This window comes from Agelaius phoeniceus, chromosome 2, assembly GCF_051311805.1.
Source record: "Agelaius phoeniceus isolate bAgePho1 chromosome 2, bAgePho1.hap1, whole genome shotgun sequence".
Taxonomy (NCBI): Eukaryota; Metazoa; Chordata; class Aves; order Passeriformes; family Icteridae; genus Agelaius; species Agelaius phoeniceus.
This window is the reverse complement of record NC_135266.1, coordinates 6957899-7091599: the sequence shown is the minus strand read 5'-3', so window position 1 is coordinate 7091599 and position 133701 is coordinate 6957899. Positions and strand designations below refer to the sequence as shown.

The 133701-nt window shown below is 42.2% G+C and overlaps 1 protein-coding gene across 2 annotated transcripts; it reads right to left on the bottom strand.

Annotated features, from left to right (window-relative positions):
- Positions 1-60034: 60034 nt before the first annotated feature.
- On the bottom strand, positions 60035-117087 carry EFHC2 (EF-hand domain containing 2). 2 transcript variants are annotated; one of them, XM_077171542.1, is made up of 15 exons: positions 117006-117087; positions 108131-108316; positions 103721-103871; positions 97072-97295; positions 93925-94179; positions 92302-92412; positions 91843-91981; positions 83200-83365; positions 82034-82176; positions 77742-77938; positions 73980-74113; positions 69615-69812; positions 68933-69025; positions 62009-62114; positions 60035-60349 (listed from the first exon to the last, which is right to left on the bottom strand). In XM_077171542.1, the coding sequence occupies exons 1-15, from the start codon at positions 117009-117011 to the stop codon at positions 60254-60256; spliced, it is 2205 nt and encodes a 734-aa protein (XP_077027657.1). In that variant the 5' UTR covers positions 117012-117087; the 3' UTR covers positions 60035-60253. The 2 variants fall into 2 exon arrangements, with proteins under 2 accessions (XP_077027657.1, XP_077027656.1); XM_077171541.1 differs by lacking the exon at positions 117006-117087 and adding an exon at positions 116193-116285.
- Positions 117088-133701: the final 16614 nt, after the last annotated feature.

Below are 133701 nucleotides of genomic sequence, written 5' to 3'. Positions count from 1 at the left end.
TTGTGTCATCTGCAGGTGAAAATATCTGTGTTGTATTTTTGCTGGGTGCTAAGCATACTAAACAATTATCAATAATTCCTCAAACAGTGGCATTTTTGAGATGTAGTGCTCAGCAGTTTGCTACCACAGCACAAATCCTTAGTACAGGAAAATCAGCAATTAATTGACTTGCAATTTTTTTATCTTCAGCTCCCAGACTCTGTTGGGCAGCCGGTGGAAGTTAATCAGCAATTAATTGACTGCACAGCTTGGTGACTTATAAACTGACACTCTCATTTGTGGCCTTCTGAATGAACTTGCACATGATCACAAGCTCAAAAGTAGAAACATTTAATGTAGCCTCCCCCCAACTCAAGAACACTGTGGTCCATAACTTTTTCATAGCTGCTCATAAATCTTTAGCCTCTCTCAAAAGCTGTGCCTTAATCCCACCCATAAAACCAGACATTTTGAAGAAACAAATAAAAGCAGAAAGAACAGGAGCTCAGAGCTCAGTTTTCAAAGACCACTAGACATCTGAGATGACCCCGGATATCAGATAATATTTCCAGAAGATTTAAGGTATTCTGCTCCCATCAGTTCTGATCTGAGTTCCCTTCAGAAGAGGCTTATCTCACTTAGAAGTATTGGCCTGAAAACTAAATTTAGGCTCTTCCAGAAGCAAATGAAGAGTTTCCATTCCAAATTACTTTCAGTACAGGCCCAATTTAGATTGACATCAATAGCAGTTTTTCTCTCTGTGAACATATTCTGCTGATTCAGTTGAACTAAATATATGTAATTTTTTTTAATAGACAATAAAGTGAGATAAATCCCTTCCTTGTAGTCTCAGGATGTAATTTAGAAGAGATGGAGATCCACTACTTCATAGAGTTCTACCAACCTCCCTAGTTCAATCCCCATAAAGTGCATTGGAGACCTGCAGCCCTATTCTTTATTCCACCACCACTATATGACCTACAAGACTCATGTTCATCCTCAGAAAGGCATTGGACTACCATTAGCTGCAGTTCAATGGGATACAAATATTTGCCCTGTTGGCATCATCAGCCCCATGTTCCTTCTTCAGAGGAGTAGGATTTCACCTCTCCATCATGCATGTGTTGTGAAATGCATTCAAACTTGTGCAGAAAACACAATATTTCATTTTCATCTTAAGGATTTCCCAGTGCTGCAACTTTGACATTCTGAGACAGCAGGTAACAGACCTCAAAATCATCAAACATCCTGTCAGAACAGGCATTGCATGGTATCTGTGCTGGTTGTGCCTGCAAAGACCAGAAAAGGAGCACAAACACAAGGACAACCTTTAAATGGAGATACACACTCACACACAGTGACATAAACATTGCACCCTTTGCTGGAAGCAGTTGGAGGGAGTGGGATGCTCAGGAATGCAGTTCAGGGAAAGGCCATGCTTTGTTCCATTATTGAATTGGTGAAGGAGGGTTTATATCTGGGGATTGGCCATCAGTATTCCTCTCATAGCTGTGAATGTAGGAGGAACTGAAAGCATTGTAATGGCAATCTGCAGCAACAAAAAATGTAATACTTACAATAGGAATTTATACTTTGTAAGAGGTACTCAGAATTCTTAGAGGAAGTTTTTTTTCTATCATTTTAATAATAAAAATAAATATTAGGCAAATAATATTCCCAATAAATAAAAATACATAACCACTTTCAACAATGAAGGAGCAGGTGGCACAGAAATCTGTTTAGACACTCAAAGCTTTTCATCTTTCTCCCCATGGTGCTTTATCTCAGATTTGTTATGCAAGTATATTTAAATACCTAAACACACATAATCTTCTGTAAACTAAATGGGTCTCTTCTTTCAGTGTTTGTATGAATTAATGAATATGTGCTGTTAAGAAACAGTAAATGGAAATGTTTATTCAGTAATTTACACAAATACTGTTATTACAGCAAGGCTCCTGTCATATGGGGATAAGGCTGCTATGAAGAAGTCTGTGAAAATTAGCCTAAATTACATGCTTATTAATTTTAAGACAGAAAGACAAGTATTTCCTGTGGCCAATACTTAGCCTTCGGGCTGACATGAAAATGCAGCTGCAGGAGGACCAGAAGTTGGTGTCCCCTGGCCCCTCCAGCAGGAAGAGGCATTGGCCAGGTAGGGTCACCTCCTCAGAAGTGTGCTGCCCTCAAGGCACAGGTTACTGGGTGTAGTAAACCCCATAGATTTAGGAAAAGCACCATGGAGGATATGAACAATAGGAATGCTGAAACAGCAAAAGAAAATTCCTGTTTTCCTGTCCTCCACCCCTTAACCTACCTCTGTAACCCTATAAGGCAATGTCATGTTAACCCTTTACCCATTGGTCAAGCTTGGATCTTTTCCAACCCTATAAAAGAAGCATACTGTACCCCATTAGTTGAGAAAGAAGAAGAGCAGAGACCCTTCACGGACCTCCCCAAACAAAGCCATCTCCGTGGAACAGCCTTCTCCTTCTCCTTCTCCTCTCTCTCCATCTGCTGCAGCCTCCAGCCCAGGGCACCACTACCTAGCAAGCAGAGCTGAAATCCTGAGAGCTTGCAATCACTATAGAGCTGATAATCACCATGCTTGCTAGATGGTAGCCCTGCGGCCTTGGCATGAGTGAGCCAGCTTCGGGCACCCGGTCCCTACCCAGGGACTGAGCTCCTGAGCCCCAGTGCTCTGCTTTATGATAAGGCCAAATAAGAGGCTTTATTAACTGGGGACGATCAGTGCTTAACAAAGACCAGCTGGGAGCCTGGCAATGCAAACAGGGTGCCAGGGGAGGTCCTGGTGAGCAATGTCAGGGCCATATCTGGGGAGGGGCAGGCAATGCTGAGGCCTGGGAAGGTTTTCATGAGTGGTTCAGGCACACAAAGTCAGCCAGGCTGCCCTGCACTCACCAGGAGCCCTGATGGACAATTTGTACAGGACAAATGAGGAAACCTGGGTTCTTACATATTTTTTCCCTATGTCCCTCATGGTTACCAACTCAGGTTTTCCCCTACGTTACCATCAGCTCCTTGATCCCCACATCTCTTGACAATGTGGATTTAAACTCTTTGACCTTTGCTCACTCCCACAATTTTTTCAACAGCTTTTAAAGCCCCTACAAGACTGGTGGCTGAGCAAGGGGCAGCACACCTCCACTGAATAGCAAACACATCCTGTGGCTTCTTGCCTCCTCAGAATGCAAATCGTGGTTTGGTTTCCCTCTGCAGGACAGCAACAGGATACAACATCCCTGCCCAAGCAGCACACATCCTCACATGTCCAAGAAATTGTCCAGAAACTTTGTTTTCTCTGTGAGATCTCAGCCTTGCTGTTAAATTGATTTAATTTGAGCAGCTGGATGAAAAGCTGAAAGAAGACACTAACATCAGGGCCAAGAGACAAAAAACAACTCAATTCTGTGAGAAACTTGTAAATAAGAGAGTAAAAACATCTGTTCTACCTTCAGGCTGCTGAAAGGTGAAGAGCCTTTTCCCTAGCAGAGGCTGTTGTCACCCTGATCCTTGTCCCCATCCCCTTTGGAGCGACTGGCTGCACCTCTCTGGTGTCCTTGGCCACTACTTTATGCCTAATGGAGAAGGAGGAAAGCTGCTGAATCTCAACAGCATGGATCAACAGTTCTGCAAACACTTGAGGGGTTTTTCCACCCTTCCTGAAGGCAGCTGCTCCTCCCTCTTCAGTGGAAACCACAAACAGGCAGTGCCTGAAGGGCTGCTCATTGTGCTCCTGATGGGAGCTGGAGCTCCCTTTTGGCAGTATCTGTTCATCTCTATTAATAACAAAAGGAGCCAAGATCAGCTTGATTCAGTCATCCAGCTGTTGAACACCTTGGTTAGGGCAGATGAATTCCACCTTCAAGGTTGTTTCAAATTATCTTATAAGCATGTGCAGTAGATGCTTCACCTACCAGCTAACAATCCACAGTTTCTCATAGGTCAGTGTTAAATATCACACTTTTTTCCAAGGCTGCAGGGGAAGTTTTGCATCAAACACTGTGGGATAATGACACCTGATGTGGAGTGAGCAATTTGCAGCATATGTCTTCCACCTGGCAGAGAGAGAAAGGAGCTCTCTGTGAAAACTTGTGATATGCCAGATGTTTGTCAGAGTACCAAAGAATTTGGAAGCTTGCACGTGGAAATTTCGCCAGTGTTTGAATCTCCACGTCCCCATGTGGGTGATGTGTGGTGCACCTTGAGCATCAACACTGATCTCTCTACCCAACTATCCCAAACCACAGACAAGAACATTTCTGCTGATTCCTGCCCTCAGTGTTTCTCAAGAGTTTTTCAGAAAGTCCTAAACAGCACGCAGTGGCACAGCTGGAAGTTTTGCATTCATACAAACTGAGGGTTAAGGATTCTAAAATGTGGTTTGAAGTAGCTTCCCTCAGCAAAGGGCTCCCTTGAGTCTTGCATGTCACTGAGCATCAAAATGCAGCTTCATTTCTAGGATGATTTGCACAAGATGGAGAAAACTCTGAGTTAGCAGGAATATCTCCACTCAATTGAGAAAAGCATCATTGCCTTCCTCAGGATAAAATTAAGTTATGATTGTGGTTTGAACAACATTTCCATAATGACAAAAAAACTACCCATAAATTTGCTTGGAGCTGTAAAACTGACCTGGCAAGACACAGCTAGCTACTAACAATAGCAACCTTATTTTATTGCAGCCTCCTGCCAATACCCACACAATAATCTTTTTTTTGCAGTAAAATGCAATAAGCAAAGTGGAGAAGATGTTTTTCTATGCTATGTACTATGAAAAATTAAAGTGAATTCATTTGCCTATGACTCAGGTTTGTGTGGCCACTCTCTGTGCAACACCTCGTGTTTTAAAAGGAAGCACTAAATGAAATTCAGACTCAGCTAGCCAGTTTGGGTTAAATCTGCAGGGCAACTCATCATATGGGAAGTTTCTGAGAAGAAATGCTATTTAGAGCAGGAAATTGGTGATTCATAATTGACATTAACTCCAGTTACCCTCCAATGTTCATGCTGTACTTCATGTGAAATTATTATAAGGAAAGAAAGGCCATTCCCTTGAGCAAGTTCAAGTTAATGTTTAGGAAACCATTCAAGTTATTATTAGGACAAAAGTCATTACAGTGGAATGGTCAGATGCTCAGACTGCTCCCCCAGCTGCAAACCTGCACATTTTAATACCTCTTTGCAGGTAGCTCTTCAGACATTTGGTCATTTTGGCCAATTCAGAGCCAGAAATGAGTCCCTTTTTGGCACAAATTGCACTGAAATCCGTGCTGGTGTCCAGCTTTGCACACACCAGTCCCTGTGATCCTGGAGGAACCCCTGGAGGAGGTGGCAGCAGAGCCACCAAGGCATGCCCACACATGGGCATGAGGAGCTGGCCTCAAGGCAACATTGGGCCCAGGCTGGCAGACACCAAAATTGCAGAATGATGCAATTCAGCCAATGGAATGAGACAGCCCAGGGGCTGGATCCTCACTAATGAGAGCCAGCAATGCTCTGTGGCTTTTGCTGAAAGCTGTGGCCTTGCACCAGGGGCAAATCTGGTGCAAGCCCTGCCTGGTCCTTGGCAGGTGGGAGCTTTGCCTCTTGGTGCCCACAGCAGAGGTGAAGCTCTCTGAAGTTCCTCAGAGTACTGCCCTTTATTCAGTCTAAAAGGACATATGAACTCAATTATTCCACCCTAACATTAGCCTACAATAAGGAATTAAATAGATCTTGTTATGGATTTTGGTGTGAGTAAAGCTTTGGCATATTATGCAATTTTTATTATTTTGTTTTTTGTTTTTTGTTTTTTATAGAAGCAGAAATATCTTTCTAATATAGAATACGCCTTAAACTGCAAGTGTAAATCAGAGGCAGACTTCAGGAAAAGAAAGAGATTAAAGACTCATACAGTTATAAATTTAAGTACCTTTGAGCTTGGGAAAAGCACTTTAAACCACTGCCTCATTATTACCTTTAGAAAAGAGGGATTTGGATTCCTCTCTACAAGGAGAGATGCTCTGCAGCCCCAGTGCTGTGTGTGACCAAGGACCCCAGAAGAAAAGCCAGTCACTCCCCACAGCTGGTCAAGCTCCTGGAGCACAGAGAGGTGACAGGTGCTGGAAAGCCAAAGCATCCACCATCCCCCTTGAGCTGCTCCTTGGGCTGTGATAAGTGAGACAACAGAAGGATTTTTTGGGGTGTGGCAAGAGCATCAGCACCCAGCCTCAGGAGCAAAACGAACTGAGAAAACATTCTTTGTGTGAGATCAGAGGTGCAAAAAGTCCTGGCAGGGCTGAAGCATGCTGGAGTTGAAAAGGATGCCAGAGAAGGGTATAAACTGTGGTGTATAAACTGTGGTGATCATGGGAAAGGCTGAGAGAGCTTGCAAGACAAAGGCAGAAGAGGCAGGAGAAACCTCCACCATTGGTGGTTCCAAATAACCTTCAGTTCTGCTGGGCAAAGGAATCACTGTAGGAATGTGAGTCCTGTCCTTCATCTGAAAGCTAAAAAGATAAATAAGAGGTTATCAAACAGAGGCCAGAAACAGGAAAGTTTGCCCTCACTTAGCAGAGCCAAAGCTACAGCACAGCTCCAGGAGCTTCAGGAACACACCCCTGGCAAGAGCCTCTCTTGGAATTGCTGCCTGGGTTAGGACTTGGAGGCTACTGCAAGAAGCAGAATTAACTCTGGAGCAAGGAACCAGGATTTCCCAAGCAAAGGAAGTCAACCAGAACAGGCTGAGGCTGATGCAAGGCTGCACAGAGACTGGAAAGAGCCCTGAAATTGGAGGCAAAGCCCAGTTTGCTGCAGTGGGAGACACTGAAAACCACATATTGTGTACATACCTTGGCAAGCCACAGCTGAGCCCAGCATTTGGGAAAAGACTAACAACAGATTACCTTTTCTGGGAAAGAATCCACATGAACCTGTGGTGCACAGCATGGGAGAGGAGGATGGTGACAGCACCGTTAGAGGCAAGGGGCTTATTTACAGGAGCCATGAAAAATGCTGTGGGGCCAGATAAAAGGACAAGCAGCCCATAGGCAAATGGCAATAATCAATTTTCAGCTGGACAGAGCTGCACAAGCTGATAAGGGCCTGACAGGGTTACGAGCACTGAGAGAAAAGCTGCAGGCAGCAGAAGGGAAGAGAAGAAAGGGCTCAGGACTGTTCCTCACTGAAGGAGATAAAGGCAAATGAAAGAGAGAGTTCATAATAATGTCAGAGTTTTTTAAAATATCACATCTTTGATCTCACCCCCAGGGTGAGCACACTGGATCAGAACAGCAGAAATGGCTGGGGGATTCTTTAAGCTGCAGGAGAGAGCACAAAAACACCTCAATTTCCCCATCTCCACAGGCCTGGCACCCCCAGCCCAGAGTCAGGTTTGAAGCACACTGCTGTGAGAATCAGTGATCCAGGGAGAAATTCAGCCCTGGAGACACTCCACATCCATCCACAGGAATAAATGTTGCTCTCTTGTCAATAAGGAAAATGAAGTCATTATGTGGAGTTATGAGGGCAAGTTTTCCTCTCTGTCCAGAGGGAATGGCTTCTGGGACACAGCACAGACAGCACAGACAGCACCTGACACACCCAGGAGGGCTCTGGTACTGAGTCCAGAGGAGGGACATGAAGGTGGTCACAGGGATGAAACACCTCTCACAGGAGAAAAGGCTGGGAGAATTGGGATTGCTCAGCCTGGAGAAGAGAAGGCTCCAAGGTAACCTTACTGCAGCCTTTCAGTGCCTGAAAAGAGATTTAAACTGGAAAGGAACTTTCAAAAGGGCATATAGGGATAGGACAAGGGGTGATGGCTTTAAACTAAAAGAGGGTAGGCTTAGATTACATATTAGGAGGAAATTCTTTGCTGTGAGGGTGGTAAGGCATTTGAATATATTGTCCAAAGAAGTTGTGGGTGCTTTATCCCCTCCTCAATTGTACCCTTGGCTACACTGAGGCTCTGGGTAGCTGCAGCTTCTGTAAGCCTTGGTTGAGGTCACAATCTTCCACCAGCCTGGAACATCTCTTTGGGATGACTGCAGTGATGCTTTGGAGCTGCATGGACTCCTCCAGTTAAGCTCACCCCTTCCATTTCAAAAGGCCACTCTGCAAGTTTAAGCAGCCAGGCTTAACTTGTTTGCAAAACTGGAGGCCTAACTTGAATTTCATCAGTGAGTCTCCTAAATTCACACCAACACTAAATTTCCCCTTCCAGCCATACAGTGATTGTACCTATTTTGGTATTTTCAATACTTATTAATCTAATAAATCCAATGAATGGGATGGTGCAATTGCTTTGTTTCAATGCTTAAAACACAGTACTGTAGGATGCTGATTTCTCATGGTAATTTTGGGAAGGAATCATGTCTGTGCTCTGAGCTTCTTAAAACCCTCTGGAGACTGGGAATTTGGTACCTGCATGTACTTCCAGTTTACTGCACTGTTGTTGAACACAGAAAAGTGATGATCAGTCTGTAGGAATTATTTTTGTTCTTTTATTTTTGATGTTCTCACCTAAAAAATGAGAGTTCTTCAAAACTAGTTGTTGAAAGAGAGATGCACTCCTAACCAACAGGACCAATGATTTTAATGCCACAGAGCAGACCATGGTACAATGAAGGCTCTGGGAGCTGTGCACACAGTCAGTGCACCTTGGTCCCTGCTAGCACAGCTGCAGCTCCTGTGTGCCTCAGCTGCCTGTCCTCAGATCTGCCACCTGTGAGCAGCCATGCAAACTCCCCCTTCTGCTGCTTCTCAGGTGGGAGTTGAGGCTGTAGGGCCACACTGGAAGTAGATCAAGCCCATTCAACTGTGTGGAGCACAAGGAACTGTGGTGTAGACAAGACACCAGCATCTCTGGAACTGTGTCTTCTAAAGCTGCTTACAGGCAGGAGAAATCCCTGTCCTCCTTTCCTCATCCAAATCTCTCTCCTTTTGTTACTGAGGGTGAGTTGCACCTTCCAGATCCAGACTGCAGCAGTGAAAAGTCATGGTGCCAAGCCCTGAGAAAGAGCTGAGGACAGGGGGACCTTGCCACCAGGGCAGGATGCAGCACAAACACCAACCCTGGTGCTGCATCCTGCAAAGGCTCCAAACCATGAGGCTGCTCCCCTCCAGGAACTGCCCTCCCTCCCCTGAGCTTGGCTGCTCCTCACCACCAGCATCCACTGCTGGCCAGTGTGGAGCAGGATTCACACTCAGGGCTCTGTGATTGATGCAGTAAGATGTGTTGTACCGTGGCACAATTGTTTACTGAATTAAGAGAATCAAATAGTGAAGTCCAAACAAAATGGTTTTGCTTCTTCAGGGCAGAAATTCTCAAAATAATTAAAATCGAGCCTTCTGATATAGAAATGCAATATCATGGTTTGATAACTTTGTTTTTCTAAGGATTTGAGTTGTGTTTTTTTCTGAGATTATTGCATTTTCACAGAACATTGCATTTGCATTTATGCTGTACTTTCCTGTAGAAAATGATGTCATTAGAAAACATAATTTATCTCTTCTGGAGTTTTGCAGTAGTAAAATTGCAATTCAGATTGTGTGCAGCTGTAAATCAAACACACTTATTTTAATGGCCTGGTCTGCAGAGCTGGAGGCCAGCTCTACCCATCCAGCCTGTAATGAATTGATGAACATCCCTGTTCCCCACAGCACTCTCAGGCTGCTCATAACACTCAAGCATTGATGTATCTATACGAGCAGTTTCTTTAATTACCATTGCCAATTCTGATTTTCCAGGTAAAGGCAGCCACCTTGCTCAAATGTTGGAATCATTTATCACCTGTCATGAAGGAGAGAGTCTCTTGGCATCCTCCTGTGCAGTAAGATATGCTTTGATCTCAAAGCATTCTATCTACGGTGTAGTAAGACAAAGCACCACCTGCTATGAAGCTTGACAGACTATATAAAATATAATTTATGTACATTACCATCTTGTCTGACATAAAAGAATCACATAAGAGAACAAGAAGCAAAACAAAAATGTTGTAACTGTAGTCGCAGGCACAAATATCTTTAATTTATGACAGACTTAATAAAATAGATTTTCTCCCAAATATATGACTCTTTCCAGGAGCTGTGCAGTGACTTCATTTATATGGTCTTAAATGAAAAGAATGCCTGTAGTCAATCCAGTGCTACCAAATGAAAAATAAAAAGATTCAGAAGATCTAGAAGAAACCTGTCTGGTCAGTCTCACATGTACAAAGGACCAGGAATCTAAAGATAAGAGCTAAACACACCTGTCAATATATAATTAATTTTCAGATCTTCAGGTGTTAGAACTCCACTAGGAGCAATACCCCAGCACCCTCCCAGATGCACAGGAATGAGCAGGAACATTGTCAGGAAAGATGAGCTCCAGTTCCACTAATGGACATCACCACATCCAGGTCCCTCAGATGATCCAGAGGTGCCATCCAATCCCAAAGGGAAACCAAAATCCTTCTGTTTGTTAGCAGATTCCAGCTGGGCAGGGGCCACTTTATGAAATGGGCGGTGGAGAAGGAAGCGTTTGCTGCCAGAGGAATCTGGTGGAATGGTTTTGGGGGCTGTGGTGTCAGGATGGGGCAGTCCCAGCAGCTTTGCAGTCCCTGCTCTGGGAGGGTCCAGGCACATCCCCTCAGGACATGCAAGGCACCAGGACCCTGCAGTTCCATTCCTTTATAGACATGGCATGTTTGTGAGGCACTGTCTTCCAGGCAGACCAAAGAGCTACTACTGCAATTAATGCAATGTTCACTCCTCATTTAGATTCAAGTACAGTGCCAGAAACGGGTAGCAAGGGTTACTCAACCCTGCAAAGTCGAGGTTTTTTCTTGTTTGTTTTACAAATGAAAAATATCTTTCAGTCGTGGTTTTGATGGGGAAAACCAACACATCTATCTCCCCTTCCACATTTTTTTATTCCCTCAGTAGTAAACATCTGTCTTAATGCAAGAACTTCAAAGAAAGCCAAAGTGATTTTTTCATGTTACAAATTTGTCCAGACACTAAACATGTTTAAATGTCATCTTCCGTTTTCTGTTATGTCCTTATAAATAAGATTATCCTGCTACTGTTCTGCAAATTTGTTTAGAGGAAAAAAATTCTAAGCCCCATTTCTTGCTTGGAAGCTAAAGTTTGAAGTTTGTTCTTAAAACTTCCTGGAACCAGAACAAAAATGGTTCAAATTGTCACTTGGTTGGAAAGAGAAGTGCTTGGAAAAAGAGCAGAGAGATACTAAGAGCAAACAAGGCTAAATAATAGTCTTGTAATTACTGAATCTCTAATTTTCGAGTGTCCAACCTACAACTGCTACTGCCAGCCAAGCCTGACATTTCTACATTTTCTTTTGACATTTGAAGATTAGGTAAATCCTGTTTATGTGTGATAGTACCAGCACACACTTGACTCCAGTCTCTCCCCACCTCTGCAGAACCTGTCACCAAAGGGATGCTATGGAAACAGCATCAGGTGGAGATGGCCAGGGGCACACACCCATGCAGGAGACCCCCACAGCCAAATAATCTCCTGATTAAAGGGAGCATTGAGAAAATCTCCAGCTCTTCCCTTCTGTGCTGAGCAGTTTCTATAGGTCTATGTTCATGTGCAAATCTACCTGATAGGCATGTGCTTGTTATCTCTAGATTTGTGTTTATTTACCTCTTCAGTTCTTAGTGAGGGTACAATTAAGGATACCAGTTCTTGGCTGCTGTTTGTTTTATAAAGTAAACATGAAGCAATTGACTGTAAGTATTGAGTCTGCAGTGCTTTACTGAGGTCTGATTAGAAAACCACTAAAATCTCCTTAAAGGCACTCCACTTTCTAAAGGTTTCTCAAAGGTATCTGAGACTGCCTTGCAGAAGCAGAGTATTGAGCTTGCCTTTATTGTCATTTACTGCTGATCCTGCCTCACGTGGCTACAAGTTCATTTCAGCAACTTTTGCTGATGGTGAGAACAGACTTGAGTTCTTTTCCCTGAGGATTCCCATTCTGTATGGAGAATGAAAACAGCTGAGTTAGACATGGATGAAGAGAGGAAGGAAGGAAGGAAGGAAGGAAGGAAGGAAGGAAGGAAGGAAGGAAGGAAGGAAGGAAGGAAGGAAGGAAGGAAGGAAGGAAGGAAGGAAGGAAGGAAGGAAGGAAGGAAGGAAGGAAGGAAGGAAGGAAGGAAGGAAGGAAGGAAGGAAGGAAGGAAGGAAGGAAGGAAGGAAGGAAGGAAGGAAGGAAGGAAGGAAGGAAGGAAGGAAGGAAGGAAGGAAGGAAGGAAGGAAGGAAGGAAGGAAGGAAGGAAGGAAGGAAAGAAAGAAAGAAAGAAAGAAAGAAAGAAAGAAAGAAAGAAAGAAAGAAAGAAAGAAAGAAAGAAAGAAAGAAAGAAAGAAAGAAAGAAAGAAAGAAAGAAAGAAAGAAAGAAAGAAAGAAAGAAAGAAAGAAAGAAAGAAAGAAAGAAAGAAGAAAGAAAAAGAAAGAAAGGGGAGGAATGCAAAGAAGAGAAATGCAGAAAGGAAAGTGCAAACTGTTTTATAACCTTGATTTAACACCCAGTCTGAGCCAGACCTGTTATACAAAATATGTTTCCTTGGGGGTTTATAATGCAACTACTACAGAGAAACCAGCATGATCTGACACAGCATGAGCTATTCAGCAGCCTAGTAAAAATATGAATAGCTCATAATGACAGGAGAATCAAACTGTTGCTGTCTGGAATGTGAGATTGTAAAACGTGAGATGATAAAATATCATGATCCAGATTGAAAATCAATATATTTGTTAAAGTTGCCAGCAAAGGAACATGGACTATTGGAAAACAGTCAGTGCATTCCCTACAGTTGCTACCAGAATTCTTTGGATAAGGCAAGAAGTTGCAAGTTTAAAGTAAAAATAAATTAAAGGGTTCTTAAATCAATCCAAGGCAAAAATAGAAAATTTAATGGGAAACAAGTAGTGAAAATCCAGAGTGGAGGGCTGAACAAGGGCAATTGCAGCACTGGTATCTCAAAAACAACAAGTCCATTATCCTTACATGGAGGGGTTTTCAGAAGGTGTTTTGATGTAAGGCAATGCCCTTGCAATATTTAAAGGGATTTTCTGTTAGAAACTCTTGGATTAGGAAATTTTACATGCACCAAGTGAGATATCAAAGAGAGAACCAGCCAGCCTGCCAGGTTATTCACTGGGGTTGGTGCAGGTAAGGAATAGCAGTGAAGTGTTCCTGCTCAGGTAAGAACTTAAACAAATGTTTAGACTGTGCATATTGCTCAAGTGTTTATTTAAGCAATTTAATACACCCAGGCCACACTAATGAAATTCAGCTGCTATTCATCCCACCACACAAGTGTGTCCTCCATAGCAGAGATATGAAAGCAAATAAGATAAAAGGAAAGGTGAAATAAGAAAAGAGGTGCTACTTACCTGTGCTATGCATTTTGTCTTTTTTTTTTTTTTAATGGAGCCATTTGTAACCAATCCTTAGCATGGTTTGTATTAAGTCTGGATCACAAATGACACCTATCAAGCAGCTGTTTACATCTGGCTCACAGGTGTGTGGCTGGTGTTTGCCAGGGGCAGATGGATGCCTTAGAGGGACCTTTCAGTGCAGAGACAGAGAGGAGAGAAGGGTGAGGGTCTTTACTGTTCCTTACCTGTGCTCCCTGCCTATTATGCACCCTGAAATTCAAGTCAGTTTGCATGGAAATACTGATTGGAAAAACTCCAGATTTTCCTCTAAAGTAGTGAAAAGTGTAGTAGTGGACACATGAAGGAGTACAGGGCAAATTGAGTAGAAAAAACAATATTGTTTGGCAATCCAGGTAAAGCTTCCAGCAACGGGAATCCAGGGTACAGCAGTGCTGGGATTGCAGCTGTGCTGTACCTTGGCTGTGCTGGGATGGCAGAATCCATTGTCCTGACTGTGTCCTGCCTCAGGGGACAGAAATGGGTGCATTAGATTAAAAATCTGTCAAGTGCTCCCAGATATGTGGCGCTGTGGTTTATACATACACCAAGGATCCCTCCACATGGGCATTAAAAACCCCTGTATAGTGCAGAGCTCAGTGCTCCTGTGCCCCACAGGCTGAGGGGGCAGCCCTGGTTCTGAAAACCCATTCACCATCATCTGCTCAGAAACCAAGTGCTGGGTCTGACAGAGGGCAAACCTGGAGCTGAGGGGAGACCTTAATGTGCTCTACAACTACCAGAAAAGGCATCAAGTTGCACTGGGGGAGGTTTTTTTTGTTAGATATAATGAAAAATTTCTCCTCAGAAAGTGTTGTCAGGCATTGGAACAGGCTGTCCAAGGAAAGTGGTAGAATCACTGGAAGTATTCCAAACATGTGGATGTGGCACTTGAGGACATGGTTTAGTGGTGAACATGGTGCTGGTTCTAGGTTAACAGCTGGGCTTATGATCCTACAGGACTTTTTCCAACCTTAATGACTTTTGCACAGGTTCTGTTCAAACCTGACTGAGAGCAGGACATTTGCACACCTGATGATGTGGGGTCTGTGTAACACACGGGCTGCAAGGAGCATAAACCACCATGCCTTGCCTGCATTCTCCCACCCATCATGGCCTGAGAAAGTAGAAAGCTGCAGGGCAGAAGGATGCAGGAGGCAGGATGGGGTGAATGAGCAGGAATTCACCCCTTGCATTACCAGCCTGGCACTTTCAGAGCCAAGTGCATCGGGGCTTTGGCAGGGGAGTTTTGTTGGAGAGGAACAATGCCACAGACACAGCTGTAACAAAGAGATCTTTGTGACCACGATTGGCCTGCAGCACAGGATCAGAACTTCTTTTCAGGCTGGCTGCCTGGAATACTGAAGGAGGACAAACAGCTCCCCAAGTCAGAATAACATGACCAAAAATCCCAGTACATCCCCCGAGCTTGCTGCCAGTGCAACTCCTCAGCCATGCAGCAGCTTCTTCCTGGGTGGGAGGATTTGAATGGAAAAGAGGGGGAGATGTGGGGGCTCAGGCAGTGGGCAGAGCAGGGGCTCTTTGAATGCATGCACACGTAGCTCTGGAGCCTGGCTGCCAGCAGAGGCTGCCTGGCTGCAGACTTTGGGAAGCCCTGCGGCACACAAAGGTTGCACTGAGACAGCAATCCTAAATTCAGTGCTTTTGCTCTCCTGAGCCAAAGAAAAAATCCACCTCCCCCCCCCTCCCCTTGGCAGATCAACTGCTTCCAGATTTCCTGATGAATTGTCACAAGGAAGAGAAATCATCCTCTGAATTATCACACGGAAGAGAAATCATCCTCAGCCCTTCCTCACTCAGAAAGCTGAGGATTTTTGGATTTTTCCCGTGGTCTGCATAAAATGGAGCACCCCAAATTAGCACCATTCATGCTGCCACAGCCAAAAACTGCCTGTGCAACTACATCCCCAGTAAGTGTTGCAGACTCTCTTAAGAACCTACAAAATGAAATATACCCACAGATTCCCAACTCAAACACATCACCAAACTCACCCACTGACTCCACCAATTTTTTTTTTCAATAAATTTAGGCCACAGGAACCCAGTTTACCCCAAAAGATTCCAACTTCTTTATAAACCAACTTCACAGAAGATTTTTCTTTTTAAATAACCATGTCACCAAGCCTATGTTTGAACCAACATTCAGAAATCACATGCTCACCAGCTGGATTGGAAGCCTGTATTTTATTTTCAGTTCCCATCACAAATTCAGTCTTCAACAATGCCATCAAACTGTCTCTAAAATATTCTTACACCTCTATCAATTTCAGGGGTACTATCATTGGTGAAGTGAGACCCTGAATCTTCCATGCACAAGCATGCCTGCAGATCAGCACAGATATTGCCACCGAACTTGCAACCAAATACATTCAAAAGATATCACACTGCTGTGCCTTAAAGGAGTCTCTCAGGGGCCACTGGTCACTTGGAGGAGAGCAATGATGGCACTTACTTTGCTGGTGTAAGACTGAGCTTTGCCTTATCAGAAAAACTGCCCTTACCTCACAGTGATTGATTGTCTTCAGCATCCTCATGATGGGGAGCAGAGGGGCAGGCACTGATCTCTTCTCTCTGGTGACAGGGCTCGAGGAAATAGCATGAATCTGAGTCAGGGGAGGTTAAGATTGGATATCAGGAAAAGGTTTTTCACCCTGAGGGGGATTGAGTACTGGAACAGGCTCCCCATGGCAGTGGTCACAGCACCAGCCTGGCAGAGCCCAAGAAGTGTTTGGACAATGCTCTCAGGCACATGGTGAGACCCTGGGGTGTCCTGTGCTGGGCCAGGAGTTGGACTCAATGATTCTGATGGGTCTCTTCCAATTCAGCTTATTCTATGTGGAACCAGAAGCTTGGCTCAGTGCAGAAATCCAAGCCAACCGACTGCCTCCATCCCTCAGGTTTCACATACTAAACCCTAATGGGATCCAAATGGAAAATCATCAAGTAACTAAAACCAGCAATAGAATGTCATGTGTTTTGAAAGAAATTTCCCCCAGCAACTAACTTTCTAACTTTTAAATAACTGCCACCCTCAACAAACTCAGAACCAGAAGTAAAACAAACCCAACCTGCCCTTGAAAAAATGAACAGCAACAAGCAGAAAATAAATAGTCTGTAAACCCATTCCTGCAGCCACTGCCACACTGCCCTCCAAGCAGCCCCACTGCAATCCAGGGAGCTTCACATGCTCCACATGAAACCTGACACACACCACACCTGTACACCACAGGACTGATGGAAACCATGCAGTTGGACAATGTGTATGTGCTGGAGTGAGCTCTGCTGGACAATCAATAATGAACCAGAGCACTCAGTCACCATTTAGAGGATATTTTCCACTAACTGGTCTCACTGATGTCTCAAAGGACCATCCTGAAAAGTGGCTTCTGATACAACTCCAAAAGGCAACACTAGAAAGCAAAATGCTCAAATCTACTAGAGCAGAAAAAAGAAAGAAATTATGGACTCAACGATGTCCATGTACTTAAGCCTACTTTGATCTTCCTCCTGTCTGGCTGAATGAAGCTCCTCCCACGTGGGCTGCCTGCCAACACATTTCCCCCTGCTTTTCTCTGAAGAAATGAACCTGTTATCAACTTCCTCTTGCTAAAACCTCATGTGTGACCATCCTTCTTCTCTAAAGCTGTCTGGTCATCTGGCATAACTGTGTTGAACAAAGAGTTATTGTCTCTCACCTGTGTTTTGGCTTCCTGTTTGGAAGATGCTGCTACTGGTTTCTGAGTCATGAGGTGAGAGCTGTGTGTCCACCAATATAACTGTCAGGTTTTTGGGTTTTGGGGTTTTTTTTTGTATTTCAGCTAGTCTAATGAAAGATTTTACAATGCTCTTGAGCCCTTCACCCCATGATGAGGTGTCCAGGGAATACTGATGAGGAAAGACATCAGGACACACGAGTGCCACACACCTTCTTCCTTAGGCACAAGGAGCAGAGTTCAGCTTCTTGTGCCCACCAGCCTGTGCTGAGTGAGAAATGAAAGATACACTCAAATTGGGTAGAAGGTGATAGACATCTTAACAAAAAAAAATCAGGATGGAAAGCAAATTGTGACTCGAGAGCTGGGTCAAACCCCCTGCTCGCACCCCTTGTACCATAGGGAACCCTATCCCTCCTCCAGGAGTTTGGCTGCACTGGCTGTGCCTTGTGGCACCCATGGCAATGGTTGCTCTTCCCACCATGCCCAGTTCCATGTCCTTGTTTCCCATGCAGTGACAGGCCAGCTGCAATCCTGAGGCTCTGTGCCTCTTTGGCACAGTCCCTGCTGCAGAAACAGCTTCCCTTAAAAGCATGTGAGACCTGGTGCTCCAGTTACTTTCAGGAATGTGCCCCTACCAAGGATTAAGCAAAATAAATATTATCTGGTTCCATATCTGTTTTCATGTTTGCTTATGCATACCTGCTTCCAGCCCTGTCCAAGGCTTAGACCTTCCAGCAGCTCCCAGTTATTAGAGAGCATCTCAGTTTTACAGGGTCACTTTTCACAAGAGCCTTTTCTCTAGAGGACACTTACCTGCTTCTGTTCCCTCCCTAAACCCACAGATATCATATCTAGAATTACAGCTCCCTACAGAGGCACTGCAGAGACTATCCTTGCATTACAAAAGAATTCATGCTAAAAACAAGAACCAAAAAAAAATAGGTCATATCTGAAGAATACTAACACTCGCAAGACTTCTTTGGGTGTGCTAGTGAGCTAAGGGTGTCCAAATATTTTTTACCTGTGGGACTTAGGTGAATTTTCCTCTTAGTTACTTAATTCATACTTTTTTTGGAGCACTTTTTTTGAGCGTGTTTTCTTCTCGTTCATAAAGCAGAGCTTCATTGAATATCGCTTTTCTTGCTCCATGTTCAAGCTACTGCTTCACAAAGTGATCCAGATTTTCCACCAATTCTCACTGATGCTGCCAGTGGCACCTGTAAAGTGCTGCCCCATGGCTCTACCTGCCCAACAGTGCTGATTTTTAGTGGACAATGTTCTTCCTCTTCCTGCACCCAAAATTTGCAGCTATGACAATTCCTGGTTTCCTGGAGATGAGAAAACTCCTGTTGGACTTAGAGGAAAAGAACTCTCAATGCTTGGAGAGATGAGGACTTGCAATGTCTCTCTTTGCCAGCCCACTTTAGCAAGCTGCAAGGGAAGCACAGGGATTGTGGCTCCAAAATGAGGGGTCTTACACTTTAGATTTGTCAGCAAAAAACACTGAGCAGGTGGTGTCACCCCAACAGATTCCTCCTTATAGCCAAGAGTGATGACACTTGAAGCTTTAAGCTTCAAGGGGACAACAGCATCCAGTGGAGGAAAGCAGAACTGAACTCTGTCCAATTTATGCTGGGTGACAGAAAAACAACTGTCTTCAGTGATCCGAGTCCTTTGATGTGCACAACTAGTTTTGGTTAACCAGAACCTCAGCACTCTCTTGTTTTATGCCAACAGACAGTTTGGCCCATAAAGTTCACATTTTCACAAAAATCACAGAAAGCCCTTAAAAAAGGCTGTGGATAGTTGATGTATCTTGGGCATTTCTGTGGAGGGTTCAGAGACAGCTCCTCTGCAACAATGCAGAGCCTCAGGGTGGCTCCATGGTGTAGGCAAGTGAATAAATTTGCACATCACCACATGTAGCTACAGGAAAACTCCCCAGATGGGTTTTGCAGGCAAGGCAGTCAAGAACACATGGGGCTGAACATTGTAGGTGATGCTGAATGGAATTTTTGGCTATTGCTTCCTGTGGAAAAAGGAGACAGAGACACAAATTACCTCAGTTCCAGGCTGGAGTAGCACCTGCTACTGCCAGACAACTTACTTATGCAAAAAAAAAAAAAAAAAACAACTAGAATTTTGAACTTTTGAGCATTTATTAACTTTGTGCCAGGATCCAGATGAGTGCTGTGTGTGGAGCCCTGCATTTGTGAAAGCTAATGAGTGTACAAGAGCATTTGCTGGCCCCATCACTGAGCCAGGGATTTTGCCAGGAGCCCAAGCAGTGCTTCAGGGCAGATCATTTAAAAAACTGATCTTGAACCTTCCAGTTGCACCTGAAACGTGGCACTTCACAAATGAGTTGCAGATGCAAATGAGACCATTTGAGTTCTCTTTACCCCTTTTGCATGAAATTCAGCTTTGTGGGAAAGACCTCAGAAATCTTTGTGACCATCCCTCAGGGTGAGAGCAGAGTGTTTGCTCCCCTTTCCTTCCACTCCCTCATTTCTGGGTGATCCCTGTAAGACCAGTGCACAGGAGGGGACAAAACCCTTCCTTGTGAAAAATATGGCTTAATGAGACATGAATAGAAGATTTGTACCTGCCAGGAGGACTGCAAGGAGGAAAAAATTAAAAAAAAAAGAAAAGAAAAGGAAAAAAGGAAACTGTCATCCAGTGGAACTCTGGAGCTGTCAGCAGAGCAGAGCAATGAGTCCCCAGAGCTGTGAGAACCTCGCTGCCAGGCAGGGCAGTGCCAGGCTGGGCTCACTCACCACTCCTGGGCCATGCCCTCAGCAAAGAAAGGAACCCCTTTTCTGACAAACAAGCTGAGGGCAGGGTGCCAGCTGCCTGTTTCTGAAGGGGAAAGGCTGCTCCTTGGAGAAAGGCTGGACCCATGCACTGGAAAGATTTAACTCTTCCAGGGTTGGTTGGTTCTGCAGAATGTCACAGGGGCAGCTGGTGTGCCCAGGGTACCAAAACTCACCAGTGACAAATCCTATCTAGCACAAGCTGACAAAGATCACTTTTTGGGCATCAAAAGCACTTAGCAGCACCTCCAGACAGACATCTATTTAATAATTTGCAGGATGGTGCCAATTCAAAGGCACAACAGCAATTGTACTATCCCCAGACATTGAGACACCATATTTCACATGGTGGTGTTGCAGTCTCCATAACTCTATGCAGCTGTGTGCCCCATACTGCTCAACAGGGCTGGTCAGCATTCCTCATCCCAAAAAATATGCATCCTCTTGCAAAAAAGAAGTCAAGGACAGCCTGTGTAGTGCTGCCAGTTTGCTTTTCCTCTGCAGCCAAATGCAGCTGATCTTCAGTGCTGTTTCCCCTGCACCCCCACCCCCAGGTTATTTGTTTGTCAGATGTGCAAGGGCATGCTTTGATTTTCTTATTTTTTTAATCCATCCACAGACCACCCATCTGCTGCCTCACAGACCAGCACAACGTGTTGTGTTGCACAGACTGAAAAGCACTTTCCTTTCCAGAGCCTTGGCATTACAAAATGCTGAGCTAAACTACAGCTTTATGTTAAGAAAGAGCAACTATTAAATCTTTAGAAACAATCTAGCAGGACACCTCTAACCTGTTATAAAGGTAGCAGTTAAAATACAGAAGGGCTAAAGAATATTGCCTACTTCAGAGAAAATGCAAAAGAAGGTTCTTCTCAAATTGCACACACTTTGTAGTAACTTGTATGAGCAGGAGGGGACTGAAGCAGTCTCAGAAGATTCCACTGTGATGGCTTTGGAAGGAAATGCATAAGCTAAAATGCTACTGGTCAGTTTTTCAGGTCCTGCTAAGGAACATGAGCATCACACAGTTGCTTACAGCTATGATGCAGTAACTTGGGTAAGAGTTTCTTGATCCCATGTCACATCCTACAATTGATCTGGTCCCTTCAGGCTTGCCCTGGTTCCTGACCTTTGTCTCTGCTGTTCCCTGATGCCCTCACAGCATCTTTTCACGCCACAGGAAGCCTGCTGAGGGGCAGTCCATGCATTATGGATGATACATTCCTGCACTGAGCCTGAGTGTTGAGGCACTCCCTGCTCAGGAAAGCTCACAACATGACCCCTTGCCCTTCTGTGACTTCCCAATAAAGCACTTATCCTTCACATGAAATTATAAACTCATGTGACTCCAAAATAGGCAGTGTCATCTGGTTTGGAGTTGTAAACCTTAAATCATTGGCTTAAAGACCAGGGAAAGCCTGCTCTTCTCCATTAATATGAACAAATAATTTCTAGGATGAAAGCCTATACAGAGCAATTTGACCTAGAAATGCCCACATCCCACTTTTCTTTTAAATGCAGGTGATTCTGGTTTGAGTGGTACCAGTGCAGCAAATTTGGTAATAATTAAATACTAATGTGTTGTTTCATCCCTTTTTTATATGGCTCATAGAACAAAATTTCAAATTACTATAGCAACAGGTGAAACAATACTCTGGAACTTGTCGATATTTATCCCATGATCTAATAGGGGTTTGTTGACTGTGCTACTCTGCAAAGCAAGGGCATTAAGTCAGAGCTTTATTCTTTTACCATATGGTCCCCAGGAAAGAAATTTTCTGTTATACTTTGTACTCTGCACTACACTGAAGTGCACCAACAATAAGATTCATAAAGAAAGCCATTAGTTACCTGTGATTAAATCCCACAGCCCAGGTATGGATTTAAAATTTATGGAAATAAAATTGTAAATGTAAAACTGAGGTTGCATAGATCCAGATGAGTGTTAACAAGTGTGAAGGGCTGTGAGAGTAATGTGTTATTTTACTGTTATTGTAACATATGTTTATCTTTAAAGAAGGTGCCTGTGAAAGGTATTGCACGGGGATTTAAGGCATGTGGGTAGGTGCAAGTAGCACAGGATTAGGTGGCTGGGGGACCAGGCTGAGATTAAGGAAATTACGTCATTCCCAAATTCAGAAAACTCAGGAGTGAATCTCAAAGCAATGGGGAGAACTCCAATAGAAAATTCTTTAAGACAAAGGTGAATGAGAGGATGTTGCATTTTTTTGGTTAGTGGGTTTTTTGTTGTTGTTTTGTGGGGTTTTTAAGGGTTGAGGGGTCTTTTTGAGCTGTCTTCCTATGAAACTTTCAAAAAATACAGCAAGGCAGACAGTGATTTTGTTGGTCAGCTCATGGATCACTCCCAGACCTGTAGAGAGAGCCCCACCTCTTGTGGGACAAATTCAGTTCACAGAATTACACAGAAGTTTTTGACTTGACTAAAATGCAGTAGCATTTCTTCCTATGACATCATTTTTGCAGTGTTTTGGAAAGCAGCAAACCACTTTTTAGGAAAACACAGCTCATTCAAAGCTGGTTAGTAAGGGCATGCTGATCTACCTACAGGACTGGCCATGTACCCCTTGCCAGAATTCCTGGCAATCACAGGAAAAGTGCTTCCAAAAAGTCAGGTATGAATGAGTTTTGAGATGTGAGATTCAGTAACCAAGGGGAAAAGCACTGTACCTGGCTTTAGAAAAGAAGAGAAAGTCCACATGGACAATGGTAAAACAGTCAGTGGAAGCTCAACACCATGCAAAATACTCATCTGAATTATTGACAATCAGTCAGTGACTCTGAGAGCATGAAGGCAAGGAAAAAAGCTGCTGTGGATTTGTGAAGAGTAAATTGTGTCAAACCAAGTGAATTTCCTTCTCTGGCAGGGTTACAGGGCTGGTGGGTAAGGGTGTGCTGTGGAGGTGGTATATCTTGGCTTCAGAAAGATTTCCAACAGCATGAGGCTGGAGAGGTCTGAGCAGCACTTTCACAGATAAAACTGGAATTCAAAGCAGCCCTGATAAAATAAAAGGGATCTAAAATCAGCAGGGTGAAACTCAGTGGGAGGGCAGCATTCAGGAAGGAAAACTCAGGTGCACAGAAGAAGGACAAGCTGGGCAGATGGACTGGGCTGCTGCACAAACCAGTCTGGGCACCAGAGAAAAGCGGGGACCGAGCATGAATTGACAATGTGATATTGTTGGGGAAAAGGCAAATGTCATTCTGGGACAGCAAGTCAGCATGTGCTGCAAAAAATTACCCCCACTCTGCTCTGCTTTGAAGGACTCTGAAGAACAGCCCTGGACCCAGGCCTTGGCACCAGGCTCTGCAGAGAATGAATTTAGGCAGATGGGAACATATAGGGAAGAGGAGCAAGAGGAGCTGTGAGGACTGAAATGCATTATTTATGAGAAAAGAATAAAGGAATATATTGTTTAGGCTGGGAAAAGGATTCTGTCACAAATAGTACACAGAATAATATTAAATGAAGAAATTAATGGGGTTGCTGGCATGGGGCAGCTACGCTGGTGATCTGTGAGATACATCAGGCACAGAAGTGGGGAACTGGTCCAAAATGCTTGGGAACAAACAGGCTGCCAGGGACAAGGGGCCTTGCTGACTTGCCAGGCCACTGCTTCATAGTCCCACCCTCTTCCTGCCCAAGATCCAAACCCACCAGAGCTACCACCTTCTGTGGAAGCCTGGTGTGAGCTGATACCTCTGGTGAAAGGAGCAAAGGGAACTGAGTCCCACGGTGTACATTTCAATGTATGGCTTCCTTGAAATGCTGAGCCCCTGAGGATGCCACAATGGGCTTTGGGCATGCAGGGTGGGAAGGACAGGACCCTGCTGTCAGTCTGTCTTCTGCCACATGGCACCCTGGGCAGGAGTGCAGCAAGAGCACTCTCCTGCAAAAAAACAGAACAAAAAACAAACAAAAAACCAAAACCAACCAACAAATCAACAAAAACCCAAAAAACCAAAATCAAAATCAAACCAAAACCAACAACAACAACAACAACAAAAACCAACCAACCAAACAATAAACTCCCCCAAAAAAATCCCCATAACTCCCCAAACTCCCAAAAATCTGAATCAAGCCAAACCACCACCACCAAAAAAACCAACAAAGACAACAGCAAATAATTTCTGAATGTGAAGCAAAGGGCATCTACAGGTGGGTTAGCTCCATGAAAAGAGTGAACCAGTCAGCTGAGAGGGGTTGAGCTGGAAGTGGTCCAGGATTGTCTTCCTATGAACAGCCATCAGTCTGGAGGGTGAGGGCAGGGTATCTCCCTCCCAGCAATACAGTCTGGGGTTACCTCTGCCAAGTACCACTCATTTTGGGGTGGGAGGGCGAGGGGCAGACCACATGTGTCTCTGACAGTTGCCAAAATCAGGCTTGTTTGTTTTTGGAACACCAAAATCTCACTCACCTTTCCTGTGCTTCACATGACAGCCCTCTCTGCCTGGGTCTTTTTTGAAAGATCACAAGGTGACCATGAACTTTGTTTGCTTTGCAGACCATGACAACAAGAGCATGCAGTCACTATTTGGCTGGTGCTGCACTGTACAGACAGACATGTCCAGGGATTTTCTTTCTCATGAGCTGCACCTTGGCTGCTTTTACACTGCCCTTCAGCCTTCCCTCACCCATACACCTCTCCTGGTGAAAGAAGCTTTGTGATAGATGATTCAAGACCGATTCTGGAACTGAAGAAGACTTTTTTTATTGATTTCTGGATTTTCCATCAACTTTTTGTTTTCAGACTAATTTTCTGAGTAGTTGTCCTCTGTAGTGCAGGATTGGATCACATTAGAGAGTTCCACTACCCTCTGACAGTGGTCCAGCCCAAGGCAGGTGTAAACCTTCCCCACCTCCACAGCCCAGCTCGTTCCAGAATACTCCGGGCGCTCCATGAGCGCGCCCCAGCCGAGCAGTAAATCTGCAGCGCTGTGATCTTACCCAGGGCAGAAATGTCTTTCCCATCAAAGGACATGATTTAATGCACGTCTGCTAAGTTGTGCAAAGCCTTGTATTTTACTGCTAGCACATCTTCTGGGACTGTGCATCCCTTTGGATTCTCTTGGAGGGGTCCCATTCCAACTTGGAGAAGGGCAGGGGGAAATTGTTTCCTCAGGGAACTCAAAGATACCCTCCCTGCCCTCACCCCCATGACTTCTTCCTCAAGAAGTGTATACAACCAGGCTTTCTGAGAAGAGAAGCATATGAGAGTGCTTTTAATGTCTGCTCTTTCCCCCAGCCCTCCCCTGGGTTTTTTTCCTGGGGTTGTACAGTCTCCAGCAAAGAAAAGTTTTTTGAGCAACCCTTTGAAAATCCTCCTCCACTTTGTCCAAGGAAATACTCCAGTGACACAATACCAAGAAACAAAAAGCATAGTGGGCTTCCAAGTCTGAGGAATACTCTTCAGCTTGAGCAGATGTGTCCATGGAAGATAGAGATCAGATGAAATGACCAGAGAAGCTTCTCAGTTATTCTAATTAATGCAAATGCTGACTCTCACAAAGGCCTCATTTCCATGGATGGAGATACAGCCTTTAACTCACCAGGAATTGTGAGTCTGGACAGCTGCTTTGACAGGCCTCTCAACATCCCACTCTGTTCATGTTCTGGGTTATGAAACTCTGCAGTTGCTCCAGGCTCAGAGGGTTTGCTTTGTTGCATTACATTCTGGACTTCACAGTACGCTGTAAAGCATAGAAGAAGAAACACAAATTAAAAATTGCTCAATATTAGGGCCCAATATTCAGAAACTGTTGCTCTGCCCCCCATGATGTGCATTAATATGTCATAAAGAGTTATGAAGTTGGTAGATACCTTCACTCTCCGTTATATGAGCCTTCTGTCCCCATACAGGCTCTCAAATGAAAGGTAGCTGTCACAGATAGGGAAGCTCTGGCTCTTCAACATCCATGGGCATTGGTCTAATGAAGTGCTGCTGAAGTCAGTGCAGTGTTACCATCAGTCTGCACAGAAAATGGCTCAGAATATGCGCTGCACATAAAACATTCATGTGTAAAACAGCATGCATTTTCAAAAGCTTTCTGTATAACCTCAGGACTGGATGGTAAAACATGCCATGTATAGAATTTTAGATAAGAACCCATTGTGCTAGGAAGATTTCCCAGCATTAAAAAATGCTGGTAAATTACAACATTCAAGAATTTGTTCACTTGAGGTCTATGAAATAAATCATGCCAGGCAGCCCTAGCAAATTCCATGATTCACATAACTGCATGGGGGATGGAGTTTGGGGAAAAACCATCTCCCAGGGAGGCGACAGAGACCAGGGTCATCTGTCTTCTCTTCTGTACATTATTACTGTAGGAGGATGAAAAACTAGGGGTCTGCTGTAAGGCTGAGAATTCATGATAATTTCTAAACAGTTGCATGTCACTGGTGAATCACACTTGTTATACAAATTAGAAGCAGGTAACATCATGGTTTCTGGCTGGACAGAGGAATGTTGTTTACAGCTGTATTTATTTCCTGGAAAATGCTGGCACAGATTGACAAGAATAAGTTCTAATTTATGCCCAATGTTGCCTTGGACTGGTCAGATAAATAAGACTCTAAAAAAGCCTGACAAAGTGAAAAAAATAATTAAATATTCATATTTTAAGGATGAAATGCTATGCTTTCATGTTTGAAAACACAGTTCCAGTTTCAGTTAAGTACTTACAATGTTTAATTTCAGGCAAAAAAAATAATATATTCCAGTCACATTTTTTTTTCCCACTCTTTGATTCCTCTAAAACACTTTGAATATTCTCATTTTGGGGCAACTTGAAAGAAACGGTGGTTTAATTTTTTCAATACTGTCAATGAATTGAAAAAATCCCTAATTATCCAATCTTTATTTGCAGGTCTCATGCTCTGTTTAATCCTTCACAGCCTCTCTGTTTTCTAGCAATTATGGGTGTTTCAGACAGAGCATGTATGTACATTTATATATAAAATAAATTCTGGCACAAGACTTTAGTAAGATGGGAAAAGCTTTTGGATTTATGAGCTGCTTTGCTTTGTTTTGCTTCTTCAGTACCTGACTGAAAAGTAAGACTAACTTAAAGAGGACTTGAGAAGGATATTTTATTTTAACCTAAGATTATAGTCACTTCAGCTAATGATGTAGAAGGAGATCAGAGCCTAAAGTTGTGCTTTCTGTCTCTCTGAAAAAAAACCATCAGACCTCATCTTTGTTCTAGGAGTTCTGATGATATTATGGATGTTTTTATTTGTCATTTACACATGTCTGTGAAGTGTCAGATGGTTTGAGTCCTTAATGGTTATATCCACAAAGAAGTAGTCACTGACTTATGTGAGCACTGACAGAAACCAAAATCAGAACAGTCTGTCACCAGAACAGGAGACAGAGTGCAGTGACACTGGGATACCTCTTCAGCAGGGGAGCATTTCTGGCCCATCTGACTGAGCATCTCCTGCCCCAGAGCTGCCCTGTGGCCACTCTGGTTTTTGTAATGCCACCACTGCTCCAGCTGTCCCACCAAGGCAGCACCTTCCAGCAACGCGAGATGAAGGCGATTTTCTGATTTGTCAGATCCAGGAACCACATGAGAACTGAGGCAGTGCCAAGGCTTTGGGGCCCAAGAAGATAAAAAGGCTCAGGCCAGGGCTTTGCTCTCCCAAGGGTTACACAGAGATCAGCTAAAACTTGTGCTGGTAGCTATGGCTGAGTGAAGCAGCAGCCCCTGTGTGCCCTGTCCTCCCCTGTCCACAGCAGTGTCACCTCAGCTTTGTCCTCTTGGCCACTCATGTCTGGTGCTCCCAGGAGCAGAGAAGGAATTGCCCTACATCAGTGCAGGGGCTGTAAAACTTGGCCACTCAGAAAAAATAAATTCTTTATAAACCAGAGCAAGGCTGATGTTAAAAGCTGAGGCTTGGAGGGTAGTGTGAGAGGGGAAGGGTTCAAGAGTAATTAGATATGGTTGTTTCTTACCCAACCCATGATCTCTCCAGAAAATGCACTTTTTGCAGGGTATTTTGTAGGCAAAAAGAAGGTGAAATATAAGCAGTTTTAAAGTGCTAGTCTGTGTACAGGATGTCCATCTCACCCTGGCAGCTCTGCTGGGAACATAGATGCATTCACTCATCTCTTTCACTAACAGATAAAAATGAATGCTCAACAACATAATGATATCTCCTACTGGTGATTCTGACATGAAAAATACATGATGTGTGTGTCAGGTATTCCCAAACAACTCACATTCCTGGAAATAGCCAGTGCAGGTAGAGAAGCAGATTAAAATGTGATGGCTGAACAAAAAAATAAAATAAAATTCTTTTCCTTATCTTTTTACAAAGCTGTTTTCATAGAAGTTATTTCCCCTAACACCCTGCAAATTCATGTTTGTATTAACACATATTGTGGGCAAGCATTTTTCTTTCTCTCCATCACAGTTTCAATTACTGTATGGGACACAAGAGTGTATTTTTCTTTAATCCAGTTCTTCCTCCAAACTTAATCCAAAGTTTACAGAGCTAAAACTGCATTTGTCTTCCACATACTTCTGCCTTGGCAATGTCAGCTGTGGTATGAGAGTTCTGACTCTCCAGTGAAATATGTTTGTGGCTTTAAGTTTACTGTCTCTCAGACCAAATATCCCACTTAGGCTACTAGTAAATTCAGTGAGAAACTGAATCATCAGATGTGTTGGATGCAAAATTTACTATATTAGTGTTAAATAGTGGGTGAGTTTAATCCTGGTTTTATGAAAGTCTGCAGCAAAGCTCTTGCTGTCTTCTGGAGGGCCAAGCTTTCACTCACTGTGGTTTTTCTAATTAATGGACAGACAGTGCCACTCAGGTTTCTTTCTGTCCTTACTCCTCTGCTAGGAAAAGTCTTACATCCTCAAAATGCCAGAGCTGGCCAGAGATAAGAGATTTATTTCTATTTCATTGGACAAGGAAAAAAGTAAGAAATAATTTATTTTATTGTCTCTGTATTGTGCCAGATGCCCAGGATGGCAGAAGAAAAAGGCATATTGTTACTCAGCTCAGCAAGCCCTGCTTTGAAATGATGCAGCAAGATATAGCAGCTTCTTGGAGCAGAGCTGCACATTATCATTTAGTTGGATGAATGCATGACACAGAAAAGTTGTTCTTGATTAAAAACAAATATCCAGCGTGGCAAGAAAATGAGTAAGGATAAACTGTGATTAAGTGTGATATGTCTGAAGGCTTCCCACAGTATAAAAGCCATATGTGGGAGGCAAGAACCTAAAATTAAACTCCTAACAGTGTGAGTTAAGGTTTTTGCAAGAGGCACCTGACACAATCCAAGGGGGAAAGTTTGAGTAATTGGCTCATCGAGGGTGGTTCTCACCACTTTCCCATGATCTTCACCTTCTTTCTCCCCCTGTGCTCATCCAAGCAGGGAAACACCATCCAGGGGTCACCCCAGACAAGCTGATTTGCTCATCCCTCCAACCCTGCCCATCCAGAGGAGTTCCTGTGCAGAGCTGAGGCAGAGGAGCAGCTCTGGGCAGCCCAGGCTAAGCCTCTCAGGGTTAATCCAAGCCCTGGGAGGCTGAAGGTGGTACAAATGCTAAAGTCAGTCATCCTAAGGCAGCCCAACCAGCTAAAGCCCTCACCACAAGCTCCAGTAAGGGAGAAAGAGCCACAGTTCATTGCAAAAGCAATTGCCTGGGACAACAAGTAATTAGCACAGGCCCTTCCTTGCAAACAATGAACTGGGGTTGTCTTTGTGGTGGTGGTGTTGCCTCAATGCCCTTGCAAGCAGGAGGGAAGAGAGGCCTGGTTTCACTTGAAGCTGACACCTTTTATTCCTTTGGAGGTGCTGCAGTCTTGGATTTCACAAAAAGCCTGTGATCCTAACAGGAATCTCATCTGCCTTTTCTGGCTCCTGGTGGTCTCAAGGACAGGCAGAATCCTCAGGGCCTGCCCCATTATCATGGCACTCTCTGCCATGGGGTTGGATGCCCTTCCAGAGCTCCCTCCCTAACAGCAGAGGAGAGGGAGCCTCTGGGTATTGGGAATGTGTCTCCCAAGTGTCTCTATGCTTCATGACAAACTGTTGGCACTGCCACTCACACCATGTTTTGAGGTAGCTGCACAATCAAGGGCTCATTCACCCAGACCAAACTCAATAACTGCAAACTGCTTTAGCTTGTTAGACACTCAGTATTCAGATGCCTTTCCCGTTAATCTTCATTGCAGACCCAATCAACAACATCGTCTCCTTTCTCCACTAAGGAAGACAGAAACCAGATAGAGTCAGGGTGTATTTGTTAGCAACTGGAAAATCCTGAAGTTTTGGTTTCTCCCTGTTAGTCTGAAGGCCTGATTCCTGCTGCCAACACCTTGTCCCAAGGCCTTTGCAGAGGAAGGCCACGAAGCAACCTGGAGGCTTTTGCCCTCCCTCTGGACATGCTCAAGGAGTGAGACTGAAATCACTTCCATGACCACCCTTGCCCACACAAAGATCTGCTGTGACCTTGGAGGGAATTCCAGCACAGGCAGAGCATAAGGAGCCTGCACATAATATATTTTGCAAAATAAAGGTCTAAATTTACTCTCCTGAGAGAAACAGTGGAGATACAAATGCTGAGGGGGACACTATGACTCCCAAAATATGAGCAAAAGTTGCCAGACTTTTGTTACTGACCCCTTTGCCAGTTAAATTCCTTTCCTCTCTTTGGCAGCTCCCTGGTGCACACCCTGCTGCAGGATCAGCCTCTGCACTCTGCTCCCATAAGGAAATGCAGTGACTGGATTTGTTATTTCAAGCTATTACTCATTATTAATTTGAAGCTATCACCCAAATTTATTAATTTCAGGCATGAAATTAATAAATTTAATAAGGAGAGCCTTCCCTCTTCTCTGCCTGTGGAGGAGCTGTCTTCATCCAACTCTGCACTGCTCCAAGATGAAGTAATTTTGGCTTCTTTAGTTTTAGCTATTTGAGATAACAAACTCAAATTCCTTAGTCATCCTTAGGCCAAACTGTCTTTATGTTATGGCTTCATTTTCACTCTGACCTGTGCTCTTGGATTAGCAGGACACAGAAGCTGCTCCCACACGGGGCAAGTTTCCTGAATGAGATGTTGAGGAAGGGCAAGAGGTGAAATTCAAGCATTATCAGTAAAATTTCCATGCAGTGCCCACACAACTGTTAACAGGAGAACTGAATTACTTGATTTGGTAAAGTACAATCAAACAATCAGATAGAAAAGTATGCTGGGGTTTGCATTGTTGCTCACAGGCTGCCCTCTCTTAGTCATATCTGTTTATTGAGGCTGGACACAGCAAAGGGATTAAGGGAAGGAGCTCCCAAAGATTTAACTGTTACTAGAAACCCAGAGCCCCAGCATGCTCCAAAATCCAAAAGAAGCATGTGTTTTTTCCCATCTATGTTGCACATAAAATTTTTTCAGACAGGTGGGTGCACCTTTCACTGTGTTATATCACAGATATAGTTGAGTAAGAGTCACTAAAAACCTGATTTTTTGAGCTGCACTTCCTGAGGCAGAGAGCAAATGTGTGAAACATAATAAAACACACAACCAAGGCATCTGTTTATCTAACAATGTGGCCTGCTCTAGGCCTAGACAGCAAGAAATACTTTTGAAAAGTTATGCAGAAAATATTGTTGATTAATTAATATTTTCAAAATAATGAGCTCTCATGGACATGCATTAAAAAGAAAAAAAAAGATAGAAAGATAGATTTAACTGATTAATTTTTGCTGACAAATTATTAAGACTGCTTTTGCAAGTAGCAACAAAGGACTGTACGAGCTTCTTTCCTTTAATTGTCCTCTAATTGCCCCTTGGATTCTCAGTTGTATAGAAAACTATTTCTCTTCTTTTTACCTTCAAAGAATCTTCCATCAAAAAGAAAAAAATTGGATTTGAGTTGGCCAGCCTGAGGATCATTAATTTCCATCTATTTCATTCATCTTAGTCACAGTGGTCAGCCAAAATTTGGGATCCAGAAGACTGTCACATTAAATAGATAATAATAGTTGACTTATTGAAGGCATCTGTTTATCTAACAAATTAGGCACAAAGAAAAAAACCACCTAAACTATAAAGACCTGTTCTCTTCAAGGTAGGGATAATCAACATAGGGAGTGGAGCTCTTTGCTGGTACCCCTCACAACGTTTCTGGACAGCAGCTGTTCACAAAATGCTTGGTCAGAGCTGTGTTACCTTTCCATCATCACCATCATCATCATCATCATCATCATCACCATCATCATCAGTCTCCTTCCATAGTGGTCTCTCTTTCAAACATCTGTTCTCCCCAAAAAGCCCATCTATCCATAAGGTTTAAATTCTTGAGCTAGTTGTGACACCTCTGAGTGTCACAATTGATATATCTGCTGTCTCCTAAAGGAGTTACATCACCCAAAATGTGCTTTCTGTTCCTCAAAAAAAGTTGCCAGGATTAGCTTTATGGAGATATAGTAAAGGTTTAACTCAGACAAATTGAATTTCCTCTGATTTGTGTTGGCCGTACAAATATGTGTCAAACCCTTCATGTGTGTGTGCACATGTGTATTTATATATATATGTATGTATATATATGTATATATATATATATATATATATATACACACACAACCAATACACATACATTTTCTATGATCACACAGGACCTATTTCCCTACAGTTAGACCCATATACCCTAAACAGTTGAGTCTGTCACTGTTTTATCTAACTGATTTGCCACCAGACAGAACTTGCAGGTATTAAAAATCTTCCATCCCTAGAAGAGAGGAAACTGATGAGTTCTGGGCAGATTAAGACACCCACAGCTGGTGAGGAAGCTGAAGGTTTGTGGAGTTGCTGCCAACTCAGTGTGTTTGGCAAGAAAAGAGGAAGAGATCATACACAAAGGTGCTACAAAACAGGAACATTAACAAAACCTAAAAAAGAAAATTCTGCTTCTTCTTCATGGTGAGACCATCTCATATCACGAGGTTTTAATTAAAACTGTCCTCTGGGGATGATCCTTCTATTTCCCAGTCTCCTGCTATGAGTTAGCTAAGATTTTATGACCAGCTAATGTAGTCTAGGATGGCAAATGCCCATATTCCTCACTTTCCCACCATTTCTTTTCTCTGTCCTAAGGAATCAGAGCATGGACAAATCTCACTGATGCAAATGCTGTGGTGTAGGAAGAATGTTTGCCACCAGGCCATGCTTTGGAATGACAAATATGCAAGAATTAGCATCTATAACTCTCTATAAACATTGGGGTTAATCTCCAGGGTTTACAAGACTCTTTAAATGTGTTTTAATAGGACAATATGTTTCAGAAAGGACCCATCCAACACTTCACATATCAGTGAAGTTTACAAGAAGGTAAACTGAGCTGGGTTAACAGTTCAGATGTACAGCCAGGGCCCTAATGAGAATGCCAAAGTCAAAGTAATAAATTGATTTGCAAGTCTAATACCTTCCCAAATTGCTGAAGAGCATTCCAAGTCTGGCAGGACATTTGGAAGGGAAGAGCTGTGGGAATTCCATTGTTGTCTCTCAAACTCCAAAATGTAAGAGTTTCAAATCACATTTTCAGCACACAATGATGAGCTGGCTTAGACCTGCTCTCTGCCCCCCTCTCCCAGCTTGGGCAGGACCCTGCTCCTGGGACAGTCCTGTTGAGGGGACAGCAGTGCCCCACAGAGTTTGGGGCTGTTGAGAATAAACAATAATGGTTAATTAAAACTGAAGGCTCTGTGGACACCTCTGTGGGCACCTGTTACAGGAAAGGAAAACTGAAACCCCTGACAAACCTGCCATTCTCCACTGATGACATAAAAGTTTCCTTCCAGCTTCCTAAAACCAGGTAAGATAAATTCTGCCCTGGGTTTATTTGAGCCTTGAGTGCCTACTTGCTTCAGGTAGATTCCACCTGAATCTACCTGAGCAAGACATGCACCCCAAGTGGATTTATTCTAGAAAATCATTCTTCAGATGTCCAGGCTCAGCCCCACCACTACCATCCAACTTTTGCATGTACAAAATGCAGAGTAGTGACCAGTTTGTTTCAAGTTGTATTATTCTTTCTGTGTTTTTCACTCAACAGTGAATATCAACAAGAAATTAAAGTTGAGATTTTAAGAAATGACACATTCCCATTAAATCAACATGAAAACCAGCCAGATAATCCTAATAAATAGGATGAATGAGACACTCAGAGAAGGATGACTTCATGTTTCCCTTCTTCATCCTAATTATTGCAGAACATTGGCCTAACCTTGACTATTTTTCCACATCTTTGTAAAGACCTGAGGGGACTTTTTGGAGGGAGTCAGCCAATATTTTAGCTGTGTTTGCTATTGTTTCTGTTTATCACTTGGGTAGATTTGCAGTAAAAGGATGATTGCTTCATTATAATAATTCAATCTGCACTGAGACAGGCTGTCTCCTGTGTTACGTGAGAAACAGCTAGAAACTTTATTTCATAAGCAAAACCACCACTGGCCATTTTAAAATAGCAAGAGCAGCTGTCATGACATTGTGGTTTGGCTGGTCCTGTTCTCTGGTGCAGGGGCTGTGGTGGGATGGGGAGCCTGTCTCAGGAAGGGACTGACCTCCCTGACTCACTGGAGCACAGGGGTGACAAGCAAGAGAAGATCCAACTATTCATTTAGCATCAAATCAAAAAGTCCAGAAAAGAAAAAAAAAAAAAATCTGTAATTGCTCATAGAGTGAATTGGGAGTGATTTTTACTCCTTTAGAAACATAAGTTTGACCTGGTCACCATGACTGAAATCTGGCAAGAAGATTCCCATGGCTGGAAGGTTTCAATCAATCTTTATTGGGTATTTCAGGAGGATCAGCTGAGCATCATCTGAGGAGGACTTGCACTGTTGGTGAGAAGGGTTTTGGCCTATTTCCAGATTTCTAACAACTTGGGAACAAACATTCTGGAGTGTGTTCTCTGATGTATAGTCTGTTGAGAACCTGTACTAAAGAACTAAGTCCAGAGAAGTCACTAATCAAAAATATTGGGTAAATTGGTGGTAATGACTATGAATTACAGGCTGTAAATTATAGCATCATGGTAAGAGAAGGACAAATGTAGACATCTATGGTCAGCAGGAGTTTTAGAAGTATGTTAGCTACAAATGGGATCACTAAAATGGTATCAGATTGCTTCTAAATGGACAAAGTGTATTGGCTGAAACTGTCAATAATAAACCCAAAGCAGTAAAAATTATGAGTAAATATTTCCCACTTCTGTTTGGGAAAAAGCCAGATAATGCTCTGCATCTTATGTAAGAAAAACAAGCCTTTTTTTTATAACAATGCTTTCTAAACTTAGAAATTTTTAATAGGCAGTTCCTGAATAATTTGCATCCAAAAGGGAAAGATATTCACTGAACCCCTGCTGCTGATTTTGAATAAGTCTTGGAACACTAGAGAAGTTACAGATGTGAAGCAAAGATAAAGTTGTGCCAGCATTTAAACACAGTAACTAGGATGATGTGAATAAATATAGACTTGTCAGCCTGACACCAATCTGAACGAAATAATAGAATGGTTATTTGGGAACTCTCTTAAGAATCACAGGGGAAAAATAGAATTACATTGAAATTATCATGAGCTTATCAAAAACAGACCCTATCAAAATAACTTTTTAATGCTGGAACATGAACATGTTTAATCAGTAAAGGTGATAGATCTGATATATATACTGTTGGACTATTTTACCAACTGGACTGTTTTACCTCATATAAAACTGTCTTTGGGGAATTGCCCAGTTTCATGAGCAGGGTTCTTGGCTCATCACTGTTTAATTGTTCCCTGCTGATGGCAAGAAAGAGAGAGAGACTGAGGGGCTGGTGAATGGCAGTGCCCGTTTGCCTCTTGACTGTGGCACAATCAGGGAGAGCAAAGCAGCCCAGAATTGCCAAGGGAGCAGATTGGAGATTCTGCAGAGATCTCCAGATCCTGGTAGAAAGCCAGACAAACTTCAGCTCAGGGCCTGAAGAGGCCAAAACAGCTTTTGGCTGTGCAAAGTAGGGTCCACCATGGAGCAGGTATCTGCTGTGTTTCACAACGGTGTGATGGCTCCTACAGTTGTTTTGGTGTTCAGAAAAGTAGGAAAAAAAAAAAAAAAGTAGGGTATTTAGACAAAAACACACTTACTTGGTTAAGAACAGGAAAACATGCCTTATTCTGAGAGATTCAAGAGCTAAATTTATGTGACATGTCCAAAGGAAGGCTCAGGGATTACATGATGCTAATGAGTTACGGCTGCACAGACAGCAGAACTTGCCCAAAGACCAAGTTCTTCACTTCTTGGACAAAGGTTTAACAAATCTCATGGTCTGATGATGGATAGATTCATTCTGATGCAAATAAGACGTTGTTCTTCAGAGGGGAAAATAATTAACTGCCAGAAGTACTTACCAGTACTTGTTAACTTGTTATTAATCAGTTTCTAATGAAGCCTATAAAGCCTGGAATATTCCCTAAATTAAAAAAAAAATAAAAATAACAATAAAAAGGTACTCTAAGACATTGATATTGGGAATTTAAAGCTGAATTTGGAGAAACTGATGTAGGTTCCATGGGCTGTATTACAATGAAGATAATTCAAGAAGGCCCTAAGGTCTATTCTAACCCCCCAAAAATCTGACAAAATAGAGTGGCAGAGTGGCAATAGTGGCACATTCTTTCACTGTCTCAACCCTGAGAGAACTGGGAAGACCCTGTTCTACACCTTAGAGTGCTCAAACATTCCCAAATCTACTCTTTGCTTTTACCAGAGAGATCCTCTTACAGACAAACAAAATGTCTTAGCTAGTGCAACCACCACGTTTACTCAATGTTAAGCTTTTCAGCTCTTGATCTTTTAATTTTGTCTTGACCACACAGAAATTTCCTCAAGGCAGAGGATTTAACAGGTCTTGCAAATCAGTGAACATTTAGTAGCAAGGAAGATAGAGGTTCAAAACCATTCATCCCCTTTCTTCATACTCCTCAGCTTCTTTTGTGGCCTTGTAGGACTTCTTGCCCACTGATTTTAGGAAGAAGCTGGACATGTTTTTGTGCTTAAAACTCATGAACTGATCTGAGAGGAAGCACCTTTGTGAGTAGATCTGCTGCACTGGGGGAAGTTCCATTTACAAGACTTCTTCTTTTATTTCACATGGCCTTGCAGCCCATCAATTTGACCAAGTCTAAAGTTCTAAATCACAACTCCAGCAAAATCACTGTGGTTTTTCCCTTATTCTATTAAAAATCTGTGTAACTACCAAGTTTTCCATGGCTTTTTCTCAAAACCACAACCTGCTGCAAATTCATTGAAAAATAATTCCAAACTTAACCCAGATTAATAACACGTTCAATTAGGATAGCCAAGTTTTGCAGTTTAGCAGCTTAAAATTTGTCAGGTTTCATGTCTCTTTGGGAACATTGTGTTCCACTCAAACCACAATCTGACAAGAAATTATTACCGTCAAACTAAAGCTATTTTTAAAAATCCACCTTTGCATTTTGTAAGCTCCATGCTTTGGAGTTCAGTTCTGCAGTTTAATTTCATCCTGTTGTATAAAATGGGAGGATCCTACTTCTAGATCCAGAAGGACTTCCAAGTCATAGCCCTACCCAGACTGGGGTATTTGGACCCATATGCTCTTATTTGGATCCTTTGCTAATCTTTTCCTTAAAATGGAGGGTGTGATCAGATCATCTGCAAGTGTTTCAAGCTGACATGTTTTCAGCCATCAGCCTCCCTTCAGCTGAAAACCATTGCTCCTTGACTGAAGGGTAATTCCTAGCCACGGAATCCCACCAGTGCAATGTGAAACAGGTTTGCTGGCCCACCCCAAGGATGAGAAGGAGGTGAGAAGGGTGAACACCAACAGATATGCTAATTCAAGTATTTGTGATCATGTTGGATACCCCATTTTTCCAGTGTTTTTTCCCCCTGGCCTCTTCATTCTTCTCCCTAGGTATGATATTTGGAGACAGAAGCATAGGCTGATGATGACTGAAACTATGCTCCCCTGAACAGGATGGCCCTTGCATTTTCTAGACCAAAACACTCTCTGGCACTGTGCTGGAAAAAATGATTTATGGTTTTTAATCTCCTCATAAGGTATGACTGAAGTATGCTATAAAATATAGGACAGGAATTAATCCTGAATTTATTTATTATTTTTTTCTTATTTCATCTGTCAGAAGAATGCCATTTCAATTATTTATTAGGAAAATTATGTTTTTCAAGGTAAATGCATTATTTCATTATCTGCTTTCAATTAGCTGGGAATTCACTATGTTCAGCCAAATGTCCATTCATCAACAAATTCCAGATTCCTGGCAGTCTAAGCAAATTCCCAATTTTCTTCTTTTATGGGTACAATAAGTGAAGATATTCATGCCTCACGCTAAATTATGGCTGGGGTTAGACTACCCTGGAGGGAAGAGAAAACAACTGTGGAAGGTCTTGAAATGTATTAATAGATGTTTTTATTGAAGTAGAGCTACAATATTTCATAATATTTTTTCTTCAGGTGCTTTGTTATTGTTAGCTAGATGCCCTCTTGCCCTTCTCTGTGGGCAACAATGATCTGAGCTGGTCATCCTCCAACATGTGTACAATGGGCTCATGAGGACAGCTCTGGCAGCAGGGACAGGGACAAAAACCATGGAAAATACATCTTGCACCACTGCAACTCATGCCCAGTTAGTGAATTCCCATTTTTTTGTGCAAGGCTGTGCAAAGTCTCTCCAGCAGTGTCACAGGCTGCTCCAGGGCCACATGGACACCCTGGGGCATCAAGGGAGGAGTGAGCAGGGAGAAGGACAGCATCGAGCCATGTGCCTGGACAGAAGAGGGTCTGCCTTGGAAATATTGCAGTGCTGCTCCTCCTTTGTCCTCCTGCAAAACAGGGTCCCTGAGCTGGGTGCCAGGTCCCTGCTGGCACAGCCCCATGGCCTGTGGGACCCAGTTCCTCACCCAGCACATGTCACCTTGTGTGGCTGCTTCCATTCCAGCCAGATCCCTCCCCAGGCAGTTGCTCACAGCAAGGAGAGAGCCCCAGTGTGGGAGCTGGGCTTCTGGCAGAGGGGCTCTTCCTCTCACAAAGGGAGCATGAGCACCTTTTAAAATGCAAACCTGCTTTTTAAAATGCTTCATGCCCAAAGGCACTTTTACTACCTGCTTGCCATTGACACTTTACCCTGCACTGGGCCAAAGCCCTTTAGAAGGAGTCTCTTGGGCAAAACAGGAGAAAAGCTCTTTCCCTGCCAGCTGTTGGGATGGAAGGCAGCCAGAAATGTTGCTCCACCTCTGTGTATGCCCACAACACTCTGAGCTCAGTTCCTCACCAGGCACTGCTTGAGTGGAGCTTCTGTGTACAGTGGGAGTGTACAACTCATGGGGAGAGCAGAGGAGTTGGGTGATGTCACTGTCACATCTCCCTCTTTTTGTTGTGGAACTGCTGTCTCCTCTGGCTTCTTCAGCTGTTGTCAAAAATCCTGTGTCCTGTCATCTCCTATGGGTCTCCTATACCAAGGCACCTTGGTTTTCTGCTGCCTTTCTGTTTCCCAGCTCAGCCACCACTGATCCTCCAATTATATTTGCTTGGTCACCTCCTCTTTCCTCCTTTTCACTCACAGTGGATATTTTCTGCTCCTTTTGTTCTGTCTTGCCAATGATTTGGGGTCAGCAATGCTTTGCTTACTCTGTGGAGCAGGAGTTTTCAGCCTTTCTCATAATTTTCAGGTGTTTGTAGGCCTCTCCCTCTCCGTGCGTGCTCTGAGACAGGGTTCTCTTGTGCACTGTATTTTTCATCATGTGAATGAAGAAACAGAACCACTGCTCTGCCTCATTCCCCAGCTTGTGCAGGACCATCCTGATGTGGGCTGAAGCCTTTCCCACCAGATGTAGGAGAGGCAGGAAGACAGGAGTTTTTCCCTTTGTGATTTGTGTGGAGCTCAGGCATTGTTCACAAGCAGGATTAGGCTGAGTTTTGGGGTTAAAGCTGTGCCATTCTCACTTCTCAGAGATGCAGAGTCCTAAGAGCCACCTCACCACACAGCAGCTCTGCCAGTGGTGAGGGCTCTCCCAACAGGCAAAACCATCACCAACATCTGTCTAATGTCCTATAGCCCAGGCAACTGAGCCCATGTGTTTGTTTTACTGGTGGAATACACCTGCAACTTAAATATTGTATGATAAGCAGATGTTCACTTCTATAAATTGAACAGCACACAAAGATTTATGGACCCCAGCGGTTCAGATTTAGTGAGTGGGAGCCAAGGTCACAACTGGACCTTCAGATTCAATAAATCTTGACATTACTGGAGCACTGGGGGAGGGGAGAAGAGCATAGTTATAGACTTATAACAATTTTTAAAGTATGCCAGTGATGATCTGCAAAGCAGATGTAAACCAGGCTGATTTTGATACTTTAAACTTACTCTGCCAGGTAAGAGATGAAATACCTCAGGGTCTGATGTGGAGTCACATATGGAATACAGGAGTGGGAATGATGATAATAAACCCCTGTTCACTTGGGAAGCAGAGGGGGAAAATTCTCCATTAAAAAGAACAAATGTTTTGTTTTCATGCTCTGAGAAGAACACTATTGGTAACATTAGTGGTGAATTGGTAACATTAGTGGTGAATTTGACATATCTGTGCTGTGTTTTTCTTTCATGCAGTGCACTGATGAAAACCACTGTTTAACTCTGATAAAAATGAAGTCCTGAATGGGCAGAGTGGGTACCTCCTGGTGGTCACCTCGATGGTGTCTCCCAGCCCAGGAGGCAGGGTCAGTGCATTCAGAGGGCTGGCAAAGGGAACAGTCTGCCAGAAGTTATTCAGACTTTAATGTCACTTCACACTCTGGGAATTGTGACAGTTAGGGAGAGTGAGAGGCAATGAGGAAGGTTTTAAATGGGCACCAAAATCCTGACCTGACATTGGTGTGTTATAGACACCTTTCTAGGGGCAGCTCAGAAGCCACTCCCTTGTGATAGCTGAAGAAAAATAAGGGTGTAAAGAGAAATGGATAAAGCCTGAAACACTGGAGGCAGCCTGAACTGACTCCTGCCAGCCCAGAGCCCAGCCTGGGCTGTGAAGCCCTCCAAAGGAGTTGTGCAGGTTTGTCTGCTCCAGACTCCACAGCAGACCCAGTGACTCTTAGGTTAGGACACTCAAAGCTAAATTTCAACAGCCACATGTGACACATGTGACCAGCTGCAGATGAAAACAAGAGAAAACAAACAACAAAATGTTTTACTCATTTTTCTTTCTCAGTGTGGTAGCTGTGCACGTGAAAAACTCCCCCAAATTCAAGTGTGAGACAGCAGAGTTGTCTGAAGCAGAAGCAGCCAGGAAGATGTAGCATTTGATGGCTTCTGTGACAACTAAAATGAAAATTTTCAAGCCAAAGTGAAGTTATCACTAATGGCCAGGTGAGTGTGGGATATAACCTGTCTGCCAGCTATAATACAGATAACTCAGAAAGTATGACAGGCTGAGGCAGCTTAAGATTTTCCAAGTGCTTGCACAAGGATGCTCCAGATGTCCATGAACAGATTCCTTCATTCCCCCCTGAAGGGAAATCCAGTGTGAAAAGTTGGAGTCAGGCAGGGGAGGTCAGTGTCCAGTGCACTGCCCTTTTTAACTCTCGTTCTGGATCAATCCTCTCCCTTCTGGGCACAAGGCTCATTTCAGCTCTCACACCCCTGCATGCCAGACATGGGTGTATTTTGCTTTTGAGGGTGTAGAGAAGTTCATGATGTATACAGGCCTGGAAAAGGCTGCTCTCACAACCTGATGTACAACAAACCTTCTGCCAACTGGCCTTGCGTGATCAGTGATGTTTTTTCTGCACCCAGCTCCCAGGTGATGGGATGGAGGCACAGGGAGTGATTTCCTGCCCCAGTGCCACCCAGCAGTCCCCTGCAGGGATCTCAGTCGCCACCTCTCCACATCTGGGGAATTTTTCCCTATGATCACAATATCCAGGGTCATTAAAAAAACACCATTTCTCGGTGGTTTTTCCACTGCTCCTTGTGAAAGTGTCACACAAGCAGGGCAATCAGGTAGTGTTTACATTATCTGGCCTTTGTTCTTGTGTCTTTAAACACTGACTCCAAAATAATTGTCTTTTCCATACCAAACAAGCACATTGTGGCCTCTCTGCTGGTGAGACATAGACTGTGGATTCCTCTGCTTTGGAAGTGGCAAAAGACAGCTCTGGTAACTGCAACATCTTTTAAATGAGCCCCTGATGTCCTTAATGAAAAATTCACTTAGGTAGGTCCATACTCAGCTTCACTGTTGTCCTATATCAGACCAGGCTGCAGGTATGGGTTTAGTGGTTACTGTTTATCCCCAGAGGATTCCCACTGCTCAAAAAGGCGCTAAAAACAAAAGCAATGTCTCTCTGAAAGGAAGACTTTCCCAACAGCTGTATCCTTCAAAGGCTTTGGCCTTTTCTTTCCCCTTACCCTCTCCCTAGGTAGCCCTCTGGGACCCACGGTTATGTGGGATGCCAACTGCTCACTATTCATCACAGCCCTGCTCCCCAAGGGCCCATTGACTCTCAATAATTTATCACTCGATGCTTTGTGTGCTCCTGCAGAAATAAATCAGGGCTGGGAGCACCAGATGCTCCCTCATCCCATCACACTGTGTTAATTTATTAAAAAGGGGTTTTCTCAGCCCAGCCGAGGGGTGCAGGGATCTCCTCCACGAGGAGCAGCGAGGACAGGGGTTAAGGTCTGCTGAGCCAAGTGCAAAGAGTTCTGAGAGAGAGAGAGGCTTCAGCGTGGAAGCTGAACTTGGAAACCCTGGCAGGGTGAGCAGGCTTTCCAAGCAGAGCTCGGAAAGAACTGGGACTGCGCTCCAAGAAAAATACATTTAGTCCTTAAATGTGTATTTTTCGTTCTGGGCTCACGGTCTCTTTTTGTTTCTTGGACTGGGTCTCGCACCCGGATACAGCAAGTAAATATCAAGCCATAAATCACAGATTCGATGCTTGCTTTTCTTTCCTCAAGGTTGTATAATATAATGGAAAAGATCAAGCAAATGCAAAGCTATTTTATGCTGCACATGCAGAGTGCAAAAGGCCCTGGGTCTCTTCCAATGACCCCTCAAGAATGATAGGCCTCCTGCTAACACAGAGATCTGGTTTTCTGAGGCATCACACAAATCCTCTCATGGATTGAAGAGTTTCTCCTGTTCTTGTTTTCTTTAATGCTCTTGCAATACAGTTAATTTAACATATAATGACCCTTCATTCAAACCTTCTGCACATATATATTATGGCTGTTTCATCAAATGTGTCTCTGGCAGAACAGGAAACACAAATTTCCTACATTCTCTCCCAGAGTCCTGAACGCATGTCAACAGCTTTTTGGTACTTATCACCTTTGGTCATTTCTCATCTCCCCTTCAGAGGGGGAGGACCATGCCTGCTAACACACAATCTTGCCTCTGACACTGGAGAAACACGCTGACTCCACCTGGAAGATGGAAGAGTGCTGGGAATTCTTGAAGTTCTGGGAGTTTGTCCTTGAAACCCAGCCTTGCCAAGGTTGCTCATTCTGTTCCAGCACTCCCTCATGCAGCAGGGCCTGAAATCCCACCACTGCTGCTCTTAGAAGATCACTTTCCAATTACCTGGAAAAGCCAAACCAAGAACTGAGGTTCATCCTACCCCCCAAAACACTGTTCAGGATAATTCCTCTTCTCTAGCACAGTGCCCATCACCCAGGAATGGTGTAATGGGATAGGAGCATTGCCAGTTCTGCTGATGCACTGGCAGCCTCTCTGTGCCACTATAGGACAAGAAACAACACAAGCGCACACACCGCTGCTCTCAAGGTGAAGAAGAGGGGAGTTTATTTTCTTACTCCAACATTTATAGTTCACCAAAGGTGACAGTGCCACCTCTCCAATGACACTGGACAAGCCAACAGTCCATCAAATTTCTCTTCCTCCATAAAAGAGTGCAAAACAATAAGTTATTTACAGAAAGTGTGTGAGAAAGTTTGCTACAAGAATGTAAACAGCAGAAGGCTTAGAAAATCTTAAAAAAATCAGGGCGACACTCTCTGCTCATCTCTGAGCATGTAAAAATGGGATTTTAGAGGATCATGTTTCTAAATGACAACTGGTTTTTGTGGTGACACCAAGAAAACTCTTCCCAGATTTCAAGTCACTGCCACACCTCCACAGGGGCTTCATAACTTTTACAGGAACAAGCTGGCAAAGGTGGGTTGTAAACCCCCATTTACAAGGTGGGTTGTAAACCCCCATTTCTGCTTCCTTTCTCTCCTGCTCCTCAAAAGTTTCCATTTGCACTGACGTTTTCCCAAACTTCTAAGCTAGGCAAAGATATCCAGTGTACATAATGCTAGTCTAAAGAGCTAAAGCTTGCCAATGTTATGAGAAAGCATAAGCATGAGATTATAATGGGAAATGTTGGGCAATCCTGTCTTTACTTAAGGCAAAATCCCCCGCTGGGCCTGCCACCAAGATTAGTTCCAGATTTCCTTAGGTTCTTGTGACATGCACAGGGCCTGTCCCAGCCCTGCTTAAGTGCTATCAGGTCTAATGCTTTCTTTCAAATCTCTCCTCCCTAGCATCAAGACCATTATTCTGAGGAGATTTTTCCTGAAATCTTCATGAGACAACATTGGGAAATGCTGGTTAGTCAGTAAGACCATTGTTTATCCTCCTGGTAAAACACAGCTTCCTCTGAACCAGAGCCCTCCTCTCCTTGAAGATAAGCAAATGTTAGAGAAATGACTGTAAATCATGAGATTTCTGGTTAAGGTTGCAGCAAAACTCCATTTGCATCTTAACTCTGTTTTCTCTCATTTACGGTCTTCTTCAAATGTCTTCTTTGGCACTGAAAACATTTGTCTCAACCTAAAAGTGAACTTTGGAGAGGGGGAGTCTGAATAAAACCCCTACAGCTGTTTTTGAGTTATCCAGGAAGACAAAAATGCACATTTCCCAGTATAAACATTGTCTTGGTTTTATTTTGGGGCTTTTTGTTGTTTTGTTTTTTAAGTTCAAGCAGAACATTCCGTTTATTTAGAGTTAGATGTTTTATTTTATTTTATTTTATTCAGAAATCAGCACAGCACATCTGTACTTCTTGGTGAGACAGAAGGACACAAGAGCTGCTGTGTGAGGTCGGAACAAGGGTTGGTCCAACCTTGGGTCCTGTTCCTGACCATGGCTGGTAACAGATGCTCAGAGCACAGCAAAGAGGAAACAGGACCAGTGCCATGGGGCCTTTCCTGCTGTGCTCCCACCACTCCATGATCACCAGGATTCCTGAGCTGGAGCTGCAATGCTGTGTTTGACAGTCACCAACAGCCTGGTTCTCTCTGGAGCTGTCTAACTTGGAGCCCCTCTGGCCTCTTGGCCTTTGCAGAATCTTGTGGTGAGGGCATTGGCACAAGGCAGCTCTGCTGTGAAATCAGCAAATCCTCACCCTCTTTTTAAACCTGGTTATGTCTTTGGGAGACTCTTTGTTCTTACATTGAGAAGCACTGAATAGGCTTTTTTCCCCCTGAACAGGCTTTTTTCATAAGCTGTTCCATCACCTCTCTCATGCAAGCTTGGTCAGAGCCTTCTCGGTTTTGTTTTAATTTTCTCTCTACCTCTGGCTCCCCCATATCCATTTTAGGGTGGTTGAAGCATGGCATGGCTTGGGCTTATGATTCATATGACAGCTTCCTCCCCTGGTAGTATCCAGTACTTAATTTGACTATTTTTTCCTTCCACTGCTGAATATCAGAACTCTGCTTTCAGAGAATTTTCCATCAATATTCCAAATTCTTTTCTAAGAGGCAGAGGCATGCTGACTGCCAGCTGCTGGCTGAGCTGTGGTCATCTTGTCACTTCTCCTCTGTTTCATTACTTTGCTCTTCCCGGCACTGGTTTTCTACTGGTATTTGATCTCCCACTCACTCAGCTGGGAGTGAGTGAGATCCTCCTGCAATTCTTTGCTGTTGGCAGTTCTGAAGAGTTCAGCACCTTTCACAAATGCCATTAATTCACTGCTTATCCTGTTTTACAGACATTTAATTAACCCATTGGAGTATACCACACACATCCATGCTGTTTTCTAGACTGGAGCAGCTCCATGAGGGAACTTCAGCCCTTTTTCATCCACACTTTGGCTCCCCAAAGTTCCTGGGGCAAAGTGCCAATTTTGGAGAGCTGGATGTGCTTCATCAGTGATGCCTTGCTGAGGCACATCCTCACTGACCTCTGCAAAGCCTGCCAACAGATTTGAAAAGCCTGGATCTCCCCAATAAAAGCAACATTTCTTTCTTGCCACCATCTCTCTCATGCACACAGGATCCATCCATGTCTGCCAGTTCTAATGTGTGACAGAATTTTTAATTCCCTGACTGGTATAGAAGGTCACCACATTAGTTTGTAGTTCTTAGGTTCATTCTTGAATAATTTCTAGTTATAGTTCTTATATATGGAATAAAATGTTCAAATGTGAGGTTTTATTAATAATTAAAAGGACAACAAATATTCCCTGTAGAAAACTTCAGTTATCTGTGATAATTTTCCTGTTAAAATTGCAAGCTTCTTCCACCAACTGGGCCAAAGCATACCCACAATTAAAATACTTTGGAAGTTTTCCTTCTTCCTTGAATAAAGCATTGATTTCTGCAAAATGCATGGAAAATTTTCCCCTGTAAACTCCAATTTTGTATTGACAATTTTCACTCCTATAGTCTCTCATGGGTCAAACACAATATAAGACACCAACTGAACATCCAGACATTGTCACATTTTTTGGCATCTGCAATTAATGCTATGATCTGAGTTCATAATTAGAGTCCTCCTACAGTGGGAAATGCACTATTGTTGTCTTGCCTCTAAAATTTCAGATATATGGGTGGAGTGGTGGATGCCCCAAGCCTGTCAGTGTCCAAGGGACATTCAGACAATGTCTTTAACAACATGATTTAACTTTTGGTCAGCTCTGAGGTGGTCAGGCAGTTGGACTAGAGGATCTTTATAGGTCCCTTCCAATTGAAATTATTCCTGTCTAGTCTAGTCTAGTTTAAATCAGACCTTTCCCTGTGCACAGTCAATGCCTGGAATAATTGTACGTATTTATTGATTTTTTTTTAGCATATTTTCCTTCAGCCTGATTATTCCCAGTTTTGCAAACCAGAAATTTGCATACTTTTAAAATGTAGTCAGATGTATAACATTGGGTAAAAATATGAAAGGGTATATTTGATGTGTCTGTGTGTCCTGCACACCCCAGCACATGTGAGAGTATGCAAAATATTCCATGAGCATTCATGCAGGTATTGGAGAGGATAAATGTACAAACAAATGCATATGTACAGGAGTTGTGGTTAGGGTAATTTTTTCCTGAAAACTGTTAAATAAAGCCCAAAAATGTAGAAGTTACCTATAGCAGCAAAGGCACCAAGTATTTAATTATGAACACAGCTACAAATATGAAAAAACTGCCTATGAAATTAATGCAACCTATCAGCTGCCTTAAAAATAGGCTCCCACTTAAATATTTTGCCCACCCAGGGCTTCAATGAGTATTACCATGATGCCACCCAGGCAAATAAAAGCAGATTAATGGAGGAAGTGGAGGTGCTTTCCCCTCGCTCCCTCCAAATTGGCAGCACCAGTGCCCCGTGCAGTCCCAGGAGACAACACATCAGGGCTGTGCAGCTCTGCCCCTAGCCCTGAGTCAGTTCAGGGCTCTATTTGTCTCTGGGTAATGTTAAATTTAGGGCCTGAGTTTGAGGACTACTTGTCTTCACTGCTCAGCTCTCCCAGCTGCAATACATCACTGGCAGGCCAATACCCCAGCCCATGGGGGGGTGTCCCATGTGACACACACTAATTCATAAATGAGAATGATATCTGAATGCATCACATTGCAGGGAAGAAAAACAAACCTTATGGACTCTTTTAAGGCTGTGATAAATTAGAATGTGCATGATACAAATATTTATCTTGCACCCTTATTACAAGTATTTCCTTTTTGCTGGTTAATTTAATTAAGAGGTGTCCCTTTGGATTAAAACTTTGTAAGATGGATATCTTTTTCTCCAAGCCATAATTCATTTTGAATGAAGAGAGGAAAACTCATAGCTCCTGAACTTATTAATAATGATCTGAATTAAAATATATTCCTGGCTTCCTTGAACGCTTACGTATGTTACAGGATAGCTGGTAGGAGAAACAAGAGGGATTATTTTTGTTTTCATGAGGAGGACCTGATCCCAGAAACACTGCTGAACATGTATGATGAGGAGTTAGTCACAATGATTTCTTTGGCAAGGGAGAAAGAAGCAGAAACAAAAACAACACTGACCCAACTTTCCATCAAACCGGGGGTGGGGGATGAGAGAGCTGGTGTGGCATCATTCTCCTTTCTCTCCTGGAGCCCAGGATCCCACCTCATCCCAAAAAAGCCTCCTTGGGCTTGGCAGCCTGTGGCTGTGCAGGACACCAAGGACAGGAGCAGGAGAAATGGTCCAGCCTGTCAGGAGCAGCTCATGGCCCAGAGTTTGTCACCCCTCTGCATGGCCCTGGGAGAGGTGGGGACCTTCCTTGTGTCCCCTCTCTGCACATCATCACCCAGTGCAGGACACTGGGTCCCCAGGGAAGACAAAACCCACAGGAGAGCCCAGCTGGGAAGTCCTGGGGCCTCTGAAGACATGACCTGAGCTGTAGACCCAAAAGGAAAGAGGTAAAGATGAAGACACTGGAGAAGGAGCTTTTCAAGGCTTCATAGGGTCAGGATTTTGCCTTGGGTTGCTGTGCTGACCTCAGATGTGCCACTTCAGCTCACAGCTGGGGAATCCTTCCTGACTTTTGTTGGATGTACCTCCAGGGCAGTACCTGTGGATCCCAACCAAGCTCCTGCTGTGTCTGTGCAGAGACAACAAGGCTCAGGGAGAGCTTTGCTGACAAACAGGCATTAAAGAGGGGTCATACCAAAAGTGAAGCTGCTTTTCCAAAATCTCTTCTTTGCCTCTGCTCACAAAGCAATTCTTAGAACTGTCCATCAGAAAATTAGTCCCCAGCTCTAGTCCCCACAGAGGGATGAGTGATTTTGTGCCTTATTATCCCTTTGAGGTAGAGTGCAGACATACAAATGTTTGGGAGATGCAACTCTTTTGAGAGGCCTCTTCTTCCACAAAGGTTTGTGTTTAGGACATCCATCCCACTTCTGTGGCATCTGATGAGGGGTGATTTTAATAACACTCCAAGTAGAATAATTGAAAAAGCCTTGTCATTTCCTTTCCTCTTTAGAAGAGAATTTTCTGATCAGTTTTGGGCATTGTGTCAATAAACCCTGTCACATTTCCTTTCATTACAGAGCCCACCAATACACAGTTAGCAGACTCATTAACAAGACAAGGGGCATCACTGTCAGAAGAAAAGGCCACTGAAATGTAAATACAAAGTCTAGCCAGACATCTCACTCATATAAGCTTGAACTTGACTCATTGCTGCAGGCATAATTGGAGGGGTTTCTCTACACATTATTCAAATTCATGTTGAAGCTGTTTTGCTTCCCACACCCCTCCAGCACCTACAGAAATTTCTCTGCTGACCCTGAGACCCTTGGTGAGAATCAAGCCAGAGTGTTTGGTCAATGCCAGCTCTTACATCAGTGACTGGCACCCCTTCATGGCTCCCACGTCCCACTTTTAAAAGAATAATTACAGCAATGCTGTGAGTTGAATGACAAAACTCAAAGAAAAATGAACTTGAAGATGTTTCCTTAGCAACTGTGTGCAGCAGTGTTTCCACCAAGCCAACATTATAGCATCACTCTCACAAACTGAAAAAAAACTAGACTGAAATCTGAATGGCAAGTGCAGTCTGGCAGAGACTGAGCCCTCCTTGGTCACAGCAGCCAGTGCCCAACTCGTAATGTGGCTTTCACCTTATGTTGAAAACTACTCAGGATAAGGAACAGCCACAGCTGTGGACAGAGGTCCAGAGGGCAGAGCAACCTCATGAAAATAAAATTTAAAAAACCTTAATTTCAGTTTTGTTAAAATAACTGTTGATTGTCCCTTTCACTTTCCATTCCTGATCTTTCTCACCACTACATCAGTGCAATTCCAGCACATGCTGTCTAATGAGTCACCTTTGGCCATCTGATTTTCTTGAAGCAGTGGCTGTGAGTTCCCAGAGGGTGAGCCAAGGCTTACTCACCCAATTGTAATCATCTTTGTGCAGCCAGTCCTTCCCAGTCCTTCTTGCTCATCATTCCTAAAGCCAACTCTTGGAAACAACACATCCTGCTGCAACCCACCCTTGCTTTCCTGGCAGACTCAGGGGTTCCCACATTTCCTGCATCACCCATAGAAGATACAGTGAGTGATGCAAGCAGGAGGAGGGAAGAGGCAACAATCCCATAACTATCCTAATAAACTAACCTCTCTTCTGTTTACCACCATCATTTTAACTGATGTAGTCCAGAACAAAGCAAACCTTTTATGCTGACTCCTGCATTATTACCCTTCAGAAAGACAGTGACCATTTCACTCAAGGATGGTTTGAATATTTAGGCATACAGATGACATCATACTTTAAATCTATAGACAGTGGTACATTATTTATTAGTTATACTCCTGAGATAAATGCAACTTTATACTGTATCATCCTGAAAATTATTTTTGCTCACCTGTGCTGAAAACCTTCTGTTCCACAAACTTTGTGATCCAGCTTTTGGACCCTAAACATTCTGAAAATGTTCCACCTCTGGGGAACAGATTGCTTTCTTTAGTTGATGCATGGTCAGCATCACTAACGTGTATTAAATTAGCAATATTAAATCCAAAAACATGTCTCTTGCTCTATGATTTATAGCTTACCTCCTGCAAGAGGAGAGGCCTTTGGCACACTGAGCCAGAGATGCCTCAAATGCCACCAGTGGTACAATTTTATAAAAAGATTACGAGGGGAGGGAAGTGTTCATCAGCACCCACACATCACTGGTGCAGCTCTGCCCTGCTTGCTGGGTGTTAATGCTCATGCCACTCGTGCTTTCCATAGCTCTCCACGTGCCACCAGTGCCATGTGCCAGGAAAAGCTCGGCCTGGGGCTTTGCAGGGCAGGGCTCAACAGGCCCAGAGTATCTGAAAGCCTCAGCTGATGGAGCAGGAGGAAGACTGTGCACTCACCCTTATCTATTGTAGCAACAGTGCCCTGAATGGGGAATAATTGCATTGATTCCATGATTGCAGGAGGCTGACCAATTGCTTTTTTGCTACTATACTATGTTACACAATTAAGAAAAACCCATCGCCCTTGCCAGACAGTCACAACACACATGTGGGTCCAATTGGTCAATGAATCCAAAACACCATCCCCAGAGTCCAATTAAGAAACCACCCTTTGGTAAACAATCTCCATAACACATTGCACATGTGCACAACAACAGGCGCAGCAAGTGATGATAAGAATTGTTTCTCATTTTCTCTGAGCTCTCTTGCAGCTTCCCAGGAAAATCCCGGGAGAGAGCTCTCTCTCTGTTCAGATATGGGATTACCACACTTATCCCCAAGAACAGCAGTGCTGCCTCTTATCCAGGGAAAGGGGGAGGTTTGTGCCACTGAGAGGAGCAGCCCAGGAGGGAAAAGAATGATCCAAAAGCTGAGGCCTCTCCTTGGTTCAGAGGCAATCCTAGAATTGCTGGGCCTGCTTTGGGAATACAGTCCCACATCGGCTCCTGAGCTGCACAGTGGGACCTGAGAGCCAACAAGAACCACAACCACCTGCAGACTTCAAAAGGACAAGCTCCTAACCCTGTTCCTTGGTGGGTTTTCAGAGGACAGGTTGGAAATGGAGACTCCTCCACTCCTCTGGACACAGTCATGGCTTAGGCCTTCACCTCCTTTGGAGCCAACCACTAGTTTGGTTAAAGGGACAAATGAATCTATCACAAACCCCCACACCTAAAAATCTACAATACTGAATTTTGAGGTGTGATCTGCCAGGATCTGACCCTGGGGCCTGGCTGTTGCAGCTGAAGCATGTGGGCTATCCTGAAACAAGTCAGGGATTTTGAGTGCAAGGGTAGGAATGCAGAAAAGCAATCGCCCTTTCCCAGAAAGTAAAGGCAAACCCTGTTCCCACAGGAAATCCTGCTCCTCTCTTTCACAGAAATCAATGGTGAAAGTGTTTGGGGCCTCTGGAGTGACAGCTTCAGGTCCTTCATGATTGTTTGCCTTCAAAAAGGAATTTTGCTTCATTAGGATGCTGAGTCTTTCTAATTCACATACTTGATTTGCTTCGGGTCTTGTGTTGTCTTCATTCCATGCCTGACAACAGGAGTCAAAGGGGCATCTCTGAACCTGCTGGGATGCTGTGAAACTTTACTGAGGAGAGTTTAAATGGATTCTCGAGAATTGGCTGGGGGGAGAGAGTTCATGGGATATTACAAGTGTGATGTGTGGGGTGAGAGGAGGCAGGCACATTCCCGATGGAGTGCCCTCTCTGTTTGATACTATTGTTATGGAAAATTGAAACTTCAGGAAGGCCAGTGAAATGGAAATGCCAGGAAGCCTAAGAGAGACCATTTGCTCACTCCTTACCAGGCCTTGCAGAACAAAATGTCCGAGTTTCTGCCTTTTTGAGCTTTCCCGGGGTCCTGAAAGCCAAACTCCCTGGTAGGTGTAAAGGTCAGGAATCTAGCAGCAGGGAGGTGAGAGACACGAATCCCAGCAGTCACTTGAGATGCTTACTCTGGAAACAAACTCACAACAAAAGTGGCTGGAACAGGAGACCTGATGCAATGGCAAAACAGATGAAAACCGTGTGCTCCATCCCAGGGTGAGTTACCTACTGGGAGGGAGTGCAGGAGCAGTGGCTCTGTGTGTTCCTCCAGCTTTTCACAGCCACTTCAACCCAGATGGTGAGGGAGAAAAATAAAAACTTCCTGCATTTTGATGAGCTTAAGCAATATGATTTTAACAACACAGGGAGAAATGTCCTTCAGCAGCAAAGCAGGACACCAGATAGAGGTGGTGATTCCTTGCACATGAATTTGCTAAGCAGAACGGTGCCCTATGCACTGCAAAATGAAGTTCTTTTGGACAAAGAAAAGTGCTCATTTTTCTTGAAAATAGTTAAATTAGTCACTACACCCAGTCCCAAATGGAAAGAGGCTTGAGCTACAAAAGTTCTGCTTGTACAAATGTCCAAGTGAATTTCCTAAAATTCATTTAGCAGTCAAAAAAGTAAAAAAAAAAATGCCAGCAGCAGAGAGGTTCAAAAACTATGGACTCTAGGCACTTCAGAGATATTTTTCCTTCAAAACAATAATAAATGTAATAATAATAATAATAGAAAAGTACACTGAAACCCAACTCTAGAGAAGATTTTGTTCCTATTTCTCTCGAGGGAGAGGCAGGGTGAGGACATCACCAGGCTTTCAAATGCAATCCCTTCATGTAAATGATTTCCAATGGGAGCTCCTGCCCTTGCCTGCAGACAAAAGCAGAATGCATCACTGTTGCCAGACCACCTGGGACATGGGGAGGAGAGAAAATTTCCAGATGGGTTTTAAGACAATTCATTTATATTTATATAGCCAAAATAAATGTTGGGGTTTTTTTCTGCGATAGCATTTCCCTTTGCTCTATCCAGACCACCAAGAGAAGAGGGAGGCACAGAATTTCTATTGCAGTAATAGTTCTTGTGTTTACAGTGTTGGCTTTTATGAACTTGTGGGAGCTGTTTATTGAGTCATAAACTCTACTAATGGGAATATTATCTCTAAATTATAAAAGTACTATAGTATTTGGGTTAGTTAAAAGAAAGGCTTAAAACAGTTACACACTTACAGTTCATCTCAATTATCAACATGATCCCATAATGGGAATTTAATTGCTAATTGCTGGCTTGTATTGTAGAAGAACTGCAATAACAACACACCATATATAGCCTATAAACATGTCCAGACAGTTCTATATCACCTCCTTTCACTGCTACCTTCTAATATGGTTGGGGGGGAGGGGGTTATTACAATGATTTAATTCCTAAATCCCTCAAATTAGGGATTTCTCTTCGTTAGGAAAGCATTTCCAGCAGGGCTTTGTGTGACAGATTTTAGCAAGCTGCCTGCACACACTTGGGTGGCTTTGAACAAACAGGACAGCCTTGTGCACACGCTTAAATACTTGGCTAAATTAGATTCTCAGAGAGCTCTAACAAAAGAAATTGTAGTTCCATTTAAGTCAACCCAGATACTCCTGTTTACCCAGCTGGGGTGAAGTTTGAGCAATACCCACCAGGCAGAGTCAAGCCCAAGCACAGTCAGATCCACCTGATAAACACAGCACTGAATCTGCTCATCCTGAGCTCCAGAATATCCCAGGAGAGGCATCCATCCTGTGCATGTTGGGTGTAGACTCCTGGTCTCATGGACTTGCAGTTCCATGGTCTCATGGACTCTGCCCATTCCACCCTGCTCAGCCCAGACCATCCACCACTGGCCCATCCTACACATCAGCCACAACCTGCCCACAGGCAGGGAGCAGCCAAGGTCACCCTGCTTGGCCTCAGAGCTCCTCTCACAATGCCAGTGGATCCCAAGGGTGGCACTCACCTCTCCAGCAGCAATGCAAACATCCAATCCCTTTGTCAGAGCATTGGGATGGATGGAGGGAGACAAGAGATCTCTGAATCCAGGTCTTGGAACTTGTGGTTTATTGCAAAGGGCCTGGGTGCAGGGCCCTGCTGGGAGCTGCCAGCCACAGCTCAGAGCAGGCCTGAGAGAAGAGAGGGGCAGAGAGGATGAGACGGTGAGAGAGTAAGAGGGTAAGAGCGTAAGGGAGTAAAAAAGGTAAGAGCGTAAAAGGGTAAGAAAGTGAAGTTCCCATTATGATACAATAAATCTTCTTCTGTGTTGAATACTCTGAGTCTCACTAACCAATCTAGTACAAGATACAAATCCTATAGCATTTACATACAGCCTATATGAATCACTACGTTACCAGACTGTGTTACATTTTAAACCCTCAAAACTCCTCTTTGGACCCCTTCAGCCAAGCTAGCAGGATCTGCTCTGACCCTTGGGCCTGTCTGCAAGCAGAGGGTTTTGTTTCTTGAAAGGGGATTACCTTCAGCCAGCCACACCATTGTTTTCCCGTTGTTCAGTTACTAAGGGGTCTCAAAGCTTGCTTTCATTTCAATCTCGCTTATAGTTTCTATATTCTCAAAATCCTTTGCCAGACAAACATATTTATAAGGCTTTCCTGTTTCATTTTCCCCAACACCCTTCAGTGGGTGCAGAGGGATGGGCAGGGATATCAGGCATCCCCTGAATATTCCTGTGGGCTGGTGACTGCCTAGAGGTGCTGATTTCCTTTCCATCAGCAGTGAGGGGTCCAGAGAGCAAGGGCAGGTGCAGACACTGCACTGCTGGCATCTGAGAGCAGGGGACATGAGCGTGACCCAGAGACATTCTAATTTGGAGGTGGCCTTGTCCCTCCTGCAGCACAGCAGCTCTGCAAAGGATCTTCCTCTTGTCCTCCAAGGCAATGCCATCCTGACAGATTTGCTTTGGAAGTGGGAGTTTCTCAAGTGCTGTCAGGTGATACAGTGAAATTTGTGCTGTTGCAGATCATCCCACCATGCTGCTTGCCAGGGATGCGCATCAGATTTCGGGCAGGTTTCTGAATCAGCTCCTTTACTTCTCTTTGTTCATAGTTCTAAATATGAAACTATCCTGATGAAAGAGGAGAACAGAGAGGACAGATGGCTGGGGTGAAGGGCAGATGAGGATAGCTCGTTCATTTGTGTGTAACACATACCAGAAGAAACTTCTAGATGATTCAGAAATGACCAGAGAAATGTGAAGAGGAAGAGTTCATTTAATCAATCCATAACCTTAATATATTATAGCTATATTAACTTCCTAAATCTTGGTTATGCTTCCTAGTTTTAAACATTGGAAACTGGCAGGAACTTGGACCTCCCCCCACACCTCTCTCTGGCTTCTTTGACCATTGCCCAAATCAGAAGTGCTGCTTTTGACTGGGACTCGTCCCCAAACAAACTAAAAGAAGAAATTGATTTAGAGCAAAGAGTACCTTTTAAAAAGTCTTTTTTCCAGATAGTTTTCTCTTAAATATTATCTATACTGCCCTCTAAAACCTAAAAATAATTTTAAAAATCTGACTGAGTTCAGATTGTGATACTTTTTTCCTCCTGATGTTGTAAATTCTTCACAAGCAAGCCACTATTCTTTCTCATTTTACTGCATCTTGATGGTTAAACAGCCTTGAAGAGAAGAAATTCTCAAGTAATCATACAATAGTTCAGTTACTGAGGGTACAGGACATTATTGCCTAAAGAACTGATGTTTCCCTCCATGACACTGAACTACAAAACATTAAAAACTGGAAAATTCTTCTACTAGTTCCATGTCTCAAACCACAGAAACACTTAGAAGGACCCAGCAAACACACACCTGGTGACTGACTGCTAATGATACAAGGATTGCTGTTCTCTGAATGCAGTTCAGTGACTGAAAACATCCAGTATTTTGGTTATTGTGGAATTAGGATCCCTGCAGCTTTCCCACAGCAAGTTTTCCTTTGGGAGGCTGAGATGTCTCCTGGGCTAAAAGGACAAAACAGAGAGAGCAAACACAGGAGCCAAATGAGCCCAACTTTTTCCATGAAGTAGGATGAACTCACACCAGCACATGAGAAACAAATGCAGGACGATTTTTATCCTTTCATTTATGCAGATGAACATCTCTGCCTGATGTTGGTGCAAGTGGCTCTGCCTGGAAAAATACAGTAGCTGGCTGTATGATGGAGAAAATATTTGCCTGGTGAGGAACACCCATGTCTTGCCTATTGCCACATTTCTCTTCACAGAGAAAAGCAAGGCACAACTCTTCCCAAGGATTTCTGAGATTCACATTCTCTGAACCTCAGAGAAAGGGAAAACTCAACTCTTATCACTTGCTGTGCCTGTGTTGTGCCAAAGTAGAATGCAATATGGAGATTGTTTATCCAAAGTGAGGATGTTCTGTTTGTGAGAGCTTGTGTGAGTGTTGGGACTGTAGGGTGACAGCCACGAGATTCAGTGCAGTGTGAGCAGTTGTGTGCAGGGTTGAGTGCTTGGCAGATTCAGTTTTAGATGTACAGAATAATATAGTATAATAAAGTAATTAATTAGCCTTCTGATATCCATGGAGTCAGATCCATCATTCTCTCTCCCCCACCAATGTCAGAGTTGCCAGAGTTGTATTGATTTACAATATCCTGCCCACAGCAGATGCCCCCCATCCGAGGGGACCCACCTGCAGTTGACAGCCCAGGCACTCTGAGCCAACCTGTTTGCAGCCATTTCCTTGGCAGCAGCAGCAGCTATCCCAGAGAACTTGGAGCCTCTTCTCCCCAAATGCCAGGCTGAGGAAGCAAACATTAACACTGAGCACACAGCAGGGTGAGCGGGGCTGTAACGTGAATCCCTGAGCTCCTGCCGGGCCAGAGCAGATATTTGAGGAAAGGAGATACCCCTGGCTGCCCTGCAGAGATCCAGAGCTGAGATTAATGGCAACTGTGGGGGCTGCCTTCCCCTGTGCCAGGCGTGCTTTAAAGCCGTGGCCTCCTGCCATCTCGAAACATAACCCTGTGGTATTGTCTTCATTCAGGCCCCTCATCAGCAATGTGAAAAGAGAGAAGAAGCTGGTGGCAGGATTAGAGGAGAGGTTGAAATATTCTGGGCAGCATATGCTGTAAGTCACATTATACAAAGAGGATTATTGGGCTGCTCATTGGCCAGGGCTTTCCATTCTGGAAGCACTACTGCTTGTCAGAGAGAAAACCTGGTGAAAAGTGTTTATAGTATGTTGGACCAGAGTGTATGACACACTGAGCACAGTGACAAGCAATGAAAATATTTTTCAGGCCCTCTACTAGGAGATTGTTTTGTATTTGTCAGGGTTATGCAAGATGCATGGGAAAAAGGGAAAACCAGAAGTGAGACTAATAATTCAGAATGGTATCATAAACCTCCTAAAATTACCAATATCAGATGAACCCATCTCAACCTTAAAACTGAGTACATCAGTCCTGGAAGGCAGTTTGAGACCCTCATTGTTTTAGAAGTAAGAAACCACCTTCTGTTGTCCAGGTTTCATTTATTCAAGGCAAATTATACCCATTTTCTCCTTAAGACTATGTTCTTACCTGAACCAGATAATTTTCTTCACCTGGCAACAATGTATTTACAGAGAGAAAGGATATTCATTCAATCTGAGCCTTCATTTAATTACACTAAATAAATTATGCTCCTTCAGTCACCTTTCTTATCTCCATTCTCTTGGTCACCTCTCCAGCTCTTCTCTGCACTGATTCCAGTTTACAGTCCCCTTTCTTGACCATGACCAGACAAGACCAAACCATGACTGAATAGAACTGTGAACATGGTTCCACATTAAATTATAAAATATTCTATTTCTTCAACTGTTTTTTTCTTTAAAAAATGCTCCTTTTGTCTCATACACATAAAGAGAAACAAACTGAAGTGAATTTATCTTCTCTAGAAGCTACTTGAGAGGTTTTCAATGTTCAGAGTCCCCTCTTCTTGGAAACCCTCAGCTGTACAAGATTTCCACAACTGAAACAAATCCTTCTGAAGTCTTGGGAACATTAAAAATTTACAAGAAAAACTGCATTCATTTAGAATCAATCTCAGTCTTGGTGGCATGTTATAAAAATATCCAGCTTTCACCAAATTGGCTTCAAAGACAAATTGTTGTTTCAGATGCTGTCCCTGTGGTCAGATATTTCTTGTCATATAAGAAACCATTTTCCTCTTTTGGATCAAAAAGTAATTCACAGGCTTTTCTACAACTTGGAGCACTTTAGTTCTTGCCTTTTTCATTTTGAGCCTCTGGATATAGAGACTCCTAGCCCATTTTATTGCTAGCCCTCCTCAGCAGCCACATTATAATTATGCCTTGTCTCAAGACCTTTTTCACTGCAAAAAAGGCAAAGAGCTTTCAAAAGCTTTATATTTTGCCCTATGGTAAAAAAGAATAAGAATTTCATTTACATTATCATGCAAAGGTGTAGGAAGGTATTTCTATATAGAATCATAATTGTAAGGGGGATCTCCAATTTCCCAAAAAATTACTATTGTCTCTCCCTCAGTTTGGGGATTTAGATACATTGAATTCTCATCTTTCTAAGTCAAACAATTCCTCTCCAAAACTGTAATTTCAGATTAAAGAAAAAACAGAGTTCTAAATCTTCCAAACACCAGAAGAGGTGCACTGGCTCACACCTCTTCCCCTTCCTCAGTGGAATCTTGAGGATGAATCATCTCCACCTTCACCTCAGCTCTTCCATTCTTCAGAGTGGGGTAATTACTCCTCTCACAAAAGCACAAAGTAAATCCAGATCTAATTGTGGCTTTGAGCTGGTAAAAGCTTAAAAAGATACAAAAATGCTAACAGGAACTCCATTAAGCTGTGGAGAAAGAGAAGGGCATCAGTGAATTTTCAAAGGGCAAGTACATTTCTGCTACAAGAATGCTGCACACTGAAATTGCACTGAAATCCCTTCTCTTCAGACATGTCCCACCCAAGTAAAGCTGGGTGGGACTAACCTGAGTCACATCTAAAACAAAAAGCAAGAATTGACAGCTTCTGTGCCGTGCCTGCAAAACATTTGCTTCCACTTTGGAAGGCTATAATTATCTCTGATAGCAGAACAGCTTTATAGTGTGCAAAAAACTTGCTGGCATTTCCTCCACAAAATAACCAACTTTGACATGAACAGCACTTGAGCATCACCAAGGGGATAGAGCAAAACCACAGACAAGAGCTGCAGAGCAAGGGAGGGAACATGAATGGAATGGCATTATTGTGCTAACACAGTCAAACCCAATTCTGAGAGGTCATCCAACAAGGTTTGCTCTCAGAACAAAGCAGGGTCAGTCAGATTTTGCAGTGTTTGACTCAAAGATTTCTCAATACTCACAAATTCTCCACGCAACCAGGCAGAGATTAGAGGATCTAATTTTAATTATGCTTGTATAAGTGTGACAGAGTGCTGTTGATTTAGAAAGAGTTCCAAAAACATACAAGTATACATCTCTGTTGGAACAAGAAATTAAATGCTGTATCTGCTTTTTTCTCATTATATAAGAAATTTTTTTGGTATCTTTCTAAGTAATCTTCAGAGCTGAAGCACCAATCTTAAATCAGTGCCTTGCACAGATGAGATTATTGTTCTTTGCCAAAGAGATCATCCAGAAGAGGAGGGTATCTGATCCCAGTCACAGGAGGGGATCGTGGTAGCTGGTTCCAGATATCTTCCCTCTGAAATCAGTAACCCAGAGAATATCTTAGTATAAAATAATGAAAACAGGAATCATTACAAGCTGGTCAACATAAGATTGAATGAGCTGCTTCAATTCCACAGACAAATCTGTGAAAAATTGGGTCTTTACATAAGACATCTTCTTAAAATATTGCAACATGCATATTCTTGAATGTTACAAAATATGTTATTCAAAATATTTTCTATTACTAGCCCTTTTTCTGATTTTTTAAATTAAATAATGCTACATTTTCTTTATTAAAATGCTTATGCTTCAAATTCATGTCTCAACACCAAAAACCATACAAAATAATGTGATAAAGAGAAGGAATAAAAAAAAGCCAGCTAAACAAGCACAGCTCTGCTGCTGAAATTTATCTGTCAAATACAGGTAATGTAGCCTCAAAATACTGCTATTCATTCATGGTAAGTCATGCACAGAATGACAACTGAATTCTAAAGCTGAACAAGATTTAAAACTTTTCTTGTCTCTGATTTTTTTTCTATTTTGTAGTTACCTCTCTTAATATATTAAATATTTAACTATTGCTTAAGCAATAATTCTTCTGTAAAAACAAAGAATAAGTAATAATTCTTCTGTAAAAACAAAGAATACCCCCTCAACAAAGCCTAATCAACACCATGATTCTCAGGACTGCTGTATAAAGCATGTGGAAGGGTTTTAATTTTATCTGTACAAGACAAAAAATTCTTCACAAAGACAAAGGAAAAATAATCAACTATGCAGAACCACCATGCTCTCCAAAGCAGAGCAAACCAACAGCCCTGGGCCCTCTTTAGACACCACCAAGAGTCTGAGATGCTACAGAAGAAAGTCTTGGTAAGGCAGGCAGGAGTGAGGAGTCAGGAGCACAGTGCCTGAGGAATACTGGTTTAAACTATACCATGAGGGAACTTGAATTTAAAGGAATGCTGTGTTTCTAAATGGTCTGAACACAACCAAACACATTCTGTACAACACATTGGCCAGGCTAGAACAGTAAAATGATGTGTTGGCAGAAGTCTTTGGGTTTATTTGTTACAAAGTATTTAAAATTCAGCATAATTGCCTTATGGACCTTCTATTTTAAAATGTTCCACTCAGCACAAGATGGCAAGATCAGATTAGTCTCTGCAGTTTGTTGATACTGCATTTTTTTTTACCCTAAGTAGCAGGCTGAAGACATACAAAGTTTATCCATCATCTCTTCTCTCTGTGCACGCCTAGCAGAGATGTGGTGTGCTCTGTACAGGTTTCTGAGGAGTTATACAAAATGCTGAGCTATTTTCTGCATATGTGTCAGTGGAGCTTAAAGTATTTTCTGTCTACCTCAGCAAGTGAACAGATCATTTGACATGTGACAATGATATTTGTGGGGGAAGCAGTACTCATGCCCATTGTCCATGGATAAGTACACCTGCTTCCCCTTCTCTTTTTTCTTCTATAAAATGTCCCAGAGATGTGATAGCTACCAGGCACCTCCCCATCCCTGTTTGACTTCTCTGCTTCACCCTAAACCTCCCTATTAAATCTATTAAAGAATAATTACTTAAAGAAAACAGGTACAAATACACAAATAGGAAAAAATACTGTAGTGTGTGTTGGCTAAGACAGTCATGTTAAAGTTGGAGAAATTATACTGAGACACTGGTTTTACCTTGGGTTGCTCCTTTTCCTCCACAAAAGCACGGACTTGATTCTCTCTCCAGTTCAGTGCATGAACAAACTTTTTATAGTCTACCAGCTTTTGGTTATCTTCAAACCTGAGCAGAATATCCATAAGATGACTCAAGGTTAAAGGGAATTTTTAACAAAGTGATGTCATGTTATCTGCAGCATACTAATCATTGCCTTTGGGATAATAACTTTTATACCACTTTATTCCCAAACACTGGCAGGAGTGAAAAAAAAGTGCAAAATGTCAGGAACACCTATATTATACATGTTTTTCCACATTCTTACACCTTATTAGTGTCTCTTATAAGTAGAATTCAACTTCTTAAAGTTTTACTTCATTTCAGCAATTTTCATTTTAGTTTTGAAGCACTGCCCAACATTTTCCAATACTAATCTCACAGCTTTTGACAGACATAGACTTGGGATGATCAGTGTATGATTCCTTAGTGTAGAGAGAAACAGAATTACACAGGAAATCTGTGCTGTAACACAACTGACCTGCTCTATTATGATTTCTACAGCAACCTCCTGAAAATAAGTAATCCTTCAAAAATGCTGTTTGCACACACCTTGGGATCAATTTACAATTGACAAACAGACAGCTCATTAATGTATCAAATAATGGCCAGATTTTAAAATCATTGGGTACCAGGTTTATGGCATTGTTCTTTATTTCTATGGATAAATAGATATATTTGTATCAGTTGTGGCTGTCCCCTAAATACATATAGATGCTGCCAGCAGATATATATGCCAGAAGATATATATGCTGCCAGCTAAGGTCTACAGGTCTATAGGTACATGTGGAAAATGCTATTTCCCTCCCTCAGATTTCTAAAATCTTTACCCTGCACTAATAAGCCACATGGGAATAGATTTATAAGTCACTTCATCCTTCTGCCATTGATTTGGATGAAGCAGCTTCAGAAATAAAAGTCCTCAGTTCAGCAGAACACTGAGGTGATTCTTGGGAACCACTGTTCTTCCAGTGTCACCAGCCAAATATTGAAAGACACCTTTGGGCTGAAGCTTGAAAAGAGCAGCTGGAATGCTCTGCCATAAATACAGCACTGGCAGCTTCTGAAGGACACCTGTCTCACCCAACACCTCCCACCTGCAAAAGGGACCCAGTTTGGGCACAAAAACATAGCCTGGAAGTGTCTGTGCTTCACTGGGGTCCATGGAGAACACAGACACCCAGCAAGGCTCAGAATCTCTTACCTGGTGGGAGATGCCAGGTTAAACAATTCTGCCCTGCCATCTGGTGAGACAAAAACTACTGCACAGGAAACAAGTATTGCAGAAAATCATTTTGCCTAGTCCTTAATTGAAATAGTGCACAAAACACAGGCCTCAAAATCCTTCAATCACTACAGAGGGTTCTAACAAAAATTAAGCATGAAGGCTCTTTAAGGGAGAATTTACAGCACAAACTTGGAAAACAATACCAGAAGAGAAATAGATCTGGTGACAAAAATAAACTGTAATAAACTGCAACTCATCCTTTCCTTCTCCTCCCCCCAACACCTTTCATTTAATAGTCAGCAGGAAAGATAATAACAAAATATACTGAGAGCCATAAACAGAGATGGCGGCGATAAACTGGAATGTTAAGTACAGTGAGTTATGCTGAAGATGAAAGCAAAGTCAGAGAAGAATGCTACTGCTACCAGAATTAAATGAGTCTGAAGCACTGCCATGAGAAACCCTCCTATGACAGCCTGCTTCTTCACCATAGTTCACATGCAAGTTAGCAGTTCCACAAAGCCTTACTTTTGGGGAATATATCCAATACACAAGAAAATTTCCATTCCCACTTCCAGTGGGTTCTTAGTTTCAGGTTTTTGGGGGGTTTTTTGCAGGTGGCAATATGGAAGACAAACAAATTTTGCATGAGATGTAATAAAACAATCAAAAAGCTTATATCTCTTCAAAAATAATAGCAGACAGACTGGAAATTCAGAACAATCAGAACAAATGATTTTTCCTTCTACTATTATGTAGTTACCTTTTGCTCATTGTGAAAAGTCAAAAGATTAATTCTACCACCAAGATGCTGAGCTGTATAAGCAGGATTTTTAAACAAAGAACAAGTGAAGGTGTGCAACTATTTAAACTTTCTGTTGAGGAAAGCATTGCTTCTGCTTTTGACAAACATTTACCAGGAGAAAAGTCCTTTGATGTGACAGCACTAGTGAGCTGACTTGACAATATGGGATTGAAATTATCTACAACCAAGAATTTTAACATGGGCAGAGGAAATGGGATTCCTAAATCTCATAATTAAATAGCTACAGAAAGCATCTTAAAATACTACTCTAGAATAACTCAGAAAGAAAAAAGAATCTACTCTTTAGATCTTTTTACTGCTGTGACTTATTGCATCAATCTACTAAAAGCAGACACTAGAGATTTGGCACAGAGCATCCAGATGGACCGAGGAGATGTTATCAATTTGTGCATTATTAGGACAGAGATGTCATACATTTCAGTGGCTGGACTTAATAATGCTGAGACAGTGCTCTTCAGAAAAGGAAATTAGATTTGTCTTATCAGGAAGATGTGCCTAAGATAGCTTTAAACCACCCTTCTCTTCAGTTTTTCCCTGTTACTTCACCAATGCATGGGATTTTAGACTATGAAAGTCACTGCTCCATCCCCATCACAGTTTGCAGAGCTTTTTATTTTCTTTATCATTACAGAAATAATCACATGTTTCTGCTTATAAAAATACATTCATAATTAAATACTCCAGATCGGTGAAAAATCTGGTCAAATCACATTATGATCATTCCCGAGGATGCTTTGGTGAGTAAAGGTTACTTACTAATAAGTTTTTCTTTCCCATCAAGAAATCTATACCCCAAAGATTTATGTGAAATTTTAATGTGCATTCAGAGTTTTTTAAATTTCTTGGTTTCAAACAACATTTATTAACAAGTTAATCTAATAATAACAGAGCAGAAGCATCTGCTGCTTTAACCTTAGAGAAAATGTTGGGATTCTTCAGCCTGTTTGATACTCTCTGTGCAATACAGTTCTACAGGGACTAGATTGCCACAGGTGTACACCTAAATTGTCATAAACTGCTCACAATTAAAGGATTTAAACCAACAAGCACAACAAGTCACTATTAAAGAAGAATAGCTACCATCTCCCTTTTTTAAAATTTATATTCATACCATATTTACTCACATCTTGAACAACCATGAATTGAACCATCAGCTCCTCAGCAAACTGAGTAACAGGAATAATTTGTTTTAAGAGATTAAAATATGAATTCTAGAGCTCCTTTTAATCACAAATGGCATAAGGAGTCTCAGGCACCAAAGGTAACAAGAAGGCAGCATGACAAAGATCTCATGATCATTTCCACTGCTACTCCAGCTACTGGACACTTGCTGTAGCAGGAAAAGAGGGTTTTTTCCTGAAAGAAAAAGGTCAGCCCTAAAAATAAAACCATTACAGGTAGGAAACCAGGTAAAAAAATTGTTACCCAGTATCCTGGGGAAAACTGAGCAGGCAGGAGTGGCCTGGCCTGGCCTGGAAGTGAACTGAGAGCTGGGATCACCATGTAGGAGGCCCTCTGTCATCAGGAACTGCTACCTGAGGGATTGGAGATTCTCCTTTTCCAAACCAAAACCACCTTTCAAACAGACTCCCCCCCAGCAGTGTAGAGAGGTGAAAAAAGACTTAGCTACTTTAAACAGAAATTAAAAACCATAATTTAAAAAACTAGGGACCTACAATTAACACCTGAATTAATGCAGAATAATCAATATGTAATGCTTGTAATCTTGTCATCCATTCTTTCTCCTCTCAATTTTTCTCCTCCTTAGCTACCAGCTGTTTATAAATCCTCTAGGGAAAGACTGCTTCTTTTAAAGTTCTTGTTAGCATCAATTTAGCATTGCAGAAAATAAAAATAACAGGAAAAACCCCTAAACTCATTACTTAAGCACTTTGCAAAATTTATTTATTAAACAAACTGTAATTGTTCATTATGCCTGTATAAATTTAAAGACATGTTTATAATGACTACTGTAGTTTTCTGGCAGAAACAACTGTGTACTGTCTGAATTTTTAATACAATGGAATTAATTCTGTATTGTTCTGTGATTTAAAAAGTAAGTGAGAAAATGCTGATGGACAAAGCAAATACTTTTTAACATGCTGGCTCAGGTAAATTGGAAAAATGTTCACATTGTTGGGTACCTAAATCCTACTATTTCAACATCCCACAATTAAAAATATAAATTTACACTAGATGGACAATATGAAAAGGTCTTATGAAACCCCAGTTTTTGTTCTAAGTCTCCCTTCACTCCATGGCAACTGAGTGGTCTTTGGGTACAGTAAACAGAGTCCTGGGTCATTTCGAGGTGACTACAAAATTAGACAGCAATTTCTAGTCCCATCCCATGCTTGTAATAAGTGACAGATCATTGCAGTATAATTTACAAATGTAAATAATAAATACTTCAAGAGTACTACCTTTCAAAATGGAAAAATAGAGTCATTAAGTCCTGGAGAAAGTCTTTGCCACCTAATCTCAGATAGCAAAGCTGAATAAACACAGAGCTTCAGCCTTCAGCTATTATCTGATCACATTGTCCAGCATCATTTTATAGCTGAATGGGGTCCAGCTAGTGCATTAGCTATATATACTGATTTTGTGGGAATCAGTCCAGCAACTTTTATTGTACCACTTTCTTCCTTCATAAATAAAGATTCCCAGAGTAGGACCACCACCACCACTTGTTTTAGAAAGAAATATCAGTGGACACAAAACTATGTGGTTCCTCATAAAAATAAAAAAAAAAACAACCAAGGAAAGAATACTGGAATACTGTTGACAAACTTGGCCCACACTGAATTGCAAACTCCCCAGGAATGGGACTGCTCTTCATTAACAATAAACCTGCCTGTTTCATGATTCTTCAGTGTTGAAGAAAACTAGAGCAAGCAGAAAGAAAGGAAAAATTTAAATCTCATTAAGATGATTCAACTCTTCAATTTACAGACTACTGGAAATTAAGTCCTATTAAATAGAGTTCAAAAACTATTTCCCTGGCTCTGCACACTCACAAAACAACAAAGTTCCCAAGCAGTGCCAAGTGCACACATGATGAAGAATGTGACAATTCCTCATTACCTGCAGTGCTGTGACACCACTTAAACTGTCACCCTTGAAGCAGCTGATGCTGTAACATAGAAGTGCCTTACACAAGGTTCTCTGTCAAATGGAGCACTTCCCACACTGATTTCTGAGGCCCAGCTTCACACCATTCTCATTTACCTTTCTCATAGAGAAATCAGTAACACAGGCTGGCCTCAGCCCCTTTAGAAACCAAGGAAAATGGATGGGAATTTAGAAATTCAGGCTGAGGAGATAACTCTCTCCTCCATCACCTACAGAAAGAACCTGCAGCAGCTGAAACTTCATCCAGCTGTCATGGGTACCTTGCTAAAGTTGGGTGAAATCCAGCCCTTGGTCTCCTCCCTGTATTCTAAGCTTATCTCTAATTTTTATTAGAGTGTACTGGGTTTTTTCTTTTTAACTGCCTACACTCACTCCTTAGGAAAGTAGAGGTTCAGGGCACAGAAGCTTTCCCTGGTATAAATTCACAAACAATAAACATGTCCCTAGAGCCCAGATGTGTCAGGCTTGTCTGCTTCTTATGAGAACTGAGTTAGTACATAAAGGAAAACTTCCAATGCCTTGCTGTGCATCTATTCAAGTTCAACCCTTAAGAAATGGAATCTGGGAGAACTCCTTGTGTAACATGGGATGTCAATTGTCCTTCAACAATTGTGTTGGGCAGCTTGGTGGGAGTTCTAAAATGTCACTTATAGATTACTGTTAAAATTCAGACATTTCTGAAGAGTAATACCTATAATTCAGTGTCAGAACTGATGAACAGCAGTACAAAGAAGCTTTATCAAAATGGATTCCACATTTCTGCCTGACAAGGGTCTTTTCATTATTTACTAAACCCAGGTGCTTAACTAGCAACTCCTCCTGAAATCAAGAAGTCTATTTACCTGAAAGCATCTAAACATGACAGAAGACAAGACCTGTTCCTGTTTTTAACACACTCTGAAAGCACAGACAAAATACGTGATTTAAGGACTTCCCTCAAGGGAAAGAAGAAACCAGCAAGTATGCATTTAAACCTATTACCAGAAAATCTGGCCAGGAAAACTAAATTCAACAAGACATGAGTGTTCAGAACATCACAGCTTACTCTGAACTCTAATCTTTAATACAAGTGCACTAAATAGTTGTTCTTTTCACTTCTATTCCCATTAATACAGGTAGCAAAGCAATTTGTCTCAAAAAAGCTAAATGTGACATGGAAAAGTATCAAAGCCATGCCAATATTCCTTTTCCTTTTTAAAAATGACAATAAAATATCTTTCAGGTGAGATTAACAGGAGTAGCAAACCAATTTTGTTTACTATTGATGCTGTCAACTTGATAAAGACACTTCATTGTATTCATGTTGGTGTGTTCCTTAGAACTGACATGATGTGTTTTCATAAGATTATTGTTTTTACCTCACATCTATACACAGGAACAACTAAAGCAAAAAAGTGAATCTTATTGAAAATGATAAGTATCAGTAACTGACTCTGGAAAGATGAATTCCACAGAATTCTGCCAAACCCCAGATGATTTACTATGCCAGGCAAAATGAAGAGAAGTGGCTAAGATGGATGCATCTCAGTTGATTATAAATATTCTATAAATAGGAAAGTCTGTGTGTGTAGGGACAAAATGTGCATCAAGAAATGATTCATATTAGATAAATGACAAATTCTGAAGATTTGTGTCTGCAGCAGACATTTAGCATTAATTTGCACCCATGCATGCAGGTCACCCTATCTGCCCTTAAGTTACCTGGCCAGTAAAGTTTCTAGAAGATCATCAGGAAGTGGCAACTTGAAGGATTTGAAAATAGTCCTGCAGGTCTCATTGGGCAATAATCCACACCTGCACATAAGAAAGAGAGGGGTAGAAATATACATTAGATATTTTCCAGGTTTACTTCAAGTGAGTGTTTCTGTGCATAGGAAAATGTGTGAGGAACATCAGGATAGAGAAAAAGACAGCAAAATTTTATGAAATTTTGCTATTGCAAAGCTGAGAAACTTGAAGGCCATATTGTAGCCTTTCTCATACTGAGATCCTCAGTGATTCTCTGTGATCCTTTATCTGTGACATCAGAGAACAAAAAGGGCAAATGAGTCAAATAAAGATTCATTCTTTCCTTCCCTCCCCCCCCCCTTAAATCACTGTTTCTCCTCTTTGATTTAAAATCCTATGTTTTGCCCATGAACTGGTATCTGATGTCACAGAATGTTCAGTACAGCATCTACAATAAAAAGCCCATGTACAAAATATAAAACAGACAAAAAGGCTGTCCTCTTCTTGTCTATTGTCAAGTGCTGAGAGAAGCTTAACATTACACATAATATTTTTTGGCCATAATAAACCATTTACTCAGCAACAACCAGAAAGTAGGAGGGTTTGCAAGAAGAGCTTCTCAAATACCAGTTTGGGATAAAGACAGGAAACTTACTTTTCTCGGTCATTGTACAAAATCACTGTAACCAGTTGCTCAAAATTTTCAAAGGCATTTTTCTTTAGTTTTTCTTGAGCCATTGAAAGGAGGAGGAGCAGGTCTGTTTGACTGCCATCTCTGATGCCATAGTGACGCCCAAGAGTCATAATTTCATGTTCTGAAAATCCTCCACCAGCAACACTGACTATCCAATTTCTGTGCACAAAAATAACAGCCTACATTAGTTTTAAGTTAGTTAAAACCAGTTAATAATCCCTAATTTTGGATGAGGATGTCCAAATTTCCTCAGTAGCTGTCTATACATACAAAAATACATGAACAAACAAAAATACAAAATACAAAAATACAAAAACCACGACTGAAGTGTTTTACCAGAGATGCCATACAGAGAATTACACCAAATCACAGGTTCTCCTAGCAAGAATGTAAGGCAGCAGCAAGAGCAGCTTACACTTGGATGTTGCAAGTGGAAAATCAGATCCCATGCAAGGATGAGCCTGGGATGTGCTCTCCCAAGCCTGTGTGTGCTGCTCAGACAAATCAGCCCAGCTGATTTGAAGAAAGAAAGAAGAAATTTCTTCTTCTAGAAGAAATTTTCTTGAGATCCATCTGATGGGACAGTGTCAGTTCCCTCAGCTGTTACAAGGCCTCTTGTCAAATCTGGATTACTGTAACTGCATTGACTCTATGATCCCAAACATCTGCCTCTGGTGCACTCACATTCAACCAGGCTTTTTAAACAAGCAAGCATCAGCACAGGCCTATGTGTTTCAGTCAAAATTAGATTAATTATATATAATACTTCTGGATAAATTGCACTAAGAATAAACTTCACTGTAATTGCTGGTGCAATTAGTGCTGTACCTTGTGATACCCATGAGGACACTGAATCACTGTGATTAAACTCCAATCCTTGAAAACAAATGGAAGAAATTAGTAGTGATGCACAAAGTTCTGACACAAGAGCTAAATGGCTGCCTGGAGAATACTTGAATTGTTGAATTAATCTGATGAGGGATCTCTTTAACATCCGCATGTGAACTGAAAGCACAGAAATTTAGGACCCTTCCAAATTTGCAAACTTTTAACAAGAAACATAGTTCTTCACTTGCTTCCTCTCAGAGGCTTGTGTGGTCCTGTTCAAAGGAAAGGATCATTTCATATAATAAGACTGCACTTACACAACTATTAAAGGTTAAATACTGCAGAATGTCTACTTAGATTCAACTACTTCTTTATCCATATTAAATGAATCAGAATGATCTTTTATTTGCAGTAGCAGGAAATAAATACAAGGAAGCGACAAGCTGTTGACAGTAGCAAACTTTATTTGAGATTACACAAACTTAATGACCAAGACCTGGTCCATCTCCATCTACTAATATTATCATTATCTTGTCAGTATTATTTTTCCACTTACTGGATATTATTATTTATATTGCAGCAGCATTCAGAGATCCAGCCAAAGCTGGAGCCTCCTTCCAGCAGCCTGCAATAAACACCACTGCACACACAGAGAGGACAATGCTGCCTGATCAGCCTGGCACTCCAGTGCTTGGGCTGGCAGAGCTGGGGGCTGTAGATAACATCAGCCATTTCCACAGACTGCATTTCCATACATGGCACAGATTTTTCCACTGTCAGGATTTTAAAAGTCTTTTATTTTCTCAATCCGGTCAGTGACAATCAAATCACTAAAACCCACAGATAAAATTATTTCACTTGGGAATTAAGGAATATTTTAGAGATTGTGAGGGACTAATGAGTAAGACCCAAGACTCACAAACAGAATGACATCTAAACTCTCCCTGACCAAAAAAAAACAAGCTCCAATAATTGTTCCCACAGCTTAGCTATCTCTTGTTTTACTTCTTTTTTTGTTCCAGAAGAATAGGACAGATTGCAATCTGGATTTATTACAGAAAGAAGTCATAATTAACGGCTCAAGAGAGCTGCTTCTCAAGCTGAATTGAAGATAGGCATCTTTGTTAGACCCACATGGTTCTTTGTCTCTAACAGCAAACAGTCTTTCCACTAGCTTATGAGAAAAAACAGCCTGGATAGGGCTGTGTGATGCACAGGCATCTAAGTTTTAAATATTTTTTAATTCTCTTTTTAACAAAGATTTCGATAGTTCTAATGATAGCTTAGGGGATAGCTTCAGTGTACATCACATATTTATTTCCTGGATGAAGTACTCAAGATTTGGGTTCCGAAAGCAGTTAAAGTAAATTGTATAATCACAATTTTCTTCACTACATCATACTTATAGATGTAGTTTTACATGCAGATTACATAAAATTACATAGATAGAAAGGAGGAAATCTGAACAGCCAAATTCAGAGCTGAGTAAAACCTCAGCTGTATTTAAGGTAAGGAAAGAGGATTATCATTGAAGCTGTCATACAGATAATTGCCTGCACTAAAAATAATCATTTGTTGTTAGTTATAGTAATCAAATGTCATGGCAGATTGAAAATAAACAGAGATGTACACAAAAAGATACTGAAAGAAAAAATATTCTGTTCACATAGAAGTATCTTGGAATTTTCATAGATGTAAAGAAGTGCTCTTGTTTATGTCATTAAAAATGTTTCTTTCATTCTAAAATAAGATTCACAGGTAATAATAATAATGAGAACCTTTAGATTACTGGAAGTAACACAAACTAACAGAAACAAAACCTATTGTCACTGTAGAGCACAAATGTTCAAGGCTCCTTAGAGGCAAATTCCTCCTCTGGCAGTGTGAACATCCCCTGTTAGACCCCAGGCCTTCCCCCATAGGAGGGATGGGGACCCTTAAAGGGTGTTGAGACTGGCCCAGATGAGCACTGAGGCCCAGAAAACCCTGATTATTTGGGATCCCCAGATTTCCTGCTCATGGAGAGGGCTCCTGCATTTGTTATGGCTGAAACCAAGTCTCTCCATTCCACATGATCAGACATATCTCTCTCCATGTCACAGAATAGCACCACCCTAAATTAAACTGTTGAGCTGTTCACAGCTGCACAGATTATGTCCATGATTAAATTTAAACCCAACTGAGCCTCTTCTGGATAAAATAAAAACCTTTGTCTGCCATTTAAAAGCACAATCATCCCTTCTAAAAGTTTGCTTCCCTGATTCTATCACACAAATGTTCCCAACCTTTGAGTTGCTCTTAGTGCATGCACAAAGTTTTCATAATTCGATCTAAAATAGTATTTTTTTATTTTAAATAGTTACCTTGTAAACAAATTAAAAACCTTTTCCAGGTGCCAGGAACTTCCTCCCATTAAACCTGAACTTTCAATTTTCTCTCTTCTTATTCAAGTAATAACATCTTCCCTCTTAATGCAATTAGCAATTCAAAATCTCGCTTCTGCTGAGCAAAATATCTGAGAACAGAAATATTTTGACCAAAAGTTGCCAGAAACTTAATTCCTCACTACTTTTACTTTGAATTGCTGAAAGAACCTTCTGCTGATCTATTTCTCTTCTGAGATATTTCAGAAGCAATTTCAGAAGCAATTCCTGCCTTGGTTAGCATTCCTATGGAGATGACATTCCATGCAATATTCATCTACTTACATGCCTTAGTTATTATGACAGTTCCTAAATAGACAGTGTATTACTCCTGTGAAAACCAAATGCTTCTAAGCAAAGTTTTCTCCTCTGTTTCACATCATTAACCAGTACTGTGCCCAACACAGTTCATACACTCAAGTATTCTGGCTGTGGGATAAACTGAAATCAGTTTGTATTTGAACATTATTTCCTTTTTCAAGTATTTCTACATCTGCCCATTGCCATATCTGGATCATTGCCAGAATCCAGATTTCTGCTCCCTTTATCTATGCTTAAATTAATACCCAAGTATTAATTATGGTTCTCACTACTGCTTTCCAATCCTTTTTAAAGCATGCTTAGCACTGCCTTCTGTAATTTCAATACACCTTAGTTCTGTAAAGACTGTCTTCTTTACCAGTGGTTCAAAACCCAAACACCATTTTTAGGAGGCAATTTGAACATTCCTATTTGAATTTCAAATCTACTGTTTGACTCTCAGGATGGACTTTTCTTTACCTTTCAGCATATATTTTACTGCTGACTTGTGCCCTTCTTCACAACACTGTGTCAGCTCTATAAAAAGCAGACAGATTTCTCTTGTGCTTTTCAGCTTACTTGAAACTATCACTTTTTTTTTTTCCTGGAACATGGATTTACTTTCTTTTTTACACATAATCTCCAAGTAAATGCAAGACAAATCTATGCCACTTGTCAGCTACTGGGCAGAAAGCATCAAAACCCGGTCATGCTTTATACATTTTGTGGGAATGTGGCTTTATTAAATATTAAAACCCCAAACCCACTGTCTTACCTGAAAGTGTCATACCCAATCACATTGGTATGCTCAGGGTCAGTAATAGCAAATGTCTTTCTGATTTCTTTGGCACCAGATCCAGTCATGCTCTTCAGTTTGTTGAAGACAGCACAAATATCAGCCATGGGGAACTTAAAAGAGGAAAGTAAGACATGGATTAGAAAGACCTGAAGCACAGGATGCCATCCAGAGGGACCTGTCCAGGCTGAAGGAATGGGCCCATGGGAATCTCAGTAAGATTATCAAGAATATAAACAATTAAACAAAAATCATCAGATCATGCATTCTCAGAAAGTTTAGTGCAGCAACATAAAAGAAACCACTTTTGTTTGAAACATTGCATTTTTAAAGCAGAAGTAGACACATTTAAAGTACAGTTCTAATAACTTGGTCCTCATTTTATGTTGGTGCACTTCACTGAATTCTCAAGTCATAAATTTCACAATGTTAAAGCTAATTTTTCACCATTGGCACCAGAAAGGTTCCAACAAATAGTCTCATTCATTTTGGACTACATTGTCTTACATACTCAGAAATAGCACCTTAGAAAGTTTTTAGGAACCAATTTTACCTGTTGTATATAAAAATGCTTAAATGTATATTTCTTCCTAAATAGACCATTAAAATAAATTTGAACTCAAATTAAACAGAACTCAAGCACTAAGACTTTCAGTCTATATTCAGATTGTGTTAGTGCTCTGCCAAAGATTTATTTGCTATACCCATTTTTAATATAAAACATAGAAGTATTTAGTCATTAAATTGGGGGTGACTTCTACTATGTTCTTATATCTGTCATGCTCTATCTAGCTTAAAAAGCACAATGAACTGCCATTTCTTCCAATAGCAATTATTTGAAATTTGGTATGACTAGTATTAAGGACCAGGACATAAAAATCAGGCCTCAGCCCCAACTGCTGAAGTGTGTCTACACTTTGCATCAGTTCAAAATGATCTAGAAAAGGGTATTTAAAGTTCCTCTGGCACTGCCAGAGCAGTACAAATTGATCCAAGTTTAATCAATACATCAGCTCTTGCAGGTTTTTCTCAGAATTGGAGAGGACAATTTCTGCCTCTGCCAAAACCCCAGGTGCAGCCCTGGCAGGCAATGCCCTGCAAGGCAGTGCCTTGGAGCAGCTGGACCAGCAATCAAAGAGTTTAGAGGCAGCAGCTTTTCCAGGCCCCTGTCCAAGATGTTTCTGTTTGGGGCATAAGCACAGAGCCTTCTGCTGCTCAGGCAAGGAACAGGGAGGAAAGACTGAGCAGAAGGGTTCAGAGAGCAGAGTGTTTCAGGATGGACAAAGTGTTCTGAATATTTAAGAGCCTGTCTTCTCTACATTATCAAAACAGCTATTTTTACATCTTTTTTCCAAAACTACATATTCCAAACACCTACATAGGCATTGAGTGTCCAAGCAGCATGGCAATCATTTCACCAGCTTTCCCCCTTCTCATGTAACTCCTGACATGTTTCTAGTCACAGTCTAGTTTGGTTTGATTGCCTTGCCTAACTCAGAGGTGATTATGCTGAATTCAATGGAAGTAAAATCCCTTTCTATGTTTGTGCAGCAGCACACAGCAAAGTTAGAACAATTGATACAGTTCAGAGATGCTGAATTCTCTTCCAGTGATGCCTTGTTTGAAACAGTCCTCCCCAAACCTGAATAATACCAGTAGGACTGTGCACAACACACCTGTTCTGTTTTGCAAGCAAATCTACACTTTCTAAATAGATATTTTTTCCTTCAAATTGAAAAATAAACCAGAATCACAGAATCACAGAATTTCTAGGTTGGAAGAGACCTTCAAGATCATCGAGTCCAACCCATGTTCAGAAGTGCTGAAAAGTTTTAAACTAGGTCCTTGAAGTTACTTTCAGTAAAGGTGGCAATCAAAATTACAAGACTCAGTGATTTTTCTCTCCCTTTAACATAAAAAGAATACAATAAGCATAATTTTGAAACAGAAAACTGAAGCTTTCCAATTATCTTAAATAGTTTCAAACAAATTTTCAATATTCACCTGCACTATGATTACCAATCAAAATTTCATCTAAATCAGCATATGCCTATAGAACTGTGGTCAAAATTTCCATGAAAATTTCCATGAAAAAACATTAAATACAGATTTCTTTACCAGTTTTAGAAAACATACTGATGTGTTCTGCTGGAAGGAAATCTCTTGTCTATTCAGACGGAAAATTGTTTGTTTTCTAATTTTAGAAACAACTAACAAATAGCCATATTTATATTGTTTCCCCTTTTTCTAAACAATCTTCCAGTTCTGATCTTCTCTAGCAATTGCTGAAGTGGTTGTGATTTGAGTATGTGATCCCCTGATGAACTGAGGCAAACTTCTGATGCTCTAGTCAAAGGATGTAAGTGAAGCCCCTACCTCTGCAAGAATCAACCTTTTTTTACTATCAGCCTCATTAAAACCTTAATTGTGCAAAGAACCTTTCAAAGGTTCACTGTCTTTCAAAATTCACTTTAAGTGTGTATTTTCAATGTTGCCTCTTCGCATTTTGCAGATTTTATTTTGATATTATACAATCATTCAGTCTGGAGAACTAAAGTCTCATCCATTTGATCCAGGACAATCAATGCAAACAACATTCCAAAGAACATTTACAATCTAAAGTTGAGCTCTGAATTTTGGAGAAAAGGTTTGGTTTTGATTCTACCAGGACGAGAAACCATTCAGCAGGAAGGAAATACACTGGACTGCATTTTTGAGGTTTCAGCTTTGTATGTTACTGCTTTAAGCTTTTAGCAATCTTAGCATTTTACATCCACAAGCATTTTGCAGCTCTTCCTTGTTGTTCCAGGGAAGGCAGATGGTGCTAGTCCACATTAATTTACAAATCCACATTAATTTACAAAAAATTTCACCATTCTACTGAAGTATAAAGCAGCAGAGGCACCCCAGTTCCCAATTTATTGCTCTCCCCTCTGAAGGCAACAAGAAAAGACAGTAAAACTCAATAAACATTGTACGTTTGAATTCCTGAATGGGATATGAATTTTTAATATTAGAAGGTTTTGGTAGAAAAATGTGTATGAACTCAAAAAATCAAATTAGGACATAAAATAGCCTCATCAGTAAGACTAAATTGGATGTGTCCACATCTTGAGTACTGAACACTGTTCCAGTCTCCACATCTCCAAGTTACTTTGCAAGGACAGACTAAAAAGGGTGAGACTCTTACCTGCACAGGATTAGGCTGAGGGGGAAGAATGTCTTAGATTTACAAAATTATAAAGGTGGTGCATAAGGTGAATGGGATCTTCCCCAAATCTCAGAACAGTATAACTGGCCTTGAAGTTAGTGGGAGGCTGATTTAAAACAGATAAAAGATACTTCTTTTTTCAGATATTTGTTTTTCATAGCAGGCAGTGAGCTTTTCAACCTACTGCCACAGAAAGTTGTGGAAGCTGACAGTATCTGTAGGCTCAGCAAGGGTTAGATCAACTCAGGGACAAGAGGTTCATAAACAGCCTCAAGAAGGAATAGGCAGAGATTTCCCTTGTCACAACTCCTAATGCAGACTGAGTGGGTTCTGAGAAAGGAAAAGGGAATGGACAGTAAAGAGTGGCCAGACTTGCATGCACTCCCAGCTGCCATCCCCTAAATCCATTGCTAGACAGACAGCACTGGGCTGTGAGCTTTGGGTGAGGAAACAGGATAAATAATTCTGAAAAATATACAGAAAAACCACAGTCCTGAGAGATAACAGAAATTAACAAGAGCCTGCTTCACCTCATTTGCATTCTTCTCCATGTAGTTGAACGTGTATTCATCAGCATCCACCAAAAGAAAGTTGTGACCATGGAAACAAACTCTGGCTCCAACAAACAGATCCTGAGCCTGGTAGTATTCAGATGGCTCACTCTTAAAGAGTTCCTGTCCAGGCTTCTTAATGCGACTTCTTTCCAGGAACTTCCCACCGGCTATCCCTATGGGAATGGAATTAAAAATAATTAATTATGCCTTTACTTGGAAAAAAACCCACACACACACACAAAACCTCCAAGCCATCAGCAAAAAGACACCCCAAACCAGATTATTTGTATTTAAATACCACATTTTGTGCTCCAGTTTCCTGTGTATGAACACTCTCTTCCCCTCTCTCTCACTGCTAAAAGGACTGTCTCTGCCAGTGTCCACAGCAACAGTGACATTGTGCACATTCTGTGACATGTCTCATTTGAATGCCTGCCAAACACCTTCCCTGCTTTGCTTTTCTTTAAAACAGGACAGAAATGTGCCTCTTCAAACCGTTCCCATAACCCTGTCGCCAGCCTTGGAACTGGCCCTTGAGAAACCGAAGATCCAAACACTAAGATGCAGGCAATTATCCTTAAACTGTTAAAAGCAGAAAAAGGAAAATAAAAATCACAACTTAAGAGAGCCCTGTCTGACAAAGATTGTGAATTCTGATGTACTTTAATTCCAACTTCCTTTAAAGGGCATCTGAAATTTTTTAAAGATGTAGGAGTGACATGATACTGTCTTTCACACATTGTTCTGCCAGTGCAATTTACCTGTGATCTGCTCTTTGCTTTGTGAGGTGGGGATGTCACATGGCTCCTTTTCACAGTATAATGATTTTATTTGTGTCACTAGAAACTGCACGAGGTACTCAAGGGTGGGTAAGATGCTGAAAGGAACATTTCTCTTTCCTCTATTAACTTCTGGTGTACCACAGGACTGCATTACATGTACTAAGTTTTCTGGAAAACCTTATGTCACATGTTTAGTTTCACTGGGATATGTGCCCTACAACAACTCTGGGGTTTGCTTCCTGTTGTTATTTCAGCTTCCAAACCAAAAGCCAAAATCTTCCTTTAGTAACATTTAATACTGCCTTAATACCAGGTACTGATGCAAGTCCAGTAAAAGGCTGATGAACAGTGTAATCAAATGCCTTTTATAGTCAAAATTATAAATAAGTGTAAAACCCAAGCTACTTAGCAAACCAGAGTTTGGAGCAGATGTCTGTCTTAATTGCTTTATTAGCACCATAAAAGACAAAAAAACCTCTCCACTATGGTAATCATCAGATCTTGCTTGAATCAAAAAACAATCCAAATCATTAATGTGACTCTAATGTTAACACATTCCTTTTCACCCAGCTATAAAAACAAATAAGAAATTTTTAGGTTATATAATCCTGGCAACTGTTTTTAATATTTAATAGGTCTCTGTAAGATTGGCAATTCACTCTTGGCTCTCTATTTCCCTGCAATTGTGCACTTATATTGGAAACCTACTTCTGTCCCATAATGTTTTTTTTTAAATGTTACAGGTTGTTACATTGCAAGTGGTATAAGGAAAAATGACCGAAAATATCTCATTAAGTTAGAGATTTTACACTGAAACCTGATAAGGAGTTTTGATGGAAATCTACAAAAGCCAGGCTCAAAGCACAAAATAAACACCACCACGAAAGACCCTATTGCATTAAGATCAGATCAGAGTTTGCAGGTGTTTGTACAGCTGTTGGCTGGGTCTTACACTGAGTAAAAAAGGGGTTGTGATCTTCTTCATGGGGAGCCAAAGTTCTCAGGCTTTGATCCCCATCTCAAGAAGTGCTTCAAGATGTCCAGCCCTGTGAATTTCATAGAGTTTCAGTGTTACTAATATTACAGTGAACTATTTCTCTGAAACCTTCAGGTTGCTGAAGCGAGAAAACACTGAGAGCAACTTACTACTTCCCCTTTAGGATTGGGATTTGAAGGATTGGGATTTGAAGCATTACTTGCCAATTTGTACCAGTTCATGTAAAAAAAAAGGTAAAATTTCAGCCCTCTGAACCTGTGCACAAAAGGGATGGCCAGGTTGTAATTTTGGATGTCTTACTCCTTTTCCTTGGCCACTATTACCTGACCTCTACAAAGCCTTCCCATTCTTAATGTTGAAGAAACTCATTCACTATTCCTTCAGACATGGCTAACATGAGGGAGGGATAGTGAGAGAAGTAGAAAGAAAAGTAAGGTGGGAACAAACAAACTTGTGCAGAGCCAGGCCTTCTTCCAACTGCTGCTCTACCTCCTCCACCACATTCCTTGCCTCTTCAATGATGTTCTCACTAAACTCTCCAGTGGCCAGTTCTCAGCCATATCATTTCATTTCACCTTTCTACCACCTCTAAAAGTCAGCTACTCCATCCATTTTAACAACCCAGGGAAGTTGAGAGTTCACTTACAGAAATAAGCCTTTCATATGTGCCTTGAAGTATTTGTTACTATTAGTGGGCAAATTTGTCCATTTGTTGATTCATGTTTTATTTGACCAGCAGTGTTCAGTGGACTCCCAGATGAAATCCCAGCACATATTCTCATTCCAAAATAAAAGGAAGGCAGGCAGCAATCTCTGGCCTAGCACTCATGCTGCTGATGGCTTCACCAGCTGACCACATCTGCTCTGCAGTGCATAGTTTGACTCCTCTCTGGGTGCTGCAGGATAAATCTGGAGTCACAGCTATTATTACTGTGTGTTCAAGGCTCTCTGGGGCCTTGTCTAGTTCAAATAGTGCAAAGGAGAACTAGAAGTGACTGAACTGGCAGTACACATGCTTGGGGTCCAAGATTCAAACTGTTCCCTGGACTTCTGCAATTTAACAGTGCAGCTGTACCTTTAGCACCCTTTATGTCTCTGGACATCAAAAATGCCAATCAGACATGTCATTCAACGGTGGAGAACTGAGCTGCTCTTGAGCCTCACAGCAGCATTACACAGTAAATATACACATAAGTGTGTATTTAGCTGCAACAAAAGAAGTTGCATAAGTTTCAGGCCACTGGATTCAGAAGTGAGTAAAGTATTGATAAAAAGACACTGCTGCTAAAAAAGTGCTAAATCTTGATGCTGTAGTGGAGCAGGATTAACTGGGAATGCTCATCAAAGTCCTAAGCAGGTACTCTACACCTTATCAAAACACTTCTCAGAGAAGTGAGAATTGCTCATATTTTAGCTGGGGTTGAGGTGCCTATTTATGCACTCATAATGTAGCTGGAGACAAGCAGAGATGCCATCAGAGGTTCTCTGGATTGAAAAAGCACTTCTGGAGGTTAATTGCTCTGAAACTGTTGCTGAAGATGTTTAGTGAGCTTCACAGAAAGACACTCATCTCTCCACCAGGGTCATGTTCAGCCAAAGCTCCCCCATCTCTCTGAACTACAGAATGACTTCCTGACATCCCTCCCGCTGCTGTGTCCTTCCATCCAGCCACAAGACAGTTCAGGGAAATAAAAAAGATGCTTGAAAATCACAAAACCCTTCATATCCTCAGCTGGAGGCAGCCTAAAACAGACAATAGAGGCCAAAAGAATTTAAACATGACAACATTTGGTGACCATGCTCCAGCAATGGGATAAATGTGGCCAAGGAACTGAGAAGTAACAAAGCATTTATTTGTCACTTCAGTACTGTCAGTTTGGCACTTGGAATACAGTTCATTGTTGTACAAAACACACATCCAGACTCTAGCACAGGGCAATCTTCCCTCTCTAAATGCTCAGCTCCATGATTAATGGTAAAATACGTTAGAAAGTGTCACAGCTGTTTGGCTTTCATGAGCTGCTTCTATACAATGGATGCTATATAGGTTTCATAACACAATTTTGCAAAACAAAGGATTTAGTCTTTCATTCTTGTTGTCTTGTATTTCCTGTCCCTATTTATCATCAGTTACAATACTATTCCTGTATGTTATCCACAACAAAAGCAAATGTTTAAAGCTCAGATTTTCAAATTAAAATGTAATAAAACTTCTAAGGCATTACACTTGCAGTTCCCAATGGATATTGTGAAGTACTGTCATGCAATGAACAATGTAATCCAATCCTGAGTGAAAAAGATCATGAATTACTATGACATCCAGCTATGCAAGATAATAATGCAGCAGGCCTGCTGATGTAATTCCCACTGCATTTAAAAATCCACATCCCTGCTCCTGCTACCGCTGAGTCTGGCCACGATGTTTACTGCAAAGTCCAACCAAATGAGCAAGGGAACTGGGGCTGGTTAGAGACATTGCCACCTCTTACCTGAGTTTCTCTCTGCATATTCAAAAACAGAAATGGTGTCATCACTCAGGAAGTAGGAAATAATGAATTTACGGTCCTTGTCCACGGCGATGTCCGTGATGAGTTTGGCCGCGTAGCGCAGAATGAAGCTGTCCATGCCATACCTGAACAAGCAAAGGAGCAGGTAAGAAATCAAAAACAGAGTGTGAGAGAAGTTTCACCCCTAAGAGATGCCTTCTCCTGAGTTTTGTAACATACATTAATTGTGTTATTACTGCACCAAGAAGGGAAATGGCATAAGATTCACTACTTTGTCAAAACCAATTTTCAGCTTAAATTAACAGAACCAGATAGAGTTGGTCAGACAGAAAGGAATAACTTTCATGGGAAAATTACTTCTCTGCCACAGGTCTGGAATTAATTTTTATTCAAGTTGAGTTGCAAATCAAGCCCAAAGTTACTTTCCAGAAAATTTGTAAAGGAAGAACACATTTAGGTATGTATATTTTCAAAGCAAATTCTGAATAGCAATTCATACAAGGATTATCTCCCACAAATTCAGGTCTACCAGATGACCTTACTAGCTAGATATTTATTAAGTGATTGTGTTTTAAATAACTTGCAGTGTTTGTATACACTCTATCAATACATTCCCAAGCCTTTTTTAACTGCTTTCCTCTTTTACAAACATTCTCCAGGTGAATCTGTAACAGGAGACTTTGCTTTTTTGCTTTGGCTTCAACAACTGCTGCCTAATAAATCATTTCATAATGGAAAGTAAAGTGTTAAAGCTTTAGTAGTGCTACAGTAAACTGCATGAAATTCAGCAGATAAAAAAAATAAGTAAGTATCACAAAGTCAAACAAAAACAAATCTGTGTTGGTCTGCTGGATCATCCAAAATTCCTGACTAATGCTTGGACTAAGATTTCTGTCAAACTCCCACTGAAGACAGCAGAGGGAAGGAGGTAGAGGATGGAAGGGTCATAATATTTGCCTTCTCCAAAGAGAAATTTTACAGAGTTTGCAGAAAATTGGAGTACCATTTTCCAGGCCTCATGCACCTGTCCCTTAAAAGTCTGATGAGCTGTATATTTGCTGAAAAAAAATGATATCCCCACATAACATTTATCTCCTTGACAAAAATACATAATTCAAAAAACTGAAATAGTTTTTCACACAAAATACCTGTCTTTCACCAGGAATTGCCTGTAATCCTTATGGGGAGCCTGGACAACCACACCCTTACAGGAGCTCAAAGAATCTTCTTCAGAACCAAATCCATTATAAGGAGGAATAATTTTTTCTGGTTTTGGAGGTGGTGGAGTCTTATATTCAATTGGGGTGAAATCCACTGCAGCAAAGAGAGCAAGAACTTATTTGTTACTGGTGTGATGAAGGCATTTTACCAAGCATTTAAACTTCCAATATGAACAGTTATTAACCTACTTCTGTAACAGCCCACAGATCAAACCAGGATCCCTCCTACTGTTACAGGGTAGAAAAAGACTCCATAGAGCCAACAGCAAAATTATTTCTTCAAGGATTTCAGGATTTCATCTATAATCTTAAAATATTTGAAAGATATCACTAAGATACACAGGTAAAAGGAAAGACAAATACAGTTTCAAAATGGGATAAAATAGTAAATTAAAAATTCTAAATTAATTTTTCAGTTTCATCCTTTGAGACAACATGATTAAGTAAATAACTGTCCTATGAGTTTCCTGCCCTGTGCTTTTGGCTAGAGGAGAAAAAATACATAAATAAAATTTTATTCATTACTTAAAGCAAACATATAGTAAAAGTCCTTGGTACACTAAAGCAAATAACTTCAGCCCACAACTCACTATATCCAGAGTTTTGGGAAGCTTTGGTTTTCCTCATTTTCCCCAGACTCAAGTCTTATCTTGCAGTGATGAGTGGGACTATCCCAGGTACACAGCAGGAGCTGTCCTGACTCAGCAGAGGCACATCTGGTCAGGGACCTGCACTCAGTTCCCACAGAGGCACCTCCCAAAAGTGCTGCTTCCCTGATTCTCATTACTCCTCTCTTGGTGAAAATCTTGTCCCATTTGGCCCCTTGTTGCCCCCCTGCACTGCCCTTCTGCTGCAGGACAGCCTCCAGTGTGTTCACATAAAACTTCAGAGAGGAGCTCAGTCTGCTGCTTAAATGAGGTTCGTGGAAAATGGAAAGGGGAGAGGAAAATAAGGAACTTGCATATGGGAGAAAGCAAATGGGGAGATCTGAGGCCAAAGAAGACAAGAGCCACAGGAATACAAAATAACTCAGGTTGGACAGGACCTCAGGAGGTCTGCTCAGCACAGGGTCTGCCTCAGGTCAGAGGAATATAAGAGATATGACAACAGTGTATAAAAGTGGATCCCATGAAATAAAGGGTTTTTTTTTTCCTTTAAAACTTAACTTTTCTACCCAGAACTGAAGAGAGATGGATAACCTAAACTTGTAGCATGGGTTTCAGTGCAAATAGAGGAGGGTGACAAAACTGCTGTCACTTTGAACACTGAACTGGTTTATGATTAAAATGTTTTAGACATGGCTATATCAGAAGATCAAAGCTCAACACTCCTAAACTCTGACTTCCCTAACAGCAGCATGAGTTGAAAAATAAAGCAAGCATTCAGATGTCAGAGTTTTTCTTTAGCCTGAAAACAATGAGCCCTCCTTTAGCCTTTACCTCTCAGAAGAATATGGTCTGACTCAAAAAGCTGATTCTTTCACCTAAATCAGTCAAAAAGGGTTTTGCAAAATTACACCAGCATTCTTCTCCATAAAAACTACATGTGCCCTTCCTGGGACTCAGAAGCAAAAAGGCCAAGCCCAAAGAAAGACCATTCAGAGATCTTCAAAGTAATTTTCACCATGAAAGAGTGTGTATGTGTAAACATGCACCAAAATCACAGACTCATAGGATCATAGAATGGTTTGGGCTGGAAGGGACCTTAAAGATCACCTCATTCCAACCCCCCTTTCATGGGCAGGGACACCTTCCACCAGACAAGGTTGCTCAGAGCTCCATCCAGCCTGGCCTTGAACAACTCCAGGAATCACAGAATCAATTAGATCATCTGAGATCATCAAGTCCAACCTATGACCAAACACCACCTTGTCAATCAGACTATGGCACTGAATGCCATGTTCTGTCTTTCCTTAAAGTCCTGGTGGTGACTCCACTGCCTCCCTGGGCAGCCTATTTCCATGTTTAATCACCCTTTCTGTGAAGCATGTCTTCCTAATGTCCAACCTAAACCTCCCCTGGAGCGGCTTTAGACTATGTCCTCTCCTGTCGAGAGGAGAAGAGCCTGAGCCCCACCTGGCTCCAGCCTCCTTTCAGGGAGTTGTAGGAGTGATAAGGTCACCCCAGAGCCTCCTTTTCTCCAGGATGAACACCCTCAGCTCCCTCAGTCACTCCTCACAGGACTTATGCTCCCGACCCTTCCCCAGCTCTGTTGCCCCTCTCTGGATCTGCTCTGGATGGGGCATCTGAGATTTCTCAGGACAATCTGTTCCAGTGCCTCACCAACCTCGCAGCACAGAACTTCCTCTTAATATCTAATCTCAGCACACCCTCTTTCAGTGTGAAGCCATTCCCCCTTGTCCTGTTACTCCAGGCCCTTGTATAGTCTCCATTTTTCTTGTCTGTTCTCCTCAGGTACTGGAAGGCCACTGGAAGGCCCCAAACCCTTCTGAACTGCCCAGTTCTCCAAGCCATTGCCCATAGGAGAGGTGCTCCTTCCCTCTGATCAGCTTGGTGTCTCCTCTAGACTCTCCAACAGGTCCATGTCCTGGGGCCCCAGGGCTGGATGCTGCACTGCAGGTGGGGTCTCACAAGAGTGGAGCAGAGAGGCAGAATCCTCTCCTCCCCTGCTGCCCACAGTGCTTTGGATACAGCCTAGCACACCCCTGACCTCTGGGCTCAGAGGGCACAGGGCCAGGGCATGTCCAGCCCCTCATCCACCAGCACCCCCAGGTCCTTCTCCGCCTGGATACTGTGGATCTGCCCATGCCTCAGCCTGGATTGATACTGGGGATTGCCCCAGCCCAGGTGCAGCACCTTGAATTTGTTCTCATGAGGTTCCCATTAAACTATATGAGATCCCCTATTTTCTAAGCACTGTTTGTGACCAAAACACCGCATTTGCACAGCTACAGTGCTTGATACAGACAATTCCTGATAGCATAAACAGCGAGCCTGTAAATCGGCATAGACGGAGCAGGAAAGTAAACCCCAATGCCTACAGGTGCTGAGCACCGCAGGTAGCACACAAGATTCCTATTGGATTCTCCGCTGGATTCCTGGCTGGATTCCCACTGAATTCCCGGCTGGATTCCCGGCTGGATTCCCACTGAATTCCCGGCTGGATTCCCGGCTAGATTCCCACTGAATTCCCGGCTGGATTCCCGGCTAGATTCCCACTGAATTCCCGCTGTCTGGATTCCCGATTCCCGCTCTGGAGCGGCACCGGAAGCGGCGGCTCCGCGCTCCCACAGCGCCACCCGGCGGCGGCGCGGCGGAGGCGGCGCGGGGCTGACGCTGCTCATCCCTCCGAGCGCTCGCTTTGAATTAGACATCATCCAACAGCGGATTTTGGCAGACAAAAGCTCCGCCTCTTTGCTCAGGTGTCACAGGTCCTGCCAGAAGCACGTATCAGGTACTCCTCCTCGGGGTACCAGGGCACCTGCACGGGATCCTGGCTGCAGAGGACAAGAGCTCCTGTGTTACACGCTGGTCACAGTCTGCACGTTCACACCCATGCATAAGGCATTCATTAAGAGATGCTAAAGCATTTCCCCTTTTGTGAACTTCAGCTCATGTGGATGAAAATTAGATTTATAAACTAGAATGAAATTGTAAATTAAGAGGAATAATGTTTTATCCCTGGGGGATGTGTTGAATCCCTCAGAAGTGAAGCTCGGAGTAAGTGAAATCCAAAGGGAAGTTCAGCCTTTATAGCCCTTTGGTTCCCATCTCATCCCTGAAGTAAAATGAACTTGTGTCATTCACAGAATCATAGAATTACTAATTTTAGAAAAGACCTCTGAGATCACCCAGCACTGTCAGGTCTACCACTAAACCATGTCCCTAAGTGCCACATCTACACATTCTTTGAACACTTCCAGAGATGGTGACTCCACTCCCCTACTTTCCTGGACAGTAGGTTGTCTGCTCTAGTTTGACAACCCTTTCAGTCAAGAAATGGTTCCTAATATCCAATATAAACCTCCTCTGAGGCTTTTTCATATTGTCCTGTCACTTGCTACTTAAGAGACTGACCCTTACCTGTCCAGGTTCACTAAAGAGAAAAATACAAACATCCAGCCTTATGTCACCTATATTTTCCAGGATTTAAAAGGATTATATATTCATATTCTCTCCTGTGAACGAGTATATTCAGAAAGAAATTGCAATGGAGAAATACAGGTGACAAAACTAGTCAAAAACTCATTTCTGGAACTTGTGAAGAACCAGCTACCCAAGCTCAAAACTCATTTCATCTTTGCCACACAGCATTAGGGCAGAATCAGACAGACAGCTGGCACTTACATACAAAATGCACTCTTCTCAAGGTAATCTCTGGTGTTTAAGAAAATTACCTCTGTCCAGTCTGGAAAAAGAATCAATTCTCACTTCTTCCAGGCTGTAACATTTTCAGTGTAAATTTACAGTGGGTGAAGAGTAAAGGGAAAGTCTGGGATTACAAATTTCTACTTCCAGAAAGAATAGCACAGGTATTTTTGCCATGCAAATTTTCATCCCTTGTTACTGCAATAACTTGGAGGATTATTTCACAAATTTATTTATCAAACATGGACCACATACTTGTAGATTTCTCATAACTTCAAAACCTGAGTGAGATTGGAACAAGCACTGGGAACAGCAAGAAACAAAACAGTTCCAGCCACATCTTCAGCATATAAATAATCTGAAGACAGCAAAGCCTTCTTAGTAAGAAAAACTAAATTCCTCATGAAGAATTTGTTGCCAGAGAGGCAGCATTAAACCAGCTTGAATGAGCTTGTCAGCTTTCAATTTCAATATATATTCTGAGATTCTGGTATAGAGTGTGAGATTACCTTCTACCCTCATTGAAGAACTGCAGGAAAACCCTCATGTGTTAGATAAGAACATATTTCAAGGAAGAACCAAGTGCTACATACTTTGGATTAAAATGATAACTATACTGAATATCAGGGTATGGAAGCAGGAAAGAAATTCTACCTTCAGAGGAAGAGGACAGGCACCTCTGAGCAATAAAGCCAGAAACAGGAAAGAGAAATCCCACTAGACATGGACAATATAAAGAGGTGGTGATAACCTGGGGAGATGGCAGTTAGCATAGTGTTCTCTATACATCAGAGGAGATGTATGACAAACAGCTGAGACTTTCTAGTGATAGCCTGCTTCACAACTGAGGTAAGAAGTAAAATAAGAAGGAAAAAAAAAAAACATGTCCACCAAAAAAAAACCATGTCCACCTTTTATATGCAGGAATAAAGAAAACCTAGTGCTCCAGAACTGACCATGCAGCTGAAACATGACAGTGTTTATCCTGATTCAAAGAAAACCTCCATTTACAGTCTTACTTCTTAATGATTATTACAGTTACCTGGACAAAAAAAAGGAATCTATACATGCACAAGTACATTTAGAAGCTGCTGCTCAGTCTCCACCACGTGTAGTGGAGAGGTTAAACACCAGAGACACTGACCTCTGCCGAGCCCAGTGAAAATTGGCACAGGCTGTAGTGCCCCGCTGAGGGAAAGCAGGGAGCTGCTATCCCCGCTCTGCAGGAGCAGCTGCCTGGCCAGCAGCACAGAGCCCTGCCCCGGCAGCGGGTCACGGCCGGAGCCTGGGAAATGAGGGGGTGGGAGGGGTGGAGAGCCGGCACAGGACAGGGATTGCAGGGTGCTCTGAAAAGCCTCAGCAGCCAGGCTTGGGAGGTGCTGGGACAGGGAAGAAAAAGCTGTAGGAAACCAGATTTTCCTGGGTTTGTTCCATCTTGAGTAATCTGTTATTTAAGAAAGAATACTTTCTACTCTGTGCTAAGATTTTGTATTAGGTGAGAAGGACAAGTACCAGCTTCCCCCACTGCACATCAGCCTGTTTGCCATTTCAGCAGGGTGACCACAACACCTACATGGCTACAGAGTCTTCTTCTCCTCCTCTGAGGCAGCACTAGCAAGTCTGGACAGGTAACTTCACACATTAATGCATTTTCTCTTGCATTCATAGTACTTCTAGGTGACAGTAATGTCATCAGCTTCCTACTGAAGAGCATTAGCTACATTCATCAATGGGCAAACTCCACTTCTCACAAACATATTAAAATAGGGAAACGCCACATTAGAAATATATCACTTTCTTCAAGAGAAATCTAAACTACTCTTCATTCTCCTAAAAGGCAAATTCTGTGGGCAAGCAACTTGTGCTGAAACTGCAGACTCAAAAATAAATGTCAGCTTCTCTAATGGCTTTGGCAGAAGAGTATAAATTGAAGGGGAGTAATATAAAAACACAATAACAAAACAGCTGGATTGGTGCCATGAGGTGCTGAGTACTGTGCCTTGATGTAAGAACTAATTTATCCACTTGCTTACTCTTGCTCAAGTAAATGGTCTCCCTGGACTGGAACTGCAATTAAGTCCGTTCTGGTTTTAATTGGATGGGAGTGGAATTCTGAGCACTTTGTGGGACTAAGCCCACTGAGAGTACCTTGTACATCCACAGACACAAAATGTGTAAATCACTAAAAGGTGAACATTCTCTAGTTCTTCCTAAAAACCTGCTTTTAAGCCAAAACCTACCCTAATTCTACTTCTGGTCCCTTCCAGTTAAAAAGTCATACCTACATTTTTTCAGTCCTTGTGGGGAAAGCAGGAAATAATTTTACAGCCAAGTGTGTGAATCCCTTAGCTCTAAGAAAGTATTGTCTGTGAACAAGACAGGTTGCATCAAGATGGATGGTTTTCCATGTCAGCCAGAGTCTCTGCCATCATATATCCTTAAAGGTATGTGTAAAACACTTCCCAGTTTCCCAAAGGTCTCAGCTAGAGCACATCTTTGTGTGTTTGGTGTCAACAAGGCAGAGAAACTGGAGAGAGCACTGAGAAAAATTATCACAGATAGAAAAGAATGGACTATAAAGAAAGACTGAAATGTTTTCCCTTAGCAGCAAATGGCCTGGGATGGGGGCAGAGGAGTAAGGTTTTGTATTGGAATCTTGTTCAGATATGTACAAGGTTATTAAAAGAGAGTACTGAGCAGTTGTTCCCCATGTCCAACACAGATAAGAGAAAAAATTTACTCTCTCAGTTTACACAAACCAGCTTCAGAGTAGCTTTTAAGCAGCATTTTTAACTATGAGGTCAGAACAAGATACCTCAGGAGGCAAAGAACTCTCCTTTACTGCAGAACAGGAACAGATTAGACCACCTACAGTTTTCTAGAATTCTGCACATCAGCAACTTCTGAATTCCCCTAACTTGCAAACCACCTAACTTTTAACATCCAGAGACATAAACAGTAATTACTGAGCCAGCATTAGAGGAAGGGAAGGGCCTTTGCATTGGTGTGTCACTTGGTTGTTTGATCCAGGATGGTCAGCTGCATTTCATTTATTGCCTGCCCTGAGTAAGAAATCCCCATTCTCTCTTTGGGATAATTTGCTCAGACAGAGGATATTGCTGCCAAAAAGCAGCAGTGGTCTTGGCTGAAGAAATTCCCAGAGTAGAACCCCCTATTTTGCATCTCTAGAGTTAAATTTGCTATTAATACAGGTAACACCATGGCTATTGAATATAGCTTCCTTACACACTGGCAAGATCAGGATTACTTTGGTACAGACATGCCAAGGTATTATTGAAAAAGTCCTAATGAGAAATATTTTTCCAAATAATAAATCTAGTGTTTGAATGGCAATGCTACACCATTTAATTACCCCAATGCAGCAGACAAGCTCTGATACACACACATCTATCTGACCACAAGGTAACAGAAACAGTCTGCTCAGGTGTTTTATTTCACAGTGGCAGGGAAAGGCCATAGTAGGATTCTTCCAACCATCTCTGAATAGTCAGATGCTCAGCTATATTTATTGAATGAATAAACTGCCAGAAAATAACTAAGGCATTTTTGCAGGAAGATGTCCGTGATGGAACCATTAGCAAGTCTGACTGGAGACATTCAGTGAAAAATGAAAGCCCCTATTGTTACTCATTTCCAAAATGCTTTTCCATAATGGACATAGTTGCTAAATGTTTCTAGAATTTAGTACTGAAATTTCACAAGATACACACTCTAATGGTCCAGAATACACAAAACTGCATTGTAAAAACCAATGATGTGATAGACTAAAACTGTCATATCAGAAAATCTTATTATGTGAGGATTCTGACATCCATATAAAATGAAATTTAAGGGGGAATAATTGAGCTCATTCTACTCACCCACTTACTACATGCTCTTCATTATTTTCTGACTGCAAACACAGCTATTGGAAGGGGAGGGGAAAGGAGAGAAGAAGAAATGCCAGTCTATCCATATGACTACTTTGTCACTGTAGTTTTCAAATAGAGGCATTAGGAGCAGAAGACATACATTACATGCTAGTTTTCAAGGGAGCAATGTATAAGAAAGCCCTTCTGGATTACCTGCAAAATTACTGCTTTGCTGCTAACAGCCTACAACAGATTGTTATTGCTAAAGGTTTTAATGAACATGTTTTGTCAGTAATAAAATTTGAAGACAGCTCTGCTAAATTTGGAAGTATAAAAAAGCTCATAAGGAAAGGATAATGATCCCTACTTACCAATTCCATACTTTTTCCTGTAATGTTCTTTAGTGAATTCATCACAATCACAGAGTAATATTTGCCTTCCCCAAACATTAATTACTGCCCCTATTTTCAAGTCACTGTCTTTGTAAAATTCCTGATGCACTGCTCCTGTCTAATAAAAAAGGGAAGTTATACAGCAGTTCCATAAATCTCAGAATCACACAACCTTTGTTAAAACCCAGGTCATTTAGTGTGCGTGATTTAACAACCTTCAAAGTCCATTGGTAAGTGTATTTCACCCCATGTTAAGCTCCTTCACTTGTACAAATGTGGGATTTACATACAGTAAATCTCAGTAGCTCTCATTTGAGCTACTCTCCAGTGGCAACACAATTTCATAAATAACTCTCTTTGTTGCAGAGGATAACAACCATAGAAATTACAAATCTATGATAAAGACATTCAATCTGGAGGCACTCAGTAATTTCTGACCTGCAGAACATCCCGAATGTAATAGCCTTTGTTTCTTTCTGGCTTTCCCAACACATTGAGCAGAGTGTAATTGGTGATGGTGCCTGGATGGTATGGAGCAGTGGGAGCATTCTGCAAGGAAAGAGACCAACTCTTCAGAAATTTGGGTGACAGTGAAGAAAGAGAACTCTGCTATCTTAGAACCAGCAGGTTTGTTACACACTGGCTGTTATTGTAGTATTTTCTGGGAGAATTTTTAGTAAATTCTAAGATTCTAGTACTAAACCTAAAAGCCAAAAATATATATTCCAAAAGCAGAAAGTATATATGCCAGAAACAGCATTCAGAATCTTACTCTCTCTCCAAGGGTCAAGTCTCCTTTCTCTTGGAAGCAAACAGAAAGCAAAGGTCAGCATACCCAAAGTACCACATCATTGTCAACATCTGCTCTAAAGGATATTATTTTGATTGGTAATAATTGTAAAAACATGCAAAGAACCATCCAGGATTGGTCCTATCCACTACACAAACAGAGGAGATTTCTATTGTTAGTTTTAAAATTACAGAAGTAATTTATCCCAATATCAATCTTAATATATATTTATGTCACATTTTTTAAAATTATAAATAAACTGCTGGTGCAGGGTAATCAAAATTAGTTACTTTGTCTTACCACCTCTCCTGACCCCTCAACTTTTGATTCCTCTGCTACAATTCTCAAAATTTCCAGAGGAAAAAGCCAGTCCTTAAAATTGCAACATGAACCTCTGTGGTCAAAGGGGTCTGATATCATAGAGCCACTGCTAAATCAGCATCTCAGAATACAAGACTTACAAGGTGAGAAAAGTGTAATATTTTGCTGGTAGGTTTTTATTACAAAATCTTATGTACATCTATGGTATCACAAATAGATTATCAATGTTAGAAGGAGAGGAGGAAAGAGAAGGAGAGACTCCCAGTGTTTTATTCCATCTGTTGGCTGATGTTATTCTATCATCAGGATCTGTCAGGAGTGATACAGAAGTGTATCCAGATCAATCATTTTATAATCATAACAGGTTACAGAGGATACAAACCCTTTGAAGATTTCTCTGAGTGGAGCCTTTCCCATGATGAATGCCCAAGAAAGCTTATTGATGGATTCCTATTGATTTTAATTGGCTTTGCTTAATGTCCCAAACCCAGAAACTCAATTTTAAGAAATCGCACCAGATTTGCTATGAAGAGGTAACGTTATAGAATACTAAAACTGACTTTTCCAAAGGCTGCAAATGTAAGTCATAGATCAAATCTGAATTCACCTTAGTTTTACATAAGCTTATCAACATTAATTTTCTTGTCTTCCATTACTGCAGAGTTTTATTAATATAGTTACCTTAATACATTAATATAGGAGAAAGAAAATCATAAGACATGTCTGTAACTAAATGCTCCTTCTAGTTTAAGCATGAAAAGCCTAAAGATATTTTTCCATCACTTATTAATTTACCACACGAGTATGTGTGCAAAATCTAAATCATGCAATTATGATTAATACTCTGAAAACATTTTCTAAATATCATTACAATCCTAATACAGGATGTTCAAAACAAGGCATTTGATACTTCTTAATTAGTGGAAGAATTTGAAATTTTCATTGCTCACCTTTGGAAGCTTATCTCTTTTGAGGAAAAATGGAACTACATCCCGTCCTGAGTTTGGTGGTAAAATTTCTCTTATATCAATAGTGTCATCAGACAAATAATAACGGAGAACAAGTTCCCGTGGGTCAGAAAGCTGCAATTCTGGGTCATTCCACACACAAGAAAACCCCAAAACTTGTCCATCAAACTCCAGAAATTGTTTCAAAGTGTCAAAACGCTCATAAGGGTGGAAAGGATTCGTGCTCTCCAGATACCTCTGGTGAAGGAGAAATTTAAAGAATTTTAATTAATGTATTTTTAATTATTTACTCCTAAACACAGGATAACAACTGCATGGTGCTGTCTAACCTTAGAACATAAGTTTAGGATTTCCAAATGACACCACACCATTACAACATATGAAATATGATTTATGTCATTATCAGAGAAGTATTTACAGGGTTGCTGTGCCCTCAGAAAAAAAACATGAAAACCATTTTGGATTGGTTTTAATCCTTGTTTTTCTTGCAACAAGATCCTCTAGATCAGAGAATTGTTAAATTATTTACAGTACAACTCTTATTTTCAAGAAACTGCCTGTGGTAATCAGATGACAAGAACACCAAAGAGCATCACTCTTCCTGATTTACTCCCTTAAAAATGATTTCTTACAGATAATGTGGTGTAAAGAATCAATTTATTCTTTTCCCTTTGGTATTTTCCGTCATTCAACTTTAAAACATAGATTTTTAACTTTTGATTCATGCTACACAGTTGGCAGGTACAGGGTATGTTTCTTCTCCTCTCAAAACACACCCATGGGTCTGATAAGGAACAGCAAATGTTCAACTAAAGATACTTTCCAGCTGATGTGACAAGGTGCTTCCTGCAGTCATGGTTGCTGCAAAACCAGTAGCACTGGGTTAAACTGGGTCCCAGGCTGATGATCCAGTCCAAGGACTGCATTTCTATATTGTTAGTTCACATCTATAAGTGGTGACCTGAACAGAGAGTTTTTCACAAGTCCAAATCCTCGTGACCAAAGTGCATGAAAAGGGGTAAGATAATCCTTCTCATCTACAAAACTGCTTCCAAAGGAGCATTGTGACAGACATTGATGAGACAATGTGAGCTGAACTGTCTGAACAGAAAACAATGTTGACTGTGGACAGTTTATATTGTTGTCTAAATTTCTCTTTATCCACTAGCACACCTTCTGGCCTTACAAATCTGTGAGGGAAAAGGCCCATTCATTTAGAGCATCAAATCTTAAAATAAGGAGAGCAGAACCAAATTATTTACCTTCCCAGTGCTCTCTTTTCCCCTTCCTGACCCTTGAAGATGCAACAAAACACAGCCACAGAACCAGGGAACACCATTGTCATCCATGGAATACCATCTCCAACAATACAGGAGGAATTTCCTCATGGAAAGGGTTCTTAAGCATTGGAAGGGGATGCCCAGGGAAGTGGTGGAGGCCCCATCCCTGGAGGTGCTCAAGGAACATATGGATGTGATATTCTGATCTGGGTGACAAGGTGGGGACTGGTCACAGGAGGACTTGATGATCTCAGAGGTCTTTTCTAACCTAAATGGTTCTGTAATTCCATGAAATATGGGTCTAAATGGTTTCCTGCACTTTCCACTGGCCTCATTTTCTATTCCATCCCATCCCATTCCTTACTTTCCTTCATACCTTCATTTTCTGGCCATGTACTAGGAGTCTAGTGAAAACCAATTTAATTTTGCTCAAAGTAGCCCAGAGCAATCAAAAAAAAAATTACCTTTCACAAATTAGGTGGTATTTTTTCCACAGAAAAGTGAAAGGATAAGGCAGCCAGAATCTGCTAAATAACTTTTCTGGAATTTCTCAACAACTGAGAACGTGAGGACATAGATTTTTGTAATTTTTTGTCTTTTGAAGCTCTTATTTCTCAAACCTTTTTCCCTCTCCATTCTCTTTAGGGCTTGATATGCCCAATTCTTGAATGTTTTGCTTGTGGTTAAAAAAAAAATTAAAACCTCAGTTGGTTATGCAGTATCATACAAAATGTTGACACAGTCTGACAGTATCAAGACAACTCAGCATGTGTTTATATACACAGCTGTTACCTACAGGGGCTGAGTAAGGGAAAAGAAACCTATGGCCAGGCTGAGTCACCACAACACAGAACCAGATGTGTTACAAATGCTGCTTTTCACTGGGGGACTGCACAAGCCTGGCTGCATGAATGAAGAGAAACCAACTTGTTGGCCTGAGAATGCCTCAGAGACAGGGAAATTGTCCCACACATGTCAGTGACAGTCACCTTCCATTACTGCTGCTGAGAACAACAGCAGTTTTCTCACTGGGAGCACTGAGGATACCACAGAGACAGGGAGTATTTGCTGCTTCCAGAGGACCAGGCTGGATCTGTCACAACAGGCTAAGAGTCAGGTCAAGTGCCATTTGCACTCATATTAATCAAGAAAAACAGAACTGAAGGAAGCTTGTCATTATTCCCAACAGAAAACATCACTCCCATTACTATTTCCCAGAGGGGAAAAAAATAAAAAACCCCAAACTACCAGTTCTGCAAAGAGGAATCCACATAGAATCTAGGAGTTGTGAGTGAGACTTCTGGAAGTGTGTGTTTGTGTATATGTGATCCCATAACTTACAAAAGAGGGAGAGAAATAAAACCTAGCAAGTCTTAAAACTGCAGAACACTGAATTTGCCTTACACATGTAAAGAACATGTTAAAAACATGTTGGAGTAGAGATGAAAGATAACATATGAATAGAAGAAAGGAGTCTGCAGGAAGCCATGGGTGGGTGCTGGAACCAGAATTCCGATTAGATCTTTCTTGTAAATTATAGTAGAACATATAATAGGTACATCTTTTTTTTTCTTTTCAGATTAATACTGAAAGGCTTACATTATTTTTCCTAATTAATTTTATTCTGTTTTAAAATGTTTACAAACACATCAAGAGAAAATTATGTATATAGTACAACAAGGCACATACCAAAATGCTTAAATCCAAGTTTTCTCTTGGGATTTACTATGTTGAAATAGCTACTTTCTCTTTGATATTGAAGAAATAATGTAAGTAATGCATATAAGTAATATGCATTCAAATCAAGTTTTCTTGAAATCAAGTTTTCACCCCTGCTGCCCCTCCTGACCTTTTGCCGCTCTGTGGTGTATGGGTCGTCTGGACGGCTTGCAGGAGGATTTAGTCTGATTCCTATCTTCCTCAGGAAATTTTTTGTGTACAGGTCACAATCTATAATCTTATATTTTCGGCCATAAAGGGTTATTTCTGTGTTGATATTGAAATGATACATGGTGTAGAACTGATCCTCATGAGGAGGTGGAAGTGGAACCAGGCCCCGTCGTAAAATAGTTCCTGGAAAACAGAGTAAATTCGTGAGGTAAACAATATTTGCTCTAAGGATCCCTACAGAACTAGGTTTAGAGAATAAAAACCTGCCTTAGCAGGGAAAAAAGTATGACTTATCAAGGGACACTGAAAAGACATTGAACTGAACTTCCTTAAGGAGCACATGGAAAGTAGAGACAAGAGAGGTGAGCTGGGCTCTGATTGCTGGTCTGAAGCAAAGAATCCATCTCAAAAATACAGAGCCATGACTTCACCACCCACAGTCTCACAGGAACAGTATCCAAAAGAGAAAGAATGAGAGGAGAGGAGAAAAAAGAGAGATATTTTAACTTTGACAAAGAAATGAAATATATACATTTTGTTATTCATAGTCTTTAAATGAAAGGACTGTTATCCTGACAGCATTGAATTTTATTACCTTTTGAAGATTAAAAGACAAGGAAACTGTTATTGATCAGCTGAAAACTCCCAAATACATTGATGAATTGGGTGATGCTTCAAAAGTACTCACTGTTTGTGAGCAAGAGACTGGAGCATCTGTCAGGTGAGGAAAGGTTGAGTCTGGAACAGAGATGACTCGAGGTGGGGGAAATGTATCAAAGTTTACAGATACCTGATGGGAGGGAATGAAGAAGATGGAGCCAGGCTCTTCTCCATGGTGCCCATTGGCAGGATGATAGCAAATTAAAAGGTACAAAATCCCAGCTGAGCACACAAACCCACTTTTTTACTGTGAAGGTGATCAAATACTGGAACAGGCTCTCCAAAAGCATTGCAAAGACTCCATTCTCAGAGAAACCCAAAAGGACATGGCATCTGGGCATCTGGCTCCAGCTGATTCTGCTTGGAGCAGGAGCATGGACTGGAGAATCTTAGGGTATCCCCTCCTACCTCAGTGGTTAAGGGATACCACAAATATTTCAGAAATAACTTACAGGAATTTTAGAATCAACCTAAAAATGGGGTCCTGGGGAGAGATGGGATAAAGAGAGGCAGAGCAGAAGGGAGAAAGATACCAGTGTGTGCTTTGGTGTTTGAAGGGCCTTGTTCCTAGGCTAGTCCATGGAAATTCTTTATTGTTCACTTTATTTCCCTATAGACTAATTTGTATGAAATACCTTTTTTTACTACATTATCAGAGTTGTTTGTTAAGTTCTAATTCCTACAATGAAAACATGTCCTTAATTTTTCAGGGGAATAAAGCAACAAAGCAGATTTACTTTATGTTCCCATTAAAATAATTGTTTAAGACCCATTCATCATCCTGATATTTCACATGTACTGAATCCAACATTCTGGTTACTGACCTGTGACTGTAAAATAAACTTGAACCTCTATCTGCTTAAGCATAATAAACACCTATTTAGGATGTATCCTCATGAAAGGTGTTAGAAAATGTGGGATGTAGCACATTTTAATGGCATGTAAAACTGCATTGCAATAACTTTAACAAAACCATATACTTTAAAATATTTTACCTGATTTTGGCTAATTCTTAGGTCAATCAACAGATAATGGGATAAGTCAGAGCATGCAAATCCTGTTGAATCATCACTCTAATTAAAATATAATGGTTGATGATTTTCTAATATGAGGTGTTTTCAGAGATTATATTCACTTCAGGTTTGGTGAATCAGCCTCAGCTTGTTTTTCATATCACTTTTAAAGGGTGAAACACACATACCCATTTTGTTCTGAGGGAGAAGAATTTCTTTCCTAATGGAAAATGTCTTGCAAAGATATTATCTGTAGCAATCCTTTGCTTTTATTAGGTATCACTGTGCCTGATGTACACATGTAGAGGGTACATTTCATAATGTTGAATTTGAAATTTAATAAAACCTGATCAGCTGGGGTTAGGTCTCATCATTTTAAAATTGTTCTTCCTTCTGGAAAATAATACATTTCGTCTAGAAATTTGTTGCAAGCTGTTAAAGGAGCATCTGATTGTGCAGTTTTCAGGTTGCTCAGGATGGACTGCTGTTCCTGATGGTTCTTTGGTTGTCAGTTTATTGAGCAGGACATGCTACTTCACCACCAAGCATTGATTTAAATATTTGCATCTGGTCAGATTAAGGCTCTGCTCTACTGTGCTCCTGGAAAGGGAGTTGAGGCACTGCTTTGCTCTGACAGTGGTGGTGGCACTGAGCTCCCACACCATCATTTGTGGCATATCTTCTCTGCTCTTGGGGTTTTGGGTTATTTGGCAACCCCAGCAGCTGCTTAAGGAGATCTCACTAGTAGTGAAGGCCTTTTGACAATGAAGCTGGGCAGAAAATGATTTGGTGTCTGCTGCTTCTCTTCTCTGCAGAAGAAATAAAATGGTATCCAGAGTTTCCTCAGCAAAGCCCTCTGACTCTGCACAGCTCAAGAGTGCATTAGAGAGAGGAGAGGAATGAGTAATACCTGGAGTTTGTACATGCTTTGTTTACACAGAAAGGAGGAGAAGCCACCACTATTATTCACAACAACACAAAGAATTAATCCCAATAAACAAGGAGGCTTCTTACATTCACTTATTCACCCTTCCAGAACATAGCAAGGTCATGATTTGGCCACCATCAAATATGGCAAAATCACAATTATTTCAAGGCCTTGGGGGAGGCTTAAACTCTTAGATAATCTGTATATTGGAGGAGCTGATGCAACTTCACTTTCCCACTTGTACTTTCCTCTTCAGCCAGCCAGCCTTGGGAACCCAGCCAGGAGGCAGCTCCACTCTCTTTTTCAGCTGGCTGACCTTGGGGAAACCAGCCAGCTGCTCCACTCTGCTCTGGCTTGCAGGGTCTGGATTGCACTGGAAGCTACAGTCATCCCCACAGGAACAGAAATGACCTTTTGATAAGACTGTATCAGCCAGCCACAGTCCTGTTAACTGGGAATTATATGTACAAAACACTTGCAACTGCCATACATAGCCTGGATCTCTATGGGAGAAATTTTTTTTATACTGAAAGAGTAATTATCATTCTGGCTGTGGAAGCAGCATTTGGAGTTTGTTATGTGGTCAAGTTTGCTGTCCCTCTCTCCTTATCTTGACTTGGGCCATGTGCACTGTGATTGTCCTGCTGTTTCTTGCTTTGATTCTGGTTTCTCAAGTTCAAGGTCTCTGCATTCCCTCCTCAGTACAGATTTCCTCTAATGTTTCTAATATTTGCCAAATAGCAAGGCAGTATCCAAAATTAAATGAAGTTTAAATTTCAGCTATTTAGTAGCAACCTTGTAAGTCCAAATTAATGTCCAAGTACAGCAGCCAGTTTCATAAAACAGTTTTTAAAGTCACTGAAACATTTCCCACAGATCATTTACTTCATTAGTTTAAGATTTTGATCAATGGTAAAAACACGTTTTCTTGCTTTTTTTCTTTCTTTTTTTCTCTGAAGCCAATTTGTTTTAGTTTTTTAAAATCATAATTCAATTTAGAAATTCTTCTAACTTCTTTGACCACTGTTCCTTCACCAGATCTTCCTGCAGTCTGTAAGCCTGTCCAAATTTCTTTCCACAAAACCACAATAATACAATGGGAAACTACTGCATTTCTCCAATCCCACCATTCCCAGACACCCATTCAGATCATCAAAGTCTCATTTGTGGGTTATGGCACAAGCATTGGTAATTCCATGGCCTCAAGGCATTAACCAGCCAAAATAGCCTTGATCTACCCTGTCACAGCTCTACCTTCTCTCCAAGAAGCCTCCCAAAAACAGCCATCCCAGCTTCTGGTTTACATCTTTTTTGACAAGGCAAACATCCAAGTTAGTGTGACCAGCACCCTCTAGCTTCAACAGTTCAATTCTACTTAATCCATCACTGGTTTTTGCTGTTCTTCCTTTACACAACCCCTTTCCTGGCACTGCAACTCTCAAATTCTCCACACAGACTGAGCCCATCCTGCTCCTGATGTCCTCACACATTTTTCTTCATGCACCTGTGATCTTTTGTTCAGTGCAGTTTGCCTTTTAGCAACTCAAGCTCTTATACAGCTGAACTTTCCTCTACAAATCCCTGGAATTTTAATTAACTGAAAAGTTGTATTTCAGCAGATGTGCAGAGAGCAGCAAAATGGTCAGGATCCTGAACTTCAGTTCAGTTCAGCTCCTCACCCTGTTATGACCTTTTCTGTATGATCATGGGTACAATTTTCATTCCTTTGTGCTTCAGTTTACCAGCTCCACAATGCAGACAGTTCCAGTCCTGTTGTTCTTGGGCTTAAAAATTCCCAGTTAGGATAAAAACATTTAAACAATGTAAGATAGATAGATAGATAGAGAGAATTATATTAAAAGAGGAAATGGGACAATTCTTTATTGAAAATGGTAAGATTAGCAGTTCATGATTTAGTATGTGTTTTTAAGAAATACTGCTTATGTGTGTATTCAACATCAAATATTTAGAGCCTTTAACTTAGTAACTTTGTCATTGGTCTTCAGTTATGGAGCATGAAGTCAAACTCCAAGTGCATGTGAGCAGAGAATCCTCTGATGGGTGTCTCCATCACCTCTTTCACTCCACATCATACTAATTTCTAGGACAACAAGAATATTTATGAAGATGTTTATGATAAAGTATAGGCCCTGTATTTATGCATCAACTGTGAAGCCCAAACACATTCCAAATAGTCCTTGGGCCTTTCAATCTACAGTTTTTCTTCCTTCCTAAACACAACCAATACACAAAGCTTCCTTACCAGACCAGGTACCAGTGACAAATAAATTAAGAGCACTTTAGACATCCTGGAACATTTCTTTTTAATCCCTCAGGTAAATATGTTGCATATGCATATTTATCCCACATAAACTACTCAGACAATCTCATAGAGACTTTCAAAACATCCTTGCATGGAAGACTGAGAAAATTCTTGTTTCTCTCTAATACTATTTAGTTAATTTTAGGTCCAGTATCAAAGGTGACTCCAACAATCATTAACACAAGATACAACCAAGGAAACAGGAGGAAATTGTAGCCTTCCTGTCACCAAAAGAACAGGACTAGACTGCCAGGAGCATTAGGGCTGAAGAGGCAGCCTGCACAACTCATAGTACAAAAACAATGAAAATAACTCCTTCAAAGGAATCAGCTTTGAATTTGCTTTATCCTGCTCTAAAGAATCTGGCTTCCACCTTCTCTCTCAAAGGCATCACCTCTGACTCCCTGTACTTCCTTTGTCAGTGGACATTTCCTCTAAGCCACAAACCCCAGAAGCAGCTGCTCCCACTCTTGGGGCACACAAGTCAAGGAAAACCTAAACCCAATGATGACTCCCACATCCTACATATGTGTGCAGGCTGGGGGTAAGGAAAAGAGCCCCAACATGGTTTTCTTCACATGAAAAAGCACTTGCCCAGGTAGGAGTAGGACAGGGTTTCATTGCATTCAAAATCAGTCCCTGTTGATGAGCTCACAAAACTTCTGGCAGGAACTACTCAACACAAGAACAGTAGCACCTGAAATACTGTCTTAAGAGATTCACAGGCAATTTATCCCAGTCCTAACAGTAATGATGCACATAACACCTTTAAATATTATCTTATTCTGTAGACAGAGAAATTGATAGCATCTGCTGATCTGGGAAAAGAATAGGGTAGTTAAATGGTTAACTTATTTTTAAAAATTGCTGTGCTAAGAATGTATAAAACGTACAAAAAATCTTTGGGGACTGGGAGGTGCAGCCATCCCAAGACATCCTGCTTCTCTGGATTATATCCCTTAAAAACTTTTAATTCTGGCAGCAACCCATAAACACCAAGAAACAGCAGCTGTGTTCTCCCTCTGCAACAGGATGTTGACCGCTAGATCACATTTTCTTAATATAAACCAAGTCCAGTAATACCCCAGTAAATCAGCACAGCAAACCCTCCTCCTGAAGTCCTCAGGCTGGTCCCAGAGCAGGGCTGTGACACTGAGGCAAGACAGCTCCTCAACTTGAAAGGCAGGAAGAATTACTGTGCCAAGGGCACTTTAATCATAAAGAACCAAAAGCCAGAGGCACAGAAGATCTTGTCTTCAATAATGGCAGAGACACTGCAGTAGCTCATGAACAATTACAGAGCTGCTGCCACAGAGCTCCCTGTCAGTGCCAAGAGGGGAGGAGCCAGGCTCAGGAATGGAGATCTAGAACACAAATTGTTTTTGCAGGACTGACACAACACTGACAAAGACCTTACCACCAGGATTTCAAACTACCATATTAGAGAAAAAATTGTATGTTTGAGTACAGGAGAGGTTTCAGCCTTACAAAACCCACATCTTGAAAACGAAGACAACAAAAGAATTCACATCATGATCTGTAACAAGAAAAGACAATTATACCTGTGCATTTACACCCCATTTTAGCTATAAGAACTCACATTATATATCCTTTGGAATGGACCAAGACTGCAGAGAAGAGAGATATAAAGGGGAGGAAAAAAGGTGCCAATAAAAGCAGATACCTTGATTTATGCCACTGTCTTTCACTACAGGCTCAGTCACTTGAATTGTATCATCTTCAAGGAAGAAATATATTTTACAGTGTCTAATTCTGTACAGCTCTTGATGTTTTTCAGGCACTTCTTCTTCAAAATAGGCATCAAAACACAACACCTATTTAAAACAATAAATAAATATAAAGCAGCAAAATCTCCAACACTTTTGCAAAATATGTCAAATAAACTTGTAATCATAAGTAAGTAAATGTATGGATTTCAGGAGGGAGATTTATTTCTCAGAAATGTAAGAACAGAAATCCACATTAAAGCACATAAATATAAAATTCTTTGCTTGGCGTTTTTATTATCACAACATGTAAGCAGAGATGGAACTCTAAAGTAAAGAAATAAATCAAATACAAAACTATCAGCAGGTTGCTTGGAAAATCCTCCAAACAAAGCATTTCTGATAACACAATGAGCTGCCCAGGTACTGAAGCAAATTTTAGACTGCTATTCTATGAATAACTAGAAAATACATTGCATGATGACAGCAATGGCTTTACCATCAAGGTAAGTGGAAAGAGTTCTTTCTAAGCAGATCCTGCAAGTGTTCAAATGAATGGTACTGAAACCTATCAGAGAGAAATGACATTTTTCAGGAGGCATTTACAGCTCTGCAATGCTGGCATTTCAAAACTTCCTTGGTTCTGCAGTTCAGTGAGTGGGGAAATCACACAGAGTGTAGCAACTTCTCTTCATGGTCTCTTGTAACAGCAATAATGCAAAAAAACCTCACCTTCACAGGGTAGGTGCTCACTGGCCCTCATACCTAGAGATCCCAGATCAAACTCAGACACCATTATACAAAATTTGCACTTCTTGGTATCAGTTTTTAACCACCAACACCAATGTTAAGGGACCATGAGAGATGTATCTACTTCCTAGGGCATTATCTAGCAGGATGCTTGCTTTGGTTAGTATGTGCAGGAAGGCATTAATTAAAACTTCCATTCTGTCCCCCCAATACATTTGGATCAAATGATTGTTAATTTATACTTAATTTTCCACACTGGTTATATTTAATAAATGCAATTACCTTTACTTTTGATTCATCAAACAATCTGAAGCATTGAAAAAAATACAGTTTAACCATTCCCTATGTTTCAACAAGCATCTAGCAGACCATGAGCTGGAAATGTTTGAAATCTGATAAGCTGGCTGAGCTCCCTGCATGACAGAACACACTGGTTAATAGTCTGCACTCCTTTTGCACGTGCCTTTGGGAATCCCAAAGTACCCCCATGAGTGCTCATGAGTGCTCTGTCATCCAGAGATTTTATAACACCTCATGGACAAGAACAACCTCCTTTTCTACATCTGGGAAAAGAGAAGTAGCAGCCTGCACACACCAACAGCCACCCTGTGTCCTGCTCAGACTTCTCAGACACATTCCCTTCTCTCAGGCAGGGTAAGTGCAGAATGAGAATAATTCTGTTTCCAGAAATTATTTCAAAGGCTCAGATCCCACTGATTTTCAGTAACCATTGAACAGTATGACAGACATATTTTTGGTATCAACTCTCCTGCACTGTGACCCTCCACCACTAGAGAAATAAAATTTAAATTATAATCAAACTACATAACCATTACCTGTTAAACCTGATGGCATCAGATCTTTACACAAAGGAATCTAGAAAACTTGGTTACAGTTTAATTAGTACAACATGCAAGTTTCTGAACAATTCACAGATTTAAAAATATATTTAAAAATTAATACTTGTCCACAGTTTCTAACTGTGGATTTCACTGCTTCATGTATCAAACACAAAAACACTGGACAAAACATCTGACATACAGCAGAGGCAACACAAACTATCAACCTGCAACATCTCTTCCTCTTTCCATTTGTCTAAACACTGGTGCAGAATGCCATTTTTGGTGACTAAATGATCCTTCCTGGCCTCTAGCTACTGTTCTGGAATGACCAGGAGCCCTGTATACACCTCTTGAACACTCCAGGGGACAAAAAAGGTGCTATGATAGAACCACGGTACCCCAGTCTGAACATCCTGGACTTCAGCTGACAAGGATCAGAATTTCATTCCTCTGGAAACATGGAAACTTCTGCACCCTCTTGTCCCTATTCTGCCAGTCCCACTAGAATGCTCTTCAAGAGCTCTGCTTCAGCAGTAATTGTTCTTAATTTTGTCAATGATCTCTTCTGAGAACAGCTGTCTCATGAGACACCAGCCAGGCAAAGCAGTCTGTTTGCACAGAACTCCAAGCCCAATCACATCCTTAATACACTGGATTTATTTCTTTCTCTGAGCACACACCTATGCCCTGGTTTATCCCATTTGGGGAGCTTATGCAGGTTCCTTTGCACTCACACTTTATTCTCTTTACACCCTTATCAACATGCTAGTGTGTGACTGAAATATATGCAGCAACCAACTGAAATTTTGCAGATCAAAGCAGATGATTCGGGAAGTGTGAGGAGGGGAAGGAACAGAAATGAAGATGACTTACTTTTCATTTTGGACCAAAGTTAGTCTTAAAAATACTCAAAATGTAACACTTACTAACTGGAGTCTCATCTGTAGTACAGAACAACAAAGTTCCCATCCCACTCCTTAAAAAATTAAATGTTACCTATGAAATCCAAAAATAACAAATATTGAATAAACTCTGCAGCACTTTGCAAAGTGCCACAAAGTTTCCCTGGAACCTGTGATAGTCAAATTATAAATATCATTCCAAGCCCAGGAGGCCTTGTGTGTATACTTAATCATAGAAGAAATTAAATTTACACCTGCTTCCTATTAGGCAAGTGAAACTACAATGAGTACTTCTCAGCTTACTTAATAATGAAGTTTTATGCCTGTCCTTCTTGCAGTTGCTATGGTACTACTGAAAGTTAACAGCCAAAGTGGTAAGAAAGCAGCTTACATTTCAAAAGATAAACACCCACTCAAACCTTTTTTCATTAAGTGCATTCTGCTGAGTCCCAAACTGCAGCACTGGAGGACAGAGCTGCATCCCAGGCTCTTAACTGGGGAAGCTAAATTACTTGGATAGTGAGTGCCCTGTAACAAACTGTCATTAACACAAACACATGAGCCCTCCAGAGGCCAATTCTGAACCTGCAGACTCCTGGCCTGGACTGCCCTGTGGATGGATTAGATCAGGAATGGCCAAAGGGCAGCAAGCTCCTCTCACCAGCCAAGGCCAGGAACTGATGCTCACTGGAAGGTCCCTCTGCCTCCTACTGAACCCCTTTGATTCCATAGGCTTGGATCCAAGGCCTGAGGAGGCAACACAGCCTCCAAGAAGGGAGTAGGAAAAGCAAGTCCAGGTCTGGCTGAAGCTTTAACACCTGGGCACACTGGACCAGGTCATACCCAAGCATGTTGCTCTGGGAGCAACACCAGGGATCTCAGAGGCAAAGCCAACCAAAGGCAAATGAGCTGTTCAAACCTAACATCTTCTTGTTGTAGTTCTGCTCTGCCAAAAATGAATGTGTAATTGTACTCCAATTACCTGCATGGCTTCTCTTTTAAAGCAAAAATTATGAGATTTGCCTTTCTTCTCAATATTTAAATACCATAATCATTTAGTCATGCAACATTTCTGCTATCTGCTGAATGATTCCTTTTTCTGGATCATTTTCCTTCCTTGATTGTAGGCTTTTTGCTTTAGAAATAAAATATCTCTAAGTAGAATTTAATGTGAATTTAACCATAGCAAGCAACAACAATGTGCTACAAAATTCCTGTCATCACAGGTTACAGTTATTTGATAACTCTCTAACTTAAAACGTGACACTAAATTCTTGCAAAAAAAACCAAACCAAACCAAAAAAACAAAACCAAAACCCAAACAAACAAAAAAACTAACCCTAATTTTAAATTTCTGTGTCTGTATCAGACATACACAATTATACAATAACAAATCATATAAAAGTCCAGAAGTCAACAGGACTTTGAGCATACAAGTATGATAGGATGAGTGAATCCCAAGCATGTAGCACTCCACTGAGTTTAATGATTCCCAAGTGCCCAGACACACTTTCTCCTAGACTGGGGATAACCTTACATTCATTCTTTACAGCTTGCCAAATAATTCTCTTATTGTCATCATTTTCACTAAAAAGAAATATGCTTCCCACCCCCTTATTTTTGTTAAATTCTGTAGGAGATGTATCCCAATACAGAAATATTTTTATATATTGTTGTTATGTTTATATTAATTGTCCAATACATTAATATAATGAAAAAAACCCCACTACCACTCTTTTTGCCTATCTAGGAGCTTTTTTTGCATGCACAAAATAATCTTCTGAAATATCTAATGACTAATGACATTTCATCATTATACTCTGTCATATTGTAGCAATTCATCAAAAAAAAAAAAAAAGGTATTTCTACATACCTGCTTGTCAAATGCTATCCAAGAAGGAGGACTACTTCCTACTGCTTCAGGAAACACACTGCTGGTAATTTTCAGGGTCTGACCAGGTAACAGTTCACCTCCTATTCCAGGTTTATCTTCAAACAGCCTCCGAACATTATTGCTGTACCCACAGATCTGTGATCTGTGGAAGTTTTCTCCCCCAATCTGTCAAAAGTGCAGAAGAGAAAAAAAAATTCTGTGTTTTTGCTTTTAAGTACATGATAGCTGACCATTCAGGCAAGGAGGATTAGCCATGCAAAAGTTTCTTTATATTTACTTATATTATATTATATTATATTATATTATATTATATTATATTATATTATATTATATTATATTCTTTATATTTACTTCTATATTTACTTTTAATACAGACTCTAAAAACCTGTAACTGGAATGCTGCAAGTGAAGTAACATTTTCCAGTGGACAGTTTGCCAGTCTTCTAGACAAAAATGGAATAATATTCCAATAATTTACCTAGGCTGAGAGACTGGACAGTACCAGATGTTTAACCCCACACTCCTTCCCTGCAATAAGGATTGAGGTGGTAGAGAAATAATCAAATCACCCTCAAGAACTGCTGCAAAAGGTAAAGGGGAAAGGCCTTTCCTACAGCTCTCCAGAGGACAAATGGAAACAGCTCAGCAGCACTCAGAGAACAGCCTGCTCTCCTTCTGCATGTCAAAGATCTTATTTACACTTGCATCCCTGAGTGCAAATAAATTCCTCTGCACTAGTGAATACACTTGAATTTTGAGAGGCTGGACCTGAATCAAAAGGCAGACATTCATTTCACCTGGGAGTATTTCAAAAGAAGGTCTCTGTAGTGATTCCTCTGTATTATTACTAATTTTTCAGGCAATTAAAGATGGAGTGCTTAAAAATATAGGAACAAGCAACAGCAAAGAAAACCATCTTGCCCACTCCAATTTCTTGGCTGGGGCTGGAGCCAGTCTTCAAGTGACATAGCAAAGCTTCTTGTCTCACATAAATATCACTCCTGTCTCTGAGAATGTCCCTCCTAATAAGCTGCCTGCTTTGCTGGCCAGAGGCAGCTGGTGTGAGCTGGGCTTGGGCAGCAAGCCCCTAATGAGCCCACACAGCAGTCTTGCAGAACAGGACAGGGAAATAGGAAATGCCAATAGAAAACTCCACTTCCCTCCATGAGCAGCAATCCTGACTTGTTAGCTCCTCTCACTCTGCTATTCTTCCCTTTCTTGCCCTCTCAAATCCTCAAAATCCTGTATCTGGGAAAGCAGAGAGGGGCCACTGCATGCTGGCATGCCCATTAAGAGGAGAGAGAGGCCATCAGAGCTGTGCCCTCCCTGGGGCTGGGGGAACATGAGGAAGATGAGGCTGAAATGGGAACTGATGTTATGGCTGAGAAAAGCAAAGGCAGAGGAAAAGGTTGGACACCAAAATTTTTCAGAGCAGCATGTCAGTAAAGTAGCAGGGGGACAAAATTGCCTCCCCACTCCATTTGGAAGACTGGACATCACTGATTATCACATGCATATGTGTAAACCACTACTCCCCCAAAAAGTGTAGACAGTTCTAAGTTAATATCATAAATCAAAAAATGGTACAAATAATCCTTTTTCATGATGGCAACATTCAAGTGCTCCAAGATAACATAACACACACCCAGCAGAGCAATTCTGGGAACAAGTGAAGCAGCAAAACCTGAAAGTACTCAAGCAGTAATTTCATTCTGCCAGTATGAAAGAGTCAGGAACTGAAAGGCAGGGAACCAGCCTCGTGGCACAGAACTATCAACACCAGTCTGCAGGAACTGCTGCACATTGGGGTCACAGTCTGAACTGTTCACCTGCCTCCAGGTGCTCCAAATCCAGTGGCACAAACCAGAGAGCTGCTGGCATGAACAGCCCAATCACTGCTTTAGCTAGTGAACCTTGCTTAAAATCCTTCTGCACACCACTTTTGCAAGGATAGCGGTATGAAAAAGAATACTTACTATTTTTACAAATCATTATTTTTAATACCATGATAATCAATGGCTATACCCTTGCTTAGGTTTAAAAAAGCTGAGCTAGCCAGTACCCTTTGAAACAGTTATTGCAAAGGAATAAGGTTCACATACTGGGGTCAGAAACAATCAGAGCTATGGAAGCACACCCCCCAAAGAAGATACTTTAAAGGTAAGCAGTGTTTTGAACAAAAGTGGATAAAAGAGTATGCAGAAACTATCATAATTTAAAGAATAACACAAAGGAAACAGAAAATTTCTCTTCAAGATCTAACTCAAGAACAAGAGTTACTGAATAAAAGAGAAAATCAATAAAAGGAAATGCTTGTATGCAGACTAGGAGCTCATGGGCCCCCTACCACAGAACATTGCTCAAGCCAGGAACTTAACCAGACACATTTGCAGGAATGATGCCCAAAATTAAATATTTTCTATCAGCACAGATTTGTGAGCTGTGACACAAAATGCCACACTTCAGTGTGAGCACTGACATTTAAGCATCAGCAGAAGCAGAGCTTCTAGTGGTCATCCCACCTCTCCCACAAGAAGTGAGGACAGGTGCTCTCCTGGAACCTGGAGCAGCCAGCCAGCACTGACAGGGGCTGGCACCTGCTTTGTAGCACATCTGCACTGGGGATGCTTTCCTCTCTCTCCTTTGGGTGCTACTGAACTTCCCTTTGCTGCTTTTTAAAATAATTTTGTTCCTCTGCAAGCTGAGAAAGAGCTGGGGAGAGGTCAGAAAGGAAGGGACCTTTATGCATTTATCAGTTCAAATGCACAATAACCCAAGTCAAGCTGAATTTTCAAAGGGGATTTTCTAGGCAGAAACATCTGATTTATACTGAAGGTGCTACAGAACAGATCCACTTTCTGGCACAGCAACTATTTCATTATTTTCCCTCTATTACCAGACCATGTGTCAGGGAGAAAGGCACAGTTAGCAAAGCACAGTGAGGGTGGCAGTTTTCCTGAGCAAAGGAAAGCTTTTCATGTCCTCAAAACTTCTTCTAGAAGCATTTGCTGTTCATATTTGCTGTCTTTGGGTTTAGCAGCAAAAGTATGGCAAAGTGTTCATCAAAGTAATCCATGAATGATCCTCCTGGAATTTCCAGAATTTAGGGCTAAAATCACAACATCCTTAAAATTTGATATGAAAAATACATGATAAAACAGCTTCAATTCTGTTAAGAATCTTTTGTGCCATTCCTGTAACTTTTTAGGGTTTGACAAAAAGACTATTTTAGATTCCTGATCACATAATTACCTATCCCCTTCTTCCAAAAAGCACCTAGATCCATAGACAAAACCATCTTTTCTCAAAATCTGTACAGTTATTTCTTAAAATTAAAAAAAAAGAACAATAGAACAACAACAACAAAAATAGAAATTGAGGATCACAAAAGGGAAAAATCTCATTTGGGAAACTTCAGCTAATGAACTCAGACCATATGTGGCCTAAAATAGTGACAGAACACCATGCCACCTCCACATTGAATGACTTTTAACAGAAAGCTTTCAGAGAGCAGGGAAAGAGCTTGAATGTGGCTGCTGTGCTAATGCAGCTCAACTGAACAGGCTGTGGATCTGCTGAACAAAGCTGGACATTTTCTGTGTGGTGAGCCTGAAAAATATTGAGGATCCACTCAATAGTGACTAATACAAAGGTCAGGGTTCCTGACTGCAGCTCTTGGCTCTGCAATCTCAGCCCCTGCAGTCCTCGGGGAACGCTGCCTCGTGCTCGCTGCATCTTGCTCTGGAATGGAGTCACAGCAAACTCCCCAGGGAGCTGCACATTCCAGCTGAACCAAACACAGCTGGAAATCTTCCAGCACAGCAGCTGCAGTGGTGGGAGAGCCCTCAGTGAGCTCTCAGAAGCCACATTTTTAACTCAGTCCCACAGGGAGCTATGGCAGGAGTGGCAGCACAGTTCTGTACCCGGGATCCATCTGTAATTCCCACCTTGAGAACAGCAGCTGCACCCTGGATGTCCTGCTCACACCCTGTATCAGGAGGAACTGTGGCACTTCTGAACTATTCTAGGCTGCTGATAAAGTCTCCTGGCTGCTTCAGCTAAGTGATAGAAATAAATGCAAATGCTACACACTGTGCCAGTCAAATTCATGTGACTGATTTCCAGCTCTTTTATCACCCCCTGCTTGCTGCAGAGGTCTCAGGATGTTCAGGGATTAGGTGGTACTGGAAAAGGAGGAACACCCTAGGACATTGTTGCCAGCAACTCTGGGGCCACTCTAAAAACATCACAAAACAATCTGCATCAACACCAATAGTGTGGATCAGTACAGGAAAGGCATGGATCTGCTGCTGCAGGTCCAGAGGAGCTCCAGAAAAATTAGCAGGGGCTAGAGCACCTCTCCTGTAAGAACAGACTGAGAGAGTTGGGGTTATTCAGCCCAAAGAAGAGAAGCATCCAGGGAGACCTTACTGTGGCCTTTCTTTAAGGGGGAGAATAAGAATAAAAGGGACAGACTTTTTAGCAGAGCCTGTAGCAATAGGACAAGGGATTATAGCTTTAAGTGAAAAGAGAGCTGATGCAGGCTGGGTATAAGGAGGAAATTTTTAACAGTGAGGGTGGTGAAACACTGGGACAGGCTGCCCAGAGAGGTGGTGGTTGCCACCATATTCCCATTCCTGGAAATATTCAAGGTCAGGTTGCCCTGAATAACCTGATCTAGCAGAAGGTGTTCTGCTCATGGACTTGATGACCTTTAAAGGTCTCTTCCTGCCCAAACCATTCAGTGATTCTGGGCTGCTCTTACTGCCTGGGAGAAGACAACAGATGGATAAAGGAAAGGGCCCAAAATGCAGCCACAAGGAGCAGCTACTGGAAGATTCAGGTTTGGGGGTCATGAACAGACAGATCTGTGAGAGCAGGGCTGAGGGGCAGGAGGAAGTGGAAGGGGTTCAAGGAAAGAAGAAAGGACAGAGGTAGTGGAAGGGGTTCAAGGAAAGAAGAAAGGACAGCAGACACAATTCCTTATAAAGAGGTTGGGAAATGTTCTTGTGTTCAAGGTAAATTAATGTCCTGTTTTGTGGGTTAAAGAGCAGCAGAAAGTATTTCAGGCAGGAAACACAGAGACAGCCAGAGTAGCACAGTTGAGGGCAATTCCAAGCTTCTGCAATAAACAAGGAAGATGTGGAATTTCTGCTGTGCCACTAAAGTTTGCAACAGAACTTTTTGCAGTTTTTCAAGGATCTAGTTTCCCCCTGAGATCTATAAACTTATTGTCTAATTCTCTAAAAAATGCCAAGGAGAATTGTAGCACAGAATTTTCTCTCTGAGAGAGATTTCAAGCATCAGGCAAGAGAATACACTGGTCAGCCAGCACTTGGTAAATCTGACCCATATGAAAATGAGTTTGTCACCCTCCTCCTTAGCTGCTGACACAGGCAAGGACATCAATCCAGTACCAGAAGGAGCAGCTGCCTTTGAGAACAGGAGGCAGATGAGGAGCACTAATAAAGGGAGTGCTTGAGTTGTAACCAGTGCCACCCCTGACACAGTCCAGGCTCCAAATGCACAAACTTTTTCTTGCAGTAATAAAGCAAACCTTTTATATGCTGTGTTTCCACCATGTGCTCAAAATACCTGTATTGTTAGATTTCCTCATCACCCACAAACAAAAAAGACAGGCACTGCTGATGAGCAGCTGATCTTTGGACTTCTGTTTTAAAAGAGGTGGAGGGGTTGTTTTTGATGAATGGACTTATGTGTACACAACCTACTGTAATTTTGATTTTGAACACTACCTTAAAGCTCTGATTTTCTGGAAGCCACCTTATTAAACACATCCAAGGCAGACAGAACACACATGTACTCCCCTTCCATGCCCTTTGTGGATCTACAGATGAGGCAGGTGGAAGCATTAGGAGCAGAGACAAGAGAATTTCACTAGGAGCTTGAACAGCAATGAGTGGAATTAACACCCATAATTATAAACCAAGGGCTAATAGGAACAACCATCCCCTGTCCCCTGTGCATCCTTCTTCAGGGAATGCTTTGCCACTGTTGTTTCTGTGCAATAAGAGGCATTGGTGGTGATGCTCACAGTCCTGACAGGTGGAAACACTTTCTTCCTTTTCAATTTATCTATAGCAGTGACACCTTTTTTCTCCTTTAAATATGTTATTTTCAGCTTCTCATTTGTGGAGGTGAGTTGTCATTATTACCTCCACTGTCTCAAGGACTGACAAAAAGAGCAATCTGGAGCCCTCACAAGGGTCTAACCATGGTTTTTATAATGTTGTCTCGTGGCACTTGGTGACAGCTTTCACACCTTTAGTTTTCATAACATACTCACTGCATGCACTTCAGCATGGGGTGTTCAACACTGTTGGGAACTCCTCCCAAGCATGTGAAGTTAAATTAAATCAATTAAGTTAGATTGAAGAACAATAAAGCCACAGAAGTCCCTGAGCTGAGCTATTCTGCTTCCAGCCAGCAGGTACCAATGGCACACACCTATTCCAGTGCTGCTGACACACCCACCCAGCAGCCACCTCAAGAGTGGCACACACAACCAATCCTAAACAAAACAAATCTCAATTCAGCAAGAGACTGAATCTCAAAAAAAAAAAAAAAAAAAAAAAAAAAAAAAAAAAAAAAAATCTCAATTCACCACTAGACCTTTTTTTTATACCCCTTTTCCAAACAACAGCATCCAGCTGTTTCCAGGGAAGAAGATGCCTGAAAGATCCTCACAGTCTCTAGGCTGGGCTTGCAAGAGGTCCTGTGTTTGCACACACCTGTGCAGTGCTTACACACAGAGTGGGTCACATATTTCTGGGAGTTCACATATTCCTACACAAATTCATGTTCCCTGTACCTGGGCAGCTTTGTGTCTACCTGCCTTATGTGTCTCTCATAGAATCATAAAATGGCCTGTGTGGTTAGAGACCTTAGAGATCTTTCAGCTCCAACCTCCTTTTCATGGGTAGGGACACTTTCCTCTAGGGCAGATTGCTCAGAGCTGCACCTGACCTGGCCTTGAACACTTCCAGCAGTGGGGTATTGACATTTTGTATGGGCAGCCTTGACTCCATGTTTATAGTGTGAAAACGACAGATTCCCTTCCAGGTACTTTAACACTATTAACAACATTAAAATACAGTTTCATTTGCCTCCTGAAGGCATCAGCTAGAGTGCTATGCATGAATTCTTCCTTACCCCCCCACACTGCTTCACATTAGAGTGTGTTCAGTGAATTCCCAGCTACCCTTAATGAAAAATTTTGAAGTGGTGATGGCAGCCTCCTCTTATATTTGTTGTGATAAAATTACCATCGTGTCTATTTAGCCTGGATTAATGGTGTTGGGAAACCTTGAAACAGCACATCAGCATTTCTGTCACTGCCCTCTCTGGCAAAGCCTTTTTGGTTACTTATATAGAGGGTATCTCTCTCTCCCTATTTTGTTCTGTTAGAGCTGTTAGAGCTCAAACTGCCTCAAAGCAGTTGCCAGATCACAGAACCAGTGAGTTTGGAAAAGATCTCTGAGATCATCGAGTCCAACCTGTGACCAATCACCTCCATGTCACCCAGCCCACGGCCCTGAGTGTCACATCCAGGATCAGCACCGGGTCACCCAGCCCATGGCCCTGAGTGCCACATTCAGGATCAGCACTGTGTCACCAAGACCATGGCCCTGAGTGCCACATCCAGGATCACCTCCGTGTCACCCAGTCCATGGCCCTGAGTGCCACGTCCAGCCTTTCTCTGAACACCTCCAGGGGCGGTGACTGCACCACCTCCCTGGGCAGCCCACCCCGATGTCTAATCAGCCTTTCTGTGTAGAAACTCCTCCTGGTGCGCAGCCTAAACCTGCCCTGGCGCAGCTCTGGCCTCATCTCTCTTGTCCTGCCGCACAGCACCCGGACCCGCCGCTGAGGCCGGGGGAGCTCAGCGCACCCAGGGGCGCCTCCACCTGCGGGCCCGGCAGGAACGGCCCCGCCACGCCCGGGACCGCCTCCGGCGCGGCCCCCGCGGCCCCGGGGCAGGGCAGAGGGCGGGCGGGAGGCGGCCCGGGCGGTCACTCACATTGCGGCGGCGGGAGAAGCCGGGCAGCAGCGGCAGCGCCATGGCCGCCCCTCAACCGCTGCTGCTGCCGCCGCTGCGCGGAGACCGCGCGGCGCTGACGTCATGTGGCCGTGACGTCACGGGGCGGGGACAGGCGCGCGGCGACCGCGGGGGCTCAACCCGAACCCCGATCCCAAACCCTCATCCCGAACGGCTCATCCCGAGCCCTCATCCCGAACGGTTCATCCCGAGCCCTGATCCCGAACGCCTCATCCCGAGCTCTCATCCCGAACCCTGATCCCGAACGGCTCATCCCGAGCTCTCATCCCGAGACCTCATCCCAAACCCTCATCCCGAACTGCTCCATCCTGAACCGCTCCATCCCGAACCCTCATCCCGAGCCCTCATCCCGAACCCTCATCCCAAACCCTCATCCCGAGGCCTCATCCCGAGACCTCATCCCGAACCCTCATCCCGAACTGCTCCATCCTGAACCGCTCCATCCCGAACCCTCATCCCGAGCCCTCATCCCGAACCCTCATCCCAAACCCTCACCCCGAGCCCTCATCCCAAACCCTCATCCCAAACCCTCATCCCGAGACCTCATCCTGAACCCTCATCCCGAATTCTCATTCCGAACTGCTCCATCCAGAACGGCTCCATCCCTACCCCTCATCCCGACCCCTCATCCCGAACCGCTCATCCCGAACCCTCATCCCAAACAGTTCATCCCGAACCCTCATCCTGAACCTTCCTCCCGAAAGGCTCATCCCGAATCCACATCCCGAACGGCTCCATCCCGACCCGCTCCATCCCGACCGGCTCATCCCAAACCCTCATCCCGAGATTTGCTCCAGGGGGATGCAGGCAGGTCCTGACTTTCCTCCACAAAAGCCCCACCAAGTGCAGGGAGTGCCTCAGGGTGGGCCCAGAGTCAGCAGTAGCAAAGTAGAAATAAGTCCATTCCTATTTTTATATATATAATTAATTATTATGTATAATTATATAAATAGATCTAAATATTTATATATATATAATTTATATCGTTTTTATTATAATATAAAACCGCATTATATATAAATGTGTCATATAATATATAGAATGTATGAATAACATATTTATATAATATTTATTACACATTATTATTTATTGAATGCTAAATTAACATATCCAACAGCATCACACACTAGATCAATTTCTTCAATTTTTCAGGATTAATGGCCATTTTTATCACGAGAAATTTACAGAAAAGAAGGCTCAGGGGTGACCTTATGGCCCCCCACAACCCATGACAGGAGGCTGTTTTCAGGTGGGGGCCAGGCTCCTCTCCCAGGGAACAAGTGACAGGAGGAGAGGACATGGTCCAAAGCAGTGCCAGGGGAGCTTTAGGCTGGACATCAGGAGGAATTTTTTCATGGAAAGGGTGATTAGATGTTGGGATGGGCTGCCCAGGGAGGTGGTGGAGGCACCATCCCTGGAGGTGTGTAAGGAAAGGCTGGATGTGGCACTGGGGGCCATGGGCTGGGTGACACGGTGGAGTTTGGTCACAAGTCACACTCAGTCTCAGAGGTCTTTCCCAGCCTAAAGGATTCTGTGAAAATTTACCTCACCTGGTGAGGAGCAGTGACTTCTCTGGACAGGGAGCCCCCCAAATACCTCTGGAACTGGGGTCACAGATGGGACAAATCCCACCACATTTGCCATTTTCTGCACCAATTAATTTTTAATGTTCTTTGTTTTGTGACTTTTACACAGCACATTTTACTCTGGGGCCCTGTCAGGCTAGAGGGAGGGGGAGGTGGGATGTTTTTACAGCTTTTTGTTTGGTTTTTTGCATTTTAGTCCACTGGGATGGGGAAACTGGGTCAGTGGGTTTCCACCTTCTGGTTTCCCAGTGCTGTACCACACATCTGCATTTGCATTTAGTGTGGAAAGGTAAACACTTAAAATATATTTTAATTGAAAATTAGAGAAACCATCATTTTAATCACATTCATTTCATACAGTGGGCGGCATTACACAGAAATTTAAATTTCAAACAGAAAATACAGTGAGAGTTTCTCACGGATGGCTGGTGGGGGGAAGGGTTGTTTTTCTTTATTGGAAGTAACATTTTCCTTGTTAATAAGGGAAGATGCATTCCAGATCACTTCCAAAGCCAGTTCCAGAAAACAGCAACCATGCTATGTTCCTCCATTTTACATAGAGCTGTTCATTAATATGTGGCTTTTTTAAGTAGACTGCCTTTTAAAGAAAAAATAGTTTATGGATAAAATAGCTTAAACCAAAATATTCCAGTTCTGATCTGCCATCACCCTGTCTCAGAGGAGCTGTACTTCAGCTGATTAATGTCCTTATTCTCATGGATGGAGTGGGTCTCCCCTGCCATATTTCATACTCTATGATGCATCAGACCATGAAATTCCCATAATGTGTCATCCCTCCTCCCCCAAAGAGAGGCTCATGGAACAGCATGGGAGATGTGTTCAGTCTGAGCAAGCCTGGGAGAGACTCCCCATCCAGTCCCCAGGGAGCATTTGTGCAGAATTCACCCTCTGAATTGGAATTGTGCCAAAAATGTTCCAATTTCCAAAACTGTCATTCATGGGGAAATTATTTTGGGGTCGTTTTGTTGTTTTGGGGGTTTTTTGCCAGATGTTTGAAAGGGAAGGGAAGGGAAGGGAAGGGAAGGGAAGGGAAGGGAAGGGAAGGGAAGGGAAGGGAAGGGAAGGGAAGGGAAGGGAAGGGAAGGGAAGGGAAGGGAAGGGAAGGGAAGGGAAGGGAAGGGAAGGGAAGGGAAGGGAAGGGAAGGGAAGGGATTGGTTGGTATTTCCTGATAGTTTTTGTGGCTCATTGCATAACAGGGTGGCTGAAATGTCTTAATATGCCCTCTGATATCAATAATAAACTGTTGCTCCAAGGTTTCAGGCAGTAGGGGCAGAGGCTGCATGTGAAAAGCATGCAAAGAAAGGTCAGTGAAATGCAGAGTATCAGTAGAGTCCAGTGCATTTCCAGCAGAAAATCCTGTGAATTGTCCCTAAACCCTCAAGTCAAATCTTTCTGCACCTCTGTCTCCTCCAGTAAAGAAGCCACAGGGGGCTGTGGAGATGGGGAGCATCTTCCTTGTGCACCAAACCACCACTGCAATTTGATGTTTTCTACCAGTCTTCAATCATTTTGTTTGTTTTCTTTCAAATGAAAAAAAAAAAAGTATAATCTACTTTAGAACACAATTGCTTCTTTCTGCATTACCTTCTCTTTGGGGTTTCTCTCACATGTTTATCTTTTTTGTTCCTTGCTGTATTCACTCAGTAGTACAAACTGAGTGAAAACAAATTAATTTTAATGCCTTTTCTAGGAAAAATGAAAGTACTCCAGGAAAACCAATTTTGATAAAAGCATTTCATTAAATGAAGATTGTTAATGACAACAGTAAGCAGTTGGCAGTGGTAAATTAACCATGTGTTCTGACTACTCTGCAGATGATAGTGGTGGATGTACATAGGACTGCATTAGCTGTACAGTTCAAAGGAGAGAGAAAGCAGGAGGGAAGCTAAAGCTGGGGAAAACATGGAAAATGCTGTCTTTGTGATAAAAAGACAGCTATTATAGTCTCTTTGTGTTGAGATTGAGTTTTACTGGCAAACTTGAAATGAGTAGGGGAGTACAAATTGTAAAGTGAGCCACTCAAAACTTTCCAAAGAGGCTTAATTAAAAAAAATATTTATTGGCTTTCACTCTGACCAAATGCTGCAGGCTCCAGGCTTAATCCATTTGTCTGAGTGGAAGGCCAGGTCTGACCAAGTTCTGTCAGTTTAGAACAGGAAAATTTAGAAAAAAAAGAGGAAACCAGGAAGGTTAGACTAAAATCAGCATAATTTAGTGTTGCTTGTCTGTGAAGACCTCTCTGCTTCTGTCATATGTGTGACTTATCCTCTTCCTGGGACTGGTTTTACAGGCCATGTTAAGGCTGGGCTGCCCAAAATCAGATTGTTCCCAGGCTTCCCAGTTTAAAGTGAATTATGACCCTGCATGGATCATCATACAGCACACCAAAACCTGAACCAAAACTGAACTGCGGCATACACTTAATTAGGTACCAGAAATTAAGAATGGAAAATTACAACATATTAATGTCCTTTTCCTCAGGCCTGTCTTAGAAAAATGTTGAATGCTGTAAGAGGCATTGCAGAAGTCAGGGAGGGGATTGGATCAAGGGAATCAAACACAGCCCTGCCTGTGGCCATCTCATGCTGGGGAAGGAGAGCAAACCCCAATGTGGCTGTTCACTGTGGGTCAGCTGCTCCCTTCAGTGAACAGCCCTAAAAACACTGATTATTTGTTTTCCTGTGTCTTCTATCACCTCATTCATTTTGGTTTTACCAGTCAATGAACATGTAGCCCATGAAGATAATTCTTCATGGCCAGAAAACTACGCTGAGATCACAGCTGTGCAGTGCTCCAGACAACCTACACAGGGAAAATCCAGCACCTTTGTGGCCATGGATCTGTGCTGGCCATGTACCACAGGGATGGGTGGTGCATCATTCCTGCAGCTGCCTCCTGGCCCAGGAAGGCAAAGGGTGAATTTCTACATCTCATGGCCTGGAACCTTTTCCTCCTGGCAATGCCATGGGGGACAGGAGACCAGAAAACAGTTAGACCCATTTGAGTCTCCCTGGAAGGTTTCCTTAGCTGGAATGACCTTTCCATGGGCAATTGCCCCAATTCAGCCTGTTCTACCGAGGCACATTTGCACATGAGCCCCTCAATGAGATTCTCAGCATCTTTTGGGTTGCTGTGACCCCAAGAATGTTAAAAGTCTCTTTTCCCAGCCCGAGCGCTTGAAGAATGAGTTGGAGCTCTTCATTTCTCGGTCTCAAGGTTGTTTATTGTTTCTTATCTATAAAATATTTTCTCCTGTCCAGCTGAGGTCCGTCCAGCAGGGCAGTTCCAGGCACTCTGCCTGCCCCCAGGGCAGTGTTATGTCTTTATACTAAAAACTACATGTACAATGTTTACAATTACTTCCCAATACCTATCACCTATGTTAGACAGTGAGCTTCTACTCTAAACCAATCTAAAAGTGCCAACATCACAGCAGAAGATGGAGGCCAAGAAGAAGAAGGAGAAAGGCTGGACATGCCCAGTTCCCTCCATCTTGCCTCTTGAATCCCCATACCAGAAACCCCAAAATCTACTTTTCTACCCTGTGATAACTTCACTATTATTCTACCTAAACTGTTGTGGCTTGCTGGTCTTCATGTAGGGTTGGTGATTTGCTCTACGGGTCATAATCAAACCCACAGGTGTTTTGGGCTCTGTGCCAGGGCTTCTGAGCCCCCTGGCAGGGGTCTTGGCCATCCTGGACAGCCAGAGGCATGTCCTGGGTTCCCACATGAGATGTGCCATGCCCTTTGGGGACAGAGGTATTGTGCAGGGATGAGGGATGCAGGCACAGTATCCCCACAGGTGCTGCCTGCCTGGCACAGCCTAGGTGTGAGGGGCCCTACACAAGCTGGTTTTCCTGTCCTTGTGCCCTTACCCCATCCCACAAACTCCTCAGCCTCAGGAAACTTGACATAAGAAATGCTCTGTCTCACAGAACAAGCTCAGTGGGCAAGTTCCACTTTGCTGAGCCTGTTTGAAGTGTTTTGAAGTTCCTTCTCATCTGATACCCAGCTCCTTTACATAAGGTGTGAGCTTCTCAGGGGATATTTGCAATCAGCTTGACTTCCATATTATGGAAGTCAGGGAGACTGTGAGGGGCCACTTCCCTAAGCCCCCCACACTTCTGAAAGTACAGGAAAAGAGAAATATTCTGGGCCTGGGAGATACCTTTGAGTTGCCCCCGCTGCATTTATTCAGTGAGATCTGCATCAGGGAGTAGCTGTTCAGTTCCTCTTCACCCTCCTTCTGTGGGCTGATTTGAGATGCAGGCACACTGGTAAAATGAACCTGACAGAAAAGCCTCTAATTTAATTCAGAGCAGAATGCAGATTTTTTTTTTCTCTCTCAATTAAGCTATAGTCATGCATTTAACACAGCACACAGTATTAAATGGGAAGAGTTGGAAAAACTTGTAAGTAAGACACCTAACAGTGATGGGAATGAAGCATGAACATGGAGCTTGGCAGTCAAAGTGCAGCTGAGGCCTCCCAGTTGTGTGTCACCTCTGCAAGAGCCAAGCAGCCTTCCTCCCTCCAGATAACATGACTTCTAGGGTGAGGACAAATCACTTGGGAACACAAAGCCCCCGAGGCAGGGAGGCACAGCGACTCTCACAGCCCAGACAGTGCCATGGAAGTCAGGGAAATGCTGCTGTCGCTCAGGTGCAGCACCCAGACCCTGTCACACCCTGCAGAAGGAACGGGCAGCTGCTCTCATGGGGACAATGAAGGAGGGAGGCAGCTATTACCCTCCTGACTGGACTTGTTTTCCTTCCTTCACTCCTGACCCGTTTGGGATGTCAGTGGGACTGAACCTATGCAAGTCAAACATTTCCTGGCTTTCCTCTCACGCTGCTTTTCTGACAAAAACGAGGGGTTTGGCTCAGCAGAAGTGTTAACACACCTTCCCTCCTTTCCACCAGGGGTGTAACTTGCCAGTAGCCTGACTCTCCATTAAGAAAACTCTCTCATTCAGCCAAGGAGGCACTTCAAGCCCTAAGAAACCCCAGCCCTGGCTCTGTTCAGCCAGACTTACCAGTCTGCTCCCTTCTGCCTAGGAAAATTCTGTCAGCATTTCCCCAAGTCTTGCAAGTTGCCTTGAGGATATGCCATCAGCTGAGGCTGCATGACTGATCAATTCCTCCCTCTTCTCCCATCCTCCATTTTCAAGCTTCATCTTTGTAGCTGATGGATAAAACAACAACAAAAAAAAAAACCAAAACCCACCAGCCATATTTAAAATTCCCATGGCAATAAATAGATAGATAGATTACAGTCAATTACCAGAAACTGCTATTGATCAAGGCTGGTTTAGAATTATACTTGCTTTCACGATCAAGCTTACAGTACAATTTGCCCTGCATTCATCATCTGTTTCAATCAAAATGAGAGGGGAGGAAATGACACTTATTTTAAATAAAAAGCTTTCAAGCTATTCTTGCAGGCTGCTTTGAGGATCTAGGACAGATCAAAGCTGCTTTGAGAATTCATCCATTCTCCTTCAGATATGATAGCTCATTGTCCATAGGAAAAAAAAAATTAAGGCAGTATAAGTTATCAAAGCAGCAAGTGGATTTTGGGTTTCCAAGAAGTGGTCTCAAATTGGTGAAGCCTGCCAGGATAATAGCAGAACAGGAGTGACAGTAATCCCCTCTGTCACAGAGACCAAGATATTGGCAATTGCAGGCACTACACCAGAAATCGTTTCTTAATCAAGCTCTGTCTTAATGATAGCTGGGTCATCTGCATGGATCAAAAGCCTTGGTCAATACCACCTTCCCCAGAGTGCCTGACATTGGTCAATTATGAATGGGTTAGGAACTGAGGTTTACCCCAAACCTAATTCCTTTGCTGATTAGGACTTTATTCTAACTTCCAGCCGAAGGGCACTCTTGGGAAAAGGATCCTTTGATCCTTGTTTTGGCATTGTCCTGTGAATAATGTATCTTTTTTTTTTTTTTGCCATCCAATGCCTTCTCCTTACATAATGGTAGATAGCAATCACATCTCCCTTCAGCTCTTGGCCAAGTTTAGTGAAGCAGACTTTTTGGCACGGTGCCTGTGTGATAGTTCATGTTTCTCCTGAACTCCCAGCTCTGCTTTTTTCTCTGCCTGTTCCAGTCTGAGTTTGTCTTCCTTGAATAAAAAGCAGCAATGCACAATAACCTAAAAGAGCTCTCTCTCACCAATGTGCTGCACTGCTCCAGTTACTCTCATCTCTGCTTTCCTCTGCTATGTCCTCTCAATATTTCTTTTCAATATTTCTTTCCCCTGCCTTCCTGCTTTCTTAGGTTTGTGCTTCCTCCTGGCCCTTCTCATTCCCACTTGTTCTGCTTCTTTTCTTCACTGCTGCTTTTCTCATAGAAGGCCAAAATAAGTGAGAAAAGTGTCAGGTCCTCCTTTCCAAACCTGTTGATTGAACGTGCTGAAGAATAAGTGATCTGCAGGGAATAGGATTTATTGGGCTGTTAGCTTGAATGGAGACGTCTGGCTCAGCCTGCTGAGTCTCTGAGCACAATTTCTCTCTGCACAGCTCCACTGCTGCTCTTCCCCTCTCTAAATGCACTTTGAAGGGCTTTGCTTTTGTATCAGTGTGTGAGGAGTATGGGTAAGACCTAATTTCAGGGATGGGAGAAGCAGACTTCACTATATATCAGAGGTGGTTTCATGCCCTTATAATACATTTTTCAAGGCAACTGATCCTGCTGCTTCATGGCTAACTTGGCTTCCATCCACTGAAATCAGAGCTGCTGTCCTGGTGGGGTTTTGTCTCTTTGTTTGGAGGCAACCTGTGACAGCACAGAAAGAAATGTCTTCACCTGGACTTCATTTTGAGCCTGTGATTACTATCAGTCCTTTTGATGAACCAGGTACCTATTTTGCTATGTTTCTACCTTACAGATGGGCCAAACTCCAGATCCTGTCAATGAAAGGATAAAGAAAAGAGAAGAAACCCTTCTGCCATGCCAGACATTTGCTGGTCACTAGCACATTCCACACCACAGCAGGACCATATTTATTTTTGTGTGCTAAATGCTGTAGCAAGGTTAGTCCACAAATAAATAAATGAGTAGAGGTTCAATATTTAAGGGAATTTCAACTGGAACAAAAACTACCATGAAAGTTGAGACTGTAACAGCCTCGACAGTGTCCCTTTAAATTACACTTAATAAATACCAGGGAGCTGAAATGTTCTGTGGTTGTGCATATATTTGTAACAAATGGTTGCACAAATATTTGGCTCCTAACGATGAACTAACTGGTATGACATTTGCCAGGGAAAATTAATTACTTTAACGTGTGTTGTATAAAATATGAGATAATCATGTAATGTATGTGTGTGCTGCAGAGTGTTGCTGAGTGACTAAGTTATTACCAAAGGAAATTTATGAGAAACAAACAAGAAACACTCAGAGATGCTGTAAATGTCATGCTATGCTCAAGGGCCTTTTGCGGCTGAATAATTTTTATGTGGATGAGGAGGACAGGATCATGCTGTGAAAAATCAAGTTAGAATGAGTTAATCTTTGTATTTGCACATAATTTTATTGGTATTTAATGTAGCTGTGATGTTTCTGTTTCAAATTGTAGGGACAGTTCATAGCGAAGATGACAAGATCGAATCAGACTGAGCTGAGTGATCTCAGCATCAAATTTTGAGCGGTCTATGTTCAAGAAGAAAAGCTGCCTATTTAAGAAATGGGAAATAAAGTGGTCCTGATAGTCAAGTCATGGCTGCTGGTTTGTGCAAAATTTTACTGCCTAATTTATGTGACTTTTTGGAAGGGTGAAGTAATCTCCCTTAGAGGTCTTGCTTGTGAAGAGGCACTCACTGCTCCGTGCAGCTCTAAAGAAGGGAAGGGTCAGGGGCTGCCAGGGCTCTGCCCTCCCCTCCCACCAGGATGCTCTGCAGGGTCTGCATGAGGCTGTGGGCAGCAGGGAGAAGTGGAAAGCAGTGAATTGACCTGGAGAAATAGGAACTGGCGAGGGAAAAGCAGACACACACATCCCTTCTCAGACAGGGAGTGTGGAGCGTGATAAACCTGATCTCTAGATGGTAGCAGGAAATAATGCAGTAAAAATCACATCCATTACATTCTGCCTCTTAGCCCTAACTAAGGAATTCAGAGAGGGGAGACACACTCTCGAGCAGATAGCAGAGTCATTTGAAAGAAAAAATAAAACCCAAGAAAGAAACAGAGCTAATTGGTTTGAGGGGGTCTTTAACCACCCTCCTAGTTCTGAGGGACCTGATAAAGTAGGGCACAGCCCTTGGTGGGTGTCACCAGCATTTTGCCAGGCAGCAGCTTCCCAGGTGGAGTCCTGGAAGGGAGAGGAATAACTTGGGAATGTGAAAGTGAAGGACAATGTCAGTGAGAGGTACAGGATTTGTAAGCCTCAGGGAATGCGGGGAGGATAACGCCAACCTCAAGGCGAAGGGCTTGAAGGCAGCAGACTTGATACAGAGGATATTCCTGTGGAAACCAAATCCATGGAAGAAAGGAGTTCCAGGATGAGTTGATGGTTCATTAAAAGTAAATAAATAAATAAATAAACAAACACTGTAGCAGCAGAATCACAAAATATCCCAGTGTGTAAAAAGGATAGGAAATGCAGTCGGAGATATCTGTGAAATCACAAGCTCTTCTATGATCTCAAGTGCAAGAAGGGAGAGTACAGAACATAGAAACTAGGTCAGATATCTAAAAATGAATGTAAAAAAAAGCTCAGCATGAGCATACAGAGACAAAATCAGAAAGCACAAAATAAAATACTTTTCCTATTCTTTGCTTATACTAATAAGGCACTTTCAGGGTATTTTTTAGTAACAAAAAGGGAAAACAAGGGAAGAATTACTCCATGGGTAGGAAAATCAGCAGATGATGCTCAGAAGCTCAGAAAGCTTAGTGCCTTTTTTAAAGAAGACTAGAAGGGGACAAATCTAGTGCTTCTGTTAAAAGAGGCAGGGAATTGTAGAGCCAGGGAATTAGAAACAAGAGGGTCAGTGGAATGTTGTAAATGAGTGTGTGCATTGTTTCTCACCAGGATATCTTGGTGTGTCTCTGCAGTTATGGCCTGGCAGGAGCCTGGATTGGTGAGGGGATGGATGGCCTTTCACTCATGGCAATCTGGTTTATCATTTGCTCCCAGGTGCACATTCAGGCTTGTCCCTGTGGCCCCTTTTCCTTCTGTACAGCTGGCAACTGTGTTCTCACTGAGAACCGGCTGAGGAGATCACAGGAATATCCAGAGGGCGGGATGTTTTGTCTCTGGAGGTAGCTGGGCCAGACATGGTGGGAAGAAACAGAGAATCTGTGTGAGGAGGTACCCAGTGATTAAACTGCTTGTTGGTGAAAGAAGGGTAAATGAGAAAATGCAGCTTCAACATCAAGTGAAGTTGTGATCTGACATGCAGCAACCCAAGCCCTGGGGCTGCTCCAGCCCTTCCAGCACAGCTGCTGGGTGTCCCATCAGCTGAGGAGAGGATGATATTTTCTTTAATCCTGCAAGGCTGTCAAGGCAGTGAAGCTTCATCCCCTCATTGTGTGGAACAGCCTTCCCTCTCTTCTCACCCTCTGCCTCTGTGTCACTGGGGGGTTTTGCTGTCTTACTATTAAAAAGTCAGAAGTGGCAGGTCTGCCTGCTCTTGGTTTTCTTAGCTTGTACAGTTCTGAGTGCTCCCTGTGTAAATCAGCTTCCTCAGTTTTCATTTGGGGTTTTTTTTCCCAACTTCTCTCACAATTGTCAGGAATCATGCCTTACATTTTGGTGTCTTGATAGAGAAAGGGCTGCCTCTCTTTGAAGGAGAAAACTTGGTTGTTCTGAAGGGTGCTGGAGAACAGTCACCTACCCTGAGATCTTGAAATATCTCCTAGGAGAGAGCCAGAGCCCATTCCTGTCTGCAGAGAGATCTGAGTAAGCTCCTTAAGCTAAATCAGCTCTTCTGAGCAGGTCTCTGCAGAGCATTAGGCTGACCAGAACCAGATCCACACTTCCAGGGGAATCACTAAACCTTCATGGCACTGAAATGTCATAACATTGAACCTGTTCTCTATTCCACTCCAAATATCCCCCAACATCCTGTTTGGGATTTCACCACTGGTTTACACTGAGCTTCCAGGTGAATTTCCCAGTCTTTCCCTGACTTTGCTGCCTGTGATTTAGGACCAAGCACTGTGCAGAGAGCTTCAGGTCACTCCATCTGCTGGACATGATTTTGCAGAGATGAGAACACACACAGCTTTATTGTCCCACTGCCCTCATGCTCAGACTGGACAAAACTTCTGGGAATCCTTTCCTCTCATTTGGCTCAGCCTAACCTAGATAACTTTGTGTCACCTTCAAATGTTGCTTCCCCATCTCTTTTCTAGATCACAGTGAGATACTGCAAATGCCACTCATTGTTTTCTACAATTCATTGGCATACTAATACAGGATTTTAAAAAAAATGAATAAAAAAATACTGAAAAAAAACCATTCCAGTTACAAATATAGCAGATGCCAGGATTAAAGGTTCTTATGTCATTGTGACTTAGTGATTTAAATCCCTCTGTGCAACAATACAGATTTTAGTCAAGGGTATATAAGGGCATTCCTGGGTTATGTCTTCCAGTGCTGCATGATTCCCATCGTTAGGAAGTTTTCTGTATTTGCTGTCTTAAATCTTCTTTACTTCAAAGCTGATTTGTTCTTGTTCTTGTTTTGATGGACATGATGAGCAAGTGAAGATAATCCTCTTTATAACAACCTTGTACCTACTGGAACACTGGGAGACAGATTTTCTGAGAACCTGATTTCAGCTTTAAAATAACTCTTCCAAATTATTTTGCTTTTGTGCCACTTGGCCACAAAATAGGCAGTTTTCATAAAATAGAGAGACAGGAATGACCATTTGAAAACCATCTCTATCCCTCTGCAGCACAGGTTTAGTCCTTTGGGAGGTGACCTGTCAGACATGAAATTGATACTCTCATTTACCAGTGTCATGTGCAATCTGTAAATTCTTTCAGTGATATAAAGGTTTGAAATTTTGTTCCAACAAAAATGTGGGGAGAATTTAACTGTCTGGTGCCTCTGATCCCCTACTGAACTTGCAGTGGCCTAAGTCACTGTTTGCTGAGCCAAGGAGAGTTACATTAGGTAATCTGAGTAATAACACCACAGACTTCCTGCTTCTTACAATGCTGGAAATTAGGAAAAGCAGTGCAGATAAACAGCAAAACCAAACTACACTGATTTTGGAAGTCACTGAGGAGTATTTTCTCATTGGGGTGGGACTGAAGCTGCCACTTCAGCTGCGTGTGTGTCTGGCTCTGGGTGTGTCTCCTCTTCTCTTCAGAAAGAAACGTCTTGCACCAAGCCCCTTTTGCCTTCTCTGAAGAATGGAGCCTGCTTTTCAAGGAACAGGAGCCCTCTCTGACATGCAGAATCAGTCAGCACTGCTGCTCATCCATGAGAAGGGCTGACAGGCTTTGAAAAGCCATGCAGCACCTGTGGATGCCTCACACCACCATTCCAGATTGGATAATGCCTCTGGGGAGATCAAGTCCGTCCCTGCTCTTTGTCCTGAAGGGGATCAAGGAAGAAGCAAGGAGAAAACAAGATTGTGTGTGTCTCCCAATGCTGAGCAGGCTGGAAGAAACCCAGCCCCAAAATTGAGAATAATGCACGTTGTACAGGAATGGTATCACTTTCAGCAACTTGAAGAAGTACTTGTGCTCAAATTTCACTCAGCAAACACCAGTTTTGCATGTCATACAGCTCCTGAGGAGCAGCAAAAATGGGTAAACATGTCATACAGCTCCTGAGGAGCAGCAAAAATGATGGGTAACAGCTGTGGGCATTGCCTTGTCACCCCCAAGGCAATAAGAATCAGGGCAGTGCCCATCTGTGTGACCTGAGGAGCAAACCATGGTTTTAATTGGCTTTCCCCAAATCCCCACACCATAACACCACACCAAGAACCCAAGGCCCAGCTCTGGCACAGCACAACTGTATAACCTTGAGTCAGGCTCTGAAAAACCCCCAAAAAGTCTCTGCACAGATTAGAGAGGTGCAGTTACAGTCAGAGGTGGGAAAGATGAGAGCAGTTTGGGGTGGAGCTTAAGAATTCAAGAGGGAAAACACCTGCAGGGAAACATATTGAATCCTTTAAAATAACAACAGCAGTAAAAAGGTGAGGCAGTTTGGGGACTGGTCCCCAAATTAGGAAAATTAGGGATTATTAGAAATTAGGAAAATTAGAAATTAGGGATGATCAGGTTGTGTTTTTGGTGTTACCTCCCAGTGCATAACCAGATTTTTTTGGGATGCCTGTTGTCCCTTGAGGTAAATCTGCTCTGAGCTCCTGATGTCCCTGCCAGCCTCGAGGGTTCTGTCCCACACGTGGAGAGAAGCTGCTGCAAAACACCCGGGGTGTGGCTGTGTCTTGTCCATGCTCCATGGTGTGCAAAAGCAGGAATTAACCTTTGAGGTGAAGCAAGGACTCAGGTGGGTCACAGAGCACAGACCCCAGGGGATGGTGCCTGCTTGGACACACACATGGCCACCAACTGGCTCCCTACCAGATTTTCTGGCCCTCAGCAGGTTAATTCCAGCTGGATTCAACGAGGCCTTTAACTTTCCTGAGTGCTGAAACTCAACCAAAGATGAGCTTGGACATCCAAGCTGGCACAGCAGGTGCTGAGCAGAGCACAGGGGGTGATGGAGGATGAGCTGGTGCCCATGGGGAGCTGGGGAGGGGGGGAGATCCTCCTCAAGGGCAGCAGGGCAGGGCCTGCCCAAGGTCCCAGCTCCAGGTGTCCTGTCAAGGGTGGCCTTGGCAGCTCTGTGGGCTCTGCAGAGCAGCTGCACTTTGGTTCCCTCATGTCCTCCAGGCTGGGGAACCACACAAGGATTGCAGGATCCGTGGGGAACCACGTGAGGATTGCAGGATTGTCACAGACACATTTTATGAAAAATCCTTTCCTTAGGATTTTTTCTCCTGAGAAGCTGAGAGGCCTCAGGAACAAAATGTAACCAATGGTTATCTGCTGCTGTGGAATGCAACAGGTGCATCTGGGATTGGTCTCATGTGGTTGTTTCTCATTAATGGCCAATCACAGTCAGCTGGCTCAGACTCTGTCTGAGACACAAACCTTTGTTATCCATTCTTTCTTTTTCTATTCTTAGCCAGCCTTCTGATGAAATCCTTTCTTCCATTCTTTTAGTATAGTTTTAATATAATATATATCATAAAATAATAAATCAAGCCTTCTGAAACATGGAGTCAGATCCTCATCTCTTCCCTCATCCTTGGACCCCTGAGAACACGGTCACACAGGATCTGTGGGGAACCACACAAGGACTGCAGGATCTCTGAGAGTTTCCCCTGAACCACACAAGGACTGCAGGATCTCTGAGGGTTTCCCCTGAACCACACAAGGACTGCAGGATCTCTGAGGGTTTCCCCTGTCAGTCCCCCTGCAGGGATGGTCCTGTCCCACTGACACCTGTGGGATCTGGGCCTGCACAAGCCCTGCAGAAGGAGCCCCTCAGGCAGGTGCTGTTGTGTCAGTGCCACCCTAGGTGGGGTGGCCTTTGTGTCCCTGAATGCTGCTCTCATTTTCCCAGTGGGGATTATTCTGCACAGGCTGTTGCTCCCACAGCTCCTGCCTCTCTGGTTTCCTCTGGCCAGCCCAGTCAGGGCTGTGCTGCTGGGCACTGTGGAAGCACTCTGGGAAGCATCTTTGCACCCTTTCATTGGCATCTTCTGGCAGCTGATTCCTCCTGCCAGCTGGACAGGGACTGGTTTATCCAAACGCTTTCTGCAGAGGCTGCTCCACTCAAAAGGTTCAGATTTTTCCATCCCATTTCCTTATTTCCTCATTTTCCCCTTGAACAGAGGTCCCTGTAGTGCTCCCCAAGGAAGGAACTGAATGCAGCTGCAGGAGAAGGTAAAGGAAACCCCCTCTGCAGTGAGTGACCTTGCTCCTGCCTGCTCTCATTCCTTCAGCCCTTCTTCATCTCAGGCTGCTCCAGGCTGGGAGTAGGAAGAGCCTGGGCTGTCAGTCCATGCCCTGCCACCCCCACCACAGGCAGCCCCCACAGCTCCAGCCCTGGGATGGATGGGGATAACAAGATCTTGCTCCTCAGGGCAGCACAGGGTTCAAACAGCCCACAATATCAAGCAGAGAAGTTTGCCTGTTATCTTTATTTTATTTTATTTTACTTTATTTTATTTTATTTTATTTTATTTTATTGGCAGCAGCTAAACCATATTATAAAGGAATTGTGTTTCTTTCTAAAATGCATCAAGCAATCCAAAGGTGTGGAGAGCAAAAGAAGGTGTGGGCAGGTATAGCATATGAAGGATTTGTATTCCTCTCCCTTCTTTATTCAACCTGTGGATGAGAAAATGCATAGTTCACATGTTTACAGAGCTTTGCAAAAGGTTACCAGTTACTTCCTCTCTAATATCCCTAATGTAGGGAAAAACACCATTTGAAATGGTAGAAACGTCAGAAACCCTTTGCAAAAGTAAATCATAAGCACACCATTGCTCTTCTCCTATTGTCAAGAAAGGATTTGCACTGAGAAATCCTATTAACAGAGATTATTTGCATAAATCTTTTGTGCAGCAGACTCCAAATAATTTGTATTAAGTACTTCTCCTGTGGCATGTATGTTAAAATGGTGTATTTTTAATAATATATTCATGTTGTCACTTACAAATCTACACAGCCATGACTCACCAGTGTCTGGTTTCTCCTGGGGTCAAGTGCAGTCAAGCTTAGAGATCTGTAAATGCCCAAACTTCATTAAACACTCACCAGTCCTCAGTAATTCCCATTCCAGTAGGTTATCACAACTGTCCCACAAAAGCTTTCCAGCATCTCCCACTCCCTTTACAATCCTAGGATGTGATTTATTACTCCAGTCTGGGTGCTCTGAGAACTTTTTAATAGTACTAATTGCCTTATTATCCACTCCAGTGCGAGAGTAAAACCTTTTGACATTTTCCTTCCTTCCCCGAGGAAAACAAATCCCAGTTCCTGGGATATTGCCTTCTGCTCCCTTTGTGATTACTGGGGCGAGGAATTCCTTCAGGCCCTTTGCCTTATCAGCCTCATCTGTCACCAACTTTGCATTCCCATCTCTCTTGGTGCTCCCTAATCACTTTGCATCTTCCATTATTCTGGGTTATTTTTTTCCCCTCTCCTTTTTTTTTTACTTACAGTGTCAATCTTCATCACATATTCTATTCCTTATTTTCTATCGATGTATTTTTTTTCACATCATGCTCTGTGATACTTACCTTGCCCCAGTTTACTATTTTTAAATTAGTGTAGGAGTGCCTATTGAAAAAAAAAAAAAAAAGAAAGAAATGCTTTTTTCTGGCTGTTCCATATTTAAGAATTTGCTGCAATAGCTCCAAGCAAACCACACACGTGCACAAATTCCTGTGTGTCAGCTACCAGAGGATCTTAATTTTCTAAAAGCAAAACTAATATCACCAAAAAATAACCTGGTAGGTCTCTAACCTTTCCAATGCTGAGAAAATAAATAAATTTCCTTTTTTCTTTTTTTTTTTTTTAAGTGAAAACCTGGAATTAATTGCAGTGCCACACCCCTTCAGTATCTATTTTGCCTGCTCTGTGTGAACAGAAAGAAGAGAGCAGCCACAGAAAACATTTCTGTTGCATGTTCAGATGTGAAGGAGCACAAGGCTAAACCCAGGAGAAGGATGGAGATAAAAACACCTGCTGTTCCCAGGGGGGAAGCACTGGAGTTCTCTGCTCTCAGCAGGATGGTTGGGCAGCATCCAGGGCTCTGTCAGGTCAGCTTTGTTCAGCCAAATCCTGTAAATTCCTGAGGAGGGA

What these genes read in the sequence shown, in the direction of transcription:
- EFHC2 (XM_077171541.1), bottom strand. Translation starts at nt 116,234, where the DNA reads ATGGCGCTGCCGCTGCTGCCCGGCTTCTCCCGCCGCCGCAAT. An exon ending in AAAGAGATAAGCTTCCAAAG is followed by an intron (nt 92,413 to 93,924) that starts GTGAGCAATGAA and finishes CTTTCCTTGCAG; the next exon opens with AATGCTCCCACTGCTCCATA. An exon ending in CAGGAAAAAGTATGGAATTG is followed by an intron (nt 83,366 to 91,842) that starts GTAAGTAGGGAT and finishes TCTTTGCTGCAG; the next exon opens with TGGATTTCACCCCAATTGAA.